At 42.3% G+C, this 109,169-nt stretch overlaps 2 protein-coding genes and 2 pseudogenes across 2 annotated transcripts; all 4 read left to right on the top strand.

Annotated features, from left to right (window-relative positions):
• The first annotated feature begins 6,789 nt into the window (after positions 1–6,789).
• On the top strand, positions 6,790–31,848 carry DDX21 (DExD-box helicase 21). The gene is made up of 15 exons (XM_028109644.2): positions 6,790–6,959; positions 8,899–9,348; positions 11,370–11,445; positions 12,340–12,518; positions 14,617–14,734; positions 16,014–16,199; positions 17,493–17,638; positions 18,617–18,766; positions 19,152–19,313; positions 20,484–20,603; positions 22,160–22,233; positions 24,732–24,891; positions 25,668–25,802; positions 28,356–28,400; positions 29,247–31,848. Exons 1-15 carry the CDS (start codon positions 6,873–6,875, stop codon positions 29,544–29,546), a joined length of 2,388 nt encoding a protein of 795 aa, XP_027965445.2. The 5' UTR covers positions 6,790–6,872; the 3' UTR covers positions 29,547–31,848.
• On the top strand, positions 13,925–14,573 carry LOC114214158 (protein S100-A10 pseudogene; annotated as a pseudogene).
• Positions 31,849–38,656: 6,808 nt separating the features above from the next.
• KIFBP (kinesin family binding protein) lies at positions 38,657–78,119 on the top strand. The gene is made up of 7 exons (XM_028109734.2): positions 38,657–39,123; positions 47,652–47,750; positions 63,434–63,513; positions 63,831–64,014; positions 66,667–66,751; positions 72,230–72,345; positions 76,699–78,119. The coding sequence occupies exons 1-7, from the start codon at positions 38,698–38,700 to the stop codon at positions 77,572–77,574; spliced, it is 1,866 nt and encodes a 621-aa protein (XP_027965535.1). The 5' UTR covers positions 38,657–38,697; the 3' UTR covers positions 77,575–78,119.
• Positions 44,116–44,469, top strand: LOC114214222 (RNA guanine-N7 methyltransferase activating subunit pseudogene; annotated as a pseudogene).
• Positions 78,120–109,169: the final 31,050 nt, after the last annotated feature.

The raw sequence follows: 109,169 nt of genomic DNA, 5'->3' as shown, positions 1-109,169 counted from the left end.
AACTTACAGTCTAAAGACAATCAAGCAATTATGAGTGAGATTAACATCTAAAGAGTAAAATAGGTATGTATGGAATGCTAAGGACCTAGTTGGGGTGCACCAAACCAGTTTTGGAGTCAGAAAGGCTTACAAGTGGTGATACCCAAAAGAAGAAGTTTAACAACAGTATCTGTTGATCTAAGCAAATATGTGTATGGTGGGAAGAATAGTTTAGAAGGGAGAGGGTTTGCAGGCAGAGAGAAAAGCATATGCAGATACCCAGAGCCAAAGAATACCATAGGAAGTCTGAGGATCTACAGTTAGTTCAGTATGGTTTGCATATGACAGGCAGAGGATAGGAATAAGAGAGAATGATTTAGTACTTAACAGGGACCAGATCTTAAAGGCCTTCAGTGCATTGTTAAGAAGTTTAAACATTCTCTTGAAGACAGTGGTGAACCATGAATATATTTAAAGTGAGGAGTAACATGATAAGATCTGTGTTTTAGAAAAGATTATTGGCTGCACTGAAGAGACCGGATTGGAGAAGGGACAGACTGGAGGTCAGGAGACCTCTTAAGTTGCTGTTGGAGTAATCCAAGGTAGAGGTGATGGTGGTCTGCACTAATGTTAGGTAACATAATTCGACTGATAAGAACCGAGGCATTTGAGAGCTTACTACCTCTCCAGAATCACAGCTGAATAATAGGTAGTGGAGTGAGGATTTAAACCCTGAGAAGTCTAGCTTCTGAACCAGCATTCTTGTGTGTGTGTGTGTGTGTGTGTGTGTGTGTGTGTGTGTGTGTGTGTTGTTATGTTAATCACCATACATCATTAGTTTTGGATGTAGTGTTCCATGATTCATTGTTTGTGCATAACACCCAGTGCTCCATGCAGAACGTGCCCTCTTTAATACCCATCACCAGGCTAACCCATCCCCCCACCTCCCTCCCCTCTAGAACCCTGTTTGTATTTCAGAGTCCATCGTCTCTCATGGTTGGTCTCCCCCTCCGATTTCCCCCCCTTCATTCATCCCCTCCTGCTATCTTCTTCTTTTTTTTTTTCTTAACATATATTGCATTATTTGTTTCAGAGGTACAGATCTGTGATTCAACAGTGTTGCACAATTCACAACACTCACCATAGCACGTACCCTCCCCAATGTCTATCACCCAGCCACCCCATCCCTCCCACCCCCCCACCACTCCAGCTGCCCTCAGTTTGTTGCCTGAGATTAAGAATTCCTCAGATCAGTGAGGTCATATGATACATGTCTTTCTCTGATTTGACTTATTTCACTCAGCATAACACCCTCCAGTTCCATCCACGTCCTGAGCCAGCATTCTTAACCACTGTGCTAAATAGCAGTGGTGACATTGAGAAACATGGATACATTCCAGAGTTTTATTTGTTTAGTTTTTTATTTTATTTTTTTTAGTAATCTTCTACACCTAATGTGGGGCTCGAACTCAGTGACCCCAAGATCAAGAGTCACATGCTTCTCCAATCGAACCAACCAGGCACCTCCAAAGTTGTAGGAAATAAATTTGTTAGGACTCAGTGCTTGATTGAATTGGAAGATGAGAGAGATGCAGAAGAATGAAACAGATTTTTGTCACTGAGATAAGGTAGGAGGAGGAAGAACAAGAAAAGTTACATGGGGAGGGAAGGGGGATATGATTAGTTCAATATTAGATATTTTAATACTGAATAGCCCATGTAAGAAGAGATAAACAGGCGGTTGGATTTATAGGTTTGAAGGAGGAGAGATCTGTTCTAGGGGTGTAAAGATTTGGACATAATTTTTTTTTTTAAAGATTTTATTTATTAGAGAGAGAGAATGAGAGAGAGAGAGCACGAGAGGGAAGAGGGTCAGAGGGAGAAGCAGACTCCCCGCTGAGCAGGGAGCCCGATGCGGGACTCGATCCCGGGACCCCAGGATCATGACCTGAGCCGAAGGCAGTCACTTAACCAACTGAGCCACCCAGGCGCCCAAGATTTGGACATAATTTTTAAAAATAATTGTAGTTAAGGCAGTGGAAGAGATTAGTGAACGTATAGTAAGAAGAGAGGACTAAGGAGGGAACCCAGAGGCAGACTACTGTATTTACTGCATAGCAGAAGAAGGGAATGCCATCATCATCAAGAAGAGGTGAGAAGGTGGCAGAAAGCCCAGGAGTGTGAGGCTTTCCAAGCAACCAGAAGATGAACCTGAGTTGGCCCCTGGATTTGGCAAAAAGAAGACATCTGACATGGGGAGCAACCATATTAATAAAGTATGGAAAGTAGAAACCATTTAGCAGTGGGTTCAGCAGAAAATGAGAGAGAAAGAACTAGGGACAGCAAACATGTCTTCCAGAAATTTGGCTGTGACGTAGAGGAGAATAAGCTAAAGCTGGGTATAAAAGGAAGAACGGGAATGACAGAATTTTTTGTACATGTGTGTTGGGGGAGGATGAGGGAAATTAGAGCATGAACTAATATGGGAAGGAGTCAGAAAGGGAGGAAGAGAAAGAATATGTGATGGAGCAAGATCCCTATGAAGACCCAGAAGGATGAGCTTAAGCACACACTGGAGATTTTAATCATAGATGGTAGAAGCACATCTCTAACATTTTGCCAGGAAGAAAGTCTGTTTATCATGTAGGTGAATTTGCAGCTGTTAAGGTAAAAAGATGACAGATTGCCTGCCTGATGTCTTCTATTTTTTTCTGTAGTATTCTTTCATGGTGGTCTGCTGAAGGTGAAGAGGAAAGTAGCGGGCTAGGAGATTTGAGGAGATTGGAGAAATGCTGAGGTATCAACTGTAGAACAAGATGGAGAGCTTACTAGGCAAACTGGGGGTCACGGGCAGTTTTGAGGGTCCAGTTGAGATTAGAGACAATGTGTACTGGCAGCAATTAGAGTACTTGAGTGATGTCCTGTAGTACTCAATATTCTGTTGTAGGAATGGAGATGGGAGATGATTGATCCAGGATTGGGGTTTGCTCTATGAGATGAAAGGATGACAAGGTGAAGATGTGAAGGACTTTGGCAAAAGTGACTAGAGTGATGTCTATGGAGTCTAGACTGCCTAGGGATTGAAGTGGAGGTGGGGTTGATAGCAGGGAGAATGTAGAAGGGGCAAGGGACTGAAGGTCACTGAGAGCTCTCTGAATTTGAGATTTCAAGAGTGGAGCAGTTGGGGACAAGACAAGTCCAGTGTTTGTTAGTAGGCCTGTTGGGGTAAAGGTCATTTCAGTTGAGATGGTCAAAGAAAAGAGAAGCTAGCGTGGGTGTTTTCATGGACAATGAAGTCTCCAGGACTGAGGAGGGAGAGGAAGACTAAGCCAGGTGCCCAACTATCAATGAATGGTGGAGGTTAAATTACCTGAACGAGGAAGGATATATAGGGTGGTATTGCCACACATCTTCAGAGGGACAAGAGCATTTACATGATACTGAAGGAGGAATAGTTCAGAAATGGTTTTGAGGAAAAGAAGACACTGATACCAGGGTACATGGGATGTGAGGGAATGAGCAACATATGCGTGGGAAAGTTGCAGGAGCAGGAGTTTTCAAGAAGAGCCAGATTTCAGTGAAGCCCTTAATGAGTGCTAGATTAAGAAAGGGAGAAATTTTGATTATGGGAAACAGGGTTCCAGGTAACTATGACTGGGGGAGAAAGTCTCAGCTCTGCATTTGAGTAGGTGTGAGCTCTGGATTTATACCGAGGATGAAAGAGGGGCTCCATTCCTACAAATGTGCATGAGTACTAGTAATTTAGTCAGAATAAGTTGTAGACCTACAATGTCCTAGGCACTATGTTTGGGGTACAAAGGTGAGTAAGGTGTGCCTAGTCTCTACCCTCAGGAGCTCAGAATCTAGTGAAATAAATGGACACATAAACTTAGGCCCACTGCAGTGACTAAGTGCAATAATTTGAGAGCTCTGCACAAGGGCACCTAGCCCAGCCCAGGAATGGGGGTGGGAGTTTAGAGAAAGCTTTTTGGATGTGATGACTGAACATGAATTCAGTCAGTTAAAAGAAGCAGGGAAGTGGGAGTGGACAGCCAGAAAAGGGCACAGAAGAGCTAATAAAACAAGGTCTGAGTATGGTGAACTGTAAGTAGCTCTCATTGCTGGGATGCTGGCTATGAGGAAAGCAGTGATGAGAACAAGGCAAGAGTCCTATCTTGGAAGGCTCTGTAGGCCTGTTTTGGACAGCTGTTGAAGGGTTTCAGGGAAGTGATTGAAAAAGAAAAGCATGTAGGTAAATGCTATCAGAGTGGAGGTAGATTTTAGGGGTCCACTTGCTAAAGGCTGGCTTTCCTATTAGCAAGGGAAGTGGGGCAGGTCCTGACAAGATGAAGTAATAGCTTCCCATACCTTCTGAAGAAGGTGGGGGCAGAATTCTCAGTTTTAGGCTGCATTCAGCCCCTTATTTTGCTCTTTTCTCATACAGCCCAGCACCTTCATGCTTCCTTTTGGCTATTCAGATCCTTCTGTTGGGTACTCTGTGCCTAGTGTGGTCACTTAACAGCTATTTGAATTTAATGAAACCAGTTACCCTGATCTTCAGTTTTTGAATTTGTAAGTATCTGTTTTATTCCCTTCAGCATTAGAAATTTGAATGAGTTCACATTTAGGTGTGAATGTCTGAGAGCTTCCTCTCACATTGTTTTTGTTTCATATGTTTTGTGGGTAGTGCTTAATAAGTTTTTTTAACCATATTTTTTCATATTAGTAATGTGCATCCATTGTTGAAATTTTGAAAAAATAGAGAAGCAAATGGAAGAAAATAAAAACCATCCATAATCACATCACTCAGATAATTACAGCTAACACTGTTGTATAGATTTTTGAATCAGTGTGTGTTCGTGTATGTATGCATACTTTTTGAAATAGAAATTCTCCCAATTTTATGAAAATATGACATTATCTACATCAGAGGAAACTGGGTTGGCAGAATCAATATCCAAACTGAACTTCACATTTCCAAACGTATATAGGAGACCCATTTCTTTTCCATTTGTTACTGAATTTTATACTGATAACTAGATTTAATATGGTAATTTGGCTGCCTTTGAGCCAGAGAGGACCTTTGCATGCTTCCTCTTAGATTTTGGCCTTATGCCTATGTGCAGGTATATTACAAAGGAACTTACATAATTTGTAAGCCTTGACAACAATTTTCCATTAAGTAGTGTTCTGGGCTTACTCTCTTATTGATAATAAAAATGCCGCTGTACCGTTTATAGCAGTATCATAGCAGTATCACAGAGGTTCCTTGAACCAGGGACTGGACTTTCACTTAAGTACTCCAAGTCTGAAGTACAATGCTGAAGTCCCAGATGTTAAGCCTTTTGTCAGTTGGTTGTTTGCATTCATGCTTGCTCCCCCTTCTCCCACACTAATACCAGGATGATTGAATTGCTTTCCTGCCTGGGTATATAGCTAAAATTTATTTCAAGGGGTTCCTTCCTCTCCCCCACCCCCAACATTGCCATTTTAATGGTCAATCAACATTTAGTGTCAATCTATGTGCCTATGTACCAGGTGCTGTTTGAAATCTTCAGGATACAAAGATGCATAAATCAAGGCTCCTAGCTTAAAGATACCAGAGTGTAAGTTAAAGCATTGCTGTAGTACATAAATTTATTTGTTAAAAAACTGAGACTGTGAAACATCAAATAATAGTTTATGTGAAACATGAAATTTTTCCTTTAAACTGTCATTTAAAAATGTGCAGTAAAAACTTATGAAATACACAAATAAAAGAGCATTTTCCTTTGTCATAAAATGATTATATTTTAAGTTGTCTTTCTAAACACCTACAAGTTTTAATAGCTCTCATTTATCCTGCTTTATGTGCCACACACTACTAAATCCTTTTCATTCATTTTCTTACTTAATTTTCTCAGCCCATGAGGTAAGTTTGTTATCCCCATTTCATGCATGAGAAACTCAGGTTCAGATTAAGTAATGTGTGCAAAATCACAGAACAAGCAGTGCAGGTTTTCAAAGCCAGGCATGATTTCAACTAATTTTCAAAAATGATTTTGTGTCGAAGCGGCTCCCAATTCTTTGCATCACTAGTTCTTCAGAGTTTAGCGACATTGTCATAGATCATTCAATGGACCACTTTCCCTCAACTCCTAGAATTAGTATATTGTCCAAATATGCAAGATTTAGAGCCCTGTATTTTCTTATAGAGGTCCATGTGGTTTGGGGCCCTTCCTACTGGTTCCAAGGCCGGTTCAGGTGCCTCCCCGTGTCTTCAGAACAACTGATATCTGTCTATCTCCCACCAGTCTATAAAGTTTCTTGAGAACAACTCGTGTATTGTCTGTTACTGGATCCTAGCCTTGTTTCTCACCGACATCATAGTGAATGCTCAGGGGATGTCTACGTGCACGCATAAAGGGATGACCAAAGCCCGACCGAATTCTAGTCTTATCCAGGCTTGTGAGTCTGGGCGTCTCCTTTCAGTGTCGACTTTTCCACAAGGTGATCAAGAATACACATTTGTCGCGTCTGCGCGCGAAAGTATCTTGCAAACTCCAGCAATCTAATATAAAGCACTGAAGAGACACCACGGAAATGCAACAAGTCATTCAACAGGCCGGGGCTAAGGGAAATCTGGCCAGCGTTTGCCAACCTTTGTGGTTCCTCCCAGTTGGAGCCTTCTACTCCAGGCGCAGAGTGCAGGGAATTCACTATCCCTCACCAGCCGGAGCAGCCGATACTTTGGAGCTACCACGTGGGCTCCGGCCTCCCTGGGGCTTTCCGCTTCCGCCGGAATGGCTTTGCTACCGGAAGTGACGAGAGTGGGTCCTCTAAAGGGGTAGTACTGTCTCTTCCTTTCCACGCGGTGGACCTGACCCGTCGGCTTGAATTGCTCGTGCTGAACGATGCCGGGGAAACTCCTTAGTGACCGGGACTTGGACTCAGACACGGCCATGGAAAAAGTGGAGACACCGCGAAAGCAGAATGAGAAGGTGCCACCGAGGGCCGAGGGACCCGGGGCGCTGAGAGGAGCGGAGTACAGGAGCGGGGTGGGGTGCCGGACTGGGAGCCCGTGGCGCGCACGCGGACCCGGCACCTCCGGAGCCCGGCGTGGGGCTCGGCATAGGGGGTGCCAAAGGGCCGTGCCCTCCGCGGGCGGTGGGCGCGCGAGCGGCCCAGGCCGGACCGGAGCTGGGGTGAGCACCGCTCCCACGTGGTCCGGGAGTCTGGGCGGCCCGCAGCCGGGGCGCGCTTGGCTCTTCACGGTTGGGCCCCACGTTGGTGGCTCAGGCTCTGACCTGACTCCGGGCGTGAGCGTGTGCGGAGGGAATTGTCGGTCAAGGTAGGAACTGAAGCTTTAGACTAGACTAGCGACACTTCAAACCCACCTGCACACATGAGCGGCGTCTGCAGTGACACTTGAGTAGTAAGGGAAGTACAGTTTGTTTTCCGGTCAGCAGCCTTTAGAAGATGAAGTATTCGGCTTAATGTCTACTGACCAGATACTCCGTGGAAATGTAAAGATGTATTGTGTGCTGATTTTTGATAGAGGTCGGCAGTGTGTAGTGGTCTTAAGTTACCTTGATCGCTGTCTGCCTCTATACTGTTACTTCCTCAGTGATTTAACTTGTGACCGATTCTCTGATCTGAGATAAGGTCAGTCAGTGAGAACAAAGATTGTCCCTGAATTCCTATTGTGAATGACTTAGAATTTCCTTTCCTTCGGTGTGTATGGGTCTTTTTGATGGGGAGCTTTTACAACAGCAATATTTTGGCGTTGTAGGAAGCCGGGGGAGCACAGACTTGTCCCCACAGGTGGGGAGGCAGTGGTCCTGGTTTACCTGCTCCGCATCAGTGAAGGTATTCAGTTGTGGGATGCTCAGGTGAAGAGGGACTTGGCCAAACCCCATTACATTCCAGAGAGACCACTGGTTATGGATGAAAGAACTGAAGTCTTGTGGGGAGACCAGATTATTTTTCAGATGTCTGAAAGATGATCATTGTGGGAAAGATTACCCTCATTCATGATTTGAGAGCAGAGGAGGGGCCTGAAGTTTTAGGGAGGCACATTTCAGCTAAATGTAATAGTCTCCATACTTCTGGGATTGGCCTTTCAGAGAGGTTTTAACAGAGGTACAGCACCTGCCTGCTTGGTTTCAGTAATATTAAGTACTTACTTCATGTAAGTAATATGAAAAGTTGGAAGAGGTCAGACATTTCAGGTAGGAGCCATAGTTGTGGGTTTGGTTTGGTTTGGTTTGGAGGTTTGTCTTGGAGGTTTCACCCATTTCATTTCCTTGTAATGGTGCTTCTCTCCTCCCCCATTAAATTAGATACATCTTTTTTACACATGGGGAGATAGATTGTGGGGTTTTATAGATTTTTGGTTCATAAAATGTCTCTGTAAATTCATTTGCACTTGTCAGGTAGCCAAGACAGGTATTATGAATCCCTGTTTTGCCTGTACAGGCATTCTAGCAGAGAAAGAAATCTGTTTAACATTGTCCATCTATGGACATATATGGCCTTAATACTCTATTAGAAGTAAATTAAGCTGTACTTGATCACTTTCTATTGTCCTACATATTTAATTTAGAGCCTTTTGGAGCATCCCATGAGCCATTCCAAATCCCGGGTGAAAGCTTGACAACATATTCAACCAACACGAATTGAATAGATACCAAGAGGCAGTCTCTTCTAAGCTGATGGAATCATTGATATACACTGTACTTATTTCCATATAGCTAAGAAACGGTACTAAAAAGCATAGTGTTTTTGACTTATTACAAGGTGAAAGTACAAATGTTGAAAAATGCCCCCAAATTGTGTTCTTCATAATTACGTGATCTTGAAATAATCCAGAATTGATGTATCGTTCAAATGTATACGTGCTTTGCTCAGTAGTTTGTATTTTCTTTATTAATTTTTTAGAAAGGTAGAAAAGAGAAGCCAAAATCTAATAAAGCTGAAGAGGCAACAGAAGTAAAGGAAGAAATTATTTCCCCCAAAGCTAAAAAAGTCAAAAAGAAAGCCGAGTCTAATGAGGTTGACATGAATTCTCCTAAATCCAGAAAGGCGAAAACGAAAGAGGAGCCATCTCAGGATGACATTATTTCTCCTAAAACCAAAAGTGTGAAAAAACCAAAGGAGTCCATTGAAAAGAAAGTTGTTTCTCCTAAAACCAAAAAGGTAATAAAAAGTGAAGAAACTTCTGAAGAAGAAGTAGATGCTCCTAAGCCCAAGAAGATGAAGAAAGAAAAGGAAGTGAATGGAGAAATTGGAGAGAAAAGCCCCAGACTGAAGAATGGATTCCCTCATTCTGGACCTGTCTCTAACTCCAGTGAAACCCTTGGGGAAGAAAGTAACAGCGAGTTAGAGCAGGTAGGGTTGTATTTTAATATATAGACTGTATCTTTCACTGTTGTTTCAGATAAATAAGTAGGTAATTGCTACTGGTATTATTTAAAAGTGGGAGGGGGCACCTGGCTGGCTCAGTCAGTAGAGCATGCAACTCTTGATTGCATCTCTCTTTTTTTTTTTTTAGATTTTATTTATTTATTTTTATTTTTAGAGGGAGGGAGAGCGAGTGTGCTCTAGCGGTGGGGAGGAGCCTGAGGAGATGGAGAGAGAGAATCTCAAGCGGACTCCATGCTGAGTGCACAGCCTGATGTGGGCCTCGATCCCAGGACCCTGAGATCATGACCTGAACCAAAACCAAGAGTTGGATGCTTAACTGACTGAGCCAGCCAGGCACCCCTTTTCCCAACTTTTTAAATATTAAATATCTTGGGGGCGCCTGGGTGGCTCAGTCATTAAGCATCTGCCTTCGGCTCAGGTCATGATCCCAGGGTCCTGGGATTGAGTCCCGCATCGGGCTCCCTGCTTGACAGGGAACCTGCTTCTCCCTCTCCCACTCCCCCTGCTTGTGTTCCCCTCTCGTGCTCTCTCTCTCTCTCTCTGTCAAATAAATAAAAATCTTAAAAAAAAATCTTAAATATTTTTAATGCTTCCATAATCCATCATATAAATATTTAGAAATCACTTAATTGGGCATTTAGGTTTTTTACTTTCAAATAATGCCACTGTGACCACTTTGTCATAAATGCTTGTTCCTTATTTTCTTTGGATGTATGTGAAAGATGTGGCTGTGGAAAAGGGTTAATGACTTGTTTAACACAGTAGTACAGTAGTGCCCCTTGATCTGACGTCTTGCTTTCCAGGGTTTCACTTTCTTCCTTTCTTTCTTTTTTTATTTTTTTTTAAGATTTTATTTATTTATTTTAGAGATACAGAGAGTGTGAGCTGGGTGGGGGGGGGCGGGCGCAAAGGGAGAGAGAGACTCTCAGGCCAACTCTGCTGAGCACGGAGACGGGGCTCAATCTCACAACCCTGAGATCATGACCTGAGCTGAAATCAAGAGTTGGACGCTCAACCGACTGAGCCACCCCGGCGCCCTCTTTCCAGGGTTTTAGTTACTCCCTGTCAACTGTCTTCAGGAGCAGGTGATTCTCTTCCTGACACATTGCCAAAGGTTAATAGTAGCCTGCGGCTACATCACAATGCCTGTGTCATTCACCTCCCTTCATCTCATCACTTAGGTATTTTATCAGCTCACATCATCCCAAGAAGGGTGAATGCAGTACAGGAAGATATTTTGAGAGAGAGACCACATTCATATAATTTTTATTATGGTATATTGTTATAATTGTTCTATTGTTGTTGTTAGTCTCTTACTGTGCCTGATTTAGAAACTTATTATGGATATGTATAGGAAAAATCGTAGTATATATAAAGGTTCCATACTGTCAACAGTTTCAGGTATCCACTGGAGGTCTTAGAACAAATCCCCTGTGGAGAAGGGGGGACTACTGTATATTGTGGGTATGGGATGACAATGGAATAGTTCTTTTTTTTTTTTTTAAGATTTTTATTTATTTATTTATTTGAGACAGAATGAGAGAGAGAGAGAGCGCGCACTGAGAGGGGGGAGGGTCAGAGGGAGAAGCGGACTCTCTGCCGAGCAGGGAGCCCGATGCGGGACTCGATCCAGGGACTCCTGGATCATGACCTGAGCCGAAGGCAGTCGCTTAACCAACTGAGCCACCCAGGCGCCCGGCAATGGAATAGTTCTTGGTTGAGACTGAATCAGCCTTAACAAGCCATGGATAGAATCTGTACAGTATATATTTGCTACAGATTTTCTTTTCTTGGGGTTTTATAGATGATTATGATATATTTCCTTTTTGGATCTTGATTAACCTACCAGAGTTTCTGTGCCTTTTTGGTTGATTTACAAGAGCTGTTTTAGAATTGGTTCTTTTGTTTCTTTCTCAGAAGGCTTCTCAATAATTACCTGTAGGGGTGAAGTTACTGATTTCTTTCTGTGGCCCTTTACTTGATAGGAAATACCTGTGGAACAAAAAGAAGGAGATTTCTCTAATTTTCCCATATCTGAACAGACTATTAAACTTCTCAAAGGTAATATTTTTGGAAATATTATATAATGTTAGAATATTTATTTGGAAGCACTCCACTGTTTTTGTTGAGATAAAGGACAATATATGCGACCATATAATAAAGTAGATCTATATATACAGTATAGGACTGTACTAATGATGGCTTTGCTGCCCCTTTTTCTTGAAGATTTTATTTATTTGAGAGAGAAAGCGAGAGATAGAGCATGAGTGGAGAGGGAGGGGCAGAGGGAGAGGGACAAGTAGACTCCCTGCTGAGCAGGGAACCCGATGATGTAATGATGCAGGGCTCGGTCCCAGGACCCTGGGATCATGACCTGAGCCAAAGGCAGACACTTAACCAACTAAGCCACCCAGGTGCCCCGCTTTACTGCCTCTTAAATAGGTGATTCAATTTCATTCAAATCAGTATGTGTATTCAGAAGTGTGAGGACTGATTGCACTGGTGCAAATAAATGGTTCATGCCATGTTCATATTTTCTTTTTATCCTCTCCCACTTCATGAGACATCTCTCAATGATACCAGCCTTCCTCAGCACTCAGCCTGGCAGTGTGTCTGTGAATGAATCAGGTAGTCACAGAAGCTTGAGTAGGTGTTTTCTAAATCAGGTGTGGCATAGTCTGGACTGCAAAGCACCTGATTCGGGGGCTTCTCTTGACCTACAGATGAGATTTCATGACAAGTGACTAAACTCTCAAAATAATATTTACTATAATTTGGTGCTTTAAAGTTTGTTGATATTCTTCAGTCCAGCAGATTCTTCATTACCAGAATACATTGGAACCTGACTTTGTAGATACTAAGCAGAAGGTAGAATTCCTTAATTCTGCAGGACCAGAAGCATGGCTGGTATTTTAAGAACTGCAGTGTCAGATAACGTGGTTAATTTGTTCACAGCCCGTGGGGTGACCTTCTTGTTTCCTATACAAGCAAAGACGTTTCACCACGTCTATAGTGGAAAGGACTTAATTGCACAGGCGCGGACAGGAACTGGGAAGACATTCTCCTTTGCCATCCCTTTGACTGAGAAACTTCAGGGAGAACTGCAAGACCGGAAAAGAGGCCGTGCCCCTCAGGTAACTATCTTTAACACAGAGCTCAGGGGCTCCATATCTGCACAGGAGAAAAAATCTTTTATGCTTTGCTTAACATCATATATTATAGTTTTTTACTGGGTTCTCCTTAAAGCCTTTTTTTTTTTTGATCTATTATAGATTTTATTTGAAGCTAAAGCAGGATTATTCTTTTAAGATTGTTGGCCACAAACCCTATATATTTAAATATTATAATCTGCCACATGGTTGTGATCACCTGTATTATTCATGCTCATTATGTTCCCTTCAACTATTTTGATGTACCTGGGGCTTACAGGTTTGATCAAGTGTCTTTGACCATTTTTACCTAGATGGAGAAAGCAGTTTTAGTAGAGAGGCATGAGTAGAAGGAGGGGTACTCAAAGAGGTGAAGGGGCCAAGCTTTCTTGTCAAGATGGTGCTCATTGGGTTCATTTCTGGAGAATCTGGCATTTGACAAACCTTAATCTCACTGAAATGCCTATGTTGTCATCATGGTTATGACTTCTTGCACCTGACTTTCTGGCCCCACCTCACTTGTTTACTGGCCTGCTAGTATCCATACTCACCACTCATTCATTCATTGTTTATTGCTCTAAACAAATGCAGCACCAAACAAATGAATTATTCCAGCACTTAGAATTATTCCGGCTTGACACATAGTGGATATTCAGTAAATATCTGTTGGATGAATTTTCTGATGAATCAGTGAATATTCTGAAATCATACTTGTTTCATGCTGTTACCCTACTTAAGAATCTGTGGTAGTTTCATGTTGTATGTCCTGTTGGGTCAAACTCAGACTGCTCTGGGATTCAAAGCCCCTCACCATGTGTTGGTCCTGCCTTGTCTTTGTTCTACGTTCAATTTACTGTAGTGTAGAGGTTCAGTCTATTGGTTTTGGAACCCAACTGTCTAAATTTAAATCCAGGCTTTGCTTCTTAGCCTTTTGGCTCAAAATCTTTTGTGTGTTTATTGTAGGTACAATTGTACAATACAATTGCAGGTGGGCCAATAACTTGGGAGAATTAAATCAGAATAATGCATAGTGAGCATTTAGTAGAGCCTGAGACAGTAAAAGCACAAAGATTAGCTAATGTTATCATCAGCAGTGTTACTCCTTGCTCAAGTTGTTGCTTTCCTGGAATGCTATTTAAGTGGTAGCAGCTCCAGGAAATTCCCCAGTTTCTCTGGCCCGCTCCGTGCAACTCTCCTGGAGCACCTCATGTTTGGACTTTACGTCCCTTCTGATTGGTAGGATCGTAAACTTTTCTTCTGAGTCAATTTGTCAGGGACTATATTACATTTATGATCCTTCCCCACACAAAGTATGTTGTAAAGCATATAACAGATGTTTTGAAAATACTTGGTAGGATGAGTTGAGCCTTCTGGTGAATTCCAAATTTGTTAAGAAACAAATGCTGTAACTGGCCGTGCGTCCCAGCCAGCAAATCGTCCCAGCCGCGCCTCGGGCCAAGGTTTCAACAGACCTCACCAAAATGCCATCTCAAATGGAACACGCCATGGAAACCATGATGTTCACGTTTCACAAGTTTGCTGGGTATAAAGGCTACTTAACAAAGGAGGACCTGAGAGTACTCATGGAAAAGGAGTTCCCTGGATTTTTGGAAAATCAAAAAGACCCTCTGGCTGTGGACAAAATAATGAAGGACCTGGACCAGTGCCGAGACGGCAAAGTGGGCTTCCAGAGCTTCTTCTCGCTAATTGCTGGGCTCACCATCGCATGCAATGACTATTTTGTAATACACATGAAGCAGAAGGGAAAGAAGTAGGCAACATGAGCAACACTCCTGCCCGCCCAATGAGAGTTCTCCTGAAGGATCTCTAGGAATCTGTCCCACAGCTTCCCCCTGTATAAAGGATTCCATGAGCAGATCGGGACCCTCAGAAAATGTACAAATAAAATCCAACCCCCATTTGAGAAGCAGAGAAAGAAAAGTCAGATAAGCTTTTGATTTTTATATTGCTTGCACCCTTACCCTCAATAAACAAATTCCTTCTTCAGTTCCTCAAAAAAAAAAAAAAAAAGAAACAAATGCTGTGTAGTACTTTAATTCAATGATGAGTTTTTCCTTTTCAGGTGCTGGTTCTTGCACCCACGAGGGAGTTGGCAAATCAAGTAAGCAGAGACTTCAGTGACATCACAAGAAAGCTAGCAGTGGCTTGTTTTTATGGTGGGACTCCCTATGGAGGTCAGAGTAAGTAAATCCAAAGCCAACCACTGTTGGGTGCCCTGGTTGGATTTCTCTGACCTCGACATCTGGCTTTACCTAGTTTAGTCATTTTTAGTGGTCTTCGTTTGTCATTGTTTAAAGGTGGTCAAGAACATGGTCCTACATGATGATATGTCAAATCCTGTATATAATTACTTGGATTTTTGTATTACTTACCTATGTTTATCTAAAGGCTATACAGATCTCTTACTGAGCCTAAGAGGATAGAGTCCACTTGGGCGCTTGGCACTAGAAAGTCATGAATCAGATTTACTCTTTTTATCTGTCAAGGACAGTGAATCTGCCTCTTTTGGGGTCTTTATTTCTTTCTTGCTGCAGGTGGGCCTTCTTTCCTCTGGGCCCAAGGGCCAAATGGTGTAGGCTCCTATTATAGGATTCCATTACCTACCAGTTCAAGACCTTGAAACTTTATTATGTAGACGAGATCGGGCGCGTTCAGGGTGGTATGGCCGTAGACGAAACTTTATTATGTAGAGCAGATAAATAATTCAGGAAAGGATTTAAGGCATTAAAAATGTTACAATTGGCATGCAGGGCTTGTGATTATTTCTTCTTAGCTTTGGTTAAATGAACTGGGCTTTGGCATCAGAGAAATGTATGTTTGAAATCTAGACTCTGCTCACAGTGTGATTTTAAGTTCAAGGTGCTTGGTTTTTTTGCACTTTCATTTGCTCACGTGAAAAAACAAGGTTACTAAAACTCATCCTGCAGGGGTATCGTGAGGATTGAATTGGCTGATGTATGTAGAGTGCCCAGTGTGACCCCCCCCCCCCAGATTGCAAGTGCAGTTCAGTAAAAAGCTGCATCATTATCAGTCTCACCTCATTATACTGGACTGTTTTCCTGAACGTCTCTGGACCTTCTCGAAATACTTACCCTTCTACCCAGTCTCATTCTCTCCATACCTGCTTACCTTATATAAAGTTCTTCTCTAAGATTCTTGTTCTCACTTTGTCTGTGAAACCTTGACACTTTCTACCACGAGGGAAGTAATTTCTCTCCTGGTGCTTCCATCCCGCACTGACACGTTTTTCTTCTACGTCACATAGTACCCTAGACTGTCACTTCTTACCGCTTATCCCTAGAGTATCTTGAGTTCCCCCTAAGTATCTTTGATACTTAGCATATTACCTTGTGTTTTTCGTTAGTAAGTATTTTAGAATAAAAATGTATTTAATTGGTACCCCGGACTAATAAAAGGACTTAAAAACCCAGCATATTTTATCACTGATGTTCTTTATAGTTGAACGCATGCGGAATGGGATTGATATCCTGGTTGGGACCCCAGGTCGTATCAAAGACCACCTGCAGAATGGCAAGCTAGATCTCACCAAACTTAGGCATGTTGTCTTGGATGAAGTTGACCAGATGCTGGATATGGGGTTTGCTGATCAAGTGGAAGAGATTTTAAGTGTGGCATACAAGAAAGGTAAGCTCCAAATTCAAGGAGCTGCTGGAAGGGCTTAGAGGAAGGGTGGTGATTAAGCAGTCTTCTGAATGTTAAATGAAACCTTAAATTGGGGGGTGACTTATTTTATTTAGGAAAAATTAAATTTTTTAAAAAATCATGATTTATGGGGCGCCTGAGTGGCTCAGTCAGTTAAGCAGCTGCCTTCGGCTCAGGTCATGATCCCAGGGTCCTGGGATCGAGCCCTGCATCGGGCTCCCTGCTCAGCGGGAAGCCTGCTTCTCTCTCTGCCTGCCACTTCCCCTGCTGTGCTCTCTCTCTCTCTGTCAAATAAATAAATAAAATATTTTTAAAAAATCATGATTTATCACATAACTATAATGGGGACAATTTGGGAAAGTAAGAGAAGAAAAATACCGTATTCTGCCAGCTTGATGTGCTTTGCTTTTGGTCTCTTTCTTCCTGACTTTGTACTGTTGTGCATATGTACATATGTGTTAATTTTAATCTTATGCATATAAAAATTTGGCATAACACTCCATGAAGAGGTTGTGCCATGATTTAATTACATGTATATATTTCAATTTTTAGATAATATAAATAATTCTGCATAGAGACGTTTTTATGCAGATAGCTTCCTTCACATCTCAGTATTTGGAATTTGTGCTTTAGGATGGATGTCCAGTAATAAAATTACTGACTTTAAAGGTATAAATAGTTCATGCTTCTCAATGTACATTGTTAGTTTTGCTCTCCAAAAGGGTTCTATCTACTTAAACCACCATTTGAAATATATGAAAATGAAGTGTTATTCAAAGAGCAAACTTAAAAAAAAGAAGATGGGGGTTGGGGAGCTTTTTAATACCTGACCTCAAAGAATGAATAGACTGGAATTCAAAACTCAAAAGACTGAGGATATGCCAGAGAGTATAGGTGAATATAGGATCTGTTCTGGTGTTTATTGTAGGTTATTTGCTTAGTGATCTAAACTGTACGGTTACTAGGCTTGATGAACAGGTGTTTTCCAGTTACGTTTCATAATGGGCAGATTTCCCTCATGGTTCATAAACGCCAGTGGTCAGAAAGTAAAATAACTTCAAAGTACTTTCGGTGTTTCAAGTCTCCTTCACATAAATGACTTAGTATTTCTTTGCCCACTAGGTATCTCTGTGTCTTTCATTTTTGTGCCATCAGTGCCTGGCTCGGCCTCACATGGTCGCTGTAGCATCTTGATGGACTCTGGAAGAACTGGGTGAGATAGAATACTGTGTAGGCTTATTGGAGTTATTCATACTGACTTTTTTCTCCCCAAAGATTCAGAAGACAATCCCCAAACATTGCTTTTTTCTGCAACTTGCCCTCATTGGGTATATAATGTTGCTAAGAAATACATGAAATCTACATATGAACAGGTGGACCTGATTGGTAAAAAGACCCAGAAAACGGCAATAACCGTGGAGGTAAGTGATTCATTCAGCTGCTAGAATTAGTAATAAATGGTGTCATGTTTTCCCTGTGTCTAATGGTATTAAGACTGGCAAATATACACTGTTTTTCCAGATAAATACTAAATCCATTTGAAGAGCCAAGTAAAGATCTATTTCTCTTTGAGTTGTATGTGGTATCTGTGTTTTCTAAATTTCATTTCTGGTAGTCTGATTTCAAAATCTTTTGGAATCTCTATCTGCTTGAATTATGTAAGTAGAAAGAAATTACACCTAGAATTTAAACACTCTGAGGGCAGCAGAGAAATCTAGTACTTTGTGTTGAAGCCATTTTCATTTTAGGGTCCAGAGCACAGAATTCCTTTCACCCAAGGAATAGACCTGCAGACTAACTGGCTAATCGCATTTTTAAGTGGATGAAACGACAAAACATTCAGGTCCTGTGTTGGGCTCTGTCCTAGGCATGGAGCCTACTTGAAAAAAGAAAGAAAGAAAATAGAGGAACCAGAGAAAGGGGAACAGCTCTTTGCTTTTTCTTTTCTTTCTTTCTTTCTCTTTTTTAAAGATTTACTTGTTTATTTTAGAGAGAGAATGTGTGTGGCAAGGGGGAGAGGGAGAGAGAATCTTAAGCAGAATCCATGCTGCGGGCTGAGCCCAATGCAGAGCTCGATCTCACAACCCTGAGATCATAACCTGAGCCAAAACCAAGAGTTGGATGCTTAAAAGTGCCCTATCCCCACTTTAAAAAAAAAAAAAAAGACTTATTTATTTAGTTTAGAGAGAGAGAGAGAGAAAGAGATGGCTCTTTGCTTTAATGGTTTAGGTGGGGTTTTTTGTTTGTTTCTTTTTTCTTTTTTTCCTTCCACACAGTGGTGGCAATAGTCTGCTCTAGTTAGGCTTAAACAATTGCTTCTAGCACCAGTAGCTTTGAGCAGGTGATTTCAGGTTCCAGGTAAGCTATACTGAATAGATCTTTTTTCCCTCTCTCATAAGCATCTGGCTATCAAGTGCCACTGGACTCAAAGGGCAGCAGTTATTGGGGATGTGATACGAGTATATAGTGGTTTTCATGGGCGCACTATCATCTTCTGCGAAACCAAGAAAGAAGCCCAGGAGTTGTCACAGAATGTGTCCATAAAGCAGGTTGGTCCTTCTCTCTCTTTCCTTTAGGGAGGAAGCCTCTTTAAACTGATAGACCCCGTTTACATGTTAGAGCTCACCTGATCTGTCAGTTCCTCTCACAGGTGAGGAAAGGGTGGCTCAAACCCAAGGCTACGCTGGCAAAGTGGGTTTGATCACTCTTGCCTGGTGTTCTTCACCTAGTAAGTATAGCTGGACATTGATTTAATGACCAAGGAGTGGGGAAAAATTTGAGGTTTGTCCATGTAAGGCACATGTTTTTCCCTTTGCTTTATTTTCAGTGGAAGTATTGCCAGAATACAAATACCTTTATAGGCCTAATGTGTGATGCTAAAAGTACCTGTATTGTTGCATCTGGTATTCTTAGGCCAGTTTATTTCTTTGGTAGGATGCCCAGTCATTACATGGAGATATTCCTCAGAAGCAGAGAGAAATCACTCTGAAAGGTTTTAGAAATGGTGATTTTGGAGTTTTGGTTGCAACCAATGTTGCTGCTCGTGGGTTAGACATCCCTGAGGTTGATCTGGTTGTACAGAGTTCGCCACCAAAGGTAAGTGTTCTGTGCTGTAGTTTTATTTTATTTCTTTTGGGTACTAAAAAAATGGGAAGTTGTATTGCTTACTTTCATGTGGTTAGTAATAGCTATTTCTGGAGTCCTAGGATGCTATGGGCGATTTTAAGAACAAATCTCTTTTGAGGTCCTTCCCTCAGATCTGACCGTTGAATGGAAGCGTGGTCAGTGGCCACAGGTTGGAAGGATGGTTTCTGGTTGGAGGGAGTTTGGTAGGCTCATGCAGGTAGTGTAGTTGTGAAGTAGACTTTGAAGATGGGTGGGACTTAGGCAGGGTGGGGGTAGGATAAACTCATGAGCTAGAGGATGGAGAAGGGGAAAAAAGGCCTGTAGTTAGTAGTTGCCGTGGTTAACACTCCCTGGCTTTGTGGGTGATGGGACCTCTGAGGGAGGGCCCTGAAGCAGAGGTGATGTGTGCACGGTGTTTCATGTAAATAAACGTTGGAGAAGGAGCCTGTTCTGTTCCCATCACTTCCAGTGTGAGGACCCCATCCCTCAGGATTAAAAGGTTGTTTACAATGATAGAAAAAACTACCTGACTACTGTGGAGGCTCCAGTTGTTACAAAGGCAGTCTGATTAGTATGTGATGACATGGATGCTGTTTCAAGGAGCCTGTCCAGTATGATGGCCACAGACACATGTAGCTGTCGGGCACTGGGAATAGTCGGAGTTGACACGTGTGCTCAAAGTATAAAGTACACCTTGGATTTTTTTTTTTTTATATATTTTAAACTTTCTATTATGTACACTGGATTTTGGAAGACTTACAAAAAATGTAAAATATCTCAGTGATAAGCTGTTTCCTATAGATAGCATATTGAAGTGATACAACTTTTAGATATATTGAGTTAAATAAAATATATCAATAATTTAACCTTTTAGCGGGTTACTAGAAAATTGAAGACTGAAATTACACATGTGGTTCTGTAGCACAGCACTATTTAGATGATGCTTTTTGCAAATTTGCCCATAGGATAGGGACCACTATTCTAGAGATTTTTAAAAATTATGACAGTTCTTTATTTTAGAAATGCTGGGGAACCTCACACTCTGGGTATGTAATACAAGCACCACACTTCCCTCTGCATAGACCACTCAGGTCTTTGTCTCTTTTTGTTCAGTGTCACTCATGTATTTTACTTCAATAGGATGTGGAGTCCTACATTCATCGTTCTGGGAGGACGGGTAGAGCTGGAAGGACGGGGATTTGCATCTGCTTTTATCAGCACAAGGAAGAATATCAGTTAGCACAAGTGGAGCAAAAAGCGGTAAAACTCTTTTCTTAGCCTTCACTCAGCAAAGGTTGAAATGAATTCTAAAGTCAATCTTTGTTTTTTTAGTTCAGTTTGTATTAACTTTAAATTGTATTTATTTCTAGCATGTGGCCATAACTGAAAGTTTATTAGATACATGTTGTTTTACACATTGTCCTACAATATAAAGCCCATTTTGAAATGTTTACATGTGAAAGCGGTGGTTTTGTTTTCCCATATTTACAATTACGTGGCCTATTTCTGTGTTTGAATAGCAGTTTTCAGACAATAACATGAACACACCCAAGATATTTTAAACCTAGGTTAGGGGGTTGTAGGAATTGCTTAAAAACCAGAAGGATAGGGGTGCTTGGGTGGCTCAGTTGGTTAAGGCCCTGACTCGGGATTTCTGCTCAGGTCATGATCTCTGGGTCCTGGGATCAAGTCCCCTGTTGGGCTCAGCAGGGAGTCTGCTTCAGGATTCTCTTTCCCTCTTGCTCCTCCCTCCCCCGCCCCCCCCCCCCCCCGCCGTCAAATAAGTGAATAAATCTTTAAAACAAAACAAAACAAAAAAACCCAAAAGGATACATTTAAGAGGGAGAGAGGAGACGGATTTTTCTGACAGATTAATCTCTCCTCTTCCCTGTGAACTGACTGTACTTGGTGACTTGCCTAAGGAGAAGGATGGGGGGCACTTTACCATGCAGAAAGCAGGCAAGCACTGCCTGGCAGGGTGCTTGTGGTTGACATCAGGGATTAGCGTATGCCTTGAGAATGATGTGATGAGACAGGATTTGCCTCTGGCTTTCTTCCCCCAAACCCATAATCTCAGTCTAAGCATGCCAGAAACCCAAGACAGCCTCACAGCGAGGGACAACATTTTACAAAATACCTGACCAGCAGTCCTTAAGACCAGCGCTCTTAAAACTGTCAAGGTCATGAAAAACAAGAAAAGACACAAACTGCCACAGATCAGAGGAGACCAAGCACACATGATAACTGAATGTTGTGGTGTCACTGGAACAGAAAAAGGACATTAATAGAAAAACTAGTGAAATTCGAATGAACTCTAGAATTCAGTTAATAGTAATGTGGCAGTGTTGGTTTCTTAGCTATGACGGATGTACTGTAGTGGTCATAATAGGGAAGCTTAGTACACAGTGTGCAGGAACTCTGTAGTATCTTTTTTTTTTTTAAAGATTTTATTTATTTGACAAAGACACAGAGAGGGAACACAAGCAGGGGGAGTGGGAGAGGGAGAAGCAGGCCTCCCGCTGAGCAGGGAGCCCGAGGTGGGGCTGATGCGGGGCTCAATCCCAGGACCCTGGGATCATGACCTGAGCCAAAGGCAGACGCTTAACGACTGAGCCACCCAGGCTCCCCAGGAACTCTGTAGTATCTTTGCAACTTTTCTATAAATCTAAAACCATTCTGAGATAAAAAATTCTTTTTTTTATCTTTTAAATGTGTAATAAATATGTTTGGTAATATAAAAAAATTAGGGGATTTAATCTCCGTGAAAACAGGTGATGGCCAGGTGGTACATTAAACTATGGCTCATTTTCTTGTAGGGAATTAAATTTAAGCGAATAGGGGTTCCTTCTGCAACAGAGATAATAAAAGCTTCCAGCAAAGATGCCATCAGGTATGTTTCCCACCACTGCTGTTCCATTTATTGCCTGACTTTGTGCAGTAATGAGATTTGGTCTTTTGAATTTTATTTATTATTTTTTTCTATTTTTTAAATTTTTTATTGTTATGTTAAGCACCATACATTACATCATTAGTTTTTGATGTAGTGTTCCATGATTCATTGTTTGTGCATAACACCCAGTGCTCCACGCAGAACGTGCCCTCTTTAATACCCATCACCAGGCCAACCCATCCTCCCACCCCCCTCCCCTCTAGAACCCTCAGTTTGTTTTTCAGAGTCCATCGTCTCTCATGGTTTGTCTCCCCCTCTGATTTCCCCCCTTCATTCTTCCCTTCTTGCTGTCTTCTTCTTTTTTTTCTTAACATATATTGCATTGTTTCAGAGGTACAGGTCTGTGATTCAACAGTCTTGCACAATTCACAGCACTTACCATAGCACATACCCTCCCCAGTGTCTATCACCCAGCCACCCCATCCCTCCCACCCCCCACCCCGACTCCAGCAACCCTTAGTTTGTTTCCTGAGATTAAGAATTCCTCATATCAGTGAGGTCATATGATACATGTCTTTCTCTGATTAACGTATTTCGCTCAGCATAACACCCTCCAGTTCCATCCACGTCGTTGCAAATGGCAAGATCTCATTCCTTTTGATGGCTGCAGAATTTTATTATTATTTTAAATGATTTACAGCCTCCTTGTTATAAAAATACACTGTGCTGAAGTAAAATTTTACAAAATAAAAATCCTAATTTGTACTCATCCCTACCTAATCCTGTTCACCAGAGGAAACCACTATTAATAGTTGGGTTTATCTTGGGCATTTTAAGAAACCATATCTTAGATATGGTGTGGGTGCTTCCCATGTGGAGATAGGTTTTAGGGTCAGAGATTATATTCTACATCGTCATCAATCTCGTCCCCCAGCTGGTAGGAATAGGTTGATTATTTATTTTTGGGGGGGGTTGATTATTTTTTTAAGGTACCTCTAGCTGGTGAGGATTAGATTAACTAGCAGTGTTTGTCACTGGCATTGGGGGCAAGAGAATTATTTTGTGGGATTGTGCTATAAATTGAAGGATAGTTGTTTAGCATCTCTGGCTGTGTGGTATTCTGGGGCGGCGGGGGGGCGGGGATTGGTATTGGGAAAACCAGAAAGTCCTGACTATTTTCCAAATATTTCCAAGTGGTGACCTACATCCCCTGCTTAAGAACCACTGAGTCTGAGCATCATTTTAGGCTGTTCTCCATAATTATTATAAATATGTGTAATGCTTATCTTAAAAAATAGGGGCAGGGGTGCCTGAGTGACTCAGTCCATTAAGCAGCCCACTCTTAATCTCTGCTCAGGTCTTGATCTCAGGGTCATGAGTTCAGGCCCCGCATTGGGCTCTGCACTGGGCACAGAAATGAGGGAGTTTATGATTAGAGGAAATGCTAGATATTAACATATTAGTAGCTCAAGAAAGGTCTCCAAAGGAAAATAATTTAACTCAATAATTTTCAAATTTATTTTCACATGGCATATTTTATTCTGTAGACAAGGTTCCCTGTGACACACCAGTTAAGGAAATTTGGGGTTATGTGGCCAGGAAGAAGAAAAGAGACAAGTTGCCAAGAGATGTCCTGTAGAGGGGCAGCCCTTCCAAAAGAGGCTCCCTCATGTGGCCTTGTTTATTTTTGTCCTGGATGACCTCTTTTGAAGATGTGACATTTATTATCACCAAGATAATGGTGACTCCCTAACTAATGTGTATTCTCATAAAAAGTCCATATCATTTTTAACCTGATTTGGAAGTCTTTTTTCCTTTTATTTCAGAATGGAAATAACTATAGTGTTTTCTGATTCTAAAAGTAACACATGCGGGGTGCCTGGGTGGCTCAGCCGTTAAGCGTCTACATTCGGCTCAGGTCATGATCACAGGGTCCTGGGATCGAGCCCCACATTGGGCTCCCTGCTCCGTGGGAAGCCTGCTTCTCCCTCTCCCACTCCCCCTGCTTGTGTTCCCTCTCTCACTGTGTCTCTCTCTGTCAAATAAATAAGTAAAATCTTTTTAAAAATAATAAAAAAATAAAAGTAACACATGCTTATTGTGAGAAATGTTCAACATTTATTAACATCACTTTCAGTGGCAGCATGGACTTCCATTTTATCTGTTTCATGGTTTATTTAACCAGTCCGTATCGATGCACATTTTATACTCTTTCTATGTCATAAATAACAGTGTGGTGAACATCTTGATATTTGTTCTGTTATTTCCTTGGGATGAAACTTTTTTATTTGATAGTAAAGTCAAATTAGACGCAATCAAAGGAATGGATTTATTTCTACAGAAATGTGATGATTCCATCTGTACATTGCATCAAAATGATGTGTCAGCTATCTGAAAGATTTGAAGTTACTGATTTATCTTGAGATGGTATTGCCTTGAAAACACAGTCTGTCCACTTCTGTCCTTTCTCCTAACAAATATACTCAATCACACCATAGGCTTTTGGATTCTGTACCTCCCACTGCCATCAGTCACTTCAAGCAGTCAGCGGAGAGACTGATAGAGGAGAAGGGGGCCGTGGAAGCCTTGGCAGCAGCCCTGGCCCACATTTCAGGAGCCACATCGGTAGACCAGCGCTCTCTGATCAACTCAGATGCAGTAAGGCTTCCTGTCAAACTCTGACCCTTGGTGTTTTGAGTGTGAACAGGATTTGAAAGGGTTCAGTTAGACTTCTCAATTGTTTTAACTTTTGTATGAAGGTAGATGTACATAAACAAATCCCGTAAAGATGGAAAGTAGATTCGTAGTTTCCAGTGTCTTGGTTGAGGGAGAATGACATTGAGTGTGAGTGGGCATGTGGTTTCTTTTTGGGGTAGTGAAATGTTTCGGAATTTTAGATAGTGGTGATGGTTGAAACTTTGTGAATATACTAAAAATCCCTGAACTGTAAACTTCAAAATGGTGAATGTTATGGTATATGAATTGTATGTCAGTATTTTTAATCCTAAAAAAAAAAACTCAACCATATAAACACATAAATGCATATGCTACATTTAGCCAGTATACCTAGAAACTTAGGAAGATGTATTTTTTTCCCTTTTTTTTTAAATGAAATTTTTGAGATAATTGTAGGTTTATGTGTAGTTATAAGAGATAACACAGAGAGATCCCTTTTATACTTTGTCTTGTTTCCCCCCATGGTAACATCTTGCAAAACTATAATATCACAGCTCAGTGGTACTAACATTGGCACAATCCATTCACCTTATTCAGAGTTCACCAGTTTTACTTGTACTAAATTGTGTGTATATGTTGGGCGTGGAGGGGAGGTATAGGCTTTTAGGAAGAACTTTTCTGGAAATATTTTAGAAACATGAGGGTAATTTTTATCACTTAGGTTTGTTTTTGAGACTAATTTTTGTTCTCTTTGTAAGGGCTTTGTGACCATGATCTTACGATGCTCAATTGAAATGCCAAACATTAGTTATGCTTGGAAAGAACTTAAAGAGCAGCTGAGCGAGGATATTGATTCCAAAGTGAAAGGAATGGTTTTTCTCAAAGGAAAGCAGGTAAGGAACGCCTCTGTGTGACCTTGCTTAATGTGGATGATAAAACACCGAATGGAGGCTTCTCCCTGTTCTGTGGGGATGCAGCATCTTTTTGCTCTCTAGATAGTCTTCTCCAGGCATGTCATCCATGACCTTCAGTTTGCCACTAAGTCACTGACAGCTACCCCATCTGTATCTCTACCCTGAACTATGCACGCAGTGCCGGACGTGAATATCCAGCTCCTTCCCTGACGATTTCTACCCAGATGGGGTTATTAAGCCTGAAAATTATTCAAAATTGAATTCCAAATCTTTAATTCAAACCTGAAATTTAAAATCTTGCCTTCCAAACCTGATGTTCTTTCTTCCGTGTCCTGCTCTCAGTTAATGGTATGCACAAGCCCAGCAATTCTCAAACATTTTGGTCTCCTGACCCCTTTACATTCTTAAGTGTTGGGGATACCAAAAAGTTTTTGTTTATGTGGGTTAAATCTATTAATGTTTATCATATAAGAAATTAAAACTGGATCTCTAAAACCTAAGCATGTTGTTCCATTAGCCATCAGAGCAGTGACACCATCACATGTAATATAGTGTCTGGGAAACCCCACTGTGTGCTTATGAGAGAATGAAAGTGGAAAGGACACCTAACATGTTAGTATTGTTATGAAAATAGTTTTGACTTGGTGGAACCTCCCCTAAAGATCTCAGGTTCCCAGGGGTGCATGGACTATATTTTGTGAACCACTGGCCTAGTGAATCAGATCAGGTTTATCATCAACTCTCCGCATGTCTGTGTTCATCTCCTTAAGCAACTACACATACTGTATGGGTTAAAGTCTCAGCTTTCACATGGAGGATAGGAGTCTTCATGAGCTGGCTTCTGCCCCCCTGACCAGCTTCATCTCTGCGTCTTTGCCACGAGTACCCTCCACTCCAGGAGTGCCACACACACCTTGCCTTTCTATCATCCTAAATGTATGCTCAACCCATTGTTTATGGTCTTTCTTTCTTCCACGTTGACCTTTATGACTTGGCTTGGCCTTAAGTCTCCCTGTGAAGCTTTCCTTGGCTATACAGTAGAGTTGGGGGCATTTTTATCTGGACTTCAGAGTTCTTAGGGCATGCCTTTATTCAGTTAAATTTTACCTTACCACATGTGCTTGCTTACTGACTGAGAGCCTCAAGAACACTCTGATGTGTACTTATGGGCAAAAACTATATTCTAGTTATCATTATATTCCAGTGAGTGCCTGGTGTTAAACATATGTGAATGAAGGGGCACGTGGCTGGCTCAGTTGGTAGAGCAAGCGACTCTTGATCTTGGGATCATGAGTTCAAGCCCCACATTGGATGTAGAGATTGTAAATAAATAAACTTAAAAAGAATGTGAATGAAGATTCCCACTAATTGCAAAATCCATCAGTACCTAATGTTCCCTGTGGTTATAATTGCGTGAATTGGGTGGAAATGAGGTGTTCCTCATAAAATGTTTTAAATAAAGGCAGCCAGGGGAGAGGAGTGCCTGTATCAGAAGCAGGGGTAGTTCAACTACATTTGTGGAGACCAAGAAACAGAATCTCCTTTATTGGAGGTGATGGCACTGCTACTGTCCTGTAAAGTGTTTAAAAAAATTTTTTTTTCTAAGATTTTTTTTGGGGGGGAGGAGCAAGAGAGCATGAATGGGGGGGGCAGAGGGAGAAGGAGAAGCAGATTCCCCACTAAGCAGGGAGCCCGATGTGGGGCTTGATCTCAGGACCCCAGGTTCATGACCTGAGCCAAAGGCAGACATTTAACCAACTGAGCCACCCTAATTAGGTGCTCTTAATTATTAAAAAACTTTTTTATAGCAGGATGAATTGTGAAAAACTAGAAAAGTGACAGTAGAAGATCATTTATTTTGGGGCGCCTGGGTGACTCAGTCAGTTAAGTGTCCGACTCTTGATTTCAGCTCCAATCATGATCTCAGGGTCATGAGATCAAGCCCTGCATTGGGCTCCATGCTGGGTGTGGAGCCTGCTTAAGATTCTCTCTCCCTCTCCTTCACCCATTGCCCCCTCCCCCCCTTTAAAAAAATAATTTATTTTCTACTTTTAGTTAGGTCATCCTGAAGACACTTTTTCTTATGGAAAGCAGTATATTTTAATGTAGACCATTGGTTTTGGAGCCACACTGACCAGATGTTTAAAACCTGCTCTGCTTATGAGCTGGGGGCCTTCGACAAGTCAGCATCTCCAAACCTTTGTTTCCTTAGCTCTAAAACGTAGCTAATAGCTACTTGAGGAATTAGCAAAGCGTGATAGCCAAGAATGATCTCTAATCAGTTCTGAATCATTTTGAGTCCCCTTTTTTTTTTTTTCAGGATATTTGAGTCCCAAATATCCTTGGGTTTTTGCTATTGTGCCTTTGGGAGGTATAATGTATTGGTCTTGGTCTAAAGTTTATCAAAAATTAATACCTGGAGTCTTTGTTTCTGATTTTTAATGTAATACTTGGTCTTTTGGAATATCACTTAATGTACACATACAGTTCTAGTGAAAGGCTGGGTTAACCTGCATTTGTTTTGATTTCTAGGGTGTTTGCTTTGATGTCCCTACTGCAGCAGTAACAGAAATACAGGTATTCTTGTCTCTTGGATTTTGAAGTTAACATATTTCAATTATCAAATGTTCATTACTGGGGCGCCTGGGTGTTTCAGTTGGTTGAGCATCTGGCTCTTGAATTGGGCTTTGGTCATGATCTTGGGGCTGTGGGGTTGAGCCCCATGTCAGGCTGTGCACTCAGCTCAAGAGTCTGCTTGGGATTCCCCCCACTCCCCGCTCATGCTCTTTCTTGAAAGAAAGAAAGAATCTTTTTTTAAAAATGTGTTCATTACTGAAAATACAGAATAATGGAAAGGGAAACAACAGCTCTAGTCCCTTTTCTAAAAGACAATTAGAATTAATGAATTTTAGCATTTTTTTCTCCTAGACTTTTTAGCCGTTTTTTTTTTCCCTAGCCTTTTTATTCTGATAGTTTTCTTACTCAACCTGCCTGTTTTCCTTCTTTCCTTTCTTGTGCACAACATCTAGCTTTTTTTCCCTGTGTATGTTGTATGGGGTTTGCATAGACATTTTTTAAATTGCTGTATCTTCATTCAGTACTACTGTGAGAAATGGGTTTGTGTGTGGTATATTTGCAAGTTTTACTACCTGATAGCTGTGGATACCCTGTAGTAATTGAATTGAATAAATGATACAGTGATGAGGGTACCTCTCATGGTGAAAGTCTTACACTGTTATGACTGGCCTCTGGGGCGTGAAGGTTGTATTTTTTCTAACCAGTGACCTTTTAAATACTTAGGTTATGAGTCAGGTTTTTCTTCAGAGAAAAAGTAAAAAAAAAAAAAAAAGGTCTTTCTCGTGCTTTTTAAAACCGAATTCAATAAAAATCAGAGCAGGTAAAAACAAAACCATCTCTGTGCAGGAAAAATGGCATGATTCACGGCGCTGGCAGCTCTCGGTGGCCACGGAGCAGCCGGAGCTGGAAGGACCACGGGAAGGATACCGAGGCTTCCGGGGACAGCGGGATGGCAGTCGAGGCTTTCGGGGACAGCGGGATGGCAGTCGAGGCTTCCGGGGACAGCGGGAAGGCAACAGAAGCTTCCGGGGACAGCGGGAAGGAAATCGAGGCTTCAGAGGACAGCGATCAGGAGGTGGCAACAAAAGTAACAGATCCCAAAACAAAGGCCAGAAGCGGAGTTTCAGTAAAGCATTCGGACAGTAATTTGAAGTAGAGGATTTATGCAGCCATCGGAACGGAACACTGATTTTCGTACAAGGTGGAAAGCACATGAGTTTCCTTCCTGACTACTTGCCTTGTCCCCATCTCTTCCAGAGAGACAAGCTTCATGGAAATTATTTCATCTGATACAATCACTTTTAACGATTGGGACTTATGTCTCAGATTTCTCTTTTGAAAAGATGTATGAATTCATTATATTTTTATTCTGGTACATTGTCTGTAGATAATAAGATAAAAATCAAGCATGTATTTGCCCATACTTTTTAAGTTGACCTGGCTCTGTACTTAAATGGTGTCCTTCCCTGAATACCTATGGGGAAGGCAACGGTCTCTGGAGAGGTGCTCTGCAAAGTCCAGGCTTGGCTCTGTAATTGGCATTCTTCAGCCACCTGCCTAACAGTGACTCATGTGGTCCTGTAACATGTCTTCGGAGAATTAGTACTGAGCCATGTTTTGAAGCAAGGTTTCAAACTTAGCTGGGAGGTAATGCATTTTATGGCAGCATATGCTCTAGGTTTGGAGGATGGTGATACATTTGATGGGAGACATATAGATTAGCCATGGTTATGTACATTTTGATACATTTTTAACTTCTTAATGTAAGGTGATTCATGCTTCAGTGAATTCTTCACAGATTTTATCTATCTCTATGTCAAAAGTATTTTAATAACAAGCAAGTGTCTTTAAGGAATTCCAAATATGTAAGATGGCCCCAGAACTTTCTTTGTAAGTAAAGAGGCTAATAATAATAGGCGCTTGATGATATTGTACTCCACTTCCTACTGGAAGATTAACATTATTTACCAAGAAGGAATTAAGGGAGTGGGGGGCAGAGATTTGCATTGCTGACAAGAGTCAGGAAACCCACTGAAAATGTTTTTCACCTGTGAGAAGGAAACCTGTCTCTGTTGAGAGCAAAGAGAGGAGCAAGTGAATGCAAGCAAGGTGCATGATAAAGCATTCTTTTCCTGGTAAAAACAGCAGGTCATTAATGTTTCTAGAGTATTAACTTCTAATGGGTAAACTGGGGTTCTAGGTAGAATGATCCAGTGTGGTTTCTCAGAGGCCTAGTTCCTGTAGCCACCGTATAGGATCTGTTTCTGTAAGACTGCTATTCCATTGAAAGGTTTTAGCCGCTTAGACTTCCTTTTAGGACAATCTCGGTATGGTTATTTTAAGTTGTTGCTTTGAGGGGGAACTGAAGAATTTAATATAGCCCCTGGCCAGGTAACTCTAAGTTCTCAAATATTTCCTCCAAACTTCTGCACGGTGCAGGAGCTTAAGAATGGCATTGTTTTCTTGCCTTAATTCCTAGAAATTCTGTACTGGGAATCTCAGGGAATAAACTGATAGGAGAAGTTAAAATACATGGCCCTTCTTATTTTCATTTGATTATGTTTGAACAGTTGAAATCTTTCTAAGCCCTGGTTTCTCTCACTGGATCGGGTCTTTTTATCTAACTCTGTGACTGCAGTAAGGCGTTCAGATAGCCAACTCAACTCTTTGACACTTGAGGCAATGTGTCCTTACCCTGTTTGGACTTCAGTTCTGTCCTTCAGTCCTGGATGTTTCTCTGTTTTCAGAAAGTCTCTTGGCTTTTCTTTCTTAATCCATTTGTCAATTTTACCACTTTTCCTCCCGCTCCTCATGGCTTCCCATCAAGCCACATGGATTCAGGAGAAGTTGATGACTGACAGCTCATGTGCTGTGTAGATTATAATTCATTAGATTCCGGTTTTGCTAAAGTACTGAGCCATATTTTAATAACAACCAAACTATTTCACGGCTTGGATAGGGATGGATACCTTATCAAGCAGATTGGAAGGGTGCAGTACCCGTCCTGTAGGAAGGAGCAGTTAAAACCTTGATGTGGGTTGTGGATTAGCCGATAGAAAAATGATCAGGTAGAAATCAGGAGTAAGGGGGAGGATTAATGGGAATTTCACTCTACACAAAGAAAACATGGCTGTTTCAATAAATGAAGCTGAACTCCTAGATCCTGGAATCCACACCATATTTATAAATCTATAATCCAGCTGTTACTTGATTTTAATGGGCGTCTTAGGCTAGCGTGAGAAATGTGGTTTTTACTATTTTCTACAGAGAAAATATTTTCCAATGTATCAAACTCAATGAACTTAGAAAATACAATCCATTTTTACATTGGAGCTATCTGTGCCGCAGTTCCTTTACAATTGTACATAAAATGCTTTTTCTGTAAAATTGAGTTAATGTATAAAATACTGCTTTATGCCAGAATAAAGATACTAGTATTTCCTATTTATGTTTTTGGTGGCTTTTTTCCTAAAATTGAGATTAGCTTGAAATTTTTATTTTAAGAGGAATTAAATTATGAGTGTAAAAATCCAAACAGGAGAAAAAACAAGTTAACAGTCACTCCCTATCTAACCTTTTTTGTGAGCATCTCTTCCAAAAATTCATTTACAAAATTTTAATCATTCAGTTTTGTGAATTGCTTTTTCCTTCTCCACATGTGCATGCTTTTCGGTAAGTACAGATCTTACAACATTTCTGATGACTACATCGGATCTCATAGTATGGGTATGCCACTATCTATTTAACCAGGACTCTAGATGGCCATGTTAGTTATTTACAGTTTTTCACTATTATATATAAATAACTCTAAAATGAATGTCCTTGTATAAATCTTTGCCTACTTGTCTATCACCTGGAAATGTGTAAGATCTCCCTGGGACAAAGCTTAGGAAGCAATTCTGAGGAACATTAACACTTAAAGGACAGACATGTAGTTTCACTGATTCCTTAGAATAATTGTTTCCCCCAATGGTAACATTTTACATAACCGTAGAACAAGGATCAAAACCAGGGTATCAGCATGAAAGATGTTATCCCGTGGACACTTCTTTACACTTTGCTTTTTTTTCCCCCTTAATGGCATATCCTGGAAATCACGTCAGTTCTTAGAAATCTTAACTCTTTTTGTTTCATAACTGCATTGTACTCCATTGTGTGGAGCACCGTAGTTTATTCAACCACTTTCTTACTTTTAATGTATGGGCGTGTAGACTGTTGCCAGTATTTTGCAGTTACACAATGCTACAGTGGGGAACCTTGTGTATATGTATTTTCGTACTGTTGGAGGTGTATCTTCATGGTATATTCCTGGAAATGGGATGGCTGAGCCAAAAGGTAAGAGCATATGTAGTTTTAAAATTTGACTTTATATGTAGTTTTATTATATGTTGGCAAATTTCCCTCTAGAAGAGGAATTCCTGCCTTGCAACTTATTTTGTGAAGAAGCCAGGCCATTTGTTTTGTAGGTTCTGCCACATTCTGAATTTTGCTGATGCATCTCCATCTGTCATTTAACAAGCTCTTTTACCCCCTGTATTTTTTTTTTTTGAAGATTTTGTTTATTTATTTGACAGAGAGAGAGAGCACAAGTAGGGAGAGCGGCAGGCAGAGGGAGAGGGAGAAGCAGACTCCCCGCCAAGCAGGGAGCCCAATGCGGGGCTTGATCCCAAGACCCTGGGATCATGACCTGAGCCGAAGACAGATGCCCAACCAACTAAGCCACCCAGGCACCCCTACCCCCTGTATTTAATGTAAATTGATAATCAGATCTAGAAGGGTACACGATGTCCATTTCTCTCTGTCTTTTCATGTTAGCAGAAAAAGATAATTACTGTCTACATGTATAATTTCATTAGAGTTCTTGCAAAATGGTGATACTCATCATTTCTTTTTCATTCATTAGCTGGAATACCTCTAAAGAAGGAAACTTTTTTAAGATTTTATTTATTTGACAGAGACAGCGAGAGAGGGAACACAAGCAGGGGGAGTGGGAGAGGGAGAAGAAGGCCTCTTGCAGAGTGGGGAGCCTGATGTGGGGCTCGATCCCAGGACCCTGGGATCATGACCTGAGCTGAAGGCAGACACTTAACGACTGAGCCACCCAGGTGCCCCAAGAAGGAAACTTGTCTTAACACTTGGTACCCTGAATACTATTCCTACAGAAAAGGCAGGTAAGTGCTGATTCTTCCATTTCTTTCTTTTTTTTTTTTAAGATTTTATTTATTTATTTGACACAGAGAGAGTGAAAGAGACAGAGAGCAAACACAAGCAGGGGGAACGGCAGGCAGGGGAGAAACAGACTCCCCGCTGAGCAAGGAGCCAGATAGCGGGACTTGATCCCAGGACCCTGGAATCATGACCCAAGCCGAAGGCAGCCGCTTAACAGACTGAGCCACCAGGGAGGCGCCCCTATTTATTTATTTTTAGAGACAGAGAGAGAGCAGGGTGAGGGGCAGAGAGAGAATCCTCAAGGAGACTCCCTGCTGAGTGAGGAGCTGGACTCGTGGCTTGATCTAATGACCCTGAGATCATGACCTGAGATGAAATCAAGAGTCGGATGCTTAACTGACTGAGCCACCCAGGCGCCCCTCTTTCCCTTTATTTATGTACAAATTTTCAAAATTACCATTGGTTCCCTAGCTCCCTCCAAAGGTAGCCAGTGAGTATTTCATTGTTAGTGTTGATTCATGATAATGTGGATTTTTACGTATTTGATATGATTTAATCGATGGCAGTTATTTTACTGATGTTCAAATTATCCAATTTTTGGCGAGCAAGAGCCTCTTTATAGCTTGGTAACTTCTCAGTCCTTTTGACCTGACCCTCCTAGTCTTTGGTAGGTTCCTTGATTTCTGGTGGGACAAGATACCTGGGCGCATCCTGCCCCAGAACCAGAATGACCATTTTCTCCAAGGAATGTTTCCTTATAATAGGAAATGCTGGGGCACCTGGGTGACTCAGTCAGTTAAGCATTGGACTCTTGATTTTAGTTCAGGTCAGGATCTCAGGGTCTTGAGATCAAGCCCCGCCTCCAGCTCCAAGCTCAGTGAAGTCACTTGTCCCTCTCCCTCTGCTCCTCCCCCTGTGCTCTCTCTCTCTCTCTGTCTCTTAAATACATACATACATACATACATACATAATCTTAAAAAAAAAAAAAGGAAATGCTGTTTAGGGCCCTAAATCAGGAAATGAAGACTTATGTTATGTCTTATATTATTATTTTTTTATCTGACTCACTAAATAGCCTAAGTTTGTTCTCAATTGTTGTCATTGTTGCTATTATAAAAGTGATCCTGGGGCTCCTGGGTATTGCAGTTGGTTGAACGTCTGACTCTTGGTTTCAGCTCAGGTTGTGATCTTGGGGTCATAAGATCCAGCCCTGGGTCAGTCTTAAGGCTCGAAGCTCAGTGCCAGTCGGCTTGAGATATCTATCTCCCTCTCCCTCTGCCCTTCCCCACTGTGCACGTGTGTGTGTGTGTGTGTGTGTGTGTGTGTGTGCGCGCGTGCATGCACACTCTGTCTCTCAAATAAAATAAATCTTTAAAAGTGATCTTTTTCTCCACTTTATCTTTTCCCCAATGAAAAGTTGTTGATTTTTATTTGTGAGTGGCCTACTTAACTGAACTTTTTTACTTTCTGTGTTCACTTGTTTCACTTTGCTTTTTCAGGAAGACAATATAATAATTTCCCCATCTTCTTCCCAACCATTATACCTCTTATTTTGTTCTTTTGTCCAGTTGCATTTTCTGACACTTTCAGATGTTATATACTGAAGATGATACAGTCACACTGGTCTCATTAAGGAGTTTTCCATTAAGTGGGCTTTCTGACGTAAAAGACAAAGGAATTTGTGCTTTTTGTTGTTGTTTTCTTTCTTTGTTTTTGTGTTTTCTGAGGTGGGGAGGGGCAGAGGGAGAGGGAGGGAGAATCTCAAGCAGACTCCACGCCCAGCGCAGAGCCTGATGCAGGCCTCTGTTTCAAGGCCCTGAGATCATGACCTGAGCCAAAATCAAGAGTTGGACGCTTAACTGACTGAGCCACCCAGGCGCCCCAGAATTAGTGCTTTTAGTGTAGAGCTTTTATGGCAATGAAGGTAACTGGTAGACATCAGCTGTGCTTGGGCCAGGCAAGTTAACTCCCTTTCACTGCAGATACCTTCCACTTTTCTGTCTCTCCGTTGTCACCTTCCATGAGACAGAGCTCAGCTCACTGCCCCATGGTGATCTGTGCTCTGCCACCCACTGCACACCTTTCACAGATACTGCTTTATAACATTTCGCAGGGCTCTAAGAATGCTCAACCCTCAAAATACCTATATACAAAGAAGGCCAAGAAAGGAGTATACTGCCCATATAATAGCCAGAGTTCTGTTACAAATTTCCTAGTCTCACGTCTTTGTGTTTTTTAGTACATCTATGTAAGGCTTTCCCAAAAATCCTCATTTTAGTTTTCATCTGGGTGTTCTTCCAGTTAGATATGTAGAGGTCAGCACCATGTGTCACGGGGGTTTATTTTTTGAGCTCCTACTACGACAGCATAACATACTGATTGAAAGTGTGGGCCCTAGAGCAAAACTGCCTGCTTCTATGTATGACCTTTGGTAAATTATTAATCTCAATGGACCTCAATTCTTAACGTGCAGAACGGGAATAATAATAGTTGCTCACAGAGTTGTTCTGAGGATTAGATGATTTTTTTTCCCCAAGTTTTTATTTAAATTCCAGCTAGTTGGGGCGCCTGGGTGGCTCAGTCATTAAGCGTCTGCCTTCGGCTCAGGTCATGATCCCAGGGTCCTGGGATTGAGCCCTGCATCGGGCTCCCTGCTCAGCGGAGAGCCTGCTTCTCCCTCTCCCACTCCCCCTGCTGTGTTCTCTCTCTCGCTGTGTCTCTCTCTGTCAAAAAAAAAAAAAAACCTTAATAAAAAAATAATAAATTCCAGCTAGTCAACATACAGTGCAATATTAGTTCCAAGGATTAGATGATTTTAATATATAGAATGTTATTTGGCTCATAGTAAGTAATTAGCTACCACTATTAACAGTGCCAGTTGCTTTCCTATTCGTGATCAGCTAGGTACTGAGCACCTACTATGATTATTACGGTAGTTTCCTCACCAGTCTCCCTGCTTTTTTTCAGTCTCCCCACTTTTTCTCTGTCCCCCTCCTTCAGTTGTTTTCAGAATAATCCTTAAGTCAGATTTTGTCACTCCTTCAAAACCATCCAATGGCTCCCATCTCACTCAGAATAGCCAAAGTCCTTATGGTGGCCTTAAGAACCCTACATGATTGGGCCCACCTTGCTTCTCTGACTTCATCACCTACTGCCCTTTCCGTTCTCTCTACCCCAGGCTCTTAAGAGGTCTCCCTGTTCCTTGAACACACCAGGCACACTCCTGTGTCAAAGCCTTTGTATTTGCTGTTCCTTTGTCTGGGATATACTTCCCCTGATGTCTTCATGGCTCACTCTCTTACCTTCAGATCTTTACTCAAATGACACTCCTCAAAGAGGACCTTTCCTGTTTAAAAATAGCAACCTTGCTTCACCTGCTAACACTCCTTATCTTCTCTTTTGTTTTGTTCCCATGACACTCATCCTCCGACATTGCTATATAGTTCATTTAAAATATTTAACGTATTTCCCTATACTAGGGCAGAGATTTTTGTCTGTTTTTAACTGCTGGATTCCCAGAAGCTAGAACAGTGCCTGGCAAATTAACAGACACTTCATCTACTTAATGAATGAATGGATGAGTCATTTGAAGTGTTGTGGAAAATGCCCTGGAGGAAGGCAGACTGGCAGCAAGAGTACCTACTAAAGGTAATTCAGATGATGGTGGTCCAAACTACTGGAGAGGAGAAGTACACAGACGCAAGAGTTCTTTAGGAAATGGATTGGACAGTATTTGGTTTTATATTTAAGAACGAGAGAAGAGGGCGCCTGGGTGGCTCAGTCGTTAAGCGTCTGTCTTCAGCTCAGGTCATGATCCCGGGGTCCTGGGATGGAGCCTTGGATCGGGCTCCCTGCTCAGCGGGGAGTCTGCTTCTCCCTCTCCCACTCCCCCTGCTTGTGTTCCCTCTCTCGCTGTGTCTCTCTCTGCCAAGTAAAACAAAATAAATCTAAGAATGAGAGAAGAGAGTGAGTGCAAGTGGTGCCATTCTCGGAGATGCCGAACATAAGAGCTAATGTGGTATGGGGGGGGCATGTGAAGAGGAAGAGAATGAGTTCCAGTTTCAACATACTGATATACAGTGGAACATTCAGGTGTGGTGGTTACAGTTGGGAGATGGATGTTACAGTCTGGAACTCCAGAGAATCATCGGGCCTGGAGACCCAAGTTTTGTAATAGAAGCCATGGAAATGCATAAGATCTCCCTGGGACAAAGTTTAGGAAGGAGCCCCGAGGAACACTAACATTTAAAGGATAGATATTAATTTCACTTCTTCCTTAGGATAATTCTGTAGAGATAAGTAATAGTATCACTTATGTTTTACCATGAAAAACCTGAAGCTTAGAAAAGTTAACTTGTCAATTAGAAGCAGAGCTGAGAATCAAACTATGTCTATGAGCTTCTAAAATCAGTGCTCCTTTGTGTATCTCCAAGAACATAGAGCTAGCTAGCGCCTAATAGTTAACACCTCCTCCCGGCCCCTTCCCCCCACATTTGACTTGCATTTGACTTCATAACTTAGGAAGGTATAGAATGGAAAAAGGCACGCCTGAGGTGGCTTATCACAGGTCTGGGACTTCTGTGTTACTTTGGGAAGTTGTACACATACCTACAACCTACTTCAGTGTTGAAGTAAAAACATTTGTCGATCACTGAGTGCTTTTTACGTAGTGAAAGCTAACTTTCACTTCAGAAGCTATATATTAATAATAAATGAATTCTTGTTACAACTTCATCCAGTCATGGGCTAGGTTATATATTAATATCAAGTTTTCTGTCATTCAGGTTATACCAACTAACGAGAGTAGCTAGTTATGTTTCTAACGTGTTCTGTTAAAGGTAGAACTTCTACGGGTCACGCGAGAGAATTCATCTCCGCAGAGGGTGGGGCTGGAGGTGGGACCACCCTCATTGAGAGCTTCGTTTCCGTGACAACGGTTACTGTGGTGCCCACTACGCCTTTCCATTGGTTACAGCCGAGCACATTGCGGTTCCTCTGGCTGACCTCATTGGTTACGGTTCCGCAGTGTTGGGATCTGTCCGAGGCCGTAAGTGAAGTGTCGCAAAGCAGAAAGAAGGCGGGAGTCCCGTTTGCAAACATTGAGGGCACCCAGGCGGTAGAGGCCGCTATGGCGAATCCTCCGTGGGCCGAGATTCGTGAGAAATTTCAGGCCGCGCTGGCCCTGTCGCGGGTGGAATTGCATAAAAACCCCGAGAAAGAACCCTATAAGTCCAAGTACGGCGCCCGAGCACTGCTGGAAGAGGTCAAGGCGCTGTTGGGCCCCGCGCCTGAGGACGAGGATGAGCGGCCTCAGGCGGAGGACGGCTTGGGCGCGGGGGACCACGCCCTGGGGCCGCCGGCCGAAGTGGTGGAGGCCGAGGGTCCCATCGCCCAGGGAGCAGTGAGGCTGGCGGTGATCGAGTTCCACCTCGGTGTGAACCACATCGACACCGAGGAGCTGTCGGCGGGGGAGGAGCATCTGGTGAAATGCCTGAGGCTGCTGCGCAAGTACCGGCTGTCGCAGGACTGCGTCTCCCTCTACATCCAGGCGCAGGTGAGAGCGAGTCCGGCCCACTGTCGTCGGCCAGAGGCGAGGGGTGGAGAGGGTCCCCACTCTCGCCAAGGCCAAAGGCAAATGTTGTGAGGCACAATTTGACCCCGTGTTTTTGAAGCTTTGGAATAAACAGCTTGCAAATTCCACCGACATCACTTGCTGCTTCGCTTAGTCGTGGTCAACGCATTGGTTTCCTGAGACCCTACTACCTCATAAATGCCTTTTCCCGCTCTTCTCCACCAGTCCAAATCCTGTTCATTCTATTCAGAAGAAATCCATAGTAATTTAAACCTTAAGGTCTCGAGGAAATTACAGAGGATGACCCAAGTGCATGCTTAATTTAAAACAAATTGTTTAAAAATCTTCAGTTTCTGTTTTTGCCGTATATATTCGTTTGCTCCCCAGGGAATTCTTGCCCATTCTTCAAAACCCATCTCAAAACAGACTTCATACTTCTAGTGACTTTCTTTGGATCATTTTGTTCCGAACTTGTATCTTTGATTTCTTATAATACTTATCGTTTCCCATTTATATGGTCCTTGGTTTATTAAGAAATAAATCTGACATTCTCTTCGGGAACATAACACTTCAAAATACAAATTTGTCTGAACTCCTTTTATGTGCCAGGAACTTGGAGTAAGCTCACAAACCCTTACATCTAGTAGTTCCAGTTCTTAATATATGTGATCCAGGGAACATTTACCAAAATTGATCATATGGCCTCAAAGAAAAACCTCAGAATTAAAAAGGAAATTGTACAGGTCATTTTCTTTTATCATGATCCAAGAAAATTAAAAGCTATGCAATAACAGGAACTGTCTCTTTTTGCACGCTATTTATAACCTCAGTGCCTCCTCCATAGTAGGCCATTCTAAATATTTGTCCAGTGGATGAATGATCTAATGAAATTCATAAGATGCTGAACTCAGACAAAACCTCAATTAGTCGAAATTTTCTTTAATCATACGGTTGCCTAAAATCTTAAGCATTGAACAGTTTCAACATCTCAAGAATAGAATTAGCAGCCACCCTAAATGTAATATGGAATGTCCAGTATTTATTTTGATTTTAATATGCACATTGTTTCATATCTTAATATGTCTAAAATCAGGATGCATCTTATAGCTGTGTCATAATTTACTTGGCAGTGTTTTCTTGTTGATAGATAAAATAATTGTTTCTTACAGATGGGACATCTTACATTCAATGAAATACAGTATTTCAAATAGCCAACCTTTTCTGAAGGGTGAATTATTTTAGGTATTCGTACTAAAATCAGGAAGAAAACCTTGATTAGAAGTTCTGGCCATTGCAGGGGCACCTGCGTGGCTCAGTCAGGTACGCATCTGGCTTGATTTTGGCTCAGGCCATGATTTCAGGGTCGTGGGATTGAGCCCTGCATAGGGCTTCACACTCTCTCTCCCTCTTCCCCTCCCCCACACTCTCTCTCTCTCAAATGGATGGAAAAGAGGTGCCCGGGTGGCTCAGTCCATTAAGCGTCTGCCTTCGGCTCAGGTCATGATCTTCAGGTCATGATCTCCAGGTCCTGGGATCAAGCCCCGCATCTGGCTCCTTGCTCAGCAGGGAGTCTGCTTCTCTCTCTCTCTCTCTCTCTCTCTGCCCCTCCCCACTGCTCATTCTCACTCTCTCAAATAAATAAAATATATTTTTTATTAAAAATTTTATTTATTTGAGAGAGTGAGAATGAGAGAGAGAGAGAGAGCACATGAGAGGGGGAAGGGTCAGAGGGAGAAGCAGACTCCCTGCTGAGCAGGGAGCCCGATGTGGGACTCGATCCCAGGACTTCAGGATCATGACCTGAGTTGAAGGCAGTCGCTTAACCAACTGAGCCACCCAGGCACCCAATAAATAAAATATTTCTGAAAAATAAAATGAATAGATAAATCTTAAAAAAAAAAGTTCTGGCCACTGCAATGATATAGAAAGCAAATAAGAGTTACTAATTTTGGGAAAAAAAATAATTTCCAAAAGTAACTATTTGCATATGTGATCCTTGAATACTTTAAAGTCATCAGCTGAAAAACTATTAGAACTTTGATCAATTCAATAAAGTGGGAGGATATAAATAAATATATAATATTAATAGTATTCCTGTACATAAGCAATACTGGTTAAAAATACTATTTTTAGAAATTGCATTCACAACAGCACTATTAGAGGTAATAGAACTGATAATCCTAAATGGAAAAATATAACAGTTTTCTGGGTGGCAATAAACATAACAGTCATATATATATATTTTTTTAAGATTTTATTTATTTATTTGACAGAGAGAGAGAACAAGCAGGGGGAGTAGCTGAGGGAGAGGGAGAAGCAGGCTCCCTGCTGAGCAGGGAGCCAGATATGGGTCTGGATCCTAGGACCCTGGGATCATGACTTGAGCCAAAAGCAGATGCTTAACCGACTGAGCCACCCAGGCACCCACATAACAGTCATATTCTGATATTCATTTGTAGGTTTAATGCAGATTCTGCTGAACTCATAATAGTTTTTCTTAGAGCTTGACAAAATGAGTATGTGTGTTTGAAAGAATAAAGAAAAGTGAACATAAGAAAAAGAAAAATGCACTAAAACTAGCTTACCAGGTACTAAAACTATACAGAAATAATAATTTAATTAGATTAGATTAAAAGGTAATTTAATTTAATTGGCTAGTACCTAGCTTACCAGATACCAAAACTATACAGCAATAGTAATTTAAGTCTATTTGTGCTAGTGTGTTTCTTTTTTTTTTTTTTAAAGATTTTATTTATTTTTTTGAGAAAGAGAGAGTATAAGGAGAGGAGGAGCAGAGGCAGAGGGAGAAGCAGACTCCCCGCCGAGCAGGGAACCCAATGTGGGGCTCGATCCCAGGACCCTGAGATCATGACCTGAGCCGAAGGCAGACACTTAACCGGCTGAGCCACCCAGGCGCCCCTGTGCTAGTGTGTTTCTAACTCTACTGTTTGGTTGATCTGTTTATTCCAGTGGCATTACCACACTAGAATTTTATTACATTTAATATTTGCTATATAGGATGGGAGATTTTGTTTTAAAGATTTTATTGATTTGTTTATTTTAGAGAGAGAGTACGCAAGCAGGGGAGGAGCAGAGTGGGAGGGAGAGGAAGGGAGAAAGAATCTCAAGCAGACTCAGCGCCAAGTGTAGAGGACACCGGGCTCCATCTCAACCCTGAGATCATGACTGCAGTCGAAACCAAGAGTCTGAAGGTTAACCAGCTGAGCCACCCAGGTGTCCCAGTGATGAGAGCATTGATCTCACTAATAAAAAAGCAAACTAAAAAAAATAGAAAAATTGGATCAGATTGGCAGAGATTATTAAAGTTATTGCTTATACTTGTTACTGGAGAGACTATGAGGAAACAGATAATATCTATAGCATTATCGTTAGTGGAAATACAAATTCACAGAACTTTCCGGAAGATCAGTAGGTATCAGAATTCTGGAGTCAAGACTTTGACTTTAAAATTCCATATCAGGGGCGCCTGGGTGGCTCAGTTGGTTAAGCGTCTGCCTTTGGCTCAGGTCATGGTCCCAGGGTCCTGGGATCGAGTCCCGCATCAGGCTCCCTGCTCAGTGGGAAGCCTGCTTCTCCCTCTCCCACTCCCCCTGCTTGTGTTCCCTCTCTTGCTATATCTTTGTCAAATAAAAAAAATCTTAAAAAAAATTCCATATCAATATCCTAAAATAATATTGGGACAGGTATGCAAAGGTATGTCAGCATGGATGTTCATCACAGCATTGTCAGTTAAAAAAAACCAATGAAATATCAGTCAGTAGCTATATGGTTAAATAAATATGGATACATCCATACAGAAGAACAGTGTGCAGCCACTAAAAAATAATGATATATATTTGTTAATCAAAAATATCAATATTGGGGCGCCTGGGTGGCTCAGTCGTTAAGCGTCAGCCTTTGGCTCAGGTCGTGATCCCAGAGTCCTGGGATTGAGCCCCGCATTGGGTTCCCTGCTCTGCCGGGAGCCTGCTTTTCCCTCACCATCTGCTTGCCTCTCTGCCTACTTGTGCTCTCCCTCTCTCTCTCTTTGTCAAATAAATAAATAAAATCTTTAAAAAAAAATTAAAAAAATCAATATTAAGAGGGAGAGGGAAGACTATAAGGCATGTTTGGAATTAGAATGATTCTATTTTGTAAAAGACTGTGTGTGTGTGTAGGAAAAAGTTTGAAAGTAACAGCTCATGGGAATTTATGATATTCTGACTGCTTTGTCTCAACCTGGTGTTTCCTTCCTGGGAAACTATAGAAATACAAAACCTGGATCCACATTAGATTATCAAAAGAGACTATCCCCTTCTACCTTGACTAGGAGAATGATTTTTCTCCTTGGGGCACCTGGGTGAGTCAGTCAGTTAAGCATCTGACTCTTGATTTCAGCTCAGGTCATGATCTCAGGGTCATGAGATCCGGCTCTGTGCTGGGTGTGGAGCCTGCTTAAGATTCTCTTTCTCCCTCTGCCCCCTTGCCCCCTCCCACCTCGGGCATGATATCTCTCTCTAAAAACAGAACAAAAAAAAGAATTTTTTTCCAGTTTTCCTTCCAATTTTTGCTATCAGCAATATACACTTGCACTATCATCTTTTTCTCACACCCAGTGTGGGGCTTGCACTCCTGATCTTGAGATCAAGAGTTGCATGCTCTACCCACTGAGCCAGCCAGGTGCCCCTCATCTTGAGTGAAATTTAACTACTTCACCTAAGTAAAATTTCCTAACAAATTAGTAGATTATTCTCCCCACTCCCAGGATATAAATGTATAAAGAGTAGCTTTTGTGTGTGTTTATAGCTTTATTGAGGTATAACTGGCATACGATAAACTGTCTATCTGAAATACATTAAGTTCCTTACCTTGGAGAGCTGAAGTAGTGGGAGATCCTTTGCCCACGGTGCGGGCTGGAGATCGAAACAACATAAACATTAAACATTGCAGCTGCCTGAGATTGCTGGGAATTTCAGGATGACAGATACTCCTGAAGCTGTTCCCAAATTTGAAGAGATGTTTGCCAGTAGATTCACAGAAGATGACAAAGAGTACCAGGAATACCTGAAATGCCCTCCTGAATCCCCTCCAATCGTTGAGGAATGGAATAGCAGAGCTGGTGGGAACCAGAGAAATAGAGGCAATCAGTTGCAAGATAACAGTTTAGAGGTAGGGATAGTAGACGGAGGTGGCCAAGGGACAGTCAGTGCAGTCAGTGGCATGGATGATCCTGGGATAACAGTTACCTGCAACACAGACAAGAACCTTACTGCCCCCACCAAAATGGAACGTGGTTATAACCAACGGCCTCCCTATGGTTGCTACTGATGGAAACGTCAGCAGCTTTTAGTAAAACCATTTTCTCTGTTAACATGACAAAAGTTTGTGTTTATCTTCTGTTGGTCATAGTTTTACATCTGATTTCGGAGAGTGGATTATTAACTTTTTGGAACTTGTGACTTTAAAAAAAAAATGAGATCTCACTAGAGATGTGATGGTTCAGTATGCCCCTAAAAAGGTTGTGGGGAGTCTGCTTCACCCTCTAACCCTCCCCCCTCTCATGCTCTCTCTAGCTCATTCTCTCTCTCAAATAAATAAATAAATAAATCTTTTTTTTTTTTAACTTTTTATTTATTTATTCATGAGAGACACAGAGAGAGAGAGAGAGGCAGAGGGAGAAGCAGGCTCCCAAGGAGCAGGGAGCCCGATGCGGGACTCGATCCCAGGACCCTGGGATCATGACCTGAGCCGAAGGCAGATGCTTAACCATCTGAGCCACCCAGGCACCCAGTAAATAAATAAATCTTAAAAAAAAAAAGTTTGTGGATTATATTGCCTGACTTCTACCTCAGATTCTTCTTTGTTTCCTGACTTAATAGTGCTTTGAACTTGGTGTCTGTTTTCTTTGTTTGACCTCCAGGAGTTCTGTCTTTGTTTTACACAGAAATAAAAATTTTAAAGTAGAAAAAAAAATAAGGTACATAATTTGATGAATTTTGACATATGTATATACCCATGAAACAATCTCTGCAATCAAGGTATTGACCGTATCCATTGACCATATCCTTTCACAGAGGCTTCCTGTGCTCCTCTGTAATCCCTGAGACTTTATTCTCTCTCTCTCCCTTCGCCTTGGCTCCTCCTTCACATTTTCTAGAATTTCTTAATGGAATCATGCAGTGTTTCTCTTATTTTGGTCTCACTTCTTTCAGCATCGTCATTTCATTGCTGCATCTGAGATACTCATGTTTTTTTCTTTTTTAGTCTGTTAATATGGTGAATGACCTTGATTTTTCCAATGTTTAACTAACCTTTCCTTCCTGTGGTAAAATACACTTTTACCAAGTAAAACTTGGGTGAAATATTACCCTTTCTGTATATTGTTGAACTCCATTTGCTAAAATTTTAATATTTTTTCATATCTGTGTTCATGAAGGATATCAGGCTGTGGTTTTCTTGTTATGTCTTTGGTTTAGTATGAGATGGAAAGCATTCTTTCCTCTACTAGACAGAGTTGTGCAGAGTTGGTATTATTTCTTATGTGTTTGGTAGAATTCACCAGCAGTACCTTTTTAGCTGTTTTTATTTTTATTTTTTATTTATTTTTATTTATTTTTTGACAGAGAGAGAGAGACAGCGAGAGAGGGAACACAAGCAATGGGAGTGGGCGAGGGAGAAGCAGGCCTCCCACAGAGCTGGGAGCCCGACGCAGGGCTCCATCCCAGAACCTTGGGATCCTGACCCGAGCCGAAGGCAGACGCTTAACTGACTGAGCCACCCAGGTGCCCCTGTTTTTTGTTTTTTTAAAGATTTATTTATTGGGGCACCTGGGTGGCTCAGTCAGTTAAGCGTCTGCCTTCGGCTCAGTTCGTGATCCCAGGGTCCTGGGATCGAGCCCCGTGTTGGGCTCCCTGCTCAATGGGGAGCCTGCTTCTCCCTCTTCCTCTGCCTTTCCCCTCCACTTGTGCTCTCTCTCAAATAAATTAAAAAAAAAAAACTTAAAAAAAGAAAGATTTATTTATTATAGAGAGAGAATCTCAAGCAGACTCTGTGCTGCATGCAGAGCCTGATGTGGAGCTCGATTTCATGACCCTGAGATCATGACCTGAGCTGAAACCAAGAGTCAGATGCTTAACTGACTGAGCCACCCAGGTGCCCCTAGCTGTTTTTATTTTATATTTAATTTTTTTCCTACCTGGTCTGATATCCTGAGGGCAAGAACATGATGATGCTCTGTGAATGATATAGTAGTTTCTGGTGTATTTTAGGATTTATATTATATTTAAACATAATTTATGTAGAATGTCAATAGTGGTTATTTTTGTGGAGTGAACATTTAAAAAAACCACTAACATTATGTGTCAATTATATCTCAATAAAAAGAATTGCAAAACTAAAAAACAACATTACACTATTAATTTTTAAAAATCAAATCAATTCTAGATCTGTTGCATGGTCTGTACCTTCAAGATCTCAATAGGTTATGGCTCAAAAGAAAAACCTTAGTCATTTGTAGATACACTCTGGGGTTCTCTACTTGGTTTAAGATTTATCGCACACGGGAACCATTGCTTTCTGTGGCACAGCCTACCCTGGAGCTAGCAGGTTAAATATATCACCATCCCATCAAAACAGAGCAAATGTGGCCAACCAGTTCCTGGTACTAGGGAAATCTCTAGACTCTGTAGGCTAGATAGAGTGTGCTGGGGTTGGGCTTATTTGTGTCATGGCTAAATGGAGTTTCTCCGGGACTATTGTCAGGAAAAATAAGTTGAACTAGAGAGTGAGACAAGGTGGTTTGTGCATCCATTTCTATGATCAGGAAATGAATATTAAGGGAGATTATATTCTTTGAGTCTAGGTGGGCAGAGTAATCAGTAAGTTAGTAGTGGGCAAGAGCCCCTTCAGGTTTCCCCAGGGTCCTGCAAAGGACCCTCCTAAATAAAAAGGAAACAACTGTCCCATCTCAATACATTATCTCTGTGACCTATAGTCCCTACTGAGGACTGATCACTTAACTTAAAAAAATGATAGAATAGAAACATTATGTGAAAAAAAAAAAAAAGAAACATTATGTGAAGCCAGAAGACGAGGTCTGTGTTCCAGAGGAATGATCAAGTCACCTGTAAACTGTAGGGTTTCTACATGTGCCCCCCCTTTTTTTGTGTGTGTCATGAGCCCCTTTTGCAGTCTAGTAAAGCCTGTATTTCATAAACAGAATAATTATTTTAAATGTATAATGTAAAATGTAAAGGGTTACAAAAGAAACCAATAACATATAAGTTTATTGAAATGTTTTCTTAAAAGATTTGTTTATTTATTTAAGGAGGGGCACAGGGAGAGGAAATCTCAAGCAGACTCCCTGCTGGGCCTGGGCCCTGAGATCATGACCTCAGCTGAAATCAAGAGACAGATGCTTAACCACCTGAGCCAGCCAGGTGCCCCTGAAAGTTACTTTAATTGGAAGATTTATATTGTCATTATTTATTTCTCTTTTCTTTATTTTCCAGAATAACCTGGGTATCTTGTGGTCTGAAAGAGAAGAAATTGAAACTGCACAGGCTTATCTAGAATCATCAGAAGCACTGTATAACCAGTATATGAAAGAGGTATGTTGGATGTCAGATAAATTTTAAATTTTTATTGAAACGAGTCAAGATGTGGGGGCCCTGGGTGGCTCGGTTGGTTAAACGTCTGCCTTGGGCTCAGGTCATAATCCTAGGGTCCTGGGATTGAGCCCTACATCAGGCTCCCCGCTCAGTGGGGAGTCTGCTTTTCCCTCTCCCTCTGCTGCTCCCCCTGCTGTGCTCTCTCTCTCTCTGTAAAATAAATAAATAAAATGTTAAAAAAAAAAAAGGAAAGAAAAACTAGTGAAGATTTGAAGGCTCTTATTCCTCATTTACATTATTAGTACATGACTCTTCAGTATACCCAGGGATCTCTCTATAGAGCTGTCTAGGTGATCACCTAATAGGGTTTATATATATATATATAATGTATTATTTGTTTCAGGGGTACAGGTCTGTGATTACACAATACAGTGTTACACAATACACAGTGCTAACACACATATCCTCCCCAATGTCCATCACCGACCCCGCCCATCCCTCCCACCCCCCTCCACTCAAGCAGCCCTCAATTTGTTTCCTGAGATTAAAAGTCTCTTATGGTTTGTCTCCCTCTCTGGTTTTGTCTTGTTTCATTTTTTCCTCTCTTTCCCTGTGATCCTCTGCCTTGTTTCTCAAATTCCACGTATCAGTGAGATCATATGATAATTGTCTTTCTCTGATGGACTTATTTCCTAGCATAATACCCTCTAGTTCGATCCATGTCATTGCGAATGGCAAGATTTCATTTTTTTGATGGCTGCATAATAATCCATCGTATATATATCACATCTTCTTTATCCATCCATCTGTCGATGGACATCTGGGCTCTTTCCATAGTTTGGCTTTTGTAGATATTGCTGCTATAAACATTGGGGGGCATGTGCCCCTTTGGATCACTACATTTGTATCTTTGGGGTAAATACCCAGTAGTGCAATTGCTGGGTCATAGGGTAGCTCTATTTTCAACTTTTTTTTTTTTTAAGATTTTATTTATTTATTTGAGAAAGCGATAGAATGAGAGATAGAGAGCACGAGAGGGAAGAGGTCAGAGGGAGAAGCAGGCTCCCCGCCGAGCAGGGAGCCCGATGCGGGACTCAATCCCGGGACTCCAGGATCATGACCTGAGCCGAAGGCAGTCGCTTAACCGACTGAGCCACCCAGGCGCCCTCTATTTTCAACTTTTTGAGGAACCTCCATACTGTTTTCCAGAGTGGCTGCACCAGCTTGCATTCCCACCAGCAGAGTAGGAGGGTTCCCCTTCCTCCACATCCTTGCCAACATCTGTCGTTTCCTGACTTGTTAATTTTAGCCATTCTGACTAGTGTGAGGTCGTATCTCATTGTGGTTTTGATTTGTATTTCCCTGATGCCAAGTGATGTTGAACACTTTTTCATGTATCTTTTGGCCATTTGGATGTCTTCTTTGCAGAAATATCTTCTGCCTATTTCTTGATTGGATTATTTGTTCCTTGGGTGTTGAGTTTGATAAGTTCTTTATAGATTTTGGATACTAGCCCTATATCTGTTAAGTTATTTGCAAATATCTTCTCCCTTCTCCTCGGTAGTCTTTTGGTTTTGTTGACTGTTTCCTTTGCTGTGCAAAAGCTTTTTATCTTGATGAAGTCCCAATAGTTCATTTTTGCCCTTGCTTCCCTTGCCTTTGGCGATGTGGCTAGGAGGTTGCTGACTGTTTTCTCCTCAAGGATTTTGATGGATTCTTGTCTCACATTTAAGTCTTTCATCCATTTTGAGTCTGTTTTTGTGTATGGTGTAAGGAAATGGTCCAGTTTCATTCTTCTGCATGTGGCTGTCCAGTTTTCCCAACACCATTTGTTGAAGAGATTTTCTTTTTTCCATTGGACATTCTTTCCTACTTTGTGGATTATTAGTTGACCATAGAGTTGAGAGTCCATTTCTGGGCTCTCTAGTCTGTTCCATTGATCTATGTGTCTGTTTCTGTGCCAGTACCATACTGTTTAGATGATTACAGCTTTGTAATAGAGCTTGAAGTCCGGAAGTGTGATGCCACCAGCTTTGCTTTCCTTTTTCAGCATTCCTCTATTTGGAGTCTTTTTTGGTTCCATACAAATTTTAGGATTATTTTTTCCATTTCTGTGAAAAAAATTGATGGTGTTTTGCTAGGGATTGCATTAAATGTGTAGGTTGCTCTAGGTAGCATAGACATTTTCACAATATTTGTTCTTCCAATCCATGAGCATAGAATGTTTCTCCATTTCTTTGTGTCTTCCTCAGTTTCTTTCATGAGTAATCTATAATATTCTGAGCACAGGTTCTTTGTCTCTTTGGTTAGATTTATTCCTAGGTATCTTATGGTTTTGGGTGCAGTTGTAAATGGGATCGACTCCTTAATTTTTCTTTCTTCTGTCTTGATGTTGGTGTATAGAAATGCAACTGATTTCTGTGCATTGATTTTATATCCTGCCACTTTACTGAATTCCTGTATGAGTTCTAGCAGTTTTGGGGTGGAGTCTTTTGGGTTTTCCACATAAAGTATCATATCATCTGCAGAGAGTGAGAGTTGGACTTCTTTGTTGATTTGGATGCCTTTTATTTCATTTTGTTGTCTGATTGCTGAGGCTAGAACTTCTAGTACTATTTTGAACAGCAGTGGTGATAATGGACATCCCTGCTGTGTTCCTGACCTTAGGGGACAAGCTCTCAGTTTTTCCTCATTGAGAATGATACTCGCTGTGGGTTTTTCATGGATGGCTTTTATGGTATTGAGGTACGTACCCCCTATCCTCACACTGTGAAGAGTTTTAATCAAGAAAGGATGCTGTACTTTGTCAAATGCTTTTTCTGCATCTATTGAGAGGATCATATGGTTCTTGTCCTTTCTTTTATTATTAATGTATTGTATCACATTGATCTGTGGATGTTGAACCAGCCTTGCAGCCCAGGAATAAATCCCACTTGGTTGTGGTGAATAATCCTTTTAATGTACTGTTGGATCCTATTGGCTAGTATTTTGGTGAGAATTTTTGCATCTATGTTCATCAGGGATATTGGTTCGTAATTCTCCTTTTTGATGGAGTCTTTGGTTTTGGGATCAGGGTAATGCTGGTCTCATAAAATGAGTTTAGAAGTTTTCCTTCCATTTCTATTTTTTCGAACAGTTTCAGAAGAACAGGCATTAATTCTTCTTTAAATGTTTGGTAGAATTCCCCTGGGAAGCCATCTGGGCTCTTGTTTGTTGGGAGAGTTTTGATGACTGCTTCAATTTCCTTGCTGGTTATGGGTCTGTTCAGGTTTTCTATTTCTTCCTGGTTCAGTTTTGGTAGTTTATACATCTCTAGGAATGCATCCATTTCTTCCAGATTGTCTAATTTGTTGGCATAGTGTTGCTCATAATATGTTCTTATAATTGTTTGTATTTCTTTGGTGTTGGTTGTGATCTCTCCTCTTTCATTCATGATTTTTTTTATTTGGGTCCTTTCTCTTTTCTTTTTGATAAGTCTGGCCAGGGGTTTATCAATCTTGTTAATTCTTTCAAAGAACCAGCTCCTAGTTTCGCTGATCTGTTCTACTGTTCTTTTGGTTTCTATTTCATTGATTTCTGCTCTGATCTTTTTTTTAAAGATTTTTTATTTATTTATTTGACAAAGAGAGACAGAGTGAGACCAGGAACACAAGCAGGGGGGGTGGGAGAGGGAGAAGCAGGCTTCCTGTGGAGCAGGGAGCCCAATGTGGGGCTCAGTCCTGGGATCCTGGGATCATGACCCAAGCCGAAGGCAGATGCCTTAACGACTGAGCCACCTGGGTGCCCCCCCAAATAGCGTTCTTAAAAATAATCCTCAGATGGGGTCTAAGTGCAGTCTTAGTCCAAATATAATTGTATAGGAAATATTCTGATATTATCCTAAAATACTGATACTGGCATATTTTCATTTATAATCTAAAAATTGTTTTGAGGGCTCCTGGGTGGCTTAGTTGGTTACATGTCTGCGTTTGGCTTAGGTCATGATTCCAGGGTCCTGGGATTGAGTCTTGCATTGGACTCCCTGCTCCTTGGGAGCCTGCTTCTCCCTTTCCCTCTCCCCTCCCCCCTACTCATGCACCTGCGCTCTTTCTTTCATAAATAAATAAAACCTTTAAAAAAGAATAAAAAAATAAAAATTCTGTTTTGAAATATAAATAAAAATTTTATTTTGATTTCCACTGAGAATAGCAGTGCTTACAGGAAAGTAAACAGCTACTTAAGCAAAATGTCTGAAGTCTTTGAGGGCATGGTTCTCAAATTTCAGCATGCATCTGTCTGGAGGGCTCTGGAGGGCTTGTTAAAACGAATTTTTTTTTTTTTAAGATTTTATTTATTTATTTGATAGAGACACAGCAAAAGAGGGAACACAAGCAGGGGGAGTGGGAGAGGGAGAAGCAAGCTTCCAGTTGAGCAGGACCCCGATGCGGGGCTCGATCCCAGGACCCTGGGACCATGACCTGAGCCGAAGGCAGACGCTTAACCAACTAAGCCACCCAGGCGCCCCTAAAACAGAATGTTCACTCCCAGACTCTTCAGTAGGTCTTGGTTGAGGCCTGAGAATTTGCCTTTTTAACAAGGTGCCAGGTGATGTTGCTGCTGCTGGTCCACGTACTACACTTTGAGAACCACTGCCTCAGAGAAAGGGTTTTCAGTGATTTTTTTTTTTCCACTTGTGAAATCCCTTTGAAATGTAATTTGTAAAAACTGATTGAGCCACTGTGGTTAAGCAGGTCAGAAGAACTCTCAGCCCAATCCACTAGGTTCCTTCTTCCCACCCCATTGTGGTAATACAAAAGGGATGCCATAGAACTTTCTAGGGCTCTAGGGAGCCTAGATAAAAAATTTCTACTTTAGAGGGTCATAGCCCTGTAAAAGTGGCAAATCACTGTGTTACCATCCATTCCTTAATAAATTTTGCCTACTAAAAGTTGGCAGTTTGTAGATTACCCATGTGTGCAGGCAAGGGGGTATAGGAGGTATTTCTATATCATCAGCTTAATTTTTCTTTTTTTTTTTTTTAATTTTATTTATTTGACACACACACACACACACAGGGAGAAAGCAAGCACAAGCAGGGGTCGTGGCAGAGAGGGTAAAGTCTCCCCGCTGAGCAGGGAGCCCAGTGTGGGAGGCTTGATCCCAGGACCCTGAGATCAAGACCTTAGCCGAAGGCAGACACTTAACCAACTGAGCTGCCCAGGTGTCCACATCAGCTTAATTTTTCTACGAACCTAAAACTGCTCTAAAAAATAAAGCCTAGTTTTTTAAAAAATGTTGGCAGTCTTCTAAATTTACAATGGATTTTAGTTAATTTTGTTTTGAGGTTATGCGTAGCACTCCTTTAAATAACCAGATATTTTGAGGTTTCTTAACATTCAGAGTTAAGAAGCAGTGCCTTATTGGGGCACCTGGCTGCCTCAGCAAGTAGAGTATGTGACTCTTGATCTCGGGGTTGTGCATTTGAGCCCCATGTTGGGTGTAGAGATTACTTAAAATCTTAACACTCGTGTGTGAAACAGGCAGAGCCAGAGTCAAGATCAGAGGCCAAACTCGGGAGTTGACAAGATGGCCGGGCTGTCCCACAGGATTATGAAGGAAACCCAGCATTTGCTGGCAGAAGCAGTTCCTGGCATTAAAGCAGAACCAGATGAAAACAATGCCCGTTATTTTCATGTGGTCATTGCTGGCCCCCAGGATTTCCATTTGAGGGAGGGACTTTTATTTTTTATTTAATTTTAATTTTGTTTTTTTTGAGGGAGGGACTTAAAAACAATTTTTTTAAATTAAAATATAATGTGTTATTTGTTTCAGGGGTACAGGTCTGTGATTCATCAGTCTTACACAATTCACAGCGCTCACCAAAGTACATACCCTCCCCAGTGTCCATCACCCAGCCACCCCCTCCCTCCCACCCGCCTCCACTCCAGCAACCCTCAGTTTGTTTCCTGAGATGAAGAGTCTCTTATGGTTTGTCTCCCTCTCTGGTTTCATCTTGTTTCATTTTTGAGGGAGGGACTTTTAAACTTGAACTATTCCTTCCAGAAGAATACTTGATGGTAGCCCTTAAACTATGTTTCATGACCAAAATTTATCATCCTAATGTAGACACGTTGGGAAGAATATGTGTAGATATTTTGAAAGATAAGTGGTCCTCAGCGTTGCAGATCCGAACAGTTCTGCTCTCGATCCAGGCTTTGTTAAGTGCTCCCAATCCAGATGATCCATGATGATATAGCGGAGCGGTAGAAGACCGATGAAGCCCAAGCCATAGAAACAGCTAGAGCATGCACTAGGCTATAAGCCATGAATAATATTTAAAATCAATCTGATCATTAAGCGTGCATCACTTCTGCCGAGACTTCTTCCTTTTTGTTTGCACAGTCTTAGAGACGTTACAGAATAAAAGCCCGGACATCTTCAGTCTTTTGGTGATTAAGTGCACATTAGCAGATCTATGTCTTGTCCTGATTCACTGTTGTAAAGCATGAGGAGAGGCTAGAAGTACCATCTGGATTGTTGTGAAATGTTTAAAAGGAGTGGCCCTTCTCTGCTTTTATTCATTTCCCCCATCATGGTTTAACTATAAAGCACTGTGAATGAAGGTAATTGTCAGGATTAGCTGCAGGGGTGTGGGTGTTTTTATTATTTTTTTTGAGGGAGAGAAGTAGTTTTAATTTTATGGATTCCTTTCCCACTTTTATGGTGATCTAATTGCCTTGGTTAAAAGCAGCTAACCAGTTCTTTAGAATATGCTCTCTAGCCAAGTCTAACTTTATTTAGATGCTGTAGATGGATAAGCTTGATTGAACCAAAATGGGAACATTAAACAAACATCACAGCCCTCACTAATAAACATTATGAATCAAGTGTAGAATCCTTCCTTTAAGAAAAAGCTTATGACCATTTTATATGGCTTGTCAGGAAATTTCTGTAATCTTTTGTTTTAGTAAAATATTTTTATTCTACTTTGCCTTTGTACAGTTTATTTTAATGAATTTATTTCATTTTTCCAATGTGACAGTCATATTTAAAAATTAAAACTGGGGGTGCCTGGGTAGCTCAGTTGGTTAAGCATCTGCCTTCTGCTCAAGTCATGATCCCAGGGTCTTAGAATCGAGCGGCGTTGGGCTCCTTGCTCAGTGGGGAGTCTGCCTCACCCTCTGCCCCTCCCCCCACCTCACGTGTGCAGGCTCGTGCTCTCTCTCTCAAATAAATAATTAAAATCTTTGAAAAAAAATTAAAACTGATGGAACATTCTGTTTTGGTCTTCACCATCTGACAAGTTGATTGGCAAGAAATGAATTTTGCCCGTTTCTTTTCACCGATGCAAATTTGTGTTAAGACTTCACTGAATGGAGTATGTATGTATGTATGTATTTTTAGATTTTTTTTTTAATTTATTCAGTTGACAGAGGTAGACACGGCGGGAGAAGAAACACAAGCAGGGGGAGTGGGAGAGGGAGAAGCAGGCCTCCTGCAGAGCAAGGAGCCCGATGCAGGGCTCGGTCCCAGGACTCGGGGATCATGACCTGAGCTGAAGGCAGACACCCAACGACTGAGCCACCCAGGCGGCCCAGAAAGGAGTATTTATAAGCTGGCCCTGAGCATGCATAAAACATCGGTATCTGATATTTTTTTTTACCTCCTAGAAATTTGAAATAAATGTATGTTGCCTGGGAAAAAAGGTCTTAAAAAAGAAAAAGAAAATCAGTGTCTTACCAAGTTCACCAGTGTTTTATATGTTGCTAAAATCGCTGTAAATTTTTAGTCCTCATCTTATTTGACTTCTCAGTAGCATTTGACATAGTTGGTCAATCTAGCATTTGGCACAGTTAGTCTCTCTTCCTTGAAACAATTCTTTTACTTAGCTTCCACCTCTGTTTCTTCTCTGTGATGCTTCTTCCATATTTCCCCAGCCTCTGAACACTGGAGTACCCAGAGTGGAGTCTTTGGACGTCTCCTCTTTCCATCTGCCTTCATTCCCTTGTTCTAAATACCATCTCTTCGCTGATGGCTCCCAATTACATCTCCAGTCTGTACCTCTCCAATTCCAGACTTGTCTGTCCCACTGCTGAGGTGACATTTGCACTTTTTAAGGAGTAGGTATCTCTAAAGCTACCATCTAACACCGGTAGCCTTCCCCTCCCCACCTCCCTTGCTGTAAACACCAACTTCTTTCTTCCAGTTGCTGAGGCCTAAAACCTTGGACACTCCTCTCCTCCTGACACTCTTACCTAACCTACAGTTGGCTTCACCTTTAAATTATATCTAGAATCAGACCACGGCTATCCCCTGGTGCAAGCCACCACTCTCTCTTGCTGAGAGTATTGCTGTAGTCTCCTAACTGGTCTTTCTGCTCTCATGCCCCTTTCAGTCTGTTCGCAGCTCCCATCACATCACTGCTTCCCTCAAGCTCTGCTAATGGCTCTCCCATCTTGCTCAGTGTAGATCCCAAAGACCTTATAACGACTATAAGTTCATTATCTGTTTGGCTGCCATTATTTCTGTAATTTTTTAAAAAGTTATTTATTTATTTGAGGCGGGGAGGGGCAGAGGGAGAGGCAGTGAGAATCTTTAAGCAGACTCAGTGCTGAGTGCAGAGCCCGACCCGGGGCTCGATCTCATGACCCTGAGATCTCAACCTGAGCTGAAACCAGGAGTCAGTTGCTCAACCGACTGCACCACCCAGGCGCCCCTTCTCTAATTTTATCTTCTACTATTTTCTCCTGTCTCACTGTGATGTGGCTACATTGGCCTTCTTGCTATTCCTGAAACACACCAGACAAGCTCCTGACTCAGGGTCTTTGCCCTTAACTGTTTCCTCTGCTGAGACTGCTCTTCCACTAGCTATCGACCTGGCTCACTCCTTCATTCCCTTCAGCTTGTGACTCACATGTCTCCCATCCAATAAGCACTCACTGGCCCCGCCACCTGATACTACAAACCACCCCTCTGACGCTTCCTGTCCTCCTTTCCTGCTTTATTTTCTGCTTCACACTTACCATTATCTAACACGATGTTCATTTTAGTGACTTATCTTATTTATCACCCATCTTCAGTACTAAAATGTAAGCTCCCTGATGACAAGGATATTTTTTTAATTGTATTCACTGCTGTTTCCACAGCATCTAGAACAGTACCTGTTTCTTGAAATAATGAGTGATATTCCACTTCCATCCAGATCAATCAAAAAAAAAAGAATGTTACTACTGTGTGAATGCTTGAGTGAATTTTAATAGAGCGTTTCGGTTTAAATATATATCTACAGTAGTTGGAGAATTTAATTGCTTATATGATTTTGTACTTGCCTAGTATCAATAGTCATTCCGAATAAAAATATTTTTAGTATTTCATAAATTGTTGCCCTAATAGTGGCAGGCGTTAGAATGTCATTTAAAAAAAATCTGTAGATAAGAGGTAGAGTTCTAGGTAAAGGAGAGATCTAAACACAGCAGGGGAAATCACTGGATTTGAAGATAGGAGACCGGGGATTCTAGTTTGGTTTGTGGTTAATACTGACTGACCTGGGGGAATTCAGACTTTCTGTGCCATCCGTTCTTCATCTGTAAGATGGGGATAACCTTCCTATCTCAACAATACAGAAATGTTGTGCGAATCAGATAATAGAGTAGTTAATGCAAAGTCACCAGAAACATGCTCTACATATCAAATAGTTGCAGAATGGTTAAGTAAACTATGGTACACTAATAAAAGGGGATATGATATAACCATTAAAATGATAAACATCTGGATCATGAATACATGGAAAATGTATACAATACATGCATACACCTTGATTATACTCATGTTTTTTCATCTTCCCTGTAAAGATGGACTAGATGTTATAAGTGATAAAAATGAACATTTTAATTTTAGAAGTTGTAGGGGCGCCTGGGCGGCTCAGTCAGTTGGGCAGCTGCCTTTAGCTTAGGTCATGATCTCGGGGTCCTGGGATTTATCCCCCCTCGGGCTCCTTGCTCAGTGGGGAGTCTGCTTCTCCCTCTGCCTGCCGCTCCCCCTGCTTGTGCTCGCTCTCTCTTTCTCTGACAAATAAATAAAATCTTAAAAAATATATAAAATAAAAGTGATAACTAATAAACACTAATGTTTATTGAGTGCTTAAGCAGGCTGTATTTTATTCTCACAACAACTCTATGAAGGAGGTACTGTTTTGTTGTTCTTGTTGTTTTATGAAGGAAGTACTGTTATTCCCATTTATAGGTAGGGAGCTTGTCATTCAGTGAGGTTAACATACACTATGTGACAGAGTCAGGGTTTAAACTTGGTTTGTCAGACCCCAAACTCTTGTTCTTTCTACTGTACCATGCTGCCTTCCAAGGTAATATTGTTGAATAATTATTGTATTAAGATAAAGGGATTCTTTTTCTCCATAAAATTGTTCAGATATAGAATAAGTAATAAAGAAAATATATTTTACTTATTTATTTTTTAAAGATTTTATTTATTTATTTGACAGAGAGAGAGCACAAGCAGGGGGAGTGGCAGGCAGAGGGAGAAGCAGACTCCCCGCTGAGCAGGGAGCCCAATGCAGGACTCGATCCCAGGATCCTGAGATCATGACCTGAGCTGAAGGCAGATGCTTAACTGACTGAGCCACCCAGGTGCCCAAGAATATATATTTTATTGTTATGAAGAGTTATTCATTGGTAGGTTTTGTGTGAGGTTAAGAGACCAAATAGTGAGGCACCTGGCTAACTCATTTGCTGGAGCATGTGACTCTTGATCTTGGGGTAATGAGTTTGAGCCCCACTTTGGGTATAGAGATTACTTAAAAAGTTAAAAAAAATGAGACAGAGGGATATTTAACTTATTTATTTAAACTTTTCCCGGCTTTTTATTTTTTAAGATTTTATTTTTTAAGTAATCTATACATCTAGTGTGGGGCTCGAACCACAACTCCAAAATCAAGAGTCACATGCTCTACCTACTGAGCCAGCCAGGTGCCCCCCACCTTTATTGTATAAATTTAGGGTGTACAATGTGATAATCTGTTACATGAATATACTGCAAATGATTACCACACTAGGATTAGTTAATATCTCCATCACCTGGGCGCCTGGGGGGCTCAATCGGTTAAGCAACTGCCTTCGGCTCAGGTCATGATCCTGGAGTCCCGGGATCGAGTCCTGCATCGGGCTCCCTGCTCAGCAGGGAGTCTGCTTCTCCCTCTGACCCTCCCCCATCTCATGCTCTCTCTATCTCATGCTCTCTCTCAAATAAATAAATAAAATCTTAAAAAAAAATATCTCCATCACCTTACATAATTACCTTTTTTGGGGGCGGCCGGGGCGTGATGAGAAAATTTAAGATTTACTTTCTTAGCAACTTTCAAGTATATAATACAGTATTTTTAACTATAGTCACTATGTTGTTTATTAGATCTTTAGAACTTACTCATCTTATAACGAAGTTTGTGCCCTTTGCCCAGCTTCTCCCCATTTCCCCCTCTCCCAGCCCCTGGCACCCACCATTCTATTCTATTTCTAGGAGTTAACTTTTTTTAGATGCCACATACAAGTTGTACTGTTCAATATTTGGAGAATGGCCATTTAAAAGCATTTCACATGTTATAAAATTGCTTTCCAAAAACACTAGCAATGTACTCTTATTTCACTAGTATATGAGAGTTCTCATCTTATGTAGCTTTAAAAAAAAATCTGTGTGTTATTGTAGGCAAAATGGTCTTGTTTTAACTTGAGTTTCTTTGATGATTTTTAAGTGTTTATATTCCATTTTTATTTCTTCTTTTGAAAGTGTTTACTTCATGCCTTTTTACGTGTAGAGTTTGTGTTTTCTGGCTGATTTGTTTGCTCATTTATGTTAAATCTTTATTTTAAACTGATATATAATTGACATATAACATTATATTAGTATAGGATGTACCACATAATGATTCAATGTCTGTCTATATTGTGAAATGATCACAAGTCGAGTTAACATCTGTCACCACATACATTTACAGTTTTTCTTCTTGTGATGAGAACTTTTAAGATCTGTTCTTTTAGCAAAATTCAAATATACAATACAGTATTATTAACTGTAGGCATCATGCTGTACAGTACATCCCCGAGATTTGTTTGTGTTATAACTGGAAGGTTTTGTCTTTTGACCACCTTCACCCTTTTCTCTACTACCTCCACCTCTGGAAACAACCAGTCTGCTCTCTGCATCTACGCATTCTTTTTTCTTGTGTGTTTTTGCTTTTCCTTTTTTTCTTTTTAAGATTCCATATATAAGTGAGATCGTATGGTATTTGTCTTTCTTTGACTTTTTTTTTAAGATTTTATTTATTTATTTGACAGAGACACAGTGAGAGAGGGAACACAAGCAGGGGGAGTGGGAGAGGGAGAAGCAGGCTTCCCGCGGAGCAGGGAGCCCGATGCGGGGCTGGACCCCAGCATCTTGGGATCATGACCTGAGCGGAAGGCAGATGCTTAACGACTGAGCCACCCAGGCGCCCCTCTGGCTTATTTCATTTACCATAAGGTCCTTAAAGTCCATCCATATTACAAATGGCAGGATTTCCTTCCTTTTTTTTTTATGGCTAAATAATTTCCTGTGTGTGTGTGTGTGTGTGTGTGTGTACACACCACATTTTTTCTCCATTTATTCACTGATGGACACTTAGGTTGTTTCCAGGTCTTGGCTGTTGTAAATAATGCTACAGTGAACATGGGGGTGCTTTTATCTTTTCGTGTTTTCATTTCCTTTGGATAAATACCCAGAAGTGGAATTGCTGGATCGTATGGTAGTTCTATTTTTAATTTTTTGAGAAACCTCCATACTGTTTTCCATAGAGGCTGCCTAACATTTCTACCAACAGTGCACAAGGGTTCCCTTTTCTCTAACTTCGCCAACACTTGTTATTTCTTGTCTTTTTTTGATAATAGCCATTCTAACGGGTGTGAAGTAATACCTCATTGTAGTTTTGATTTGCATTTCCCTGATGATTAGTGATGTTGACCATCTTTTCATGTATTTGTTAGCCATCTGTATGTCTTTTTTTGAATAATGTCTATTTAGATCCTCTGCCCATTTTTAAATCAGATTGTTTGGGTCTTTTTGCTATTGAGTCGCATGAGTTTTTTATATATTTTGAATATTAACCCCTTCTCAAATACGTGATTTGCAGAAATTTTCTATTTGGTAGGTTGCCTTTTCATTTTGTTTTTGGGTTTCTTCACTCTGTAGAAGCTTTTTAGTTTGTTATATTCCCACTGTTGATATTTTACTTATTTAACAAACATTTAAGCACTTATTTATAGTACCTGCAGGCACTATTATAAATGATTTACCAATTTTAATTCATTTAATCCTCATGACAACTTATAAGGTAGATACTTTTGTTATTCCTATTATATAGATGAGGACAAAGAAGCACACTAGATTGTGACTTGCCCAAGGCCACACACTAATAAGTGGTGAAGCTGGGATTCTCACCCCCATGACCTGATTACAGAACCCATACTTTTAACCACTGCACTGTATTGTCTCAGTAATTGGACTTAGTCTAAAATATAAGTTTGAGCTGCTTCTTTAAGAACTGTGTAGTGTAGGGGCACCTGGGTGGCTCAGATGGTTAAGCATCTGCCTTTGGCTCAGGTCATGATCTCCGGGTCCTAGGATCGAGCCCCACATTGGGCTCCCGGCTCAATGGGGAGTCTGCAATAAATGAGAATAAGGCAAAATTACATCACATTGGGTACTTACAGCATCCAATCTCGTTAGCTGGGGAAGCCCCGTGGAAACAGCCAGGCTGGAGTCCCAGTGGAGAGGCCTGGGTGGAGCATCCTCCCCTTAGGTGAGACTTCTAACTGACTATCCTCATAAGGGCCATATTTATAGGGCAAATGATGGGGCTTGAAGTTAAACATTGTTTGCTTACATGGCGTTTGGAGCGAGCTGCATTTCTATGTTATCATGTTTTTATATTTTCAAGGAGCCTGGGATATGTTTGTCTGCCTCCTCTCCCAGATCCCATTCCAGGGGTCCAGCCCAGCCTGGAGCAGGAGGGGATGTGAGACAAGATTTGTAGCTCTTGGCATCCAGAACAGAAGGGCCAGTTCTGGTCTGGAGGCCAGATAATATATTTCAAACAACCAAGCTCCCAAGGTTATTCACATAGCATGAATCTCAAAAACCATTAGCCTGCCTGTGTATGTGCAGGTCTAGGTGGTCAGTTATGTGCGACAAATCACAGAAACATCTAGCCATATAGAACACCCTCCTTTCATGATTTTAGGCTCACATTCCTATACATGAAATTGTTCATTTAAAATGTGAAGATCCGGGACACCTGGGTGTCTCAGTCGGTTAAGTGTCTACCTTCGGCTTGGGTCGTGATCTCGGGGTCCTGGGATCGAGTCCCGCATCAGGCTCCCTGCTCAGCGAAGAGCCTGCTTCTCCCTCTGCCTGCCTCTCCCCTTGCGCGCTCTCTCTCGCTCTCGGACAAACAAATAAAATCTTAAGAAAAAAAAAGGTGAAGATCCAGGCCAGCTGGGTGGCTCAGTCGGTTTAGCATCTGACTCTTGAATTTAGCTCAGATCATGATCTCAGGGTTGTGAGATTGAGCCCACGTTGGGCTCTGTGCTTGATATGAAGTCTGCTTAAGATTCTCACTCTTTCTCTTCCTCTGTCCCTCCCCCTCTCAAAAAATGTGTAGATACCAAACACTTATGATATTTCATTAGTATTAATATAGAAACATAAAACATATCAAACTTTTTGTACTGAGTTATACCTGTGTTTTAGTTCAGAGAAGAGAGTGGTTTGATTTAGGGTTATATATGTGTGGTAGCTGTAACAATGAAATATGTATAGAAAATAATACATTGATTAATTCCCTTCATCAAAAAAGAGTAAGCATATATATTATTTAAAGAGTTAGCATATAAACAGCCCTCAAAATTATTGAGATCTTGGGAGAGTTACTTATCTATTGTGTTTGCCTTTGGCCTTGCTTCCTGTCTTAGTCATTTTTACTTTCTGTAAATTCTAGGAACCCAAGTTGTGATACTTTTAGCATTTACGCCCAGAATGTAAGCTCACATTTTTAAAAATGGAAGGCATTTTTGCTATTTGAAGTTGAACAAATTCACTTTAAAGCAAGGCTGGTCTTGCGGATAGGTCTGTCCTCACAGAAGTAGATGAGGTGGTAGTGGCGCTCTTGCGGAGGGCTTACGATGGTTTTATAAGTGACTTACCTACCTGTATTAACTCATTGAATCCTCATAACAATCTTATGAGGTAATTTCATCAATGAGAAAACAGAAGCACAAGAGATTGGGTGACTTGGCCAAGGTAATACACAACAGAATCACTGATTTTATTGCCTCTGTATTAAAAGGGGGCAATCTATATACTTTTCTCATTCCCTTGAGAGAAAAGGCAAATTGGTAGATCTTTTTTTAGTATATTTGAACTTCATCTCCCACAGCAGTTAAAATTTTGTCAACTGTGAGCTTCTAGGCAATCACCTTTTATTTGCTTGACTCTTTAAAATTTTATGCTTAAGAAAATTACTTCTTGGGTAACATGAAAAGGAACTAGTAAAAAATGAAATCTACTGGGCTTTAAAAATTTGATTTCTCCAGTTTCTCCAGAAGAGGGCGCTTGGTGTTTACAGTTTAAAATTTTAGAGTTTTGTTTTTCTTTAATTGTAGATTGGGAGTCCTCCTCTTGATCCTACTGAGCATTTTCTTCCTGAAGAAGAGAAACTTACTGAACAAGAGAGATCAAAAAGGTGAGTAGGTACAGAAATCTGCTCTCACAGGTAATTCCACATGGTATAGATAAGATGATTGTTCCAAAAAGCACAGTATTTTCTCTTTTGAGACACTCCTAAAGTTACAGAATGTGGATTCGGACATGGATTTAAAAACGTCCATTTGCCACTTACCAGATATGTGACCCTGTTCAAATCTGAGGCTCCGTTTTCCTTATCTGTCAGATAGATGCACTAGCCATACCCAAATCGAAGGGTTGGTGAGATGACCAAGCTGTATGAAAGTTCCTTATAAATTGTAAGCCATTATACAAATATTTACTTTTTCTTCATAGATTTGAGAAGGTTTATACTCATAACCTCTATTACCTGGCTCAAGTCTACCAGCATATGGAAATGTTTGAGAAGGCTGCTCATTATTGTCACAGTACCCTAAAACGGCAGCTTGAACACAATGCCTACCATCCTATAGAGTGGGCTATTAATGCTGCTACCTTGTCGCAATTTTACATCAATAAGGTAAGCTTCTCAAATAGTTGTCTAACAAAATTACTGCTAGTGTGTATAAAAATAGAACCAGGGTACCTTGAAAATGTCATCTTTTAAAAACAGGTAGCTTGTATTTTACGATGTAAACTGGACAGAAAAGTGCAGCCCAGTTTGCCAGTATATTAGACTTTTGTAGCTTTTTGTTGCATTAATCCTTTTGAATCATAAGATGCTGAATTTTGTCTTTGTCTTACATGCTGCTAGCCCTAAAATTACATGTTAGTTACCTAAGACCATCTTTTTTGATACAGAACACTATCAGTGCATTCTAGTGAGATGTTACCTTAAATTGCAGAGTCTATCTTATAGATACAGCTTTATCTTTATATAGTGGTAATCTGGTAACTATGAGGATTTGTCCGAGGAAGTTGACTGTTAAATGTGGGCTTCGATAAAAGCATGTGATGCATTTCAGTTATTCTTTAGAATTAACTCCTCCGTAGTAATTTTTCTCTGTTGGAAATGTCTCTGCTCAGTTCCAGAGTTGTAGCTCTTTATGATACACTTCTTCTGGAGGATTACACAGGAACAAACTTGAGCTTCTCAGTTGTGTATCACAATTATTCAGAATCATGTTGGTATATTTTTAATTGGACTATTTTATTCCTTTCTTCTGTAAGAGTTTTAATGCTAAAACGCTTTTCAGCCACCTTTCCCAGCCAGATTTTCTATTAATCCTCAGTAAGGTATTCCACAGTAGAAATTACTTTTATTTGTATTTCTGATTCACTCTGAAATTTTGGTAATTCTTTGCTTATCAGAGTTCCTTCTTTAAATCTCTCTGGTTACCTGCTGCCATATCCTTACTGGGCCTTTGTCCTTTCTAAGCTTTTTGTTAGTGCTGGTTCTGTAAATGCGCCCTATGTTTAAAGTATTGTCCCACAGAATTTCATTCAGAAAAGCTATTAGCAGGCGAGAAAGGGCTGTGGTGACTGCAGCATCGCTTCTAGGACTTTGGTCTAAGATCAAGCGTGTAAGTAACGCTGTCGCGTCTATTGGAGCATTCAGTTAAACCTAACTTTCATGAATCCATTTCATTGTGGTCATCATCAAAAGTGTTATCCGGTGCCTCTGCTTGTGGCACCTTTTTTTTATAGCTTCCAGAGGCCCCTTATTTGTTTTGTTTAGCAACTTTAAAGCCACGTATTCACTGTGATTTTAATTAACACCTTAAACTCCACCGATATTAATAGTACTAAGATATCTAGATATTAATTTGAAGTGTAATAAAAAATTTAAAGTTGTTAAGCATTGCTTATGTGGAGCATGCAGTAATTTTCATGAGTACCTCCCCCACCCTGTGCTTTTTTTTTTAAACCAAAATGTTTTATAAGTTTTTGTTACAACTAGCTGAGTTATATTGCAAACAGAGATTTGAACCATTTTCTTTAAAACAATGCAATTGTCATTTATATCATTCTCATCTTCATCCGGTTCCAGTGATGAGGTTTTGCTACTTGATGTGTCCCTACCTGGCAGGTGCTAAAGTCCCACATTTACCAGCCACCTAGAGGGCACAAGGCACTCGCTGTTGTAGCAGTGACTGCTTACAGGGAACCACTCTGACCAAAGCTGAAGTGATAAAGATGGGTAAGGGATTGTAGAGGGACAGTTAAAGCTTCTTCATGTAAACTGTAACTTTCTTTGGGCTTCTGAGGTGTAATACCAACATTCTGATCTGTAGATTATGTTGCTGGGCTAATACTGTACACGGTACCCAGCTCTTCTCAAGGTGGCTTCTGAATTTGCTATCATGGAGAGATACGTTTAATGCTGAGATTTTAAAGTCATAGCCAACCATGAAAAATCTTCTCAACAAAGTGAGGTATTATTAATACGAACTAGACATTTAACTGATGAGGGTGGCTTCCAACTAAAAGTTGGACTTTAACTTTGTATTTCTGCTGGGTTGGTCCTGTGACTTACATGATAAATGCAAAATGTTTATATTAACAAGGAGATCTTCTCCAAGTGGGTGAGAACTTTACCATGCCCAAATTTGAATTAGGAAGTCTTCGAGTGTGTTGGTAAAGCAATTCCAGAAAGTTCATCTGTGGAGATCTGTTAACTTCAAAACTTGGTGGGAATCCACATTCATTATATGTAAATTCTCCAAATTCTAGGAGACAGGAATCTCTTCCTATCCATATTTCCCTTTTTGCCTTTGAAGTAGGATATATAGAGAGATCTCTAAACCTCAGAAAATTAAATCTCCAAGTTCTCTGACAAGGGACACATTTATCACGCATGGCATTTTGGCTATGTGGATTGAACCTAAAGGACTGTCTGAAGCACTCTCAGTCTAGGATGATAGGCATTCTTGAATTATACTTATTGATAACTGGAAGAGAGCTAACTTTCAGTTCACTCAGCAGTTGTCTCTCAGCCAGTTTGGATTATTATTACGAGTTTGGGGGTATTGTTATTTTAATATTTGAGGTGGCTTTTTAACCAGAGAATATATGTCATATACCTTTTTAATGTTCAGCAACCACACAGGGTCTCCTTAGGTCTCCTTACCTAATTTTATAGCTTTTCTCATATTAGAAGACTTTATGTAAGTGTTAATTGCAAATAAGGCTGGGTGATAATTGCACTTAATCTTGTTTATTTCCTCAACAGCTGTGTTTTATGGAGGCCAGGCACTGTTTATCTGCTGCTAATGTCATTTTTGGTCAAACTGGAAAGATCTCAACAACAGAAGACAGTAAGTTCATATGTGCATGTTTTATTACACAGCTTTTAAGAAACATTTTGAAATCTTTTAAATTTTTAAATTTTAGAAAATTCAAGAACAGAACAAAGAACTACCATAGCCTTTCTCAATTCACCAACTTTTAAATTTTAGAAAATTCAAGAACAGAACAAAGAACTACCATAGCCTTTCTCATTTCACCAACTTTTAATAATTGCCTCATTTGCAATCACATTTTATTGTTCTTCAGAAGCATTTGAGAGAAGATTGCATCCATTAGGCTCCTTTAACCCTTTGATACTTCAGTATATATTTCCTAAGAATATTTTCTTACATAACCATAGAACAGGAAATATAACATTGATACAAATCTCTTATCTATAGTGCATATTTCCTTTTCATTAATTATCCCTGTAATGTCCTTTCTGGTACTAGAGTATCCAATTCATGATTTTGTACTACATTTATTTATTTTTTTTTAAAGATTTTTATTTATTTATTTGATAGACAGAGAGAGGGAACACAAGCAGGGGGAGTGGGAGAGGGAGAAGCAGGCTTTCCTCTGAGCAGGGACCCCAATGTGGGACTCAATCCTAGGATCCTGGGACCATGACCTGAGCCGAAGGCAGATGCTTAACGGCTGAGCCACCCAGGTGCCCTTCATACTACATTTAATTGTCACATCTCTTTACTGTCCTTTGCTCTGGAACAGTTTCCCAGCCATTCTTTCTCTTTCATTCACGGACATTTTTGAAAAATACAAGCCAGTTATTACATTAGATTTCCATAAGTTGGTGTTTGATGTTTCCTTAGGCTAAGAATCAGATGACACATTTTTGGTTGGCATCCTGCGTAAGTGATGTGTCCAAATGTCTAGTTTTTAATTATAGTATTTTATTTAGTTTTAAAAATCACAGTTAATTCGTATATTTGAGAAAATCAAAACTACAGTGAGATATCATCTCATACTTGTAAGAGTGGCTTTTATGAAAAAGATAAGAAATAACAAGTGTTGGTGAGGATGTGAAGAAAAGGGAACCCTTGTGCACTGTTAGTGAGAATGTAAATTGGTGTAGCCACTGTGGAAAACAGTATGGAGGGTCCTCAAAAAATTAAAAATAGAAATAACATACAGTTCAGTAATTCCACTTCTGGGTATTTACCCAGAGAAAAAGAAAACACTAATTTGAAAAAATATATGCACCCCCGTGTTTACTGCAGTATTATTTACAGTCACCAAGATATGAAAACAAATGTCCGTTGATGGATGAGTGGATAAAGAAAATATGGTGTATATGTACAGTGGATTATTATTCAGAAAAAAAAGAGAAAAAGAAAAATCTTTTTTAGCAGAAGATATAAACTTCCAGTTATAATTAAATTGGGGATGTAATATACAGTGTGGTGATTATAGTTAATACTGTATTGCATTTTGAAATTTGCCAAGAGGGTATATCTTTAAAGTCTCATTGCAAGAAAAATTGAACTGTGTATGGTCATAAATACTAACTAGACTTACTGTGATGATCATTTTGTAATATATACAAACATCAAATCATTATGTTGTGCGTATGAAACTAATATATAGTTGATCCTTGAATAATGGGGGGGTTAGGGGTGCCTGTCCCCTTTGTAGTTAAAAATCCATGTATAGGGGCGCCTGGGTGGCTCAGTCGTTAAGTGTCTGCCTTCGGCTCAGGTCATGATCCCAGGGTCCTACGATCAAGTCCCACATTGGGCTCTCTGCTGAGCAGGAAGCCTGCTTCTCCCTCTCCCACTCCCCCTGCTGTGTCCCTCTCTCACTGTATCTCTCTCTCTGTCAAAAAAAAAAAAAAAAAAAAAATCCGGGCGCCTGGGTGGCTCAGTTGGTTGGGCGACTGCCTTCAGCTCAGGTCATGATCCTGGAGTCCTGGGATCAGTCCCGCATCGGGTTCCCCGCTCAGCGGCAAGTCTGCTTCTCCCTCTGACCTTCTTCCCTCTTGTGCTCTCTATCTCTCATTCTCTCTCTCTCAAATAAATAAAATCTTAAAAAAAAAAAAAAATCCATGTATAAATTTTGACTCCCCAGAACTTAATTACTAAGAGCTTACTGTGGACCAGATGCCTTACCATAAAAAACAACACATATTTTGTATGTTATATGTATTAATACTCTATTCTTACAGTGAAATAAGCCAGATAAAAGAAAATGGTGGGAAAATCATAAGGAAGAGAAAGTACATTTACAGTGCTATACTGTAAAAAAATTCATGTATAAGTGGACCTGTGCTGTTCAAACCTGTGTAGTTCAGGTCAGCTGTAATGTCACATATCGGTTGTATTTCAATTTTAAAAAAAGATTGGTACTTTTTATTATTATAAAATCGGTAACATATCTACATAGGGCCCTGAGCACATTTTACTAAGTTATCAACCCAGTAACTTTTGCTTCCAACCCTTAAGGAAGTCAAGTACCCAGATCCACGAGCTATTTCTGAAAGAGAAAGAAAAAGGACTTCATATCTAAGTACAAGTTCCAGAGTAGTGTCAGTCCTCATTATTTGTGGATTACATATTTGCGGATTCACCTGTTGCTACAATTTACTTGTAACCCCAAACTCAGTACTGGAGGTACTTCTGTGGTCATTTGTGCAGAACAACAAAAAAGTTGAGTTACCTGAGGTGCACGTTCCCAGCTGATATGGAACAAGGCAACAGTCGCCTTCTTGTTTCAGCTCTCATATAGTAAATAAGTGTCCTTTCTGTGGTTTATTCGGTACCCGTTCTTCATATTTTTGTGTTTTTTTTGGTAATTTCACTGTTTAAAATGGTCCCCATGTAGGGGCGCCTGGGTGGTTCATTCGTTAAAATGGCCCCCATGTAGTGCCGAGGTGCTCTCTGGTGTTTGTAAACACATGAAAGCTGTGACTGCCTTATGGAGAAACTGCAATGTTAGATAAGCCCCATTCAGGCACAAGTTAGAGTGCTGTTGGTCCTGAGCTCAGTGTTAATAAGCCAACAATATATACTAAATAAGGGGTCGTTAAACAGAAAGACACATGAAATAAAGTTATACATATTGATCAGTTGGTGAAAATATGACTGGAAACCCATGGGAATCTAACCCTGTATTTTCCCGAGGAGCAGTGTTTCAGCATTTGCTAATAATTCTGTGTTCACAGTAACTTTATAGACCATAACTACAACGGATAATGAGAATCGATTGTATGTTGTTCCTTAGTTTTACTGTTGGAGATAAAAACCACTTTTTGGGGGCGCCTGGGTGGCTTAGTTGGTTAAACGTCTGCCTCTTGATTTTGCCTGACATCATGATCTCAGGGTCATGGGATCGAGCCCCATGTTGGGCCCCCCACTCAATGGGGAGTTTGCTTGAGATTCTCTCCCTCTCTCTCTTTCCCTCCCTCTGCTCTGTCTCTCTCAAATAAATAAATCTCTCTCTCTAAATAAATAAAAAGAAATAACAAACCCACTTTTTTTTTTAAAAGGTTTTATTTATTTGACAGAGAGAGAGAGAGAGTGAGAGAGGGAACACAAGCAGGGGGAGTGGGAGAGGGAGAAGCAGGCTCCCCGCTGAGCAGGGAGCCCGACGTGGGGCTCGATCCCAGGACGCTGGGATCATGACCTGAGCTGAAGGCAGATGCCTAATGACTGAGCCACCCAGGTGTCCCAAAACCCACTTTCTCTGCTGAAACAAATATTCATCTAAAGGAGACAATCCAACCCACCAGTGACTTGCTTCAGTGCTGTGCTTCCGTGTTGTTTGGTAGGCTAGCAACTTGACTCTCTCCCTGTAGAGCTGGGCACTGTGACTGCTGTACTTGGTGTTGGTGGCACACCCATGTTGATGGAAAAAGGTAGACTACAGAGGAAAGTTTAATGCAGTACTGCATTAAATCTAATGTGATGGAAAATGTTATTTCATGTTACAAAGGATTTTTTTTTAAAGATTTTATTTATTTATTTGACAGAGAGAGACACAGTGAGAAAGGGAACACAAGCAGGGGGAGTGGAAGAGGGAGAAACAGGCTCCCCGCTGAGCAGGGAGCCCCATGCGGGGCTCGATCCCAGGACCCTGGGATCATGACCTGAGCTGAAGACAGATGCTTAACGACTGAGCCACCCAGGTGCCCCAGGATTTTTTTTAAATAGTGAAAACCAAAATAATTTAAATGATGAAATTTATTTATTTATTTACATTGTCATTTTACTTATTTTTTAAGTACTCTCCATGCCGTGTGGAGACCAGTGTGAGGCTTGAACTCACGACCCAGAGATCAAGACCTGAGCTGAGATCAAGAGTTGGATGCTTAACAGACTGAGCCACCCAGGTGCCCCAAATCATGAGAAATCTTAAAATAAATTTTTCCTTTTAAAAAGGAATGCCCTCGGGATGCCTGGGTGGCTCATTCGGTTAAGCATCTGCCTTTGACTCAGGTCATGATCCCAGGGTCCTGGGATCGAGTTCCGCATCGGGATACCTGCTCAGCGGGGAGCCTGTTTCTCCCTCTCCCACTCGCCCTGCTTGTGTTCCCTTTCTTGCTGTGTCTCTCTCTGTCAAATAAATAAATAAAATCTTTAAAAAAAAAAAAAAAGGAATGCCCTCCACAGATGTAACTTAAATATTTTGGTAAAACTGGACATGGGACTTGCATTACAAAATGAAATAATTGGCCCTTCATTAAACTATATTCATCATTCTGAATATTAATTTGGGGGAAGCTTTGCACTCAGGACTGCCTTTTAATTCATGAGAACTCTATTTCAATTCGAATTTCACTAAATTGGAATTTTTGACAAATTGATTAATAATTATGCTAACTTTCACCTTGTTTGACACTATTTTTCTTCTTTTTTTGAGAGACCATGTGTGCGTGCACAAACTTAGGGGAGGGGCAGAGGGAGGGAGAGAATCTTTTTTTAATTTTATTTATTTATTTGAGAGAGAGAGAATGAGTGAGAGGGAAAGGTAGAATCTGAAGCAGACTCCGCACTGAGCACAGAGCCCGATGTCAGGCTCGATCCCACAACCTCAAGATCATGACCTTTGTTTAGACTTGTTTCTTATAGAAGAAGTAGAAACAACAGAATTAGAAGAATGGTTATATTAGAAGAATAGTTATATAAAGTAGGGAACATCTATTTAATTGTATACAAGGCTGTACTTAAAAATGTTAGAGTTGATAATGATATGAGTGAAGTGTTAGTGGTATGATATATAAAGAAAAATCTATATTCAAAATTGAATATACATTGTGACCTTAGTTTTTACCAACAGATAACACATAAGAAAAAACTAGAAAGAAATCTACAAAAATAATAGCAGTGAGTGCCTCTGGGTGGTAGGAATTTTGGGTCGGTTTTCCCTCCATTGCTTCAGTGAGAATCTGTTACTCTTAAATTCAGGGGAAAGTGCTATAAAAAGAATGTAATACACAATGAAAATTGCGATTGTGACCATTAACTTAGGCAAATAACGTTGTGTGATTTTAGCTACTGAAGCTGAGGGAGATGTGCCAGAGCTTTATCATCAAAGAAAAGGAGAAATAGCAAGATGCTGGATCAAGTATTGCTTGACTCTCCTGCAGAATGCCCAGCTTTCCATGCAGGTAATGTAGTCAAAAGGTGCCTTTTCTTTCTTAAATAAGCAAGATGGAAGTAAAAGCTTAAAATGGGAATTATGCTCATTGGGCTTACTGCATGTTTATTATACAAAGCATGCAGAATGCTCTCAAATAGTTCTTGCTCGCCCATCTCTACCTTTTAGAGTCTTATTTATTTAAGGTCTATCTCAAATACCACTTTTTCCTTAAAGACTTTCCTTTGGGTAGAATATAAATTCCTTGAGAGGTGGGGGCTGTGTTGTATTCACGGTATATCATTATCTCAGGCATGGTAGGTTCTCAGTATATTAATTGTTCAGTGTGTAATTTTTCATAGCCTACAGGTATCATTTCCCTTCTTTAAACTCCATAAAACATTCCTTGCCTGCCCTAAATCACTTAGATTTTGCTTTGTATTATCTCTATTAATATTCTCACCTTTTTCTTCACCTCTTTTTAGACTATAAGCAATCTAACCTTTATATACTTTATACGGTATATATATTTATATTTATTTTATAAAAATATATATCTGGAAATAGCCCTGCCAGTTTATAGTTGTATGTTTGTGGCAATTTACTTAATCTCTCTTTGTCTCAATTTTCTCACAAAGGAGATGGAGATGATAACAGTACTTACCTAATAATGTTATCAGAGTTAAATTAATAGTATATGCAAAGGGCTCAGAAAAGTACCCTAGACATACTAAGTCCTCAGTAAATGTTCATGGTCATAATCATCATTACTAATTCATACTGAATCCTAGTTTCTAACCACTAAGGAGGGAAGGAAAGTAAATCCTTTGGATGCAGTATACTAAACATAGATACATAGAAAACTTTCCTGGAGGAGTTATGCTTTTTTTTTTTGCATACATGCATTAAAATACAATAATTTTTACTAGTGATAATATAGAACCCATGAAACTACGAAACAAAAGAAAATCAAACAAACCATAAAACCCCAGAAGCATACATTGTGCAAGGATGAGAGCATTTTAGAGGTAGAGGGTAAAGGCGAGGCATATTTGGGAAAGAAAGGAAGTAGGGAGAACTAGGAAGTTTTACGTCTAGAGAAGCTGGATCCAGGAAAAGTTGTCAGCTTTCTTCTGCTCAGAAAGTGGCCAGGAAAGCATCTAAATAACCAAGCAGCCAGGAAGCAAGTAAGTAAATAAGATTTTGGAGACTTAGGGCTTGCATTTGAAGTAATTGTGCCAAGCAAAATACACCATCATTTAACTCATACCCTTCACTTAGTTGATGTTTTCCAGACTGGGCACCAGAACGTGTCACCTGATTACTTGAAACTAGTTAAAATAGTTGCTTGCTCTTAAATTACTCAGATTTTCCTTAATCTGACTTTGTTATTTTAACTTCATCCTTTGATTATCTGTTTACCTGAAAAGCCTTCTTCAATTCAAGCTTAAGACCTACACAGTTTATGCCAGCTCTGTGCTAGTCGTTGTCCTAGGAGAAAGAAGAGTAGACTTGGGGTTTTACTTCACATAAAAGTGCAACTTTGGGGACACCTGGGTGGCTCAGTCAGTTAAGCGTCTGCCTTTGGCTCAGGTCATGATCCCAGGGTCCTGGGATCGAGGCCTGCATCGGGCTCCCTGTTTAGTGGGAAGCCTGCTTCTCCCTCTCCCCCTCCCCCTGCTTGTGTTCCTGCTCTCGCTGTGTCTCTCTCTGCCAAATAAATAAATAAAATCTTAAAAAAAAAAAGTGCAACTTTGTTCCACAAAGGGGAGACACATGCCAGAGGACATATAGGAGGAAGTAACATGTGAAGGATGCTCTGGGAATGAGTAGGAATTAGCTGGACTGGAGAATAGCAGGCTCAGCATTCCAGCAAGCTGAGGCAGCATGTTCTGGGGCACAGGGAGCATGGTGTCTTAGGTGGGATGGCACAAAGGCCTGTGAGGCTGGAGCAGAGTAGGAGAGCACGTGATGTAAGATAGAGTTTGAAAGGGGCTGGAACCAGCAGGGCCTTCGAGGAGTGGAAGGCTTGAAGGGTTTTGGAACAATTGCTTAGGTGGCAGAGTGGAGAATGAATTGAGGGGAAGCAACAGTAGAGGAGGGAGATTTGTTAGAAGACCACTGGAGCCGTCCAGGTGAAATGTGAAGGGAGCTTGGTCTAGGATGGTGGCAGAAGAGATAAAGCGGAAAGAATGGATTCTAGAGGTATTTGGGAAACAAAATGTAAAGGACTTGGTGATAGACTGAAAGTGCAGGGTAAAGGGGAGAGGAGAGGGACATCTCAAGGATGATTCCTAGGTTGTTGGCTATCCAGATTGATGGAGGCTTCTTCACTTAAACAGCACTAGAATAGGAAACAGCTGAAGAAGGATAGGAGTCCCATTGTGGACATCCTGCAGCTGAGGAGCCTTTGAGTGTTCTTAGAGGAGAGGCCATACAGGGAGCTGTAGCTATGGGTCTGGAGCTTGAGAAGAGGCATGGGCTGTAGCTCTGTTTGTGAGCCATCCTCCCACGGATGACAGTGGCGGACGTGGGTATGAACAGTCACCTCTAGGGCAGCGCTGTCCAATAGAAATAGAATACCAGCCATGTATGTAATTTTCAGTTTTCTTTCTTTTTTCTTTTTTAAAGATTTTATTTATTTATTTGACAGGGAGAGAGAGAGAGTACAAGCGGGGGAGTGGCAGGCAGAGGGAGAAGCAGGACCCTTCTGAGCAGGGAGCCCGATGGGGGACTCGATCCCAGGACCCTGGGATCACAACCTGAGCCAAAGGCAGACGCTTAACTGACTGAGCCACCCAGGCGCCCTGTAATTTTCAATTTTCTAATGGCCACATTAGAAAAGGAAAAAGGGTGAATTAACTTTATACTTTTTAAACCCAGATTATATTTAAAAAATTGTCATTTCTGTAGGTCATCAATATTAAAGAGATTTAAAATTATTTTTGAATTAAGTCTTAAAAATTGGATATATATGTTGTAAATACAGCTCACGTCTCGCTTTGAACTTGCTGCATTTCCAGTGCCCAGGAGTCATCCACATGTGGCCCGTGGCTACTGTTTTGAACGGTGCAGATCAAGAGACGATGTTGAGTGACAGGAAGAGAAGGCTTAGGGGTGGAGCATAGAGGGATCTGATGTTCAGTTTTATTGGCCAGGGAGAGAAAGATGAGCTTAGTTTTTTTGTTTTTTGTTTTTTAAGATTATTTGAGAGAGAGAGTGGGGTTATGAGTGGGAGGAGGGGCAGAATGAGAGGGAAAGAGAGAATCTCAAGCAGACTCTGTGCTGATTGAGGAGCCTGCCATGGGGTTGATCCCAGGACCCATGAGATCATGACCTCAGCTGAAACCAAGAGTAGGACTCTTGACCGAGTGAACCACCAGTGCACCCCGACCTTAGTCTTTTTTTTTTTTTTAAGATTTTATTTATTTATTTGTCAGAGAAAGAGAGAGAGGGCGTGCACAAGCAGGAAGAATGGCAGGCAGAGGGAGAGGGAGAAGCAGGCTCCCCACTGAGCAAGGAGCATGGTGTGGGGCTCAATCCCAGGACCATGGGATCATGAGCTGAAGGCAGACGCTTAACCGACTGAGCCACCCAGGCGCCCCGCTTAGTCTATTTTTTAAACCATTTTACCTCTTTTTTTTTTTTTTTGCCTTGAGAGTTAGGAGGAGATAACTTTGACAGATTTAACTATCTTCACTTTAGTGTCTTTGAGACCTGGACATTTCTCTGTATTTCATTAAATAACTTCTAGCATATCATTAATCTTAATGGCATCTCGGTGCAATATTTTTAGGATGTAGATTACAGTCTTACCCTAATATTAAAATACTAATAACTTAGTACATGTATATAATGTTTCACAGTCTCTAAAGTTCTTTCATATGCGTTTATCTTACCTGAAGGAGAAACTATAAATGAGTTTTAGTTCCCCAGAGAGGAAAGTCATATGTGAGCAGCTTATTTGATTTAAATACCTTTTCCTATTTCTTACATTTGTTTTAAAGATTTTATTTATTTATTCGACAGAGAGAGTGAGAGAGTAAGCAGGGGGAGCAGCAGAGGGAGAGGGAAAAGCAGGCTCCCCGCTGAGCAGGGAGCCCGATGCGGGGCTCGATCCCAGGACCCCGGGACCATGACCTGAGTCGAAGGCAGACACTTGACCATCTGAGCCACCCAGGCGCCCCTATTTCTTAACATTTTTAATACAATTGAAATACAGTTTTAGAAGAAAGAAGTCTCAAAAGAGGTGTAAGATTGTAGCACCTCCAGAAGCCCAGCTGAGAAAGAGGGCCTTCTTTTCTTTCCTCTTAAGTTTGCCTTAATATTATTCAACGGCAGGAGATCAGTGTCCTTTCTCACCATAATGTATTTTTTCTTTCAGGACAACATAGGAGAGCTTGATCTTGATAAACAGTCTGAACTTAGAGCTTTAAGGAAAAAAGAACTAGATGAGGAAGAAAGGATGAGGAAGAAAGCTGTACAGTTTGGAGCTGGTGAGCTGTGTGACGCCATCTCTGCGGTGGAAGAGAAAGTGAGCTACCTGAGACCTCTAGATTTTGAAGAAGCCAGAGAACTGTTCTTACTGGGTCAGCACTATGTCTTTGAGGCAAAAGAGTTCTTTCAGATTGATGGTTATGTCACTGACCATATCGAAGTGGTCCAGGACCACAGTGCTCTGTTTAAGGTACTTGCCTTCTTTGAAACCGATATGGAGAGACGGTGCAAGATGCATAAACGGAGAATAGCCATGCTAGAGCCCCTCATTGTGGACCTGAACCCGCAGTATTACCTGTTGGTCAACAGGCAGATTCAATTTGAGATTGCACATGCGTACTATGATATGATGGATTTGAAGGTTGCCATTGCTGACAAGCTGAGGGACCCCGATTCACACATTGTAAAAAAAATAAATAATCTCAATAAGTCAGCATTGAAATACTACCAGCTCTTCTTAGACTCCCTGAGAGACCCGAATAAAGTCTTTCCTGAGCATATTGGGGAAGATGTTCTTCGCCCTGCCATGCTAGCTAAATTTCGAGTTGCCCGTCTCTATGGGAAAATCATCACTGCAGATCCCAAGAAAGAGCTAGAAAATTTGGCAACATCATTGGAACATTACAAATTTATTGTTGATTACTGTGAAAAGCACCCTGAGGCTGCCCAGGAAATAGAAGTTGAGTTAGAACTTAGTAAAGAGATGGTGAGTCTTCTTCCAACAAAAATGGAGAGATTCAGAACCAAGATGGCCTTGACTTAATAATCCTTGTTTTTAATGAAAGAAAATGTGCAATATTGAAGAGAGTTTTTCCCCTTAGTCAAACAAGCCCCATTCCATTGTGATGTTTACCTTTCTAGCCAGATGAGTGCAGTTTGAAATTGATGTAACAGACCAATTGTCTTTGCTAGGACCTTAATCAACATAAAGATAATTTATACCTAATTATGTAAATTGCCTTGTTAAGGTGACATGTGATTGGTATGTTAGATTGCTTGTTTCCTATTTAAGTAGAAACCTTTCCTGCCTCGGTTTCTAAAGGTAGGTTCTTTGTTGGCTAGTACTAGATAGATTTGTTAAGAGGAACGATTCTGGAGTTACATACCTGGTAGTCAAGCCTGTTAATTGAAAAGTAACTTCCTGTAGTTATTCTTCCCAAAATATTTACTTTCCTATTTCCCAGAGAAATGGCTTCTTTTCTGAAAACATCAAAAAACTAAGTTATATTGTTGTAAAGTACTGTAGTTTGTCTCATTTATAGAGGAAAAGGCCTTGTTGGAAATAAAATAAATTGACTTGTTTCACTAATAAAAGGTTCCATTTACTCTTTTGTTTTCTTGTAAGAATCAGTTTTATTTTTGACACTTCGAAGGTATTGCTCTACTTGAAGCCAGAGGAGAATATTTCTTTGGCACCATCGCGCAGTTAGAAAACATTAAAACCTCATTCACTGAAGAAGTATTTGAGATAGTCTCTGTGCCAGAAAAATCTTATTGGCCGAGTTTCTTATAAGAGCATTTTGGTATATCTATAAACGTTGAAGCACTGTTAAAAAAGGACATGTACTTCAGAATAACATTGTTGATATATGTCATTTCAAGAAATGAAGAATTGAGATGGAGTCCCTATGAAGCACAAAATCAAGATCATTTGTGAGATTTGATACAGAGAATAGCTCTGTATGTTGGCTTGCCTATTAATTTGCTTCACAAAGCCTAGGACTCAGTCGACTCTTAAGATTCTGAAACATAAAGGTGTGATAAACACCTTTTCCTCTGAGATCAATTTTTCAGGAAAAAAAATCTGAGCATAACAGGCATGTATAACTCACTCAGTATTTAATATTGATTATTAAATGTCGACTGTGGGTCAGGTACTGTGTTCTCACTTTTCTAAGCATAAACGATACTGTGATGAGCAAGATCAACAAGGTCCTGCTCTCATGGAGCAAGTGAACAAAGGAGCAAAGTGATTTCAGGTCATGAGTGCTATTAAGGAAGGAACCAGAGTGATACGGTAAACATTTAGTAGGAAGGGGTGCCTAATTGAGCTATAGTGATCTGGAGAGGTCTCTGAAAATGTAGAAGGTGACACTGAGAACTAAATGGGGGAAAAGGCAGTAAAGATTCTGTGGTAGAGTATTCCAAAGTGTGCTAGGCACTCAGGCTGGAACACGTTGAGGAAGGAATTTGGCATTTAAGAGATAGGAAATGCCAATGTGGCTGCAGCAGGTGAGGGCTGTGGAATGGGATGGAGTCAGGCAGGGACAGAGAGTCCAAATGGAGAAGGTTTTGTAGAGGAGGAGGAAGAGTTTGAATTTTATTCTAGGTACAGTGGGAAACCTTTGTAGAATTTTAAAAGGAGAGTGGCATGATCTGATGGCATTTCTAAGAAACCACTCTGGCTCCTAGAGGAAGAATAAATTGGAGGGGAAGGGGCAGGCACCGATGGGTAGGAACAGGGAGACAAGCAGGGTTCCATTAAGATTAATCCGAGTGGTTTGGACTAGAGTGGTAGAGCAGGGATGGAGAGGAGTGGGTAAATTCAGTATGCAATTTGCAGATGGAACGACAGGACATGCTCAAGGATTAAATGGAAGGCAGGAGAGGAAAAGAAAAATCAGGAACCATGTTAAGTTGGAGTGTGCAGGAGAAACGTGTGGTGATGAGGGAATAAAGGGTTAGAATTAAGAGTTCTGTTTAGGTCATACTGTGTTTAGGATGTTAAGATACTCGAGATGAAATGATTGCTAGTAAGGCCCCTAATCTGGCTCTAAAAGGAAAGTGAAGAGGACCAAGATGGGAGGGAAGGTTCTTGGGGATAGTGATAACGACCCTGCGTCTCGGCTACTCATTTCTTCAGGTCTTTCGAAAACTGATTCTAGAACAAATCCCCCTTGTTACAAGCCTTTCTTGATATAGCCATTTTGCTACCAACCGATTCAATTTCATAACTTCATTTATCTAGTCATTTGTTATTCATTTTTTATTTTTTTAAAGATTTTATTTAGCTGAGAGAGAGAGTGAGTGAGCACAAGCGGGGGAGTGGCAGAGGGAGAGGGAGAAGCAGGCTCCCCACTGAGGAAGGAGCCCGACGCGGGGCTCGATCCCGGGACCCTGAGATCATGACCTGAGCCGAAGGCAGACGCTTACCAGGCTGAGCCACTGAGGCATCCTGTGGGGTTTTTTGACAAAGAAGTCCTTTGCAATTGTCTTTTCAGTCTTGCTAGCTTTAGACAACTAATAAGATAAAGGCATCATTTATTCATTCACTTGTTCAATAAGTGTATCTGAATGCCTGCTATCAGAAGCTTGCACATTACCTGTTAATCCTGAACAGTCATCTGAGAAGAACACTGAAATTTGTATATGAATTTTAGGGTTTTCCTAACTGTAGGTTATGTTTTAGGGAAATCCTACTTACTAAGCATAGGTGTTTTTTTAATTCCAGTATTTTTTTTTTTTTTTTAGATTTTTATTTATTTATTTGACAGAGAAACACAGTGAGAGAGGGAACACAGCAGGGGGATTGGGGGAGGGAGAAGCAGGCTTCCCGCGGAGCGGGGAGCCCGACCCAGGGCTCGATCCCAGGACCCTGGGATCATGACCTGAGCTGAAGGCAGACACTTAACGACTGAGCCACCCAGGCGCCCCTATCAGTGTTAGTTTCAATGGACAACTACACTTCAAGTTTTGCTTTTTTTTGCTGACAAGCCATTAAGTTAGCCAGATTAACCGAAAATCACATGTTGTCCAAACCATAGTTATATCTATATAGATTTTTAAAAGATTATTTTGTAGCAAGGTAGCTGTTGAAGTATTTCCAAACCTTTCATAGCTATTGGCATTGCATGTCTGCTTTCAATGATCACAATCAGTTACTAGTTAGGAGATACGAAGAGAGAAAACTCAAATATGTCAGGGCAACAATATTTTCTAAATGGTCCAGTAAGTATAGAAGTACTCATGTATAGGAGGCCATACGTAAATGGGCCTTTAGTCATTTTGTACTCTAGAGCCATGTAATCTTCTTAGGGAGGAAAAAAAAAAGACAATTGGAGGCCATAATATCCATTCAAATTGTTTTTATCATGACTTTATTATTATTAGACCTTGAGAAAATCTAGAATGGGAAAAAATTCAAGAAGGCAGCCAGGAACTATGTGTCAAGGAGGAATCCAGGAAAAAGTACAGTTCTCATAAACTCACCCAGATAACCCATACAACCCATGTAATCCAACCAGACTCTAAGCCAGGAAACTTCTTTCTCAGAAAGGCCATGACCTAATACTAATTTTTTATCTACAGGAAGTGACAGGAAGGCCTTGAACATGCCCTTTATGAAAAGAGGGTTCAAAATTATAGTTAAGAAAACCAAAAAAACAGGGTGCCTGGCTGATTCAGCCAGTGGAGCATGTGACTCTTAATCTCAGGGTTGTAGGTTCAAGCTCCACGTTGGGTGCAGAGATTACTTTAAAATAAAATCTTTAAGGGGCGCCTGGGTGGCTCAATCGGTTGAGCATCTGACTCTTGGTTTTCGGCTCGGGTCATGGTCTCAGGGTCGTGAGATCGAGCCCCACGTTGGGTTCTGCGCTGGGCGTGGAGCCTGCTTGGGATTCTTTCTCTCCCTCTCCCTCCCCCGCTGCCCCTTCCCCCCACTTGTGTGTTCATGCTTGCCCCCCACCAAATAAATAAGTAAATAAATAAATAAAATCTTAAAAAAAAAAAGAAAACCAAAGAACCTGCTGGATGATAATGAGTTTCTGAGTCTGACATGACCCATGCAGCCGCATACCAGCTATTGGCACGCAGCTCCCCCCCACCCCCACCCCCCGCTTCCTTCTGAATTATCTCACTCACTCTCTCTCCACTGGTTATCTTAATCACTTTGCCTTTCCTGTTAGCACAGGTTTGGTTATCAAGAGACTCATCACTCTTGGGGCGCCTGGGTGGCTCAGTCGTTAGGCGTCTGCCTTCGGCTCGGGCCGTGGTCCCGGGGTCCTGGGATCAAGCCCCGCATCAGGCTCCCTGCTCAGCGGGAAGCCTGCTTCTCCCTCTCCCACTCCCCCTGCTTGTGTTCCCTCTCTCTCTGTCTCTCTCTCTCTCTGTCAAATAAATAAATAAAATCTTTAAAAAAAAAAGAGAGAGACTCATCACTCTTGAAAGTCATCTATTATCTCATTTGGATGATTTTTATGCTTTTAATTTTCAGCTGAAACCTATTGCTTGGACACTGAGAAAATGGTGCGGTCATGTAAGCAATTGTAAAGAGAACAGGATAATCTCAATCTGCTCTACTGATTGTGCAACAGCCATCTATGGGATGACTTTCTGTTAGGAACTTATTATTCTTTTAGACTCAAGAGTTTTGAACTCTGCTTCTGAGTATTTAATCCTTCATTTATGTTTTTCTGTGCATGGAGACCGTAAAATCTCCTTACGTTTCATGGAGAGATGATTCTCAGCCTCTGGAAGAATAGCTTAAGTTTCATTCGTTGAGGAGGTGCCAGAGTGTCCTAACTTGTAATTAATGGGCCTGCTTTTACCTCCTTAATTTGAGCATAATATGCATATCTTACCACGTGAAGTCAATAGAGCTTGTATGCCAAACATGGAAGGTATGTTTGGGATGATCTGACCCGATATATGATAGTGCATTATAAATGTCACTTTGGGAGCCCTTGGGGTGCTTCAAGAGCTAGGCAGATGCCCACCAGGGCAGCTGATAAGGTAGGAGAGGCTTGGGTGACACTGTTCAGCAGAGGTGGGACTAAGCTGCCGGAGACCAAATCACTAGGTTTCAAATACGAGCTCCAAATTCAGGTACTGATTCCTAATTAATCTGCTTCTCACATGGGCTGCTGTGTTGTTCCAGGGTCAGCAGCAGGAATTTATTACTTAATAGTAGTTAATGACTGTTGGATAATTGGGATAATTATACTTAAGATCATAGGTTGTATTAGCACAAGCTATAGGGCAGTGTTTCCTAAAGTCCCAGGACCACCTGCATCAGAATCATTTATAGGTACTTAGTAAAATGCAGATTCCCAGGCTCTGGCCCAGAACTAATCAGAAACTCTGGGGGTGGGATCCAGGAATCTACATTTTAGTAGAACCCCAGGTGATTCTTATGTGCAGTAAATACAAGAACCCCTGCTCTTAGAATTAAGAGAGGGAGGGTAGAGCTAGAGTGTACTGGAGCAGCTTTTCAGAGAGAAGCATCCAGAACCAGAAAATTACTCTGTGCCTTTGGTTCCCAAGGAAAACCTGGCTTGGGGACAGAGGGACAAAATGAGCATTCCCAGCAGTTTTAGTGGCCAAGAAGCTGCAACTGTCTCTTCCAACTTCCCCAAGCACCTCCCTGCACTGGCAGATTTCTGTTGGGTGCATGGAGTGAGGCGCCGAGACTGGTAACCACAGCTGCGAGTCTCTCAGGGCCCAAGGGGAAGCCTCCTGGTTGAGAGTTAGGGACTTTCTAATGACCCCTCAAGAATATTCTAGAATGCCTCAAGGGAGGCGAGAAAAAGGAAAGGTGGTTTGCCAAGCAGCAGTTCTTGGAAGATTTGAGTGGAAATACCCAAATCATTTTCCCAGTGGTGTGATAATAGCTACTCTGCATATAGAGCCAGGACTGTCTCTCAGGAAACGGACAAGTTTAGGGCGAAACAAGTACATGGTTTTCTTCGCTCTCACACCCTAAGAAAGACTGGCGACTACTGGTTAAAAGAAAAATGGAGTGCCTGCTTATGAAGATGGAATCCTTTCCCCAATAGTAGACAGTGAGGCCCTTCCCCCATGAAACCCCCAACTTGCAGAATGGAGACAGGTGTGTAACTTGGACCTGCCATTAATACTGTCTTATTTGGAGGGGAGGAGAGTCACATGCCAGGTGGATGAGAACTTAGAACACTGTGAATGAGAAAAATAACAACCATCCCCTCATACTCCTGTAGCCTGGCAGTCCAAGATGTCAGCATACGCATATACAGGGCGTGTAATCTAACATACCAGTATACGTGCACGTCGACTTAGCCACTGACCGGAAGTCCTGGGACCTCCCTGCGGCTAAGCCCAATGGAAGCTTTTCAGTCCTCACTCCTCATCTCCTGCCCATCCTTCCACCACTGCACTACTTCTACCTTGCCCGCTGCTTCTTGTGTTTTCGTTAACAGCCTTTTCCATCTATCACTTAAATATGATGATACTTTGGATTTGACCTCCAGGCTCCCCAGGGCAATGTCATCCATGCCTAGGGTACTGGTTATCATCAGTGTATAGTTCTTAGTCTTTTTAGTTCACTAATTGCCGAATGTTACTTAGACATGCACACAATTACATTCATTTCCTTTTTTTAAGTTAATTTAATTCTTTTCCAAGTTTTTATTTAAATTCCAGCTAGTTAACATACAGTGCGATATTAGTTTCAGGTGTAGAATTTAGTGACTCATCACTCCCGTACAACACCCGGTGCTCATCACAAGTGTGCTCCTTAATCCCCAACCCCTATGTCACCCATCCCCCTGCCCACCTCCCCTGTGGTAAGCACTGGTTTGTTCTCTATAGTTAAGGGTCTGTTTCTTGGTTTGCTTCTCCTTCTCTTTCTCTTTCGCCTTTGCTTATTTGTTATGTTTCTTAAATTCCACAGATGAGTGAGATCATGTGGTATTTGTCTTTCTCTGACTTGCTTCGCTTGGCATAATACTCTCCAGCTCCATCCATGTTGTTGCAAATGGCAAGATATCATTCTTTTTATGGATGAGTAATATCCCATTGTGTATATATACCATTTATCCATTTGTCAGTCGATGGACACTTGGGCTGTTTCCATAATTTGGCTATTGTAGATAATGCTCCTGTAAACATTGGGTGCATGTGTCCCTTCGAATTAGTATTTTAAAAGCTACTTTAAATACTGTTTTACAAAATCAATTTAAGAAATATGCCTAATTTAAAAATAGTTTCAAGAGGGGGCGCCTGGGTAGCTCAGTCAGGTCATGATCTCAGGGTCCTGGGATTGAGCCCTGCGTCAGGCTCCCTGCTCAGCGGGGAGTCTGCTTCTCCCTCTCCCTCTGCTGCTCCCCCTGCTTGTACTCTTTCTCTCTCACATAAATAAGTAAAATATTTTAACAAAAATTAAAAAAATTAAAAATTAAAAAAATTAAAAATAAAAATAGTTTCAAGGAGTTTAAAACAGAAAGTAGCAGTCCCTGGTACTGTCCTTCCCCACCCACGCCCTTCAACCACTCCCAAGAGGGAACCTGTGTAACTGTCTTTTGGAGGCTACTCATATATGTGATAATACCTTCCTATCACTATTTCTTGATTTATCAATTTACAGCATCATCTTCTGGCTTCTTCCACTTACAGCCCCTTACTTCCCCTCCTTGCCTCTTTAATATCTCTCAATATTGACACTGTTTTTGGTTAAACTATATATGTAGTACAGATGCACCTCAAACATTTCATGCGTTCAGTTCCAGACTCCCACAATAAAGCGAATGTTGCAATAAGGCGAGTCAAATGAATTCTTTGGTTTCCCAGTGCATATAAAAATAATGTTTATATTGTCCTGTAGTCTACCAAGTGCGCAGTAGCCTTAGGTTAAAAAAAATGTCCACACCTTCATTAAAAAATACTTTATTGCTAAAAAAAAAAATCTAACCATCATCTGAGCTTTCATCAAATCATCATCTTTTTGCTGGTGGAGGGTCTTGCTTCAACGTCAATGGCTGCTGACTGAGCAGGGTGGTGGTTGCTGAAGGCTGGGGCGTTTGCAGTGATTTCTGAAGACAACGATAAATTTTGCCTCACTGATTGACTCTTCCTTTCAGGGATGATGTCTCTGTAGCATGTGATGCTGTTTGATAGCATTTTACCCACAGTAGAACTTCTTTCAAAACTGGAATCCATCCTCTCCAACCCTGCCCCTGCTTTATCAACTGAGTGGATGTAATATTCTAAATCCTTTGTTGTCATTTCAACCATCTCCACCAGGAGTAAACTCCAACTCCAGAAACCACGTTCTTTGCTGGTACATAATAAGAAGCAACTCCTGATCTGTTCAAGTTTGGTCATGAGATTGCAGCCATGCAGCCCCAGCTCCAGGCTCCACTTCTAGTTCTCTTGCTGTTTCCACCACATCTGCCGTTACTTCCTCCACTGAAGTCTCCAACCCCACGAAGTCATCCATGAGGGCTGGAATCAATGTCTTCCACACTCCTGTTCATGCTGCTATTTTGACCGCTTCCCATGAATCATGAATGTTCTTTCTTATTCTTAAGATTTTTTCATTTTTAAGGAATCTCTACACCCAACGTGGGGCTTAAACTTACAACCCTGAGGTCAAGAGTCACATGCTCTACCGACTGAGCCCAGCCAGTTCTTAATCATGAATGTTCTTTTTTTTTTTTTTAGATTTTATTCATTTATTTGAGAGAGAGAAAGTGAGAGAGAGCACAAGGGGGGGGAGGGTAAGAGGGAGAAGCAGACTCCCTGCTGAGCAGGGAGCCCGACGTGGGACTCGATCCCAGGACTCCAGCATCATGACCTGAACCGAAGGCAGCCGCTTAACCAACTGAGCCACCCAGGCACCCCAATCACAAATATTCTTAATAGCATCTAGAATGGCGAATCCTTTCCAGTAGTTTTCAATTTACTTTGCCCAGATCCATCAGAGGAATCACCATCTATGGCAGCTATAGCCTTAAGAAATGTATTTCTTTTTTTTTTTAAAGATTTCATTTATTTGTTATTTGAGATTTATTATTTGAGAGAGAGAGATTGACAGAACAAGTGGGAGGAGGGGTAGAGGGAGAAGCAGATTCCCTGCTGAGCAGAGAGCCCAATGTGGGACTCTATCGCAGGACCCTGGGATCATGACTTGAGCCAAAGGCAGATGCTTAACCGACTGAGCCACCCAGGCGCCCAAGAAATGTATTTTTTAAATAATAAGACCTGAAAGTTGAAATGACTCCTTGATCCAGGGCTGCCAACCATTGTGTCTGTAGTGTAATAACATGAATCTCCTTCTATAGCTCTTGGGTGACCAGGGTGCCTTGTCAATGATTAGAAGTAATATTTTGAGAGAAATATGTTTCTGAGCAGTAGATCTCAACAATGGGTTTTAAAAAGTCAGTAAACCATACTGTCATCCAGCCTTTGTTCTGTTTATAGAGCACAGGCAGAGTAAATTTAGCATAATTCTTAAGGGCCCTAGGATTTTCAGAACAATAAAGGAAGACTGGCTTCAACTTAGTCACCGGCTACGTTAGCCCCTAACCAGAGAGTCAGCCTGGCCTTTGAAGCTTTGAAGCCAGGCATTGACTTCTCTCTGGCTAGGAAAGTCCTAGATGGCATTTACTTCCAATAGAAGGCTGTCTCATCTACACCGAAAATCTGTTGTGTAGCTCAGCCACTTTCATGAATGATCTCAGCTGGATCTTCTGGAGAACTTGCTGCAGCTTCTACACCAGCGTTTGCTGCTTCACCTTGTACTTCTGTGTGAGGGAGATGGTTTCTTTCCATAAACCTCATGTACCAACCTCTGTTAGCTTCAAACTTTTACTGCACTCTTCCTCACCTCTCTCGGCCTTCATCGAACTGAAGAGAGCTCAGAATTAGGCTTTGGCTTAAGGGAATGTTGTGGCTGGTTTGACCTTCCATCCAGACCACTAACCTTTCCCCACAACGACAATAAGGCTATTTTGCTTTCTTATCATTCATGTGTTCACTGGAGTAGCACTTTCATTTTCCTTCAAGAATTTTCTTTTTACATTCACAACTTGCTAACTGTTTGACACAAGAGGTGTAGCTTTTAGCCCATCTTGGCTTTTGACATGCTTTCTGCTCTAAGCTTGATAATCCTTTCTAGCTCTTGATCTAAAGTGAGAGATATGCACCTCTTCCTTTCACTTGAACATTGAGAGGCCATTTGTAGGGTTACTAACTGGCCTAATTTCAATAGTGTTGTGTCTCAGGGCACCCCGGTGGCTCAGTCGGTTAAGTGCCTGCTCAGCAGGGAGCCTGCTCCTCCCTTGCCCTCTGCTGCCCTTGCACCCCCGCCTGTGGCTCTCTCTCTGACAAATACATAAATAAAATCTTTTAAAAAATAGTGTTGTGTCTCAGAGAACAGGGAGGCCCAAAGAGAGGGAGAGAGATGGGGGAAAGGCTGGTCAGTGGAGTGGCTGAAACACACATGACATTTATCGATTAAGTTCACTGTGTTGTTATGGGCACAGTCTGTGGCACCCAAAACAATTACAACACTAACATCAAAGATCACTGATCACAGATCACTTTAACAAATATAATGAAAAAGTTAGAAGTCTCGTGGAAATGACCAAAATGTGACATAGAGACAAAAAGTGAGCAAATGTTGTTGGAAAGATGGCTCCAATCGACCTGCTTGGGGAGCGTTGCCACAGATCTTCAATTTGTGAAAAATGCAATTATCTGTGAAGTGCAATAAAGCAAAGCATAGTTAAATGAGGTATGCCTATAAATATAATAATATGTAATGAATATGTATATACAAAGATGTACTTAAGATATATTAACTATTTCAATGTAAATATCTATGTATATACACATGTGTGTTGTTCCATGTCAAGACCATCCACTAAGATAAGGATATTAGTGTCCCTACCCTTCCCTTTTAGCTTCCATCGACCTCACAAATCATCTATCCGTTCACTTATACATTGGCAGCAGTGATATGTACACATTTTTAAAAAATATTTTATTTATTTGAGATAGAATGAGAGAGAGAGCACAAACAGGGCAGAGGGACAGGGAGAAGCAGGGAGCCTGATGCAGGGCTTGATTCCACAACCCTGGGATCATGGCTCGAGCTGAAATCGAGAGTCGGACACTTAACCAACTGAGCCACCCAGGCGCCCCTGATACAACTTTTTTTTTATAAGCAGCTTCTGAGTCCATAGCATGCATAGACCTTGTCTATTCACTTATTTCCGCTGATGAACAGTCATGTTATTTTCAGTTTTTATGTAACTGTAAACCAATAAACATGCTTGTGAATAAATCCTTACCTATCGATACATAATGTTGCTTTTACTCTTACAGGATAGAGTTCTAAAACTAGAATAACTGGATCAAAGGAATTGCATATATAATTTTAACTTTCTATTGAAGTACAACATATGTATCAAAAAGTGCATCATAAAAAACGTACGGTTTAATGAATTCTCACAAACAGAACACAAAAGTGTGATCAGAACTCAGATCAAGAAGCAGAACATCAATTCAATGCAATCCCTGTCAAAATACCAGTAGTATTTTTTACAGAACTAGAACAAATAATCTTAAAATTTGTATGGAACCACAAAAGACCCCAATTAGCCAAAGCAATCTTGAGAAAGAAGAATAAAACTGGAGGTAACACAACCCCAGATTTTGAGATATACTACAAAGCTATAATAATCAAATTATTGGTATGGTACTGGCACAAAAATGGACACATAGATTAACATAATGGAATAGGGCCCAGAAATAAACCCATGCTTATGTGGTCAACAAATCTATGACAAAGGAGCCAAGAACATACAATGAGGCAAAGAGAGTCTCTTCAACAAATGGTGTTGGGAAAACTGGACAGTTACATGCAAAAAGATGTAACTGGGCCATTTTCTTACACCATACACAAAAATAAACTCAAAGTGGATGAAAGACCTAAATGTGAGACCTGAAACCATAAAACTCCTGGAAGAAAACATAGATAGTAATCTCTTTGACATCAGCAACATATTTCTAGATAGGTCTCCTCAGGCAAGGGGGGGGGGAAGCAAAAATAAACTATTGGGACTCTACCAAAATAAAAAGCTTTTACATAGTGAAAGAAACCATCACCAAAATGAAAAGGCAATCTACTGAATGGGAGAAGGTATTTGCAAGTGATATATCCAATCAGGGGTTAATATCCAAAATATATAAAGAACTTACATAAGCAAACACCAGAAAAGCAAATAATCCAATTTAAAACAGGCAGAGGACCTGAACAGACATTTTCCAAAGAAGACGTACAGATGGGCAGTAGACACATGAAAAAATGTTCAACATCACTAACCATCAGGGAAATGCAAATCAAAACCACAATGAGATATCACCTCACACCTGTCAGAACGGCTAGTATCAGAAAGCCAAGAAATAACAAGTGTTGGGAAGGATGGAGAAAAAGGAGCCCTCGTGCACTGTGGGCTGGAATGTAAATTGTGCAGCTGCTAGAAAACAGTATGGAGGTCCCTCAAGAAATTAAGAGTAGAAATACCATACGATCCAGCAACTCCACTACTGAGTATTTACCCGAAGAAAACAAAAACAGGATAAATGCACCCCTATGTTCATTGTGGCATTATTTACAGTAGCCAGGATATGGAAGCAACCTGTGTCCATGGGTAGAAAAATGGATAAAGAATATGTGAGATAGATAGAACACATATATCTATATTTATCTGTATCTATCTATCTCACATATTCTTTATATATATATATATATGCCATAAAAAGAATGAGATTTGCCATTTGTAGCATGGATGAACCTAGAGGGTATTATTCTAGGTGAAATAAGTCAGATAGAGAAAGACAAATACCATATGATTTCATTTACATGTGGGGTCTAAAAAAAAAAAAAAAACAATGAAAAACAACAACAACAAAAAGTGGAATCCGACCTGCCCTGCAAATACAGAGAACAAACTGATGGTTTTTAGAGGGGAGGGTGGGTGGGGGGGATGGGCAAAATGGGTGAAGGGGAGTGGGAGACGGACTTCAGTTATGGAATGAGTAAGTCATAGGAATGAAAGGTGCAGCACAGGGAATGTAGTCAATGGCATTATAACAACGTTGTATGGTGACAGATGGGAGCTACGCTTGTGGTGAGCGCAGCAGAAGGTATAAACTTGTGGAATCACTATGTTGTACACCTGAAACTAATGTAACATTGTGTGTCAACTGTACTTCAAAAATAAAATAAAACAAACCCCCAGAACATTGCCAGCACTGGAAGAGCCTGCCTCGTGCCCCTGGGCTACCCTCCCAAGGGTACCTCTATCCTGACCTCTAACAGGGCACATATTTTCATTTTAAGATATTGCCACATTATTCTCCCCAAGAGTTGTAGCAATTCACATTCCCACAGGTAATGCACAAATATATCAGTTTCCCCACATCCTCTCTAACTTTAGAGGTCACTTGTTGCAACTTTTTGCTTACCTGTTGGATGAAAAGGGGATCTCATTGTTATTTTAATTTGCCTTTTTCTGACTGAGCTGTGAGGTTGAGCACAATAGCACAAGCTCCTTACTCTACAGATGGAAAAACCGAGGCCCAGGGAAGAGCTCTGTCCTCCCAAGTCACTCTCACTTCGGCTTCATTTCTGTGGTTAGTGTTGTGGGACTCAGGAGGAAGCATGCATCACTCCCCACTTTGCAGAGTTCCTTGAGTATCTGTCATTCAAGCTCTAAGGGGCGCAGGGGCAAGAGGACATGCGCACACTTCATTTTACTCCTGGGTCTGGAAGATACACCCTGTTCTGGGCAAACCTGTGATTTTGTGGACTTGGCTGGTTTGGGGGCACAAAGGAGCTTGGTCGCCACAGAGACTGCTGGGTTGGTCTGAGCCTCACGTGGAGCTGCTGGGGTCACTGTGTCACCATGTGGGGAGAGAACCTTTCCGAGAGCAGAGGTGACAGGAGGAAAGCAGATGCAGTCAGATTCTTGATGGTGATGGTGACACCTGGACCCAGGTGTGCCTGAAGCCCCAACTCGCCCAACAAATTACCTCTTCTGCTTTGATAGGTTTCAAGTATCCATCATTGGCAATTAAGAGTGCAGCCTTTAGGGGTGCCTGGGTGGCTCGGTCAGTTAAGCATCCAACTATTGGCTTTGGCTCCAGTCATGATCTCAGGGTTGTGAGATTGAGCCCCGCATTGGAGCTGCTTGAGACTCTCTCTCCCTCTGCCTTTGCCCCTTTCCCCCCAAAAAAGGACTCCTACACCACGCCCACGGAGAAGGAGGACATCAACTCTCAGTCACCAACCCGTATGAGCTATCATATGTTCTCGCTAAGCTTCCCAGGTCCCTGTGCTCACCTTGAATGAAAAGATGTGAATCGCTGTGCACGCAAAGCTCACGTGAAGCAAACTCTGTGTATGGAGATTCAATTTAATAGAAAACATAAATTGGGTGTTGGGGCGCCTGGGTGGCTCAGTCAGTTAAGCATCTGCTTTCAGCTCTGGTCATGATCCCAGAGCCCCACGTCAGGCTCTCTGCTCAGTGGGGAGTCGGCTTCTCCCTCTCCCTCTGCCCTTCTGCCCACTTGTGCGCTCGCGCTCTCTCTCTCTCTTTCAAATAAATAAATAAAGTATTTTGAAAAAAATTCAGTGTTATTTCCTAAAAGTGGTGGTTCTCAAAGTGTGTTCCCTGGATCAGCAGCAGCAGCACCGGGAAACTTGTTGGAAATGCAGACTCCTAAGTCTCACCCAGGTCTGCTCAGTCAGAAACTCTAGGGGCGCCTGGGTGGCTCAGTCCTTAAGCGTCTGCCTTTGGCTCTGGTCATGATCCCAGGGTCCTGGGATCGAGCCCCACGTCGGGCTCCCTGCTCGGCAGGTAGACTGCTTCTCCCTTTCCATCTGCCTCTCCCCACCCCACTCATGCTCTCTCTCTCTCTCTCTCTCAAATGAATAAATAAAATCTTAAAAAAAAAAAAGAGTGACCCCATGGTCCGGCCATGTGGAGAGAAGCAACTCAAACCCGTGGCTTCTGCGTTGCCAGGAGTGAGTCATGAGGACGTGTCCCTGCCCTCACGCTGCTCTCCTTCTTCTGAGGCCGGCAGGAGGCATGTACCAGGTTGGGAAGGTGGCTCAGCTGCCACTGACATGTGTACAAGAGTCCAGAGACCTGGATCCCCTTCCTAATGCCGCTGCCTGGGCCCTGCTTGGACCGGACCCCACCACCACGTGCCGGGCACTGTGCAAAGCACTCGTGTATGCGCCCCTGCCAGACCTGCCAACAACTTTACGACTGTCACTGAGGCCCGGGTCACAAAGCTAGTTAAGTGCCCGAGATGGTTGACTTTATGCATCAGCTTGGCTAGACTCTGGCATCCAGTTGTTTGGCCAAACATCAGTGTAGACATCGTTGGGACGGTCTTTTTTAGTTGACCCCTTAGTCAACTGGGGCAGCTATAACAAAGCCAGACTGGGTGGCTTCGAAACAATAGAAATTGATTTCTCAAAGCTCTGGAGGCTGCAAGTCTGAGATTAGGGTGTCAGCACGGTTGGTTTCTGGTGAGAACCCTCTTCCGGGTTGCAGGCAGCCATTTTCTGGCTGCATCCTCAGAGCGAGCCGCTCTCTGGCCCCCATTCCTGAGGGCTCTGCCGTCATGATTCACTTACCTGCCAAAGTCCCCACCTCCTAATACTCCTGTACCATCACACTGGGATTAGGGTTTCAACATCTGAATTTTGGGGGGTACACAATCGATTGATTGCAGATGAGATTAATATTTAAAAAATCAGTAGACTTTGAGGGAAGCAGATTACCTCCCTTAATGTGCATGGGCCTCAACCAATCAGCTTGAGGTCTTAAGAGAAAAAAGACTGAGGTCCACCAGGAGAAAGGAATTTGTTTCTCTGGAGAACCTTGACTAGTACAGTGCCTGAGAAGGGAACTGAGCCCAGTTCGGAGTCCAGTGCCCTGGAGTTTACTCACTATCCCGTTCTGCCTTCCAGTTGCTGATAGTGCTTATTGACTAAAAGAGCAATCCAGGCCTCAACTGAATAAAACTGCAGGGCGTTGAAAAGTTCAGAGACTCCCATGGCCTAGCTTGGTGAGGGGCACCCCAGGGGCTGACCCCCACGTCTTACTGATTCCATGTCAGCTCCAGCTTTCCCTGCTGGCAGAATCCAATGTCCCAGCCATCTAAGTGTGAACGGCCTACTTAGGGCCCTGGAATCTTCTCCTTTACCCTGGATATAAAGTGGTCAGCTTACTATTTTTTCCCTTTTCACCAAAATTTGAAGAACTTGTAGCACGTATGTAAGGATGGCTATAATGGAAAAGACAGGGCCTCCGTAGGAACCTGTGGGTTCTGAACATGTGTGTGTCTGTGTCACGTATGTGATCAGAATACATTTGTGTGGGCTCGGGTATAGCTTTCTTCATGTGCACAGTGCCAAAAATGATTGTGAAGCATCCGTGAACTTGTTTATTTGCTTCTTAGTGTAACACCTATTATGAGGGTCTACTTTGGGCAAGGCACCATGCTGGCTTCTGGGGACCCTGAGGAATAGGACGCAGGCCTTGCCCTCAGGGGCTGTGCAGTCCCTGTCACCCCCGAGGTCTAGGTTTGGGAGCAAGGCATGGCATTGGAGCTGGGGCCCACACAGGCTCTTTAGATCTTAGCTATTTGTCATTACAACCCAGGTACCGAGAACCTAGTGATAGTCTCTGTGAGAGTCAAAGATGTTGGCAGTTTTTAGAGCGGGCTGGCCGAAGGTGATCTCTCTAACCCTCGATTCCACAGACTCTCTGTGAACCCCAAATAGCTCCTTCACTTACATGTGATTTCTTAGATGTGGTGCCTATGAACCCAAGCTTTGGCGTCACCCACACCTGGGCTTGGGTCCCAGCCACACCCTTCCCCGGTGGTCTGATCCTGACCTCTCTCAGTTGCCCTTTCCTCATCCGTGATACTAATTTGGGGAAAATAATAGTTCTATACTTACCTGCTGGGCCTCTTTGGGAATTTAGTGAGAGGATATATACCATAATGCCTTGCATACATGCTACATAAATATTAACTTCCATAATATTTTCATTATTGTTACTTATCTCTTTATTTATCTATTCTTGATTCCTCAAGGGTAAGGACCACTTTTTTCCTTTCTCTTACCCCCTCCTTATTCTAAATAGGACTTAAGGCAAATTTCAGCAGGTTGGTGAGAAAAATGGAGGAAAAAATGAATATGGGAACATGAAATGGAGCCAGCCAAGAGACTAATACAGAAATGGACAGCCTCACTTTGGTGGGTCACGTGATTGTCTTTGAGCTTCCCAGGAGCCAATGAGAAAAGGGAAACTAGATTGATTACACAGTTCAACACCATGTCCATGAAGTAAAACAAACTGATGACTCAGGAAAAACACACCCTTCTCAATATGTTTCCTGCTTGACTTTGTGATTTATTTTACTGAAGGGAAGCCCTTTTATGGAAAGTGTTTCTGAATGTGACAAAGTTCCTAACCCTTAGTAGAGGCCCACCCCTCATTGCCCCCAGCTGATCCAATAGAGAAGAACTAGTTCCTGCCCAGAGAAGCACTCTTGCAATAGGTCTATGTTTCCGAAACCAAAAGCGTCACATGCAGATAACAAACAAGATGAGTGCACGCTGTGGTTAGGCTGTTTTGTAGTAACCCTTGTTTCCTCTCTTTTGCAACTTCAAGTTCAGTGGGACTGATGTAAACATGAGTCATACAGGCCCAGTTCTTAGGCTGATATAATTTATGTCTAGGCCCTAAGTTATTGGAATTTTCACTTCTATCCCCTGAAGCAGCATCTTGAACAGTGATGAGTAAAACCGTGTTGAGTACTTCTTTTATGCAAGCCCTCCCCACCCCACCCCCCCGGCCCCGCCTGGGAATCCAGGCTTCTAGCTTCCAGCGCAGAGGCCAAGGAGGTGGTGCAGGTATTCCAGGCTTTGGGAAGTCTGAGGAGGGAGCCTGCAAACTTGGGAGCTGAAGTCTGGAAACTTCCTGGAGGAGGTGGGACTTGGAGGCTCAGACAGGGCAAAGAGGAAAAGGAGGCTGGGTAGTGATGAGGGCTCAGGCTAGGATATTCCAGCAGTGCTTGGGCATCAGGAGGAGTCCCGCCTGCTTGGAGAGGAGGTCCATGAATGGGGAAGGGGAAGAGACTGAGGATGTCAGGATGTTCCAGGAGGCCAAGCCTGCTACAGCTGTTCCCTGCTCCCCTATGTCCACCCAGCAAGAAGGGAATCCATGCTTATCCCTCCTGTCAACCCCCTCAGGAGATCCTTCTGAAACAGGGTATCTTTCTGAAACTTGGGAATTTATCGGCTTTTAAAAAGAAATCATCCCTCAGTGTGGCTGATGGTCAAAGGTAACGTTTCTGTTGATGGAAATCGTAGCATCCCAGATCCTGGCTTTGTGAGAAATCTGTAGTGTTGTTTGGGATCATGTCAAGACATTGGCATTTTTGGAGGAAGGAACTCGAGGAAGTATCTTGACCATAAGTGTGCTGGTGTCTGAAACATTTGGTTCTCCCAGTCAGATGGGGAAGAGCGGGAAATCAGTGGGGTGAGACAGGGGTGAGGTGGGGGCGGGGGGAGCTGGGCCCTGGAAGCTGACCTCGGGAGGACTGAGAGCAGGGCTCCTACAGCTGTGGATGATTTAATCTCATGGTACCTTCACTCTGCATGTAAAAACATGGAGAGGCAGAGAGGTCAAAAAACGCTTGCCCAAATTCACAGAGCTGGACAGAGGCAGGAGTCCAGCTTCAAAACTCAGGTGCCTGCAAAGGCCCCTTCTCACTCGGCCACGCCACCTTCCTTCGGAGAAAGAAGCAAGGCCAAAGGCCAATAGGAACAGCGGCCCCCGCACAGCTCAGCATCAGTAGAGGACCCCTTCCTGGCCCTTTTCCCCAGACACCGCGGCCCAGGCACCGATGTTTTCGACACCCCACCCGAGGCGATTCTGATTTGGCGACCCTCACTGTAAAGCACCTTCCTTGTAGGTCGGTCTGGGGTGGGGCTGAGGGGTTTCTACAGGGGGCTTCCCTCCCCGAGGCCGGACGGAGACCGAGGACGGGCTCTTAAGGAGGAAGGTGAGGCCAGGGCAAAGAAAGAGGAAGCCGTTCTTTCCGTGGAAAGTTGTGTGAGAACTAGAACGAGCGCAGAAGAGTGTGTCACACGTGTCGCAAGAGGCCGGGAAACTGCCGCTTGCTGACTTCAGCTCCGGCCCCCGCCCCGCCCCCGCTGTGACGTCACCGGCGCGGGGGCGGGGCCGCGAGGGGGCGGGGGTACTGGGGCAGCCGAGTCTCCGCCCGCGGTGCTGCCTGGGCTAAGGCGCCCCCTCCCCGCCCACACCCTCCGGCCTCGGGCCTAGAAGTCTGCACCTACTACGGGGCTTCCTAACCTGCTTGGGGGGGGGGGCTTTGAAATGCTAAGCTGTTGAGGGGCGCTGGCAAGGGGCGCGGAGGGGCGGTTGGAGAGAAGCACATACGCCCAAGTTTTGGCTGACGGTGTCAGGGAAATGAATGGACTTCCCAGAGTGCATTCACGAAGCCCTAGGGGTCCGTGGGCCCCACGTGAAACACCGCTGGTCAGTCTGGAAGCCTCTATGACTGTGTTGGCCGCTGTGGCAACTTCTAGGCACGTGTGGTCACTGAGCGCTTGAACTGCGGAAGTCAAAATTCAGATGGGTTCTAAGTGCAAAATGCACCCTGGATTTTGAAGACTATGAGAGAATGAAAATATCTCATTAGTAATTTTTATATTGATTATATATTAAAAGATACGTTGGATATTTGGGGCAAAATAGAATATTTTATTAAAATTACTTTTACCTGTTTCTCTTTTTTAAAACTGTGGTTAGAGGGGCGCCTGGGTGGCTCAGTGGGTTAAGTGGCTGCCCCTTGATCTCAGCTCAGGGCTTGATCTCAGGGTTGTGAGTTCAGGCCCCGGTTGGGCTCCACGGTGGGGATAAATAGAGGCTACTTAAAAAAAATTAATAAGTAGGGGCGCCTGCGTGGCTCAGTCGTTAAGCTCTGCCTTCGGCTCAGGCCATGATCCCAGGGTCCTGGGATCGAGTCCCCCCATCGAGCTCCCTGCTTGGCGGGAAGCTTGCGTCTCCCTCTCCCACCCCTGCTGCTTGTGTTCCTTCTCTGGCTGTGTCTCTCTCTGTCAAATAAATAAATAAATAAATAAAATCTTTTAAAAAAATTAATAAGTAAAATTAAAATGGGGCTAGGACATTTGAAAGGACATATGCGGGTGGCACGATGTATCTACTGGACAGCGCTGCTCTGTGAGGAGGTGCTGTTGGCGGGGACTCACCGCCCTCTCCCGGCAGTCAGCGAGCGAGCGCTAGCGCTTCACAGCTCCGCATGCTTCACTGCAAGCCCAGCCCTTCCTCTTTCCGCGGGAAGCAGTTACCAGAACGGGCAGGGAAATCTTGGCAAGAACAGGCTCTATGTCGTGTCTTCCCAAAACTAGACTGCAAGCTCCTTGAGGGCAGGGCCATGGCTAATGCTTCTGGGTCCCTCCCAGGATGGGCACCCAGCAAATGGAGTGCCACTTTTAAGATCAGAGCTCCAGGTAACACTGGTGTATTCGTTTCCCAGGGCGGCCCTCACAAAGCTCCACAAGCTGGCTGGCTAAAACAAGTGCATTTTTTTCACCGTTCTGGAGACCTGAAGTCAGAAATCAGGTGTCAGCAGGGCCATGTTCCCTTTGAAGGCTCTAGGAGAGGATCCTTCTTTCCCTTTCCCTAGCTTCTGCGGTGGCCAGCGATCTTTGGTTTCTAGATGCATCACTCCAATCTTTGCCACCGTGAACACATGGCCTTCTCCCTCTGTCTCACATCTTTCTTCTGTAGCCAAAATTTCCTCTTCTTACAGGGACATTTGGAGGAAGACTCAGCCAAACCCAGCATGACCTTATTGGAACTTGATTACATCTGCAAAGACCCTATTTTCAAGCAAGGTCACATTCTGACATTTCAGTGGACATGAATTTTGGGGGTACACTATTCAATCCAGTGCAGTTGGTGGGTATCTTTTGGGAGGGAAATATTTCCAAATAATCTGGTTAGTTCTTGGGTAGTTTCGGCAGCATCTCCTAACGCCAGGAAGGCAGAGCAGAGTGCTGAGTGTATGCCAGGCACTGGTCTAGACTCTAGGGACAATGATGAATATGACAGTCTGCCCCCATGGAACTCACTTTCTAGTGATGGAAATAGATGACCAATACATTGGTATATAATATAATGTTGAGTTGTGGTAAGCAGTGTGTGTGGTGGGACAGAGAGGAGCCGGTGGTAGAGGTGGTGGGCTATTTTTGATACGATAGGATGGGCAGGGAAGACCGTTCTGGGGCAACACTTGAGAACAGAGCAGGGAGTTACAGCAGCATGTGGGGTCAGAGATTCAGGGCAGAGACAAGAGCAGGCACAAAGCCCCTGAATTAGGACAGTGCTGATGAGTTCAAGGAACACAGGGCGGGCACAGGTGATGTGGGTCACCCACCCAAGCTGCCAGGGCTCAGGCTGAGCAGAGAGGCCTAGGTTGGGGACAGGGCATCCGGCCTCTCCATCCGGAGCTGCCGGCCTTGGGTAGGGTGGCAGTGGGGAGGGGCCTTCCAAGGCTTCTAGTTCAAGGGTTTCACTTCCTCCAGCCCTACTTCCCCCATTGTTTGGCTGGGTGGAGGCTGGTTATCCCTGGCTATTGCCAAAGTGATGCAACGCTGTTGTTGTATTTTCTTTTCCGGACAATAGGAACGGAATTGGTTTTTTTCTTTGCTACTTACTCTTGAAGCTCAAGATCCTAAAACCCCTTCTTCCATTTCTTCCTTGTTTCCCGCAGCGATAGGCCTGAGACTTTTCACTCTGTCTCTCCAGAGTTTGAGGCTGGCGAAGGCTTTTCTCTGAAAGGGGGCAGGCAGCCCCCAGGGTCCCGCATGGGTGGGCTCTCTACCCGGCTCACTCCTTCCCCTCCTTCAAGTCTTCACTCAGATGTCCCCTTCTTGGGTGAGCTCCCCTGACCCCCTTATTTAGGAGGAGTGCCTCCCACTTCCAATTGCCCCCACCCTCTTCACTTTTGTCCACTTCTGCCGGTAGCACACGGTGAGTCCCCGAAGCGTCGTGTACTGCCCAGTGTCTTCCCGGCCCCCACCCCCAGCCCACTAAATTCTGACCTCCACAAGGGCAGAGATTTGTACCTTTTCTTCACTGAGATAGCCCAGGCACCTGGAATAGTGCCTGGCACATGGTAGGTACTCATTTATAAACTGAAATGAAGAAACAAGTGACTAGGTTGTGGAGAAGAATCTTACATGGTAGAACTGGCAGAGTCCAGAATGGTTGGTTACTCCTCTGTGTCTTCCCGGACATGGGAACTGAGATGCAGAGAACAGAAAGGCAGGTTTTTTTGTTTTTTTTTTTTTAAGATTTTATTTATTTATTTGAGAGAGAGAAAGAGAGCACACGAGTGAGGCGGCGGCCCGCTGGAGAAGGAGACTCCTCACTCAGCAGGAAGCCCAATTCGGAGCTCCATCCCAGGACCTTGATCCCAGGACTCTGGGATCATGACCTGAGCCAAGGGCAGATGCTTAACCGACTGAGCCATGCAGGCGCCCCCAGAAAGGAATTCTTTAGAGGACCTCTAGAGTATGCCAGGCTTGTTGCCGGAAGCAGAGAGGCAGTGGGGAATAGAGTTGGGTGCAGAGCTGGGCGGGCAGTTCCCCTCTGTGCACAACTCCAGGGGGTGCCATTTTCATAAAACACAAAACAAGTGGTGCTCCTAGAATTGGTCAAGGCAGTTGCCTAAGGGTAAGGTAGGAGGGGAGAGACTGGATGGACCAGGGTGTGGAGCTTAAAGAGAGAGTGGACACAACCGTGTGGGTCTAGGATGGCTCCTATGGTGTTCTCTATGCCCAACACCACACCCAGCCTGGGCCAGCACCCAGGAGGTAAAGACTTGATGAGTGGGCAGCCATGCCCATGCTCCAGTCCTGGGAGCAGAGTTCAGGCTTGCTCTCATGCCAGCTCTTTAACCCAGTGGGGTTCACTCCCCTGATTCTATTCTTCTAGCGGGTGGCTCCTCACCCTGACTTCGTGGTAGAATCTGGGGAATTAACAAAACAAAGCAAAACAAGACGCCAGGCACCTGCACCCCAATGTCTATAGCAGCAGTGTCCACGATAGTCAAACTATGGGAAGAGCCCAGATGTCCATCAACAGATGAATGGATAAAGAAGATGTGGTATATATATACAATGGAATGTTAATCAGCCATCAAAAAGAAAGACATCTTGCCATTTGCAACGACGTGGATGGAACTAGAGGGTATTATGCTAAGCAAAATAAGTCGATCAGAGAAAGACAATCATATGATCTCACTCATATGTGGAATTCAAGAAACAAAACAGAGGATCATAGGGGAGGAGAGGAAAAAATAAAACAAGACAAAATCGAAGAGGGAGACAAACCATAAGAGTCTCTTAATCATAGGAAAGAAACTGAGGGTTGCTGGCGGGTAGTTGGGTGGAGGAACGGGGCAACTGGGTGGTGGGCACTAAGGAGGGCACGTGATGGAATGAGCACTGGGTGTTACATGTAACTGATGAATCACTGACCTCTACCTCTAAAACTAATAATACACTATATGTTAATTGATTGAATTTAGATAAAATAAAATTAAATGTAAAAAACGCCTCAACAGGATGCCAGGGCCCCACCCCCAGGGATTGCAGTCAGGGTGATCAGGCGTGGGCCAGGCATCCTCCTCACCAGGGGGTTCTGGTATGCAGCCTGATTTGAGAACCGCTGCCGGTGGTTGAGAACCTGTGCTGTGGAAGGGTCCGGGCTGAGGACACTTAACCCTGAAGATGCAAAATTGAATTTAAAGGAGTGTGTGAACTTGGCCTGGGAAGAGATTACACCTTAATTTCCACCAACCTCTAACTGAACTTGAGCATTTTCTTCCATTATGGATTTGGGTGTCAAACCACATTAACGTGAACAGTGACTTTGTCACCCATAGAAATCACAGACATTTTCATATTACTTTATGGTTGTTGTGGGTATCTTGAAATATCATTTAAGTTCACCCCCACATCAAAATTAAGGCAAATATTAGACTTGTTCCTAGATTTTGTTATTTAATGTATTAATAAAGAAGCACATATATCACTATATCACAATCAAAAAGATATTTTGATTACTGGTATTCAACATGAGTGTTTTTATTGAAATTCTATGTATCTAGTATGTATTTCTTTTTTTTTTTTAAAGATTTTATTTATTTATTTGAGAGAGAGAGAGAGAGCACATGAGAGGGGGGAGGGTCAGAGGAGAAGCAGACTCCCTGCCGAGCAGGGAGCCCGATGCGGGACTCGATCCCGGGACTCCAGGATCATGACCTGAGCCGAAGGCAGTCGCTTAACCGACTGAGCCACCCAGGCGCCCTAGTATGTATTTCTTTTTAAAGATTTTATTTACCTCAGTCTGCTCACGGTTCACATGGACAGAATAATAGTATTTGGTTATAAGTGTTCTTGTCAAATAAAATTATGTAGTAAAGCAAAAAAAAAGATTTTATTTATTTGAGAGAGAGAGAGAGCATGAGCAGGGGGGAGGGGCAGAGGAAGAGGGAGAAGCAGACTCCCTCCTGAGCAGGGAGCCCCACATGGGGGACCTTGATTCCAGGACCCTGGGATCATGACCTGAGCCGAAGGCAGTTGCTTAACTAACTGAGCCACCCAGATTTTTATGTATTATAAAATAGGATTCTGAGGAGGGGGTACATAGACTTCCCCAGATGGCCAAAATGGTCCCCAACCAAGATGAAGGTATACCTTGCTGTCCCTGCTGACCTCCAAGAGAAGACAAGTGGCATCTAGTAGAAATAGTAACTCCCTCTCTTGTCCCATATGATCTGCGGATGAAGGTCACACAGTTGATGGTTAGGGTTGTCTGGCCTCTCTTTGTGATGGGAGCCTCCCGTGGTTCACTCAGTCTGATTCCCATCTCTTGGCAAAAGTGCCCCTTCAGCACCTTGGAAGCCTGGGGGAGGTCCCCCTGTGTCGCTGGGACTGGGGGGGTGACAGTGCCTGAGCCCTGCGGGGGCTGGTGCTGCGGTTGGCTCCCCGCTGCCTTATGGCCCTTCTCCCCTGCCCTGCCCCCACTACTAGAGGCGGAAACAGGAGACCGGTGGATTCCTGTCGGTGCTCCTTTAGACCTCTTCTTCAATTCGGCGGGTGCAGGGGCATCCAAGCCTGACCCAGACATGGTCCCAGCCCTGGGGGAGCTCAGAGTTTGGTGGCAGGGAAGCAGAGCTAAGAACTCAGAGGAGGGAAAGAATAAATAAAACCTTAGGAAAGTTTGGGGCTGGTATTGGTGTGTAGAGCAAATCAGAAACAACTGGGTTCATTTTAACTGATACATCCACCTTCTCCCACCGGCTCCTGGGCTCTTGGTGGGTTGCTCAGAGGGCTGAGTCTGCTTAGAGGAAACAGGAAGTAGGAGCTCAGGGAAGGGCTGGGGAGAGGAGTCTGGGCTCACTTCCTGGGCAGCTCAGCTCATGCCGCGAAGACACCTCTTCCAGGCAGCCTGGATGCAAAAGCCTTTGGCCTACTTTCCTTTTCAGAGTTCACTCTGGATCATTGTGGTTTGGTTCTTGTTAAAATCCTGAACCTTCTTCTCCCTGCTTGAGGAGGAAAGTCTTGGTGGAGCAAAGACAGGGCGTTAGCTGCCCTATTAATAGTGTCCTTGGGGCCCACCCTCCACCCCCGCGCACATGCCCACTGGTGACCCGCTGGTGAGAGGTGGCAGTGTCACTCAGGAGGAACTTGACCTCCTGGCTCAGCAGCCATAAACAAGGCTTTGTTAAACAAAAGGAATAGTAGTTGTGGGTGGCAGGAGTCCTGGAGGGGGATCAGAGGGCTCTGGGCAGAAGTCACTGAAATAACAGCATGCGTAAAACCCCCGACAAAGGGCAAGCCCAGGAAATGGCCTCCATGGTGCCCAGAGTCAGAGAACAGGGTCCTCAAACATGACCTTTTATCCTCATGGGGTCAGAGAACTCTTTCAGCCACTGGCAAAAGCCACAGACTCTTTTCCCTAGGAGAATGCATATGTATCATTTAAATTCTACACACCATTTCAGAGGTTCTCACCCCAGGGTAGAAACCTGGTGATTAGGGGAGAAAAAAATAAGCTAGACATGTGCAATGAATCCCCCACGACCCATCACACAGCTGGTGGCAGAGCCAGGCCCACAGGTCCCTGCTGGCTGAGTCTGATGACCTCTCCCCTCCCTGTCAGCAGCAACCTTGGACAGGAGGAAGTGGGACGGAGGGCAGGCCGCACTTCCGGTTCCACACCAACCGGGGACAGTCATTGGTAGAAATAAACACAGGATACCACAGGTACCGAAGGCAGCAGAGGTCTCGAATCTTCCCCAGTTCTCACCCTCCCTCTCAATTCTTGATTCTACTGCAAAAGAACAGGTTTTGTCCCTGAGGCATAACCTGGGGAAGTTACTGAGTTTTCTAGAAAACATTTTCTTGAATACATTTCTACCAAAATGTATTCAAGACTTTCCTCCTCAAGCAGAGAGAAGTTTCAGGATTTTAACAAGAACCAAACCACAGAGGGGCGCCTGGCTGGCTCAGTCGGTTAAGCGTCTGCCTTCGGCTCAGATCATGATCCCAGGGTCCTGGGATCGAGCCCCGCATCGCATCGAGCTCCTTGCTCAGCAGGGAGCCTGCTTCTCCCTCTCCCTCTGCCTGCCACTCCCTCCCTGCTTGTGCTCTTTCTCTCTCTCTGTCAAATAAATAAATAAAATCTTTAAGACCAAAAAAAAAAAAAAAAAGAACCAAACCACAGAAACCCAGAGTGTTCGCCCTCACTGAAATCTGAAAGGAAAGTAGGCCAAAAGCTTTTTCAACCAGGCTGCCTGGAAGAGGTGTCTGCCCGGCATGAGCTAAGCAGCCCGGGATAGAGCCCTCTCCCCAGATACCTCTTGGCACCAGTGGAGAAGCTGCTGGTGACAAAAGGAACCTACTGGAAATAAGTACAGGATGACCCACAGTCTCCAAATTGCCTCTACCTACAAATAGGGAGGAAAGGCAGGGGAGTGTGCCTCTAGTGAGCTAATTAATCCCTCTGAGAGTCAGGGCAGACCCAAGTCACCAAAGGGATTAAGGGCCACTCAGGCTGCAAGCGTCCGAGTTGGGGTTTGAGAAAGCTGTGCCCAGAGGCCCTGGGTTATCTGAGTCAGCGTGCATTTCAGGTATGCTCTTCCTCTTCGGTGATTGACTCAGAAAGTCTAGGGACAAAACCCTGGGTGTCTGGTGTAGGCGGGGCTCAGTAGAGCATGGATTCCAGAGTTCTTTCCCCAGCTTTCACTCTCGGGGGCCGATCGGTTTCCCTGTAATACCAGTTCAGCGTGGACCAGAGTATTCCTCTTCTCTGTTTTCTCTCTTCCTTCTCTCCTTTCCTTCTGTATTGCCCAATTCAAGCCACCACCAAAGGGAAGCCAATTCCCTTTTCCTGCCTCCAACCAATTTTTTATTTCATGGTCAAGTTTGACCAATTTGGGGTAAAATACAGATTAGTGAAGAGTCTGAGAGAATATTTGAAAAGGGAAATCTAGGAAAGAATGGTTTATAATTAGCATGTGCCTTGACCAAACTGGGGTCTTAGAAGACTTTGTTCTCTTAAGTTTTCTTAAGTCATTAACACCGCCTCCCCCTGACACCACCCACCTAGCACACACACTTGACCTTGTTTGCACGATTCATTCACTCTATCTCAGGGGTTTGCTAAGTAAACGTGAATTTCGGGTCCAACCCAACCAAAATGAGAGATTTCTCTGAGTCTAGAATTATATTTGGGAGTTCCTTCCATGCAAAATTCTCCTGGTTTACAAGTGCCTCTGAATATAAAATGGGCATGAGGCTGGGGCTTCCAGGGCCTCTTTATGATACCCCAAGAAACTCAGGTACCAGGATGAGACTTACAGGGACAATAACCCTCCACATGTGTGCTGTCTCTTGGAATTGCCATGGGAAAAATGGGAAGCCATTTATGAAATAACATATATAAAGGGGTGCTAGGTGGCTCAGTTGGTTGAACATCCAACTCTTGGTTTTGGCTCAGGTGGTGATCTCAGGGGTGAGGGATCAGCCCCAGTCGGGCTCTGTGGTCACCGAGGAGTCTGCTTGGGATTCTCTCTCCCTCTGCCCCTCCCCTGCCCCCCTCCCCCAAACCATGCATCCGCACACCCTTTCTCTCAAAATAAATGAATAAATAAAATCTTAAAAAATATATGTATTTTTGGTGTGTGTATATATACATATATCCAAAACTTACACACACACACACACACACACACACACAAAAAAAAAACTTATATTTTTAAATCCTTGCTCATTGCAATAGACAAATTCTGTGACTGCTTTTGATACAAATAAACAGCTCATCCTTAATGAAGCCCACTTGAAGAAAAGACACATTTCAAAGACAACATGTTACTATTCGTCACAAATCTCTGAAGATTAACTACGGGACACACACTGCTGATGTGAGGTCACCTTTACAGGACACCATGGAGTGGGAGGAATTTATTTTTATGCTTATTTTTTAATGGGAGGAAGTTTTAACTACCCTCTGTCATAATTCTTGAGTAATGTGTTAAAGCCCCAACCCAGGAAACTTCTTAGGAAGAGTGTAGAGTTCGGGAGAGTATTTCTCTGGCTGGTGGGCTGACGAGGAGGCATGGCAGTTTGGGGATTGCACAGTCCCCGCTCGTGTGCCTTTCTTAATAATTCACTGGGTAGGGTTACATGAGTACTTTCTGTTGCCGTCTGCACTTCATAAAAATAGCATCTGTGAGGTAAGAAGAAGACAAAAGCCCAAACAGCGAATTCTGTTCCATTCTACCCAGTGTACCTGATAGTGATCAGAAGGCATCTCGGAGAGCTCGTTTGCCTTTTGACCTTGTGAACTTCCTGTACTTGGCTGGGTGTGCAGGGCGTGCTGGCCCGCGGGGCTCGGGCTCCTGGCAGCGCTGCCCTGATGCGACCCGCGGCGACCACCTGCTCTGGAGAATCTACTGTGCCCGAGCAAGGCTCTCCTACAGCTCACTGCTGGTCCCCACCACCGCCCTGAGAGGCAGTGGCCCCTGGCCGCATTTCACGGAGGACAATAGGGGGCTCCGAGGGTCTTGGCAATTGGCCGCAGGTCAGGTGGATCTAGGTGGCAGAGCCGGGCTTCTGACCCAGGTCTGTCTGGCTCCAGAGCTTGTGTTCTGAAGCCCCTGCCACCCACCCTGAGACTTTGCCTCTGTTTGCTTTTCTGGCCAACACATGTTAGCGTTGTAGGAGTGAGACAGACTGGCTTCCAGGAGCTTATAATCTAGGTAAGGAGAAAAGATGACAGATCAAAAGCATCTCCTTCTCTGTACAGCAAGGAACCTGGCAGGCAGGGGTTCTAAGTGGAGCATCAAACCCGATGAGCCGCACGGCAGGATGCTGCAACAGAGCACTGTGGGGATTCTCCTTGATTCCCGCCAAGGCCGTGTGGATGGGGTAGGGCAAGTGGGGTCAGTTGAAACCGTGCAAATTGGAGGGACTGGGATTCATGTTGCTGGATGATGAGTAAGGGGTAGACCGCCTAACAGCAACATCAACAGCTGCTACTTCTCTGGGGCTTACCAGGGCCAGCTTTAAGTGCTTTATGTTTGATGCGCTGACTCCACCTGACACCCTCAGAGTTCATACTATTACTCGGTCCCTTTCCCACATGAGAAATGGAGGCGGGGGCGTTGGGAATTTGCTGGGTCCACCAGCTAGCATGTGGGGTGTGGGGATTTAAACCTAGGATGGCTGGCTCAGAGCCCAGACTCTTACTGCAACAAAGGACAGGCTAAGTTGAGGTACACCCTCTCTCGGACTTCCAAACTACACTGTTGAAACTGTAATTCTTGGCTCACTGTCTGTTTTCCCCACTAGACTGCATCTCAGAGAGGGCAGGGGTCATGTCTCTCCTGCTCTCAGATACCTCTAGTATCTCCAGCACCCAGACTAGTGACTGGCATACAGAAGGCACTCAAAAGTTTTGAAGAATGGGTGAAATGTGTCGAGGAGAAGAAGATTCCTTTGTATAAGCAGTGCCCCCGCCCCCCTCCCCACGACATCCAGTACCTGGTGAACATGAGCGAGTCACCTCACTTCCTCCCCACCTCAGCAACACGAGGATGATAACAGAGGTGAAACTTTACAAAACAGTCTGCAGTTCCTCAAAAAGTTCCACCCAGAGTCGCCTTGTGACTCAGCTGTTCCACTCCCGGGTATATGCTGAAGAGAACAGAAATACAGTCCACACAAAAACTTGTACAGAATGCTCATAGCAGCACTCCCATAATAGCCAAAAAGCGGAAACAACGCAAATGTCCATCCTCAGATGGATGGAGCAATGAAATGAGGTGCATACAGGCGAATGTCATTTGGCTACAGGTACATGCTCCATGGGCAAACTTCAAAAACATTATGCTAGTCTGCAAGAGACTCACTTTAGCCCCAAGGCACCTCCAGACTGAAAGTGAGGGGGTGGAAATCCATTTACCATGCTAATGGACACCAAAAGAAAGCTGGGGTGGCAACCCTTATATCAGACAAATTAGATTTTAAAACAAAGACTATAATAAGAGATGAGGAAGGACACTATATCATAATTAAAGAATCTATCCAACAAGAAGATCTAACAATTGTAAATATTTATGCTCCTAACATGGGAGCAGCCAATTATATAAGCCAATTAATAACAAAATCAAAGAAACACACCGATAATAATACAATAATAGCAGGGGACTTTTAACACTCCCTTCACTGACATGGACAGATCATCTAAGCCAAAGATCAACAAGGAAATAAGGGCTTTAAATAACACACTAGGCCAGATGGACTTCACAGATATATTCAGAACATTCCATCCCCAAGTAACAGAATACACATTCTTCTCTAGTGCCCATGGAACATTCTCCAGAATAGATCACATCCTAGGTCACAAATCAGGTCTCAGCTGATACCAAAAGACTGGGATCATTCCCTGCATATTATCAGACCACAATTCTTTGAAACTAGAACTCAATCACAAGAGGAGAGTTGGAAAGAACTCAAATACATGGAGGCTAACGAGCATCCTACTAAAGAATAAATGGGTCAACCAGGAGATTAAAGAAGAATTAAAACAGTCACGGAAACAAATGAAAATGAAAACACAACTGTTCAAAATCTTTGGAATGCAGCAAAGGCAGTCCTAAGAGGGAAGTATATAGCAATACAAGCCTTTCTCAAACAAGAAAGTTCTCAAATACACAACCTAACCCTACACCTAAAAGAGCTGGAGAAAGAACAGCAAATAAAGCCTAAACCCAGCAGGAGAAGAGAAATAATAAAGATCAGAGCAGAAATCAATGAAATAGAAGCCAAAAGACCAGTAGAACAGATCAACGAAATTAGGAGCTGGTTCTTTGAAAGAATTAAGAAGATTGATAAACCCCTGGCCAGACTTATCAAAAAGAAAACAGAAACGACCCAAATAAAAA

Source organism: Eumetopias jubatus, unplaced genomic scaffold, assembly GCF_037043125.1.
Source record: "Eumetopias jubatus isolate StellerSeaLion01/CBP00866 unplaced genomic scaffold, mEumJub1_p1.0 scaffold_17, whole genome shotgun sequence".
NCBI classification, from domain to species: domain Eukaryota; kingdom Metazoa; phylum Chordata; class Mammalia; order Carnivora; family Otariidae; genus Eumetopias; species Eumetopias jubatus.
Note: the sequence above shows the minus strand (reverse complement) of the source record. Positions and strands in the feature narration are given on the sequence as shown.

Coding starts and splice junctions, on each gene's coding strand:
- DDX21 (XM_028109644.2), top strand. CDS start 6,873: ATGCCGGGGAAACTCCTTAGTGACCGGGACTTGGACTCAGACACGGCC. Junction 6,960..8,898: donor CGCGAAAGCAGAATGAGAAG/GTGCCACCGAGG, acceptor TTAATTTTTTAG/AAAGGTAGAAAAGAGAAGCC. Junction 18,767..19,151: donor AGAATGTGTCCATAAAGCAG/GTTGGTCCTTCT, acceptor TTTCTTTGGTAG/GATGCCCAGTCATTACATGG.
- KIFBP (XM_028109734.2), top strand. CDS start 38,698: ATGGCGAATCCTCCGTGGGCCGAGATTCGTGAGAAATTTCAGGCCGCG. Junction 39,124..47,651: donor CCCTCTACATCCAGGCGCAG/GTGAGAGCGAGT, acceptor TTTATTTTCCAG/AATAACCTGGGTATCTTGTG. Junction 47,751..63,433: donor ATAACCAGTATATGAAAGAG/GTATGTTGGATG, acceptor CTTTAATTGTAG/ATTGGGAGTCCTCCTCTTGA.